At 38.9% G+C, this 142,628-nt stretch overlaps 1 protein-coding gene and 1 long non-coding RNA gene across 11 annotated transcripts; one reads left to right on the forward strand and one right to left on the reverse strand.

The window, feature by feature from the left end:
* The first annotated feature begins 1,400 nt into the window (after window positions 1-1,400).
* LOC145551432 (uncharacterized) lies at window positions 1,401-8,496 on the forward strand. Its single transcript, XR_014087269.1, has 2 exons — window positions 1,401-1,820; window positions 3,560-8,496. It is a non-coding gene; the product is annotated as an uncharacterized LOC145551432 (long non-coding RNA).
* A 34,944-nt stretch (window positions 8,497-43,440) lies between these two features.
* Window positions 43,441-109,533, reverse strand: ephb3b (eph receptor B3b). 10 transcript variants are annotated; one of them, XM_017304457.2, is made up of 16 exons: window positions 108,770-109,529; window positions 77,229-77,293; window positions 70,301-70,973; window positions 66,219-66,374; window positions 64,970-65,305; window positions 62,855-62,979; window positions 61,913-62,075; window positions 61,699-61,807; window positions 60,149-60,201; window positions 59,737-59,943; window positions 57,779-58,026; window positions 56,464-56,679; window positions 55,393-55,578; window positions 53,872-54,071; window positions 50,233-50,388; window positions 43,441-47,570 (listed from the first exon to the last, which is right to left on the reverse strand). In XM_017304457.2, the coding sequence occupies exons 1-16, from the start codon at window positions 108,831-108,833 to the stop codon at window positions 47,462-47,464; spliced, it is 3,066 nt and encodes a 1,021-aa protein (XP_017159946.1). In that variant the 5' UTR covers window positions 108,834-109,529; the 3' UTR covers window positions 43,441-47,461. The 10 variants fall into 10 exon arrangements, with proteins under 10 accessions (XP_017159946.1, XP_008405037.1, XP_017159947.1 ...); XM_008406815.3 differs by having other exon boundaries at window positions 59,737-59,955; window positions 108,770-109,528; XM_017304458.2 differs by having other exon boundaries at window positions 59,821-59,943; window positions 108,770-109,527.
* Window positions 109,534-142,628: the final 33,095 nt, after the last annotated feature.

Genomic DNA, 142,628 nt, shown 5'->3' on the forward strand with positions numbered 1-142,628 from the left:
ACTCTGAAATAACCAGATATTGTTTCAATAAAATATCTACAAAAGAACATCACTGAATATGTGCACAATAAAAAGCACAATTGAGATTCAAATAATTTTATCCTGTGTAAGTAATAACACAAAACACAGATATACATTTTTCTTGACATTATTCCAATACTCTAATTTTACTAGAATATCCAGGCATGTATTGAGCAAACAAAGCCTTCTCCGTAGGCCGAAAAATTTACAGAACACTGTTATGCGAATTGGATTTCCACAGAGCAGGCCCTCATGTCTAAATGAACTGCAGAGGAACAGTTCTTTTTTTTGTTGTCTTTGTTTCACCAATCAGCTTTCAAGTGAATTTCAGGCTCACAGAGCCTGTTAGCAGGCTTACAATATTAGAAGTTTTCCACCTACTGACATGGATGGTCAGAGCATCCTTAGCATCAGATTTTTGCTATTATTTAATGCAATCGGTGCTGCACACAAGGGCGTAGGTACAAGTTTATCATTGGGGGGGGACACATATCGGAAACTTGAAAGATCCGTAAATAGCTTGAGCAAAAATGTCAAACAATGGTGCCATCAACTGTTACTCTAATCTGACCCCTTGTAACACGTAATCTAACGTGTTACTATTTACAATCCAATAATCAGATTAAAATTACGTATCCAAGTTAAGTATTTGTGATTATTTTTAGAAAACACATATTGTTGCTTTCTTCTTTTTCCTTGGGGAGATAGGTTTCATATGTAACACCAGCAACACAAACGTAAGCAATGGAGGGAAAAGAGATGCACATTTTCTAGCTGATGGATGAATTTTTCATTCAGTGATCAAATTACTCTTTCAAAGTAACTATGCCATCCATGGCAATAAACTAACTACACTATCATATGTGTGTAGACCTGTCACAATAACAAATTTTGATTTTTGATAAACAATATTATTTTTGTGTTTAGACCATTTTTAAGCAATAAATGTTAATGGGAAAATTATAATGCAAGAACACAATCTGAAAGATCAGTAAACTTAAAATTATAATGAACATTTAACACTGCAACTGGAAGGCATTTCAAATATACAAAATAAATAAACAAAACGACAAAGAAAATTAATTTTGAAATCTTTGTAAATAAAAATTTCCTTCAAAAAAATGTTTAGCTGAGACCAAAGCACCAACCTGAAAGCTTTTATCATACAGTTTTTTGTAGAAAGAAAGATAAATAAAAAGAGAAGTGATAAATCATGCCAATGGAAATTATTGAATTTGTTTTAATTTATCATGAGCACGGAGCTCGGTTCATTGTGCGCGTTGAAGCGGACACGCAGCGGCACGAGCTGACGCCGCCGCATGCGCCTCGTGCATCTCTGGATCGTTGCAACTCGGTGCGAATCACGCGCGCCGCTCTCCCAGGCGGTTCCAATGTAAACCTTAACTATAAACCTTGGGACTGGTACAGTTTATAATCAGTGAACTCACACATTGTGATTAACATTAGAGTTGCTACCTGTAACTATCCTGGCTCCCTGGCTGGGCTGGCAGTTTTGGCGGTTCTGAATCGCTGCCAACAAAAAACTCCGCTTCATCTCCAAGACGACGAACAAAATGTGTCCAGTTTTTGGCTTTTCCTTGCCCTCTTTTTTCCATCCTTCTCACTTTGCCGCGCCACTCCAATTCAAAAGAGCAGAACAAATTTTATGTTTTTTGAACAATAACCATTTTTGTTGCTAAGAGATGAGTGTGTTTACTGGTAACCAAGAGCCACGAAGAGAACTTCAGATTTTTACTTTAGCGTAATTTGCCAACGGTAAATGTCTTGTATCTAAACAGGTAAGCGTTATTTCGAAAGAGCTTTTGTTTTATAAACTACTTGTTATTAATTTGGTTTTAAGAGATAAGCGGGGTTTTTTTCTGGTAACGAACTGCCACGAAGTATAAATCGAGATATTTACTTTTGTGTTGAATGTGTGTTTGATATATTTGCCATTAATGACAAAAAAAACAACTTTTCTGCAAAATTCACCCACTACACAATTCTTACTAGTGTAAAATAAGTGGTATTTCAAAAGAGCGAAAAAAACATATTTTTTATCAATAAGAATTTTTGTTGCTACGCTGTTAATCTGTTGCTAAGAGATGATCGCGTTTTCTGGTAACCAAGTTCCACAAAGTTCCACAAAGTAAACATCTGATTTTCACTTTTGCAAAATGTACCAACAATAAATTTCTTGTATCTAAGCTGATAAGCAGTATTTTGAAGGAGCGTATGTTTTATAAACTCTTAATATTAATTTTCCGTTAAGAGATAAGTAGGTTTTTTTCTGGTAACGAACTGCCACGAAGTCTAAATCGAGATTTTTGCTTTTGTGTTGAATTTGTGTTTTCTATCTACCACTAATGACAAAAAGAACTAAATTTTCTGAAAAAATCACCAACTACACAATTGTTAACAAGTATAAAATAAGTGGTATTTCAAAAGAGCAGAAGAAATATGTTTTTTTGAACAAAAACAATATTTGTTATTAATCTGTTAAGAGATGAGTGTGTTTACTGGTAACCAAGTGCCACGAAGTGAACTTCAGATTTTTTCTTTTGCAAAAGTAAAAATCAAAAAGCAGAGCACAAACATTTCTAATGTAACTATTGCCCACATTAAAAGTAGGCTTTTTCCTAAAATAAGCTTTTTAGCTATTTTGTTTATTTATTAACCATGTTTAGCACACTGAATGGAGGAAGTCATTGTAAGACAACATGCTAGTTATAGCCCACATGCCACTGGCTGCATTTAGGCTAATATTACCATTATTCGATCTTGATATTGCCTAATGTTTTGTGATACCAAGTATAAGAGATGTTTAAGCAGAATCATTGCAAAGGCAGAAATGAGAAAAAAAAACAACATTTATCTTAAACTCCTAGAACTGGCTTTAATTCTTGAGTTAAAGGAATTCTATTAAAAAACAGAAACACCTGCTTTAAAAGCAGACTTAAAATGTTCCTTTCTGTGAGCACCCTATGTATCATCTGATATTGTTCGGACAGGTTCAGATCTGATATCACTTGCCTTGTTAAATTTCCTGTTCCTAAGTTCTCTGACGAGGCCCAGAAATTTGATAACGAGTCAGATTTCTAAGTTTTAAAATGTTATCAGAAAGGTAGAAAGTTTGCAAATTATTTTCCTTACACTTTGCAGCACTTTGTGTTGATCTGAAGTAGTCATCTTTGTTGTAAAATATCTTGGAATTTGTGGCTGCAGCATTGCAAATGCTAGAAATAGTTATGGGATGTAAGCACTTCTGCACATCATGGTGCTTGTTAGAGAGCCCTAAATATTGTTTATGTTATTTCCCTCAGTTACTCAACATATACTGTTACAGAAACTCACAGTTTCAGTGTTGGTGTCACATTGTATTTGGGAAACGTTTGATAGTTGTGCACATAAGAAAAAAATAATGTAGTTTACTGCTAGGTGAAACGCTAGTTAAAATCAAACCTACTTGGAGATACTCAGGCAATGTGTATATATATTTATTCATATTTATATAAATTCCCTTCTCACGCTTCCGCAGGTGGACTCTTTCATCCACTGAGCTCGGGTCCTCTACCAGAGGCCTTGGAGCTTGAGGGTTCTGCGCAGTATCTTGGCTGTGCCTAGAACTTGAAATTTCCAGACTGAGATGTCTGATGCTGTTCCTGGGATCTGTTTGGGGGTGACTGCCCCGAGGGCCCCGATGACCACAGGCACTACCACAGGTCCCTGCGCTCCTCGGCCCTGTAGACACAGGGTGAATCCTAGCAACCTGCGGCCTCTTTGCCGGGAGCACCGGACGCCACCTGATGGTGTAGACCCGCCGATTTCTGCCAGGATGAGTTTGGTAAATGCCAGGTCGCTGACAAATAAAATTTTCGTCATTAGGGATTTCTTTTCCTCTTATTGATTGGATGTTTTATTAACAGAATCATGGACAAGTGGTTTGGTGACTCCAGCATTTTTAATGAACTTGTACCGCGGAGCTGTGGCTATTTTAATGCTCCAAGGATGTCAGGGTCCGGTGGAGGTATAGTGACTGTTTTTAAAAGCAGTTTTACTTGTAAACAGTTGCCTCTGGCCTCGTTTAGTAGCTTTGAGATCAGCCTATTTGAACTCGGCAGCTCTCACACTGTGCTGTGTGCGGCGGTCTATCGGCCACCGAAGTACAACAAAAACTTTATAAATGACTTTTCTGATTTCCTGGCTGATATCATGCCAAGGTATGACTGAGTTCTCATTGTTGGTGATTTTAATATTCATGTCTGTTGTCCTACTTCACCTATGGCTCAGTCATTTCTTAATGTAACCGATTCTTTTAATTTTGTGCAGTCTGACTGGTGCTATCCATGAGCATGGTCACAGTCTTGTTCTGGTTTTATCTTATGGTCTACCAGTTTGTAATTTAGTGATTGGTGACTCATTATTTTCAGACCATATGCCTGTTTTATTTGAGATAACGCTGTCCTGTGCTAAAGCTAAAACATGCACTCCAGCTCGGTTCTATCATGTTCTTAACCCTTCTACTGCTGGTCAGTTTTCTTTTGTTTTTAATCAATTTATTGGTGTATAACGTGCTTCATAAATAAAGTTGGTATGGGATGGTATGGTACTTTGGTCTTCACCTTCCAGGCCTTTTCCAGTTCCTCTCTGAGGCCCTGGTATTTCTCCAGTTTCTCGTGCTCCTTTTTCCTGATGTTGTAGTCACTTGGTACTGCTACATCCACCACAACGGCTTTCCTCTTTTGTTTATCCACCACCACAATGTCCGGTTGGTTCGTCATTACCATTTTGTCTGTCTGGATCTGGAAGTCCCACAGGATCTTAACTCGGTTATTCTCCACCACCTTTGGGGGTGTTCCCCACTTTGATCTTCCAGTCCATATTCTGCAGATGTTCCTGTACACTATGCCTGCCACTTGGTTATGTCATTCCATGTACACTTTCCCTGCTAGCATCTTGCACCCTGCTGTTATGTGCTGGACTGTCTCAAGGGCCTCCTTGCACTACCTACACCTTGGGTCTTGTCTGGTGTGGTAGATCTGAGCCTCTATTGCTCTGGTGTTTAGGGCCTGTTCCTGTGCAGCCAGGAGGAGTGCCTCTGTGCTGTCCTTGAGTCCAGCTTTTTCCAGCCATTGGTAGGTTTTCCTGATATCAGCCACTTCAGTTATTTGTCGGTGGTTCATCCCATGTAGGGGCTTGTCCTCCTATGATGGTACCTCCAGCACCTCATCCTCTGTTTCCCATTGTCTGAGACATTTATTGAGTACATTGTCTGTTGAGACCTTGTCTTTGGTGTATTTATGGATCTTGGATGTTTCATCCTGGACAGTGGCTCTCATACTCACTAGTCCTCTGCCTCTTTCCAAGTGGCTAGTCTCGGGGTGCTGGATTTGGGATGGGACCCTCCATGCATGGTTAGTAGCTTCTGAGTCTTAACATCCGTGGTGTTCATCTCCTCCTTTGGCCAGCTAATTATTTATTTATGTATTTATTTTTATTTCTAACAGACAGAAAAGACAATCAAGAAAGAAAAAAATAAAATAAAATAAAATAGAATGAAACAGACTACAGAAATAAGAGGTAAAACAAATTATTATGCCCAAGTGACAAGCAAATTTTATATTTTCTGTTTGAAAAGGAGTAGGAAGAAGATGTAATATCTTATAATGTCCTGCCCCTTTCATACTTATCAATGTCCTGCCCCTTTCATACTTATCAATTTATAATCAATTAACTGTCAAAACATCAAAACAAGACAACTTGTTTCCATTTTACATGACATTTAAAGATGTCCCATTATTTAAAAAGTATTTATATCATCAATAGTATTTACAGACTTTAAAACAGTCATCTTATAGAACATTTTGCAATAAGCTCCTTTTTAATCAGTTTTTTAAGCTGGTTTAAATTTCTACTTTTTTGAACTCATCATTCAATCCATTCTATACATCTACTCCACGCACCGATAAACAAAAACTCTGCATGGTTGTTCTAATACATTGTTTTTTAAAATGTCCATCACCTCTTAAATAATAACTTCCCTCTCTGTCACAAAACATTTTCTGTATATTGGGTGGAAGTTGCTGATTTCTGACCTTAAACATGAATTGTACAGTTTTAATATTTCAGTATTCTGGGACCTTGTTGCTCTGCTTGGGTTCCCCAAGGGTCAGTTTTGGGCCCACTCCTCTTTTTACTGTACATACGCCCAATAGGTTTTATTTTAAATGGCCACAGTAAAGGATTCCAAAAAGGTTTGGTTCCCTCAATTTAGAAAACTCAAGAAATCACCTGCCTTATTTACCTTCCTTGCAGCTCGTGTTTAGTCAGAATGCTGGATTTGGGGTGGAGCCCCCCATGCACGGTTAGTAGTTTCAGAGTCTTAACATCTGTGGTGTTTATCTCCTCCTTTGGCAAACTAGCTATTCCTGCAGGGTCTCTGATTACTGGTAAGGCATAGCTGTTTATTGCACTGATCTTGTTCTTGCCATTGAGCTTGCTTCTCAGGACTTGCCTTATTCGTTGGAGGTATTTGGCTGTGACTCCTTTCCTTGTGACCTCATCGAGGTTGCCACTTCAACATTTGAATGGTTTCCGATGCTTTTTTCCCGAGCAGGAAGCAAAGCTTCAGCCGCGCACTGCTCATAGAACTTCTCCATGAAGAAAAACAACGGCTGGACAAAACAGCTCTTACAGGAAAATTCACTGCGGGTAGATGAAACCTTCCACATCAACGCTGCTTGGCACACTGATTGAGAAGGCGTGGTTGAACAAATACCTACAGGCAGAATCGTGTACTACAAAAACTGCGCGTGCAGCAGCGTCATTCTGGAAAGTTTTGGGTACCCCCTCGTACCTCCAATGAATAAGGAAAGTCCTGAGAAGCCAGCTTAATGGCAAGAACAAGGTCTGTGTGATAAACTCACCAGAGTAATCAGAGACCCTGCAGGAATAATCAGCTGGCCAAAAGAGGAGATGAAGACCACCGATGTTAAGACACTCGGAAACTACTGACCATGCATGGAGGGTTCCACCCCAAATCTAGCATTCTGACTAAACACGAGTCATAGGGAAGGTAAATAAGGCAGGTGATTCCTTGAGTTTTCTAAATTGAGGAAACCAAACCTTTTTGGAATCCTAAAGACCTTTATTGGAAATAAACTGTTCCACAAACAGGAGCCATAATACTGGATGGATAATAAATGACTAAAACTATATGATCACGTAAAAGGTTAAAATAAGATTCATAAATATATATGTATAGAAAACAACAAGGAAAATGACAAAACAAACCCTAATTGATTTCTATGTGCTTTTTCTCTTTCTCTCTGTCTGAGCCTCGCGCGGTGCATCTGACCTCAACTCTTCCCATCTGTCCTCCCATGGACCAGATGATGTCCCTCCTATAAAACCAGCCGATGAAAATGATCGAGAAGATCTGGAGGATCAAGAAGACAGAAAAAACCTCCATCACCTCCAGGAGACAACTGTCAGTCTTCTGTTGGGCATTTGGACTGAAAACTGTGTGAGACTGAGAGACTGAGCTTTAACAACCTCCGCTGGTCTGCTCTCCATGCTTCAGAGCTGTGAGAGAAGACGACTCTGAACTGTTGACGCTTGTTTCATCTGTGGACAACATGGACATTTCCTGAGGGACGATCTAGACAACCCAAAGATCCAACACCAGAACCAGTTGGACTGACAGGAAGCCAGAGGAGAGAGACGGGGGAGGATTTGGCTGCAGCAACGCCGAGACCGAGTGGGGGAGAGGGGCGAGAAGGAAGGAACAACATTAATTCACATCAACCACTGTGAAAGATGACCTGTCTGTAATGTCCATCTATATCACGACTTTAAATCTGAAACAACAGAGCAATAGAGTGAGCAGCAAAACTTCATTCTACCAAGTATCAAGTACTTCAACGTTTGACACCAAAGAGGACAATGTCCAGAGCAACAGCTAGTTTGGATGTTTCTGAAAGGCTCTCCACTCAAAGAACTATTGCTGGTCCACTGTCGAGTGGCCGAAGCAGAGAGTGAAGATTTATACTTTTATGACAGGAGGTAACAAATCCTCCTGAGCAGGCGATCAGTGTTCCTGCTTCTACACTTTACCTACTTTCCAGATGGAAAATCTGCGCTTTCTTGTTGGGTTTTGAACGGACACTTATCTATACCTTCACTGCACTAATGTAATTTTTTTGTTTTGTTGGGTTTTCTAGAAAACACATGAAATTGGGTAGCTTAATTATGATCATTCTTAGTTGTTTGACTCCTAAGGATGTTTAAGAGTTTAGAAATTCATTCTTCTAGTATAAGAGAAGTCAATTTAAAATTAACTTTAATGTGTGTAAAAGACTCATGTGTTGTCTCTGCCTGGCAGAGCTTTCCATCCAGAATTGCTTCATGATTGATTGTCCTACAAGCTCTCTGTATTGTGCATAATTCATAAATAAACCTGATTGAGTGATTTTACCTGAACAGTGCTTGGTAAGTTTTTTCCACAACAATGGACAAAAACATTAAAGGCTCTCAAGTAAAAGGCGTGGCAGTTTTAGCTAATGTTGGACCCATGAGCCAATGCTAACATTAACATATTAGCCTGCAAAGACTTTTATGCATCATCTTTTCAAAGAAAAATTAACCTGTAACCATATATGCGAGTAGTAAGGGCATACATGGCACATGAAAATATACTGAAGACAAATAACTCACCTTTAAAGAAGCTCTGTTTCTTCCAATGGAAGCTTCCCGCACTTTACTGCGCATGCGCACCGCTGAGCTGAAGCATTCACTCCAGTGACAAAAATAGTCAAATCCAGTTTACTCAAAATAACGTAGTCTTGTACTTTTCTCAGGCCAAACATGTACATTGCTCACATTACTTGAGTTGAATAAACAATTTAGTGAGACTTGAGTAAAGCATACAAACCTAATTTAAGTAAGAATAGGTATTGCCTTTTAGAGTGTGCACACATTAATATTTGTATTTTTTTTTTATTTTGTCCCCACAACAGCTGAACGAAGAGGAGAACTTCATTTGGTCTCAAGAATGATGAGACCGATTTTCAGTAGTTTTTCAGAAGAACTGGACATCATAAAGTGAGGTCGGTATGCCCAAAAAAGTGTTTTTAACTTTGAGTTGTACCACTAGCTTAATGCTTCTGAGGAACCTTGAGGCTGTTGAAAAGGACATGGTGGAACTGATCAGCTCCATGACAGAGTCATTGAACTCTTCCTTCGTAAAAAGCGGAGGACAGATTTTGCCTTTAATGAAATAATCAGCAACTGAGTAAGTAGCATGCCTGAGTAAGTAGCATGCTTTTTATTTACACATACGTGGCACAGTTCTGGCTGTAGTGTAGACGTTTGGAGTTGTCTTAGCAATAGTATTCACCCTCAACAAAGGAAATTCCCGTCATAATTAATTAGTAGTAGGCTAATAAATAAACAGTGCTGCGTAAATTACACAGTGCCCTCTCAACCTCGCCATCCCTGCGCGCTTCATGAACATCCTGCTGCTGTATAATGATGATGTTTAAAAAAAGAACATGACAAAGAAGAATCGATATGAAAGTCTTCTAGCATTCCTTTCTCTGTTTATTTGCAAACAGCACTATAAGTGAGCTCTGTATCCATGCGGCCACTCGGGACACATTTAAAACACATTTCTGAATGACGCATTCATATGGAGATGTTGATGCCAGGGCTGAAGAGAACCTTTGTAATAGTGATGAGTCAGTCGCAAACGTTTCGGCTCTCGGAGTCGGCTCTTTGAAGTGAACGTCGGGAGCTGGCTCTTCATTAAAAGGGGCGGAGCTACAGACACAGCAGCACAACAACCAGGACACCACACGAGGTGGATAGATAAAAAAAAAGAAAAAGAAGGGGATGGAGCGTCTCCCCATATTTTCGTCGCTTTTGCTGCTCAGTTCTCACTCTCAGTGCAAGCGCTCCGCTCACAGCAGAACTTTGTTTTGATTAGCAAGGCAGCCATCTGCCCAAACACGTGTGAGACTGACCTCTTACTCTGTACACCTTTAGCACTACCTTTTTTTAGTGCCTTGAAATTAATCTGATTCTCTTGCCTTATAATTCTCTGTTTTCTTCTTTATCTCATTTCAGGGCTTAACTTAAACTTAAACACAACCACAGCTTTCCCAGAGATAATTAAGGCTAAGCTAGTGGCTTATCAACATACTTCTTATATTTGTCGGCTTCAGAAATTGTGTTTTTTTGGCAAATATAAAGTAAGTCAACAGTGAACAAAGCCCCGAGGAGTTCATGCATACTGGAGACTCATCTTATGCAGGGAAGCAGAAAAAAGGGGAAAGGGTTGTGGGAGTCTGTGATGCAGATCAAAGTCTTGGTGTACCCAGGGAAGGAAAGATGGAAGAAAGGTGGAGAAACTCTCACATACAGACAGTGTTTGCGTGTGATGAGCCACAGTGAGTCCTGTGAAAAGAAAGGCCAGTGATCAAAGGAAAGATGAGGCGATGGAGACAAGGGGGAAAGGCAAGAAAGAGTGGGAGGTACAGTCAGTACCACAAGACCAGTGCACACAGCTGCTTTATTGTTTTCTGCCTATCTTTACAAGAATAATTGTTTTTCATAATAGTCCTGCCTCTCTTTGCCTTGCAGATGCGCGCACCACCCCACCCACACGCAAACAAACTGTCACCATCTCTCCTTCCAGTTTTACATCTGCCAGGCAGGGGAATCTCCGTGGCTATAAAACTAAACCTCAAAGTTTCTTTAGTTATAATGACCACAAAAAATAAAACACTGACCGTGAATGTTTCGTACTCCCTTCCGTCTTTGCCATATTGCATCTTAAATTGCTCCCCTTGCTAATGAGTAAGACTTTTGGGGGCAAAGTAGCCTGGTGAAAACCAGCCCCTTGTACTAAGCTTTGCTTCGTGTAGAGGATCCGGGCTGCTCATCTTTACATAAAGAAAAGGGATTTCTTTGTTTCAATGAGGTAGCCTCTCATTGAAATGGACAGAAGTCACATGTGAGGTGCTAAGGTTCAATCCTATGATCCCTCCAATTCAATGTCTACATGCTCCCACTTGTTCAGGTTACAGCAGGCTGCTGCTGCTGTTGTTGTTCCAGACCTCTGGATACAGGTTTTCTGGTTCTGGTCTGCTCTGAATCCCCAGAACCTGAACTAAAAATGGAGAAGCAGACTTTAGCTTTTATGCTAAAGTCAGCACCACAAATCTGGAACAAACTTCCAGAAAACTGAAGAACAACTGAAACACTAAGTTCCTTTAAATCTAGGCTAAAAAAACAACATCTGTTTAGAGTTACTTTTGAGCCATAATGAATGACATGCTGACCAACATTTTGATGTGTAATAATTGCACTTGGCAAAGTGTAATGCTTGCTGGTTTTCCCAATTGTTGACTGCTTGGTGTATTCTCTGACTTTGTAGTTTTGTGTTTTTATGATGCAAAGCACTTTGAACTGCCTTGTTACTGAAATATGCTCTACAAATAAATTTTAACTTTAACTGCTCACATCATTACAGATACTCTGAAGCCACATTCTGTTGTAAAAAGAGTAATTTAAAAAAAGACATTGTTTATGTTACTCTGTAAAAATAGACATATACTCTAAAAATAGACCAATAAATGATGTGCTTTGTGCAAGATGATCTATCACTTTATAGTAAAATTCGCCCCCAAATTTCCTTTTTTGTTGATAAACTGCTTAAGAATATTTGACTCAAGAGGTCAAAAAGTTACTAAGCAGTTTAATCTTCAAACTGGTTGCAGTGGTTGTAAGGTACAACTTTGTCACTTTGGGTATAAAAGCACAGTGCTCCCTCCCTTCCCACCCCTTTCTCGCCATGGTCATGGCGACTGGTGAGCATTGATTGATAGCGTTATTCAACTTTATAAATATGTCATTTATTTGCAATGTGGACGCAGAGTGGAATGGGACTGCTCTGCTCTGACTATTGGTGAAGGTATGTGTGGGACTGGCTGAGGAAGAAGGAGAGGCTAACAGCAGCTAATGGCTGACCGCTGCTCGCTCAGGACAGACAGCCTGCCGGCAAACAACCTGCAGAGCATTGCTGCCATAAAAGTCTCCAGCAACACAGAAAGAGAGTCACTAGATTTATTGCTAGTTGTTGTTTTAAAAAGGGAGGAGTATGAAAACAATGAATAAATTGACAACAGTGCTTCTTTTGTCCTGATTGCAGCCCCACTCACCCGTTCTGCTCATCCCCACACTTGGCTGTGTCTCTTGGCTCTGCCCTCTTTGCTGGAGTTTTTCAAAATGTTTGCTTTAAGAGGGGGATTAGTTACGCTTTAAACTTGAACTGTTATGACTCACTCCAGACTTATCTCTTGGCAGTCATATGCTCCTCATTCAAATTACACCATCAAACTGCAACTGAACAAGCTCTTGATTTACATGCATTCAAGATACAAAGTTACTCACAAAGGGCACTGAGGGTCCAACTGTGGCCCGGAGGTTAGACGGCTCCAGAGTTGCTGTGCTTCTCTTTACACTCTGTATGAATGATGCATGAGTGACGGCTGGCAAGAGTTTAGCAAGTGAGAGACAGCAGCCACAGAGGCAAATGAGCATTGATCAAGGTCGCTACAATTACACTGACCTCAGCTAGTTCCTTCCAGGAGGTGCCCCAAGGAATGGAGGTAATGCCCTTAGCTGGATGGGATGCAATGTCTGTGTTAAAGGGGTATATATAGTTTCAACTGTTATAAGTGTTACAAAAACATAGTGTGGCAATACCTAAAATGGGGCTTTCAGAAGAATAAATTGATAAGGTAGGATAAGGAGAAGATTATTAGTAAGGAAAAGATAGAAGGGTGAGACAAAAGGGGAGGTAGACAATAATACAAAAGGGAGGAGAAGATGTGATACGCTGGGCGAGGGAGTCGGCAGATTGATGGATTGCTTCACTGCAAGAAAAGCAAAGCACCGACGGAGCTGGAATAACACTCACACATTATGTTTCAAATATATCTCAGTGCTTTAATGTACACATAAAAGTTGTAAAAGGAGAGAAGATAAGGCTACAGAAGAATACTGGCAAGGCAGCTTTTTAAAACATGTTGCCTTAGTAAGTGCCATGATTGCACCCTTCGTACAAAAATATTCTACCAAGTACATAAGTCAAGAATACTGCAATAATGAGTAACATTACCATGCAACATAAATAAGGTTGAATAAAAACTTGATAACATCTTCTGAGGATTTTTGTGTTATTTGTTTTTGATAAGACTTTGCCAGGTCAGTTCAGCAAAAGGTTTCTGCCAACTGTTTTGCAGACAGTTACATGGAGATCAATCAAAATCACTTGATAATGATAACCTTTTATTTAACCATGTCTGTTTTCTCGATATCAAAATATATCTTTTACAAGAGAGACCTGCCCAGGAAGGACAGCCCACAGTTGAAAACGCTCAGCTGTAACTGAAGGTGTGAAGGAAACAGACACAATTTGTGAAATACCAAATCCTGACATATCTTTAAGTAGGTGTGTTACATTTACTGTAATGCACCCTCATTCTGTGGAAGTATTCTGAGAAATGTATTAAGTGATATTTACAATATATATATATATATATATATATATATATATATATATATATATATATATATATATATACAAGACGGAAATGGGCGAGAGATGAAAACATGGATCTGTTGGAATGCTACTACTCAAGTAATCCTAGTCAGAGGGGCTACATGCAAAGACTGTGGGAGGAATGGTTAGCTCGACATCCCCAGTCAACACTAACTGCCAAACAACTAGTAGCTCAGTGTTCCAACATCCGCAAACGGCAACTGCTGTCACAACTGGAGATTGACGAGGTACGACACAAGTGCTACGGGAAGGAGCCAGGATGCCAGGTCAGAAGGGAGTCAACTACAACTCCCCGCCCAGAGACTGGGTATGTAGCCCCAGTAATGAACGAACCATCTGAGCTGAATGAGGCAGCAACTGACCTGAGAGAGAGAATCATGGCCCGAATGAACACCAGACGACCCCGACGCCAATTACAACGGCTGAGTGAAGTACCATCAGAAAGTCTCATTGAAGATGTGAATTCGGCATTGAGAACGATCCCTACCAACACCATAACAGAAACCAATGAGCTGATATACAACTCAGCATCAGTGATCCTTGAGATGCTTGGTTATAAGAGCAACCATGAGACCCCAATACCCACCATGGAAAAGACGGTTAGAGGCTAAGATCAAGATAACAAGGAGGGAAGTGAGTCAACTGTCAGAGCTCCAAAGGGGTGCAATGAAAAGATCAGTACCCAAGAAGTACAGCCAGATGCCCATACCTGAAGCACTCGAAACTGCCAAACAAAGGCTCCAAGCCTTGGCCAGCCGCCTAAAGAGATACACGAGAGAGAATGAAGCCAGGAGGATTAACCGGCTCTTCGCCACCCAACCAGCTAAAGTGTACTCTCAATGGCAGGGTAATAACAACAGAGCAGACCCACCCAGGCTGGAGACTGAACAATACTGGAAAGGCATATGGGAAAGGGAGGCGTCCCACAACAGCAATGCACAGTGGCTAACCTCTCTACGAGAGGACCACAGCAACCTCCCTGAACAAGCCCCGGTAACCATCACTGTGGCAGATGTCCAAGACAGAGTCTCGGGTATGAAAAACTGGACAGCACCAGGACCTGACATGATCCATGCCTACTGGCTTAAGAAACTCACTGCCCTCCATGAGCGACTGGCAGCTCAACTGAACCAGCTGCTACAAAATGGGACTCACCCTGAATGGTTAACTGAAGGGCGCACAATCCTGATACAGAAGGAACCCTCGAAGGGTTCAGTCCCATCCAACTATCGGCCAATAACCTGTCTCTCTACAACATGGAAGCTCATGTCAGGCATCATAGCGGCTAAGATAAGCGGGCACATGGATACATACATGAGCAAGGCACAGAAGGGCATAGGCATAAATAGCAGAGGAGCCAAACACCAACTCCTTGTAGACCACACAGTCGCCCGAGACTGCAAAACCCGACACACCAACCTGTGTACCGCTTGGATTGATTACAAGAAAGCCTATGACTCAATGCCACACACTTGGATCATTGAATGCTTAGAGATGTACAACATCAATAGGACTCTAAGAGCCTTCATTGCAAACTCGATGGGGCTGTGGAAAACCACCCTTGAAGCCAACTGCAAACCACTTGCACAAGTGTCCATCAAATGTGGCATATACCAAGGAGATGCTCTGTCCCCACTGCTGTTCTGCATAGGCCTGAACCCTCTCAGCCAAATCATCAACAAGACTGGCTACGGATACCGACTCAAGAATGGGGCTACGATCAGTCACCTCCTCTACATGGATGACATCAAGCTGTACGCCAAGAGCGAGCGAGACATCGACTCACTGATCCACACCACCAGGATCTACAGCACTGACATTGGGATGTCATTCGGACTAGAGAAGTGTGGTCGGATGGTTACAAAGAGAGGGAAGGTCGCCCACACAGAAGGGGTCTCACTCCCAGAAGGAACAATAGCAGACATAGAGCACAGCTACAAGTACCTGGGAATACCACAAGCAAATGGCAACCTCGATGAGGTCACAAGGAAAGGAGCCACAGCCAAATACCTCCAACGAATAAGGCAAGTCCTGAGAAGCCAGCTCAATGGCAAGAACAAGATCCGTGCAATAAACAGCTATGCCTTACCAGTAATCAGATACCCTGCCGGAATAATTAGCTGGCCAATGGAAGAGATGAAGGCCACGGATGTTAAGACTAGGAAGCTACTAACCATGCATGGAGGGTTCCACCCCAAATCCAGCACCCTGAGACTGTACACGAGCCGTAAGGAAGGAGGCAGAGGACTAGTGAGTGTGAGAGCCACTGTCCAGGATGAAACATCCAAGATCCATAAATACATCAAGGACAAAGCCTCAACAGACGATGTGCTCAGCGAATGTCTCAGGCAATGGGGAACAGAAGACAAGGTGCTGGAAGTACCATCATGGGAGGACAAGCCCCTACATGGGATGTACCACCGACAAATAACTGAAGTGGCTGATGTCAGGAAAACCTACCAATGGCTGGAGAAAGCTGGACTCAAGGACAGCACAGAGGCTCTCATCCTGGCCGCCCAGGAACAGGCCCTAAACACCAGAGCAATAGAGGCTCAGATCTACCACACCAGACAAGACCCAAGGTGTAGGTTGTGCAAGGAGGCCCCTGAGACAGTCCAGCACATAATAGCAGGGTGCAAGATGCTGGCAGGGAAAGCGTACATGGAACGACATAACCAAGTGGCGGGCATAGTGTACAGGAACATCTGTGCAGAATATGGACTGGAAGCCCCAAGATCAAAGTGGGGAACACCCCCAAAAGTGGTGGAGAATGACCGAGCTAAGATCCTGTGGGACTTCCAGATCCAGACAGACAAGATGGTAATGGCGAACCAACCGGACATTGTGGTGGTGGATAAAGAACAGAGGAAAGCCGTTGTGGTGGATGTAGCAATACCAAGTGATTACAACATCAGGAAAAAGGAGCATGAGAAATTGGAGAAATACCAGGGCCTCAGGGAGGAACTGGAAAAGACCTGGAAGGTGAAGACCACAGTGGTGCCTGTGGTCATCGGGGCCCTCGGGGCAGTCACCCCCAAACTGGAGCAGTGGCTCAAACTGATCCCAGGAACAACATCAGACATCTCAGTCCAGAAATGTGCAGTTCTAGGCACAGCCAAGATACTGCGCAGAACCCTCAAGCTCCCAGGCCTCTGGTAGAGGACCCGAGCTCAGAGGATGAAACAGACCACCCGCGGAGGGTGAGAAGGGAATTTTTTTTTTTTATATATATATATATATATATACACAAGTTCTTCAAATAGTTCATGAGATCCGAGATAACATTTTTGAATATTTTTCTAGATTTTTTTGTAAATTGTTATACTAACTTGGAAATTTAAATTTGTTTTTGGTGAGCTTAGTTAAGTTCACAACAAAATAAAGAAAACTGTAAAGTAAATATAAGAAACTGAACTTATGTGGTATATTTGTGCACTTCTCTTTAGTCGGTAACGCTTTATTTGGAGGGGGGTGAATAAGACTGTCATGACACTTTCATAAACATGACATAGCACCTGTCATGAACATGAATAAGCCTTCATGAATATTTATGACTGTTGTCATAAAGCGTCATTCAGTAAATTATGACCCTTTTAATACAAAGTTGACATTATTGAAAATGTCTTTGTTATGACAACTTGACATTAACCAAGAAATCATTACTGATATAAATTTGTTATAAAAGTATTACTGATTGCACTTTAAAAATTAGGTAACTTTATGTTATTAAAGGTAAAGTGTAAACAGTAATGATTTTTTGGAATAATGTCAACTTTGTATTAAAAGTGCCATAATTTACTGAATGACACTTTATGACAAAAGTCATAAATATTCATGAAGGCTTATTGATGTTCATGACAGGTGTTATATCATGTTTATGAAAGTTCCATGACAGTCTTATTCACCCCCTTCAAATAAAGTGTTACCCTTTAATCTTACTGTGTAAGAGAGCCAAGGTTATCTACATTTTAGCTTAAGTACATAAATTCGCACCTACATTTTATTCTGTGTGAACAACGTACACACAGCTTTACAGTTTTTTAGCTTTACAGTTTTGCCTTCATAATTGCTTTCATCATTTCTACAGCCACTGCACAATCACTTTGTAATACATACAAATATCAGGGGAACCTAAGGCTACACTCCCTCAAAGTGATAAATAACAGCACTTTATATTTTCACCTATATACACGCTATACACATAATTGCATGTGTGAACAAGCACCCAAGAGGCAGAGCAAACACCTAAAATCTATTACTGGTCAGGAGAAGCAACATAAAATATATTCTATTCTTCCTTAATGAAGAGTGTAAGCATACATCCACAAGTCTCAAGTAGTCATACATTTGCAATGACTAATGCAAAACATACACACATAATTATTTAGAAAGCAGTACACACCAATGGCAGTGTGGATATGAACATTTGGTTTTCATCAAAAGGGCAAATCACTTGAACTCACGTTATTAATAGTGACGTTCTGGAGCTTTGGCAGAGCCGTATAGAACGTTGATGATTGATTTAACCATTAAATCTATTTTTACTGTATGTGACTGGATGACAGTCAGCAGAAGAAACTATATATGAGCTCCTGATGGTGACACATGATTGAAACTGTGGGTGGCTAATATAACTTCACCACTCTGTGTGAATTTTTGCAAAGCTCCATTTATTTCCTATGCAAAAGGGACAAAAGTATTGAATCCAACACAGCAAAGTCATTGAATACCAAGTAATGTTCACTATTCCATTAGAGATGACTTCAAGAGCATGCAGTATGACACGATTTAAATCACAGAGCTAAAAAAAATATACCATATGAAGAATCTGCCTATTTTTGTGGGTTTATTAGTTGCTTCTACTCTAAAGTATAACTTTTCTGCTTCTTTGAGCAAAAGAATCTATGAGCAGTAATTTTGCAGTCATTAAGTTTTCTGTTATTAATCCAACACTATTTGCCATTAATAGTGGCAAATAGTGTTGGATTAATAACTGTTCTTCCCTTGATATATCACACTGTTAGTCCGAAAATAAATGGAAAAACTATTTTTTTTTCCCCTTTAGAGGAAATCTTCAGATAATTAAGGCTTTAGAAGAGCTGTATAATTGAACAAACACTCAATATTTGTATTGGACAGATATGTGACTGGCCACAACAAGGCCAGAAACAAATCGCCCTCGTTGCGTTGTGAGCTATTTAAAGATTCTGAACATGTGGACTCTAAACGTTCTAATTCTGTCAAACACTTGAAAATGAAGATATGGACATTTGAATATTGGTGTTCTGCAAACAAAATTAGTGGGAAAACGGGTCTCAAAGTTTCAGAAAAATGTTTCCCTAAACCTTGGATCACACCTGGGTGTGTTAACAATGGCTGATCATTTACATCACTTTGCTATAACCCCATTCTCCAGCATTGACTGTTAACACATATGACTGGAAACGTGTGCAGTCAAAGGTGAGCTCTTGTCTAGCTTGTCTCATTAGAAATATATAGTTTGGGGAGTTTAGAAGTTTTGTCCAATTTTCCAACAATATTTTGAACCTCTGTCTTGTGAGCCTTTGTCATGAAGTCACCTGTGCACCTTAAACAGTAGGAAATAAACAAAACTGAAATACAATATGTTTGACAATCTTTTACTTCAGCCCAAAGTATGCGAGACTTTGGGTTGTAACACCTAATAAAACATATTATATATTTTATTAGGTGTAACAGCTGCTAGAGGCAGTTAGCCAGTGAGGCATGCACAGCTGCTAACCCAAGACGTGTCTGGTCGCTGTCATAGCACAGTGTGAATTATTCCAGCAACAGTTTGTTCAACAGAAAGGCAGAAACAAAGACCAAATGATATCATCATAGTCCAACACAGACAAAAATAAGGATTGCACAAGTTTTTTTCTTGTTCTGTAATCAGTAACAGCTGATTGTGGCATGACCTATCTGTGATTTTGGAACCAGTTGAGTCTTATCCCACAAGTATAGTGCAGCAATTTTAGATAATGAAGATTTAGATGACATACTGTTTTCTGCAGTAACTCAGTGGATTCTGCAAGATTCAAAAATGCAGACTTCAAACTTGATCACCACAGTGAATTAAAATCAATATAAAACCACATGCAAGCTATAAAATTCTTCAGACTTCTTTTTTGGAGAGTATATGTACTTGCAAAGAAATTACATTAAACAGGGTCATATTGGCATCTGAACACACCTGTGTATACACACACTTCTTTATCTGTTTGTTTGATTGATTATCCGGCAAGCCTCTCAACACTTTAATGCCTCCCTATCTATCCCTTTCCCTCACACACACATATATATGGACACAAAACATACATGGGATTGAGGAGGCTCCACTCATGGCATATTAGCCACCTGTGGGCAAGCCAAGCACTTTGTAAATACCCGCAGGGGAGAAGGGATGAGCCTTGGCGCCCTGTCAGGCCTGATATCGGCGGACACCTAATCTCCACAATACCCCACAGAGCCTTCTCCATCACTTCCAGATGGACAGAAACAGTACCTGAAAGAACAGAGTAGTACTGTAAAGAGTTCCAGCATATTGTCTAGCAGAAAATTAAAGTTATGATTGATAAATGAACCGTGTTTTAACACAGTTTCCAAGTAGATTTAAAATTAACTTTTAATGTCATGTTTCCATTAGAGAATTATGTAGGCGTTGCACTATGTTCAGAAGTTAATAGTATTTCTATGTGTGGGTGTATCAATTCAAATCAAGTACATTGGGAGAGACAGAACATTTATACATTTCAGGTAAAACTTATTGCAATTTTCAAAACGTAAAATGTGTTTATTCTCAACAATCAACGCTACCTTCTTAAAGCCAGAAAAGCTTAAATGCCTTTCATCTTGTATGTTTTGTCACAAGGAAGTGACTTAGCAATTGTTTCCTGCCACAAGGCAAGTTTTTCCACAATTTCTACCTTTTTTGTTTATCCCTGAACTTCTATTTTATGTCAGTAACCTTGAAGCCATTCCAAACATCGATTACCTGCTGCTTTCATGAAAGCAGGTGCTATATCTGTCTGCAATGACACGAAGTAACTGAAGTAATTATAAAACTGGAAAATGAAAGAAATTGTACAGAAATGGATCAATATGCTGTATGTGACTTGTGACATTTTGCATGCTATGTGTTTCATGTTAAAAGAAAGTGTACATTTACAAAAAAACGGACCAGGTAGACATGTCCTTACTACTCTTGGTTTGGGGTGGAGGAATGACCTTTGGTAGGAAACTTGGTATGTGTAGTGGAGTCTCACTGTCTCCTTATTGTTTTGTGTGCTGCTTGCTCCAGATTGACTTACATCCATGTGGCAACAAGCTTCACAAAGATATCTTTTTACTTATTTGCTTTTAATTTCTACTATTATCATTGGTAGTAGTAGTAGTAGTAGTAGTAGTAGTAGTAGTAGTATTGGTATTTCATCACGGGGTTTTTCTATGTAAAAAAAAAACAAGAAAAAAAACAACACACACACAAAAAATAATAATAATTAAAGCTCCGCGGAGCCTCAAGCGGCCCGAGCAGCCAAGCGCCGCTCCGGCCTATAGCCACCGCGGAGGACCCAGCACCGCCGCTCGCCTTGCACCGCGTACCCTTTTGCACAGTTGATGCGTGCGTCCGCCAGGCAGTTCACACCGTTTACTTCGGCATGGTTCCCTGGCGACACCACAAATTTGGTGCAGATCGGTCGATGTAGAGAGGAAATATTGATGATGGGATAATCCAGGGGGCGCTGTATTGTAAAATCACAATTCAAACCTTTTGGGCTCTTTAGCATTGAGCACAGGTCAAATGTATCCAGTTTGGTGCCAATCGGAAGATGCGTATTTGATTCAGAGACAATTTTATGCATATGGCGAAGGACAGCCAGTTAGCCACGCCCCCATGAGTCAGAGTTCATCATCACAGTTCCTCATCAGGTCATATAATGTCAGGTGTTAGAAGATTAATTCCATATGTATTACTCAGTAAAAATAAGACATACAGTAGAAAAAACAGGTGACTTCCTGTCAAAAGTGGGCGGAGCTAAGGTTACGTCATCATCTGACCATGAGAATGAAATGAGGGTTGGTCAGTGGTGAGACATAGGAAGTCTGAAGCAGCTGTGACCTTGTATGTGGAAGTTATGTCACTTTGATGTTTTATGGCGAATAGTCAAAGTTTGGAACTTAGCCACGCCCACATGCTTTGACATACAAAAATTCCTGTGATAACTTTAGACCTTTAATGTCTCAACTCTCTGCTTAGTGAGTTTGAAGTCTGTATCTCAAAAGCTGAAGGAGGAGTTCGATGAAATATGACGTCTCTGAAAAACAGCAAATGGCGGCTTTGATCCAAAATGGCCGACTTTCTGTTGGGTTTGGACCATGGCTCCAAGAGACTTTTTTGTAGGTGCTGACATGATAAACAAGTGTACCAAGTTTCATAATTCTAGGTTAAAGAATGGCTTGGGGCTGATTATTTAAATTATTCAAGGGGGCGCTGTTGAGACATTAGGCCACGCCCACAAAACATTGCACTGGATTCCTGTAGAGGGTCCCACAAGGATCAAACCTAGTGAGTTTGGTGCAGCTGGGCTTTAAACTGTGGAATTCAAGGACAAACTTAAGGAGACGGCGTTAAAGGTCACTTCGCCACGCCGCCACGCCCACCTGCTGCATCCAAACCAAACGGGGTTGGACACCCTAATACACCAACATGTCTTCTGTCTGTGGACACAGTTTCATGTTGATTAGGTGAAAGGGGTCAGATAGTGAACGTTCGCAGTAAAACATGACACTTCCTGTTCTAAGGGGGCGTGGCTTAGGTAATCTCAAAATTTCACAACTGGGTGTCGTAGGTCATCCAAAGGTGATCACACACAGAAAGCTTGGTGGCTCTCTCAGTTTATTTGTAGGAGATCTAACAGTTTATTACATTCTGGTGAGTCGGTGAACTTTGACCCCTGGTACGACCCCTTCAGCATGCTCAAAAACTCACGAATTTGATAACTTTGAATCGGCCATGCCTTATGAACAATCTGACCGAGTTTGAAGCCGATCGATCGAAATCCCTAGGAGGAGTTCGATCAAATGCGACGTCTGTAAACGGCCAAAATGGGCTCAAAATCGGAACTTCAATCCAAAATGGCCGACTTCCTAGGATAGTTGCACTATGACATTAATTGTAAATTCTGAGTGTCTTGGGGAGCTCTACAACTGTACCGAATTTCAAGTCTCTACGATAAAGTAAGTGAATAGAAAAGGGTCTTTTGAAAGTTTCTAGGGGGCGCCCTTGAGCCGTTTCTTGTGCGATTTTTGCGAGGACCTTAAAATACGTAAATTTTCACCGGGCTCTATGCGGCCGCCAAGTTTGGTGAGTTTTTGAATATGATAAAGCCCCCAAAAAGCCAATTTATTTGGCGGAAGAATAAGAATAATAAGAATAATTTACAGCACGATTACAATAGGCCTTCGCAGCGCTTAGCTGCTCGGGCCTAATAACAACCAGCAAATGTGTCTTTTAAATATCAATAATAAATTTTTTGAAGTATGCATTTTTCTCACTTGTTTCTGTAAATAATATAAATGATTTATTATTATTATTTACTTATTGATATTCTTGATACTATCTTCGGGCCAGAAAACGGTCAAAAATAACTTTGTGTACCTGGGTGTCAATTTTTACTCTCTGCCTCTTGAAGTTGTACTATGTCAGGCGTGAAACTTCAGCAAAGTCAAAAAAAAATTGGAAATATAATTTTTCACTGCTAAAATTTGTGAGACATTAGAAATTTAGTTGGGTTTTGTTTGCTGACACAGAGACCTTATTACATTTAATTCTTCTGAATCATTGTGGATTCATGTCCTTAAACACTATGACAGATGTTTAATAATTTAGTCGAAGATTCTGACAGACACCCAAACACCTTCATCTGATTTGAGCGTCTGTGTGATTAACAGGCCAGACACAATGAGTGGAGGGCTCAGGTTTTTGCTGGAACAAGCACTTTTGAGTGGAAGTGCATCGGCACTGAACCTCCACACTAATCCAGCTACCCGCACCCAAATGTTCCAACTGTACTTCATATGGCTCTTGAAAGGTGAGTGGTATGGTGAGGGGGTGGGGGAGGGAGAAAAAACAACAACCAATTTGCATTTTTCAAGCACTGCTCTGGCAGGTGGAGTACTAATGAACATTTCTATGATCCATTAATCGGGATCTCGTTTGCACATGGCCACCATACCAAAGTGCCACTTGAGTTTGCGTGACTCCATCAGAAGGGCTAATGGAGACAATGCTGCTAATCAGTTCAAACTAAACAGCTCTCTATATTCACAAGCTGTGAATCAGATAGGTAACAATAATAGACTGATGGGGGGAGCTTGTTCTAATCTGTCACAGAGCATTATGAGTGGTATATAAATGCTCTTTTCTGCCATTCATATTATGCACAGATGGACAAGAAGTACATAATTAGAATGTATACGTATTTCAATCACACAATTATAGGATGACATGATTATTATTTTTTTATAAAGCTTATATGACAGAAAATGTTCATAATCCTTTCACAAACATGCTCCTGATTTGTATTTCTCTGCACAAGCCAATCTGTGGTTGCAAATCTCCTGCAGTGTTTGCATCAATCACGTATCACCCAATGCAGAAAAGTGACATGCAGACATGATAACCTAACCCTGACCTTGTTGGATAACCGCTCCTTACGAGCCAGATGGTAATAGGTGACTTGTTATGTCTGACAGAAGAAAGATGTTGATAACACCTTCATAGCTGGTATGTGGTTAACCAAAATAAGTTGCCCTGCTTTATCCCTCTGTACAACCAAGATCATAAAATGCACAACTAGGAAAGAAAGAAATACAATGGGAGCAAAAGTATTGAATATGTTAACATGTTCTCTAAAAATACAAGTCTGTCCTCATAAATTTTATGTAAGATTTCTGTAGCAACCAAAGTCATTCACATACGAAAAAAATCCTTACAAATTTGTCTGTACATTATAATAAAGTGTAATGACACAGTAAGAATTGAATCTGTTTAATGCAATTCATTTTGTGCTTAGTAGAAAACTTTTATTTATTACATTTCCATATCTCCTGCTTGGAGAAACTACTAGAATGCATTGCTAGGGTGTAATGCTTTGTCTAGACTTTTCATGCAAATTCTCCAACTCTTGAAGGTAGAGGGCCTTTTGTACGCATTTTGACATTCTTTCCAAAAATATTCTTTTGAATTCAAATAACTGCCCATGTTTCCATCAAGGCTTTTTTTTCTTAATGCAAAGTATTGCATTAGAAAAGCTTGATGAAAATGGCAAAATTTGAAAAGACTTTCTCAGTTTCGCAAATATGTTTTAACACTCACTTGAGGTGCTTTTTGGCTTTTCCAAAAACAATCTAATGTGCAAAAGGGGAGAATGCATTGCTACATTTACATGGAAGTACATTTGCTGAATAAGTTCTTATGTAACAAACTCCCTCACCCACTGGTGGGTCTTTGCATGAAACTTGGAAAAATGTCAACGTCTAAATCTCCAGCATGGATGGGAGTAAGAAGTGGTGAGAGTGAGAGTGTTACTAACTGAACATTTTCTGTCTTTGTTTGTTTTGTTGTTTTTTTTTTATGTGATGGGAAAGTCTGAAGGCCGTCCATCATTTTGATGGATTACAACTCACGTACCTTACTACTTGGTGCAGACACACATCCAGTGAAGGAGTGCATTCTCTCTCACTCGGAGATGTTCCCTGATTTCAAACATTGGCAGAAGTGCCGCTTGTAATTCCAGTCTCCAGGGTGGCTGCAGATTAAAAGGTGCACAATGCATGTCCTTGTTTTTGTCACTGAAGAATAAGTTACATGTATCCATCTGCTTGATTTGTATGGAGATATGGATTCTCTGTCCATCTTGTGGAATATCAAATCAAATTAAAATAAAATGCAACTGAATGTGTTATTTTCATCTTTTGAAAATGATGGGTTAAAATAGATAACAGATGTTTTCATATTGTGTCTCTCAAAATGATGGACTACAAAATGTGTAACCTCTGGGTAGGACACACTCATCCAAAATTAGTAGCTGTTCTCACTGAAAAGCTCTAGCAACTCCCAGACCCCTAAAAGCAAACTTTGAAAGGAATTGGTGCTTCAGCGGGATCGGAAAAGTAACCAGGCAGGCAGAGGCAAAAAAGACAGAAGTTACCAGGTGGGCGGGAAGGCTGACGACCAGCACAGATCTGAACTCCTGACATGGACAGAACAAAACAATGTCTGAGCGGAGAGTAAGTGGGTGGATCCTCCTTGTAAGGCCAAATTTGTGGTGACCTGATGACTAGATACCAGGAGTACCTGCTCATGGCCATTTTATGGGGAAGTGAAATACTTCTTACTCATTGTCTCAATGTTCCTCTCAGAGAGAATTGACAATTTTGAGAAAAAAGCTACACTCAGTTCTTTTGGCATCTTTTGCATCAATAAGATTCCAGGGAATATAACTCTGAGCGCGCTTTTCTTTTAGCCATCAGGAGATGCTTCCTCTGCATTCCTATTAAACCCGTTTTTACAGGATCCCATTAACTAAATACTTAAATATTCACTTTTACTGAATAGTATTGCTTTCTAAATACCGACAAATTTAAGCTATTTTAATTCTGATTTCTCACAGCTAATTTGCTTTGTGTTATGGACTCATTTGTTTTGATTTCTTTGTATATATGTGTCAGTGACCTCTTTGGAAACAAACTGAGTGAAAACATTGGTTTGTTCAATACTTATTTTTCCTGCAGTATTTATGCACAAAAAGTAAGATTTTCATCAGACTCTTTAAGAAGTCATTTAAGCCTCACAGGTTTAAGTCAGTGTTGCTTTTTATGTATTAACTGTCTTCTGCATAATTTCCAAGACTTTACCATCCGTCGCAACCATTGAAGTGAATCTTGTTACTCCAGCTGTCATTGTTATCCTTATTATTATCTACGGGTTAAAAATATGATTTGTTTCAGTCTTTGTAATTGCATAAACTCAGCAGCTTCATTTAGGTCCAACGCGAAACAATCTGCCATTTGGGTTTGCAAATGAGATTATCATTTGCCACATAACAGCCACTATGTGCGCCACATGTATGTCAACCCCATACAGCCAAAAATATATTAATAGCAGTTCCATGACATGAAAACTTGACAGGGGATATTGTTTAATGAGTGTGCATGGTGAGCTGTCACCGGTGAAGTCTTTAATAATTTATAGACAATGTCAAGATCCTAATGAGTCAACTCACTGATAAATATGGTTACTTATGCGGATTTGAAATCTCTTTGTCACTTTTTATTGTTCTAATCTGTAACAATCTATACATACACTGAAAGAAATTAAATTGTATATATTTAAGAAGCAGTATGAATCGTAAATGAAAGGTCAATCATCAAATCGGTCAGAAACTGCATGATGGAGGGTAGAAAAAAACATGAATCTGTCTTTCCGCAGTGGGATCTGATCAAATTTTCCCATTTGGGATTTTAAACGACATGAAGCCGTGCTTCACTATCCCTCTCCTGTGCTCTTTGATACATACTTGAATATGGTCCCACTGTTGGAGATGTGTCTTTTCCGACTGATGCACAGTGATATGCAAAGTGGCACCAATCCACTACTGAGGAGGCACAAAGGGAGACAAAGCGAATGTCAAATTCTGTTCCCCTGAACCAAGAGCTGAGGCCCCTGGATGGTAGTGCAAAGATGTGGGGGTAGCTGCGTGTGTGTGTGAGAGTGAGAGATTATGCTGGCAAGGCTTAAGTATAGAGGCAGATGTGCACTAGTCTGCTTATACATGCGTGTGTGCGAATGTTTGCATAAGCAATTAAAAGCTTCATCAGACACTATCTTGTCACTGTTATGTTTCCCATCACAACACAAACCTCACAAGGCTGAACACTTAAAGCAAGGGGGGAAGGAGGGTGTCTGGCTTTACTGTGGGGCCCTAAGCTGGTTAATGACGCCGGGCACCAGAAGCCCCACAGATGGCTAATCTAACCATTGTCTTCCCTCCACAACCCTGTCAAAAACTCCTATGCCCCTGGACCCCCATGAAGCATGCTACTGTTTACCCCTATTTCAACTAATTCTAATCCTGTTTAGCAAAATTCTCAAACGTCTAAAGGGCCTTTCCCTCCTAAACTCTTCTTTCGCCTTTTGTTTTTTTCAGATGATAAAAAGGACAGCTGGGTTGAAGAAGGATCACTGTTATCCTCACTTGTGTGAAGGGAAAGATAGGGACACTAAGAAAAAGGGCAGGGATAGGGGGTTGGGCTGAAAGTAGAACAAGAGGGTGGGAAGACCTTGGAATGTTCATGGATTCATTCAAAGCTGGTTCATGCCCCAAGCTAATTAGCGATTATTCCTCATAGATTCTGGATTCACTTATACACAAGGATGATGGATATGGTGCTGACATTTGCAGGCTCTTCGTGGAGCTCCTGGATACTCCCCCCTCTCTTTCCTCACTTCATCTGTCACTCCACATTGAGTGTGCCAATCCCGGCCCCAGTCTGACCCACTGATACTGCAAGAATGTCTTTCCTTGTATCTAGTGAGACAATTTTGTGTGTGAGGAGGTCAGATAACATGTGACCATACATGAACACATGCGTACACAGCATCCTGTAACCTGTACCAGAGTTGGAATGTGACAAAGTAATATCGAGAGGGTCAGTAGATCGGGACAGTGTATTGATGATGTCCTTTCTTCAAGTCTTTGTTTCCACGCGTCAAAGTTTTTTTTCAATTCTCTTGGTCTGCCTGCTAATATGACTCACTGCCGTTTATACTGATTTGAATAAGTGGATAAGGGATACAAAGGCCCACAGAGAATATGGAATGACTTCAAACTCTTTCATCGCCCACAGAAAGGGACATTGTTACCGTCCGACCTCACAGTTGAGCTCCAGAAGCATTTCAGCAGCTCGTAGGGATTACAGGCGACGAAAGAATCCACTTAGCACATTTTGTTTTGTATTTCAAGCTTTTCTTCCCCTACTATTTGCTCAGAAGCAAATGAAAAGGAGGGTTTACACCAAAATGGGATTGGTGTCTATCTGTTGCATGTAGGTATTGGCACACTACAGCTTCAAAGGCTTCACCGGTGCTTTGAAGTGCAGCATGAAGAGAGACATCTGCTTTTTTTCCCCTCGTTGTAATAATTGTTTGCCATGCTGATACTTAACACTGTACAAAATGACAAGCTCAGACTCTGTGAACATAACAGTTGTCCTGGGGTCAGAAGTCCCATTCACATACAGGGACCTGCAATAGGAAAGATCATAGAAAACACCAAATGATACCTTACTTCGGGGTTGTTTAATGAGCTCCCACACCAAGCTGCCTCCGGTCAGATCAGAGACAAACATTTTTATAGCCTACTGCAGGATGCAGTGTTTTTTTCTTTAAAAAATACATGTACAGGAGCTTCTATGTACAGCATGGAAGCTTGATATACCTTTGAGTTTTTCTTATGTTGTCATGTAGTAATGATTATTAAGTGGAAGAAAATTAGCAGTTTTTCTTTTAAAAAAACAAAAAAACTAAATGTGATGTGTATTTGTTCCCATTAACTCTAATATCCCTAAATAAAATCTGTTGCAAACAAATACCTTAAGAAGTCACCTAATTAGTGGCAACAGTAGCCTGGTAAATACTGGCCCCTTGTTTTAAGCTTTACTTCGAAAAGAGGATCTGGACCCACAATGCTTTTGAGAAACAATTGCTTGTTGGAGGCGATTTTACACAGTTCAAATCTATGACAATTAAATATCTGTTTATGTACTCATTCCTTAATGCTAAGTCATGTCGTGGTTAAACAACCACAAGCTATGCTATTACTTTCATATTGCATGGTATAATTTTATGTAGTTTTGAAGCTAGTAATGAATTTGTAATGGAGTTCAATTTGACACATTGCAGTCATTTTGAAAGTTCATGAAAAATTACAACAAAGAGTTTTTTATGCTCACAACGAATGGCAGACCAACAACATCGGCATCATTAATCAACAATGTGGTTTCCATGCAGAGCAACTAGAGGATCCTAGAACAAAGACAAACTCTGTTCCCCCTCTGATGAGGCAGCAAAAACTGCCAGCTCCTCACTGAATCATTTCACCAGTAAATGTCCTTCACCATAAGCTTTTATGCAGCACAGCTCCCTCACGCAGACCTCAGGCACTGTAAACGACAAGCAGGGTCAGAGTAATTGAAATCATTAATCGTGTTTTATTCCACTTTGGGGCAAAGTAAGCTTGCATTTAAAAGGAGTAGGTAATGGCTTTGGATAATATGCCTGCCTTTGAAGGAAGTGGCTGAAACAATATTGCAATGCATGTGGTACTGTGTTTCTGGATAAAATGATGCAGATCATGTATTATTATGCCGTCATAATAAAACCATTGATATTCATCTATGGAATTAACTTCACACTGAGAAGATTTACTGCGATATATTCAAGTCAATTATAGCACAGTGACTGCAAAGACATGCTACACGTTCAGATGTATTTCATGTTTTGATCTGTTTTACAAAAAGGCAATATCTATCTTTTCTGTCCTAAAAGGATGTTTTATTTGTGGTATTTTTTTGTTTGTTTGTTTTTTAGTCTTGATTCTGTTATAGATACCACTGGAAATTTGACCAATTTCCAGTGATCAAATTTTCTTTGACCATTTCATTCTGAATAAAATATTCAGAATGAAATTCTGCAATCAACACAAAATATTAAATTACATGAACTATTTTGTACTATATTTGTGGACTCTAAAAGTTTCACTCTAAAATTCTAATAGACTAGTTACATAATTACTTTTACGTACCATAGTAATGAACGCTTTTTTGTTCTGCTTAGTTGACCAAACTGATGATAAACTGTGTCTACAGTGTGAGAGACTTTCCTTAATGCATAGGCTTGGGTGATATTAGATTTTACCCCTGGCTTTACAATTTTAGACCAAGCTTGCTGATTTATTTGGAGCAGATCTGATAAGATCTTCCAGGAAGATGTGATCAGCACTTTTTGCTGCTTATCATTTTTACTTTCAGCAACCTGGAGTACAGAATTGGTTGCCGTTTCCTAGCACCATAGGGGTTTTCTGGAACTCAACAAAGTAGAAAGCAATTTGAGTTACTGTTAATCCTTTGTGGGGATGCTGTCTTCTTGCTGTGTGCTGATATGAGTCAGCAAGCTCAAAGAAAATATAAGTGTGTTTGGGGATTTTGACGTGTTTCCCACTGATTGACAAAATGTCAAATTTTTACTGATACATGTTGATTATATCTTTGCTTTTCTTCTTAGGTTTTTATGACCCTGTTTTATTATCGTTTCTGAGAATAGAATGTCCTCTCCTTCTCCCCTCTCCGATACTAATTTAATTAAAAATGGTATTTGGCTCCCATTATAGGAGCAGGAATATTTTTTGTTTTGATACTTTAACGTCAAAATCGCATTCTTGGCCCTATTAGACTGCTATCAGAAGCAGTAGTCACTTGAAAACAACATTTGTAACATGCATTTGAAAAGATTTCCAGCAGCAAAGTTTATACTCTGATACATTTGCAAAAATATTTTATTGACTTATTAAATGCCATGTGATGGCTGAGCTCCAAAGAAAATGAACAATCTATACCATAAGTGGTTTGTGTTTCATTTATTCTTTATTTGTTTGTTGTTGTTTTCTAAGTAGTTAATAGTTTTAGTACTATTGTAGAAGGGACATCCAGGCAGTTTAAAAAACAGACAAAAAAAACACCAGTATCATTATTGCAGCTGGTGACCAGGTTTAATTGAGTGTTTAGTTTAATTTAAATTTAATAGAAAACACTTAATTAATACGTCTTCATGACGTCATTGCGTATTCACGTGATTCCCTTCTGCGTGCTTTAATCCGGAAGTAGCTTTGTTTGAATTTCTTAACCGGGGAAATGTTTGACACTAAAAATCACAAACTAGGATGGATAAGACAACTGAGCCAGGGACAACGCGTGTGCATCCACGACGAACCGCGCCAGTTTAAGTTGAAACCAAAACGTAAGTTATGTCGGGTGTGCGTGTGTGTGCGTGCGTGCGCGCGCTTGCATGTTGACACGGACTTTACTGTAGGATTACGTCCCAAAATGACTTAAAAATATTAAGACATGCAATTACCTACTGTATTAATTTAATAAGTGTTTTTTTTTAATAGAAAACATTGTTGGGGAAAAGTGTTTCTTAATTTATTTTGTACTGTCTGTTATTTTTTATGTCTTTTAAATATCAAACGTTGCACATTTTTATATATTTTGTCTAAATATATAATTTTTAAATATCATATCAGTTACTATTTTTACTAATTGCTTGTAATATGTTTATGTCATACTCTTACTTGCAAGTACAGATAGTGGATGGTTGAACTGAACTTGACCTGCAGTCTCTCTGAATGCTTTGATTGATGTTTTTTTTTATTTTGCAAAGTGTCTTAAGGTAATGTGCTGTGAATAGGTGATATGCACATAAACTGATTTGAATTAACACTATTGGAACAATATGTTAATTGTAGAACACTTAGAACTATAGTGTTCTATAGAACACTTAGAACATTAACATAACTAACCCTTTCCCTCACTTAGAACACCTTTACTACAACCAATAAGTTGCTGCCAGGAAAAGCAGACAGGAGAAAGCGCAGCATCCTAAATATTCCTAGTCAGACATTTAAATGCTACTCAGTCTATTGTCCACTGTGTAATGCTGATGAAATACAGTATTATTTCACTGCATACACAGTGTTGATTGTAATGAACTATTGGGCTGGGGCTCCATGTCCTCAAATGACTATTCATAACTGACTCATATGGAGGATTAAAAAACAAAATCCTGTTTTGGACATTGCAACTGCAGATTAGCTTTTATTATTCTGACCAAACCAGTGAAACCAGTGTTGATTTTTTTTGTGCTTTACTTTTTGCAAATGATATGAAAGCATTCATTTGAAAAGGAGGACACACTGCAGTGATATACTTGTTTACCCAATATGCCTTTTGCAAAGAAAAAAAAAGCCAGATAAAAGAAATAATCAGACTCGGGTTTACTGGCCAAAATTCTGTGCACCAAATAGGAATTTGAATACATAAATGAAATTATGCAGAAATTTAGGTTGTGGTCATGCAAATGTATCCTTACTTTGTTTCATAGCAGAGCAACTGCTATGACTCAGGGTCGAATGCTTTATTATATTACACGTGATGCCTAGAATTTGGTCATCTGAAGTGAATCTGACTTTATAAGCATGACCTCTCTTTGAAACAGAGCAGGGGGCAGATGGTCATGGGATTAAAACCAATGCATCAGATGGGAGGAAAAAAGAGAAGGTAACAAAAGAGAAGAACAAGTACAATTCAGAGGGGTTAGCTTTATTACTCTTGCTTCTTTCACCTTTTTTCTTTTGCTATAAAAAAAGAAAGATTACCATATTTGTTTCTATTCCACTTACATTAAATTGATTCCATTCACTGCTAAGAGAAAAATCACTGTCATTACATTTAAGGTGAATCATCTGAACTCTTGCAAACAAGAGTACGTTTGTGAATGAGTGTTACATGTGGGTGTGTTTAAGAGAGATAGACAAAGCTGTTTGTAAGAATGTTCCCCGGCAGAGGAAATGCAGTCTGGCAATAATCAACAGTCCAGTAAATGGCAGTATGTCCTGAGGAAAAGAAAGTCAGCACAGGCAGTAACTAGGGTCGCATTATCTCAACTACACATGGCAGCCAGCTAGGAATGAGGAAATTGAGCTTTTTACCATAGTCTGCGGCTGAAACCAGTTTAAAACCAGTTGGAAAATTAAGAAATATAAAATAAATGTTCAGTTTTCTATTTCAAAAAGCTGCCTAAGACCTAAGAAATTTAATAGCTTACAATATCTGAAAATTTGGAGTTAGCAGTAGAGTCAAAACAAGCCTAGCTCTTTATGGTTTTGAGACCGACTGATTTAAAATAAGTAAAATGTTATGACTAAATTCTGGACAGAGACTGCATGTATTTTCACAAGCTGCGGCTTGCTTGGCATTAGAAGCAGCTTGAAAGTTTCAGTCTCCTTTATCACTCATCTAACATGAAGAAGCGAGATCTGGAGATATTATTGAACAACTTTTCTAGTTTGGTAAAAGTTACACAGCATTTCTGGTTGCAAGACATACATTTTTTAAAACTCCCAGGTCCGTATATTATGTGTGTTTTCATGATTCTTATTCATAACTAAACTAGCGAGGTGGCCAGTGTGTCAAAAAAGATGAATTTTAAAAAACACTTCTGAAGCAACCTAAGGCTATAAGGGGTATTGGACAGAACTGAATGTGGTGTGGTGGCCCACTTGCTCATAAGACCACCAACCAACCAGACACCAAAAAACGTTTCAATACAGACAGAGCAGAATCACAATGTAGAGGCTAAGGTTTATTGTTGGTTACTCATAGAAACACACACATTGGAAAATGTGACACTTATTTGTTGATATGTATTTGCAAACAGAATATTGTGTGTGAAAGGCAACCTCATAACAAAACCAGCAAAAATAGTTTAAGTTTTAAAAAGTTTTTAAAATGTGACTGTGAGCTCAACTACGGAAAGTTAGAAGCAATGCTATGTGATCTGCTCTTTTGCTTGATAATTACTTACTTGAACACTGTATACAAATGACACAGTAATATTTTCAAAAGCAAAGCACACACACAAACCCAGATTTGTATTTCTATCCACATTAAGACATTGTAATGATTTCCATTCATTTTAGTTTCTGAATTTATGCCTAACCCTGACATTTTCTGTAAATCTGAATATCAACAGTATATTCCTAACCTTAACCAAAACCAAAATCACACCTTATCTCTAAACCAAACCCCGAACTGATGTTCTTAATCCAGATAGTGAAACTTCTGAAAGTTATGAGAAAAGCTCTGCAAAGATATGGAAAATCCCACATTTTCTCACAGTTTTACTGTGAGGAAGTGTATATTTTTAAAATAACATTTAGAAATATTTAGGCTTTGTTTAATATTTTTGTCCTGAATGATAGTTTGTAATTTTTTTATTTTATTTTTTCTTTTATGCTTTCACTTGGTCGCACCTAAATGCAACTTGTGACCTGTGTGTGCGTAAGTGGTTACAGTTCCTTTGGCTGTTCATTTAGTTAGTATTTGCTTTGATGCTTTCACACTTAGTTGAAAGAGTTCAGTGCACTTCTTCAGAGCAGGCAGTTTTGTTGGATTGACATACAAGCAAGCGCTCTCCTTCCCTGTTGGGAGCAGAAAAGAGGATTAGTGGTAGGTTTGAAAAGGAAAAAAAAAAACAGACATGCTTGACAACAACAGTACAAACACATCTGATACCGCACATTCTGAAATGGCCCCCGTGCGAAGTGACAAAAACTCTCATACGGGCTGAAAGGCATGGCAGGCAATTGTGAAACGTGTTCAGGCACGTCATAATCCAGTAAGTATCACCTCTCTTGGCACGCAACCCTGAACAACACAGAGATGAAAAGAACCTGCACCTTGCAAATCAGTTTTATGAAAATAAATGCAGTCTTATTGTTACATCAACTAACTTTTTTCCATAGCAGAAAATAAGACCTTTTTTTTCATTTATTTACTACAACCATTTGTTTTCTTTCGATTAAAGTAAACATCTTTTTTAGAATCAAACTGAGTGAAGGGAAACCACTGCTTGTATTTTCCAAAGCAGAAGGAGGCCCATACACGTACTTGCATTCTCAGACAGAACATAAGTTTAAAAACATCATAGTAGCTCATCTAAAGATCTTCCTGTTTAACTTTTAATTTAATTTGGTTTTAAGATATATTCAAATTGTTAAATATGTTAGTTGTAAATCTACAAGGAATGTATACAAGGTTTTAAGGTTACGGTAACAACATGAATAATATATTTTTTAAAAAGCAACAGTATTAATCAACATGAACATTTCACATCATGTTCGACACAACATTCACAGTCTCATTACATACATTGCTCCTTATTTTTCTAAACTCAATCAAATTAAATGTAATTCTATTAAGCACATTTCTGTGTGTTTTTAAAGAAAGCTGTGACTACATTGTCACATCAAAAGACAATCCTGTATGTATTTTTTTTTTCTTCCACAAAAAGATATGGATGTAGAACTCTAATTATGGAAAAGAAAAGAACATGCATCCAGTTTTTATCACTGAAATGCAAGCACAACAGAGGTAACCTATTTCTTTGTGTGCATGGGTGCGTGCGTGTGTGTGTGTACTTGTTTGGCTATGCTATTTAGGACCATTTCTGACATATTTACTAACCTTCTGAAGATTGATGGGCCTTATGGGGACCAAATGCCAGTCCTAATATAGTGGAGCCCCTTATGTGAGGTTTGGGTTAAAATTCTCGTGTACTCCTCTTGTTGTAGTCACACAAGCATCATCGCGCTAGATAATATTGCTTCATCAAACAACGATTTCTAATCTTATCCTCCTGACTACCAGGAAAAAAAATATTGTCCAATCACCATTTTTTTTTTATCCCACAGTCTTTGTAAGGTAATAAAAGGTTTTATGCACTTACTTTGTCTCTTCCCATAAAATGTGTTATTACTGATAAATGCCATTTTTATGCATTAGAAAAAGGTACGTACAAAAGTCCCACCCCTTCACATGTGGTATCATTCAAAAGCCCTAAATGTTCTCTCCAGATACCCCCTGCATTCTACTGAGATATTCAAGTTTAGAAATGTCCTCTACAGAGGACAAAAGTGAACTACTGGTAGTCAGGAGGTTAATATAGAGCTGTGTTTATAGAGTACTTTTGATGCATGGAAGATACCTTTTATTTCGCATCTTCCATGTGGCTAATATGATGGCTCTAACGATCTAGAATATAATGGGATGTAATTGCCAAGAATAACTGTGCTGGTATTGAAAACCTTTATTGTTCTTTATTGGACACCATTTACACCCTCATACTGCACTCGGCTAAATTAGGCTTGATGCAAATCCTTGTTAATGAGCTATAAGTGAGTACTGTGTGTTTAGAATGGTCTCCATACGGCTATTAAACACAGCACTCGTTGTTTTAGTGATGGCAACAGCTATCCTTAATGTCTGATCAGTTTATTTTTATTTAACGTCTGTCTGGTTCAGCAGCGATGGCTTCTCTGTTTACCAGCTGTCCCATTTTTTTTTCTTCTTTGCAGAACTGCTGCTTATTAAGAATAAGGGGGGGACATTTCACCCAAGATGCATTGTAATCTGTCCTTTGTACGACCCTGTCAGCCATGATGTGAGGGTCTTGCCACGGGTGGGGTACTACCTCATCCAATTTTTTTTGTCAAATAGGATTTATGTTTTGAGACTGAGTAGCTGTGACTGGTACCAAGATTTAGACGTGACTAGGGTAGCATCATTCAATGTAACTAGTAAATACTGTTAAAACAGCCAGTCTTAAAGAGTGAATTTGGACAGTGTCCCACTTCCTACAACTGTTTCTTTCCCTCTCCCTTTGTTTTGTTAAGAATCGGCATGATCTGCGCTGTTCAAAGGTCAATGGTGGTCCAGAGAGGTGAAGCAGACTTCCTAATGAGTTAACACTTGGTCCTTCAGAAAACCACATCCATAGCCTTCAAAACTACACAGCTCCAAGAATGTTAGCACATTATCTGACACCCCCTATTGTCACACCTTTGTCTGGCTGCCACCTGATATTACCTTGCTTCACATTTTCCTTGTTAAAGGTCATTAGCAGGGTCAAGGAGAATGACTGAACACCTGATGTTCATCAAGAATGACCACAGTTTTGCATGAACAAGAAATTAATTTAACCACTTACTCTAATTTTCTGCTTGTTCTCTTTTTTTGAACAGATTTGTTACAGTTAAAACATTAGTTTAAAACATATTGTTAGTCAAAGTAAAAGTGAGTGGTAGAAAAATAGCGATATTAAACTGGAACTTTCTTATCAGTCATTAAAAAGGCTTTGGCAATCACAGCACTACCATATTCCACCCTGTGTGGCCTCTTTTCTAGATGCCTCACTTTTTGTGCTGTAATTATTCCTACCTCCTGCTGGCCGTGTTAAGCCTTAGGATGTGTATTTAGGTTTTCTTTGAAACTGCAGAAATAGTTTGCTTGCAGAATTCTCATTAAAAAAAAAAACTGGCCATTCAACAACTTAAGCAAAACTCATGTCACTCTCAAAGTGATGACGGTAAACAGCATGATATATAAAATATAAATGCATCCCTCCAGTGCTCTGGTGTTCAAAGCCTGCTTCACCGCTGCTGTGATCAGTGTTTCCAAGCTGTCTTTTATTTTCTCCTACATGATGGGGAAATAATATTATATATATATATATATATATATATATATATATATATATATATATATATATATATAATCTTTATTTATTAAGCCAAAAGTTTGTTTTTTTTTTTGCTTAAAAACCTTTCGTCATTTTGCCAAATATTGCTGTTTGGCAAGAATGTGGTTTATCTTGATTAATTTGTTACAAAGCCTGACTAATTTTATTTAAAAAAATAATAATTATGTACCACCACCAGCTAAAAGTAATCTTTTAATTTCACCAGTGTGTTTTTCTGAGTAATGTATATGTTTTGGGGTGACCCAGCCCCAGTCCCCAATTTCATTTCTTTAAGCTAATGAGAGAAATGGCAAGTTTCCCTTTCAACCTTAAATTCTTTGAACCCATCATCAAAGAAGCTGGTCTGGTCAGCTAAAATCATCATACCCAAAATAACACTAGGTGCTGGAAGGAGAAACTGTCTTTGAACGACCACATAAATATGCATTCCACAATATAAATTTACATCCATGCAGTACTTTGTGCTGGATTACATAAAATATCAATGGAACACTGAGATTTTTGGTTGTTAGGGATTGTTTGGTAAAATACCATATTGTACCGTTGGGTAAATATGGTATTTCTCAATATATTCAAAAAATCTTTTCACCAGTTTTCACCACCAGCTTTTTAAAAGATACTTTCCTAGACCTTTATTTTTTCCAACATAGGCAGTTAACACTTCGTTGAATGTCTGATGAAGCAAGTAGTTCTTATTCCTAGATTTCTTGCTGAAATATTTAATCTTGTGCTGTTTCACCATTCCCAGAGATAAGGCAGAGCCTGTGAATGTGCTCTTTTCTTTTCTGTCTGTTTTACACAGCTTTCAAAGTTCCTCAACCGTGCTAGAGTGTTTTTCCCTCAATAAATCAAGGACAGTTGGGAGGACGAGGTGTGATTGCTTTCACACACAGGAAGTAATCACACCGGACCTGTCACAGCTCTGATTAAGACTGATAAATATCGACGAGGAGTTAATGAGATGTCAGGATGGAACAAGGCCCTTCCCTTCATGCCTACCGATGACGAGGGGGAAAAAATGACCTTGACTTGGCAATGCCGTGACCGTCTTTCATAAGTACAAAGCAATAGCAATTAATTATTTTTGGCTGGTGTGTGTAATTACCAACAATGCAACGTGATCATTCACATCCAAGAAAAAGAGCCCAGCAGATGCTTGTTGAGCTGTTATTGTTAATAATTACAGCAGATAAACGGAAAGTAATGTTTTTTTAAATTCTTATTCACAAGGTTGATTTTTCATGTAAAATCTTGTGACCAGCATATATAAATAGCACCCTGCCCACAAGGAGATAATAAGCTAATTATAAACTTAGTTAAATGTGTCTTTACACACTGTGAATTTATCCCCATAATTAAATTTGAAGTTTAATATTTACCACATTAGATTGTAGATCATTAAGGTCCCACAAAAATTCACAAACAGAAGGCTTTTGCGAAGTTGTGAGAAAAGCATCTCCATACATTACTTCACTAGACACAGCATATGTGTTCTGTATGTGTGGTATTTATTTCGACAACTAGCACAAAGCATCATGTTAAGGATGTCTTGTGTTAAGCCATGTGATTTATTCATCGTAGTACTTGTATTATGTGCGGTTTCCAGTAAATTAAGCCGCTATCTCCTTAACTATAGCTGTGAGAACAGGCTATTCTCCTTTGCTGACATCTTGCTTTGCATGTTCAGTGGCCTTGCTGCACCTGAAGGCTGCCATATCTTCAGATGTGACAGATCCCCACTGACTGTCCAGCTTTTGACCGTGAACTCAAGGTCCCTTGGCACAGTCCTGTTAAATATTGTTTCCCTGGCAGACATGCTTAACCTGTCAGACAGAGAGACCATGCAGCTGCACATGAATGTCCAACAATAGGATACTTGTTTTAGTTTAAAAATAAATAAATAAAAATGTGTGGGGTCCCCTGTTCTGGGGTTAGGGGCAATGCGGGTATGTCAGCAAATGTTTTCAGGGATTTAAAAATAGGATTTTTCTTAGTGATGAATTATTTTAAGAAGCTGATCACTTAAGCCTATAAGTAGATTTTGACACCATTTAAAAACATATCTAGAATTATTTGTATGGTTCAAAAATGAGTAAAGTTTATTTTGCACATGCTCTGGTTGTTTTAATATTCTAACAGTAAACTAATTCTGTGAGGTTCTGCAGTTTTTTAGAGGCACATACCTTGTAGTAACATGCTGCTTGCATTCCTGCCAAAAGTTAATAATAAAGAAGCTGATCAAAGTTGGATACACCACTGAAGCTCACATTCAATTTTATATTTTTATAAATAAAATTTTTATTGAAATTTTTATAAGAGAATGTTGTTCAACTTGAGTTTGTTTTTTCAGTGGAAGAATTTCCATATTTTCTATCAGGCGTTTGTTGTTTGTTCATCGATCACCTCAGCTGGTGCTTCCAACAAACTCAAAGTGAAGTGTTATCTATCTACTGGATGTAAAGGACTATTTTCTCAACTTCCAAAATTCTTTTTACTTAAAACGCTGCATCTATTGTAACAGTTAAAGTATTACAACTATCTGTGTAACTAAAAACTTTAACTGGAAGTAGCGCTGGTGTTTAAAAAAGAACTGTCAAGTTGGTGGGAGAGTATATAAAAAAAGTCTGAACTAGGATAAACTAACCCAGCAAATCCAATTAGCGGACTGATGGCAGGATAGCTCAATGGCAACAACACATGTAATTAACACCACCATTTTTAAGGTGTTGACTTTTCATATGTGCTGCTGATTTTTTATTTTTAGTTTTTATTTTTTTACACATTTCATTTATTTCACAGGCTTGTTATTTCAAGTAAGAAAGCGAAAGCACTGACAAACACGCACAGGGAGATACACATATTTCTTTGTCAGAAGTATTTGCCAATTAGCGAGTTGTGGGGCTAAAGTGGTAATTAGGCTTTCCAGTTGGTTGGTGTCTGTGTACAGCTTGCTTGAGACAGGTCTCAAGCTAAACGCCTCGCTATTTGTCCAGCAATTATGTTGGGTCCCCATGTCACCGTACAGACGTGACCAATTAGTTGTTCCGAGCCAAAGTAAATGAGAGGGATTATGGCAGAGGAGATGAGAAACGATGAAGGGAAGGATGTGTGGGCGTTAGTGGGGAGCTCACGAGGGGAGGGAACAGACTATCGGGACTAAGACTGAATGACAGGAGCCTGGCTTTGAAAATCAGGAGTCAGCAAGAACGTTGTAAGAAAGTGGTTTTCTTTTTTTTTTTTAAATGCTGTGTGATCATGTTTTTCATTGATCCTCCTCCTGACCGACATGTGGTTAAGGCATGTGAAGGTAACAATATTTATGCTAATGCTGCCTCACAGACCAAGAGGGGATAAGAAATTAATCTTTATTGACTTCTTAATAATTTTCCCTTGCGTTATATGACATATTTTGATGAAATGGGCCTGCAGACAATCAATATTCTCCAGCTTGGAGTAATGTGACACTATGTCAATAGCTTGAGGAAAGTATACAGTCCTCTAGTTCATCTTGGCATGTGTCCATATTTACCTCAAACTGACAGATTCTACTATGCATTGAGCACTGAAATGGTAGTCGCTGCGTGTGTTAGCCAAAATAAATTTGAAACCTATAATATAGTCTCTTTGTTCAGATCGGGATGTTTACAGTTATTTTTTTAGATGGGATTTGTACATCCTCTCTGCCAAAGTAGTCCCACAATAGGTATATGGAGATTGATTATGAAAACAAATTACAAGAAAGAAGAGAGCTGTGTCCATAAAACTGATCGTTCAGTTATCTTATCCAACTTTTACAAAAAAAAACATGGTTTTATCATAGTGCTAACATTATTCTGACAGTTGTGACAAAAAAGTGAGATTATCTAACATTATTTTTGAGTCCCAAGAAGAGATATTTAAAATTATATATTCTATCCAATTTGAGACAGAATCAAGACTCCATACTTAAATTAAGACTGTAATAATAAGTGATATTTAAATGAAGACCGATAATAATTTATGATTATCTGATATCTTTAATCTTCAGCCAGATGCTGCTTTCTCTTTTACGGGTGACAATTATATTTATGGTATTTTGTCTATTGACTGAGGGCATGGACTCACCAGACTGTCCTGTGTTTTCCCCCTCTCTGTTTTCACATAATGGTATGATCCAATACCCTCACATGTGATTGGCCACAAGGTTCTCATGCTAAGCAAAGCAAAGATCTGCTGTGAGTAGAGTAGACTTCATTCAGCTGAGTTACAGAAAGAGTGAGAGCTGAGCAGTCAGAAGAAAAAAAGTGGGAATGTCTCTGTCTCTCTCTCTCTTTCTCTCTGCACGCTGTGCTACCAGTGGTACTGGGTAAAACAGATTTAAGTCTGACTCTCAATATTCTACTGATTCGTCTCTCACCTTACTTTATCACATGACCCACTTGTGTTAAAGGAACCCCTGGAACTAGAAACTAGAATATTTTTTGTAAGCCAATAAATCTGTTAATATAATCTCCTGAGAGTTTCTTGCATGTGGGTCAGAAATTACCTTAAAAAGTTACAGTTTGATGATCTTTAGAGAAAGACTTGTCTTATTTGCAATCAAAAACAGTTGGAAAAAAAAAAGCTTTATCTCTACAACATTTAGCAAGTTTCTGACCAGCGTTTGTCTTAAATTGTGGTCTTTTGACTTTTATGAAATTTTGTTTTCTGTATTTTTAAAAGTGAAAACTAGCCACTTTTACATTTCAATACAACAGGTGCATTGTGACGATGATGAAGTTACTAATTTTTGACTTCAATATGAGCAGCTGCAGCAAAGAGCTTAAGCTCACATTAGAAGTGATGAACTCTGGATAACTTCTCAAAAGATCAATATTTACTCTTCTGGTGTTTGCAGCTAAAGACATCCCATAAAAAGCACATTTGGAAAATCATTGTTACTCTGAATGACCTCAGGCTTTCCCACTGCCGGGGCAACAATGCAGCCGAAATCCACGTGGAACACAAACACTTGAATCTGAAAGCTTTTGATGGAAAATGAGTAGTTCCGTATGAAAAAGGGCAGTTACTTTTTTGCAATTTTGGATGCATTTTGTCAGCCAAATGTTGGCTATATTGAATAAAAAATGAAATTCTAATAAATGCTGCATGACTAGCCCTGGTAATAATCATAAAAGCAAGAGAATGAAAACATATGTGGTGAGATTGAATGTGTTTGTCTTGGGCAATTGCTTGACGGTGGAGCATGAGTGTGATTATAAACTGGCACGGTATCTAAAGGACAGAGAACACTTTCCATGTGGAGGAATTATCAGTGAAAAGAAACAACACACAAAGAATCAGATGGGAGATAGAATCACATTTCTTAAATAATTTAATTGCAAAAAAGGGTCTTTTAAAAATATTTCTACAAGAATGCATCTTCTTTTAGTAATTTGTTGTGTATGTCTGCACCATTAAATACATCTCAATGCTTTCCAAAGAGGAAGTAACAATTGCATTTCATTCTTCCAACCCCACTGTTCCTATTTTACTAATCATGTACAGTACTCTCTGAAAAATTTTGCTTATTATTAGGAAAGAAACATAGAAAGTAACATAAAAGTGACCAAAAGACAACAAGTCTGTGGATAAGTTAGAGGACATAAAAATGACTGTATATTTATTTAAAACAGACACGTTTTAATGGAAACAAAGCTAGAGAGTGCTCAGTATGTGTGAAGGGGTGAGTGCTGTTCTTAGAAGAGACTTTAATCTGTGATAATCTGCAATATATGTAAAACGGATAAAATAAAATTGAGGAATGTTTGGATAATTAGATTTCTATTGACGCACTGAATGACAACCACAGCTGACAGTCTATGCTCTGGCAATCAAACAGTTTCTTTATAAAATAGCATTTGTTTTATTCCCACACGCATACACACACAAATGTAACAGTCCATCTTAACTTCAGCCACATGCGGCTTGATGGATGAACACAAAAACCAGGAGATATAATTCCTTTCTGTTCTGTGCACAGTAAGCAAATAAAACTTCCACGTTTGTCTGAAAAATAAATGACCTACAGATTATTTGTTAGTAGTTAGAGTGAATTAATCTTTTAAATATGTGAAATTGCTGCCAGTTGAGCACATCACTCATGACCAGTTTGACTCTACTGAACACAGCTCCAGACCTCAAAGCACCATGTGCACTTCATCAATAGTTCACGCTCCAGGCTGCCACTTCTCTTGAGCGTGCATGTTTGCCATCTGATTGTGTTTAGCCCCTTTATCCTGCCCACTTTTTCTGTATTTCAGTGCTCAGCATCTGACTCAGAGCCACAAACGAGTTAGAGCAGCAGAGAAGCTAAAGTGACTGAAAGATGGACTTGCCTACAGAAGATGAAAGCGACATTGGGAACTTGTGGCAATCTCAGATTCTAATTGTCTAATTGTCGTCACTTTACAAACATGTGCTATATCAATCTTTTCCAATAAACTGAGTCCTGGGATGAAAGAGTGTTTATGAATAACAATAAAAAGCGCCCAGTAAAACGCTTTTTCAATTAATTATTGTCATGTTGCTATATAATTTTTTATGAATAATGTAATTAATCTGAATTTATTAATTTGGCGAAATTGAAAGTTCTTTATGGCACCGTATTAGTACAAAAACAGTCAAACTGCTATTGTGATTCTAAGTTTGCACTAAAAGAGTTACATGATAGGAAGCTCTACAAAGAGTTTAGCTACATCGGTAAAATTATCTGCACATGTAAAAGGGATCGTTACAAAATGGGGAGCGTGTGCCGTTTTGCATATGACTTTTCTTAAAAGATCTGGAAAGAACCACTGCACTGCCAAAAACATTGCAATATTATAAAGACTTGTATTCACATGTTGCATTGATCAGCTCCAATCCAAACAATATGGCGGCTATCTACGAGATCACAGCAGCGATACCGCCCCTCTCCCTAATCCACCCCCACCAAACACCCTGTTGTGAGAAGCACAAATAGCATGGCCTCAGAGATTCAGCTGCTGTCAGTTAAGATGAAGCTGGCTCCAGATTTTGGCTGGCCTGTATCCCTCGTACTGTTGATCCAGCTCTGTGCTAATCATGCAGCACCCGGAGCTTGAGACAGGGTGATTGCAGGCCAGACAGCAAATGAATGAGAGATAATGATATGTCTGCCTGCCCTGTGTCTGCAAATGCCTGTATGCTGCGCATTCATATCCCTGCAACGCCTGATTGGCTGCTGCATTAATCGAGCTGACAGAAAAAGACCAATAGGTTTCTCCTGCCAGACAGCTCCGAATTCTCTAATGAGGATCCTGTTGGATGGAAAGGAAACTGCAGGTCCTGTAATAGAGCTCCTCCTCCGAGGCTGACCGAAATAACACAAAGGTGAGGCAACTAGTTTGATGCAACACTATCCCTTGGCTTGTTCCCTTACAAACCTCTTGACAAGCTTATGTAAAATGGGTTGGACAACAGTTGAGTGGTTCATGGGAGATGAAAATTATGTGCCTGGAAGACAATTAGTAACAGCCCAGTGCTTCACAAATGCTCTTTATGTTGAAAACGAAAATGGGGCTTGGGAGGCTGAGTATCGGGTTCAAGAGGCACACATACACTCGTATATACCTACATAGTCAACACTGAGATAACAATGTATGCAAAACAAAAAAAAAGAAACGGCATGTTATTCAGCGATTGAACATGCTTGTTTTCTCTCTCCTAACATCCATTACTTGCTGATGAATTCACTCTGAGACAAACATTTTACAACAACTCTTTCTTTAGTCATTTATCTTACTTTTGTTACAAAACCTGTACAGGCTGTTTAGAACAACAACAAAAATACAAAATCCAATATATAAGCAATTACTTTATTCATTGTTATTTCATCAGGTGAATTCTCTTGGAGTTTTGTCTTCTCTCTGATTGTTTCACGTTCCCAAAACAGCCTAGTCCATCTTTATACTGATGAGGGATCACGGGTTGGTGGGTGAGGTACAAATAAATACACAGGGCAGGATGTCAAGAAACATAGAGACGATTTTTCAGATTATTTCTAAATCCAGATAGTAAAAATAAAAGCGTCAGTCATAATTGTGTGTGTGTGTATGTGCGTGTGATCAAAGTCTGTTTTTTGGATCCAATAAAGAAAGGTGAATGTTTTAACAGCTGTCCACAGAATATAGCATAATTATTTCAGATATAGTGTCTGCTTATTACAGATCAGTTCATGCGTTAATTCTCCATGGTGTCAAATTACGGAAGCCATATTTTACAGTATATCCGTGTGCAACCTGGTGCACTCTAGCACATCCACTCATTATTCATACATACACACACTCATGCGCACACACACAAGTAGACACTCGCATTGAAAAAAAATGCACACAAAAGGCCAGGAGGTCTTTCAAACAGTGTTGCCAGAGTCCTTGTCTTCCCCTTGTCACATACAGTGTCCAGTTGATTGGGTACTGGTTGGACCGGCCACAATTCTCCCAAAAATGTGAGAGAAACAAAAAAATAAAAAACTTTGAAAGGAAACATCACATGTTGTTTTGTGGACAGAGATCTCATATGTAAAAAACAAAACAACAACAAAAGACAGTTGATTAGTAGGTGTTCCCGAGAAGAGGAACAATCCTAAGTCACTTCAGGTTAGAGTGAAGAGGTCGCCTGGTGACCCAACAGTCGAAGCAGGTGTCCAAAAAATGTGGCTCCCTTTCTTTGACCTCCGTCAGCCTCTTAACCTTTGACTGCAGCACGATTAAATTTTTTCCTTCACCACTCCATGCCTCTCCAAGCATCTGCCCTTTTAGGTAACACACCTTCAATATGAAGATGGAGAATAACACACATGCACAGTAAAACAGCATCTTTTGGGGGAAATAATCATCCTCCGCCTCTTGTGGTCTGGCACAGATATCTTTGTCACCTTGATTACTTTCCTGCAAGGGAAGTTCATCCTTTAGCGTGTCTTATTACACTCAGAAGGTCAAGAAACGAGGGTCTTGCATGAGGATCAGAGCACAACTAAGGCCAACTTGACGAAAAACATGCATGCAAACATCAACCCATTCTAGAGTTGGTGAGGCACACATGGGAATTAGGGGGAAGTCCTCTTCTTTCAAAAACACACTAATTCATTTTGGATGGAAGAAACAATGCAGGCAACAAAAAGTGGGGACAGGAAATGTAAGTGGTATTGAAATAAAGAAAAAAAATTCTTAGGCACTGCAAGCCAGTTTCATAGTGTCTAGTTGGCAGAGATAGGTCAGGCAGCTAGGGTTTTCCAGTGGCCTTCTCTGGCACAGTTTCTCCCCTTTTCCTGTCTGGCTGTCCTTTGACTGCATCCGTCTTGTGTGTCCTGCTGCTCACACCTGGACAGGAAGTGTTTGGTTCATCTGTAGTCTCATGTCCTGAATGCTACCAAGGATTTTCTTCTGATGACCAGCCAACGTCACACCTATCCGCAGCAAGTCCCTGTGGAGAAAGCATTGAGAAATAAGAACAGCTGTCTGTCATAAAACAAGAGACCAAACATCACAGGAGTAAGTTTCACTTAACATCACAAGTGAACACTCATTGAACCAGGTTGATTAAGGCACCTGGGCAGTCAGGCATAAAATGGCTTCCAGACAGCATCTTAGGGTAGGACAGATTGGCAGTCTTAATGAAACATACCTCTGTTCCCAAGAAGATGGGCAAGAGGAAAAGTGTCAAAAGGCCATAACCATAGTTAATGATTGAATAACAAACTTGGCTACCGTTTGGCAGGTGGAGATACGGAAAACATAAGAATTTCCAACAGTAACTGAATTGTAAAATGGATATCTGGACATTTTTTAGTAGTTCTTCACAAAGGTACTACAGGTTTGTTTTGCTTTATGTGTGCAGGAAAGTATCAAAGTTAAAACAGAATTGATTGACTAAATAGTATTTTAGAACCAACATTGACAACTTTAGAAGACAGACTGTGCTGAGGGACATGGATTTTATGTTTGGTTTTTGTTTTTTGTTTTCCCCTAAACTACAGAAAATTCAGATGTTGTTCATGTACTTCGGATGGTATTGGTAGACCTGGCACTTCTTCTGTCCTACAGTTGTTCAATTTCCTAATTTTTGGAAGCCTCAGGTATTACTGATAAAAACCTACTTAACAATAAAATCTGACTTTAGCAGATGTAGCAAACAAAGAATCTCAGGTCTAATGATTTTCTATATAGTGCAGATACTATATAGAAAAATTAAGCTTTAATCCAAACTCTGAAAAACATTTCAGAAGACTCCTGCGTTTTATGTCATTATTCAGATGGTGTAATTTAATAATAGCATCCGTTGCACTGTACAGCAACATCAAAGTACCCTCTCTCTTCCTCTCGCTCATTTGATGTCACCAGTCAATAGGTTGGAAGAGGACAGATCTTGTCTCTTATTCTAATTCTAGATCCAGACAGCCAATGACTTTGTGGCTGTGAGTGTGAAGATATAAACTTACAGACAGGCAGGCACACACATTCACACTACATTCTCATTCTGTCACATCAAAGTGCATGGAACAAATAAATGGTGTATTTTTTTTTCCTTCATATTTTGCCGTCCCCTTCACCACAGCAGCAGTGGATGAAATGATAATAAATGGGAACCATTAGAGGAATTACTGGCCATTAAGGGCAACAGAGAGCCACAGTACGCCACACCTGTCAGCCCAGCCAAATTGAAACAAATTACCCCCACCTCCACTGGCTATTATGCAGTTAATGAGAACGATTTATTTATCATTATATTCCTAATTCACTTATTTGATCATCACCAGCCTCTGGTTTACATTGTTTCTGTGACATCATTTCCTGTTCGTAAACATGACAAATACTGGGTTAGTCATAAGCTAAAGATTATAATTAAGCAGTGGGTACAAAAGCTTCATAAAGAGACAATGCTCTTGTATATTGCTTACATTTTGTATTAAAGGTGCTGCTTTATAAGGTTCAGGATTATATTAAAACAGTTTGTTTCTATCAAACAGGTGTGGACCAGTAACCAGAATCAGGGAATTTTGTTTTCAGCAGTGACAGTTTATAAATTTCTGAAGTTTTTCATCATACCTTTCTTACATTTCAAATCTTTTTTTATTGAGCTGCCAGTTAGTGACTGTAGAACAACACTGCACATCTCCACCCTTTGTCTTTGCTGACAAAAATTATGTTGTGTGGATATATTTGTGGTTATGAAAAACAAGGATAGTAAGAATGACTGGTGTTCTGGGAGAGGTAACTCTGCCACACTGAGCACATAAACTAATTTTCCTACTCTCAACAGCAACAGTGGGTGCACACATATCACTTGGGGGTGCCAGCTACCCACGGACGACTTCTGCATGAAGCAATAGCAGACTTGTTGAGGGTGAAGTTCACAGATACGTTTCTCTTTTCTAACAGCTGCCCTGGGCAGTTGCCTATGTGGCCCATGTCAAAAATGTATACCAAGCATAATCTTGTAGAAACTAAAGGAGCACCACAGATGACTGTCATAAAAGCACTACTGTTTTAAAGCCACAGTTGGTGAGCTATGAGTAACACACTATTTATCGGTGGCCTGCAGGTCGGCTTCCAGAGTAGGTAGCCCAGCTGATTAACCAGCTCTTATTGTCTTGGTATTCTTGTGTTATAATACACAGACGAAAATGGCAAAATGGGAAATATTTTTAGAAATAAGCACTTGAAAACTACTAGGTTTAGCATGTTTGTTTTATATATAATTGCAATAATTTTAAAGTTAAGTACAATAATCAGCATGCTATTTTTGACATATTAAGAATAGTTATTAATATTCAGTTTAAAACAAAAAAAAATATGATCATGTCATACCCTCAATATTTGTGTTGGAATTGTGAAATAATAGTATCTTTACTCAAATGTGCAATGTGCCTACTTCCAAACTGTACAGCGGGAGAAAACATATGCTATGATTGCATAGGCTCGACATTGTAATTCCTTTGGTTTTCGCTGAAGGCCAACTGCTCCCACACCCTTTTTAATTTATCCAAGAGGTTATTTTTACTTCCTCAAGGTCAATTTTTGTAACTCTAATTTGACTCTCAAACGCGACACAGTCAATCACTTTAGCCCTGATTAGCTCCACTCACTCTGCCGTCATCTGGGCCACCAGGTCAAAGGATGCAAATCCGGCGTTGACAAAGTTGTCACGGTAGCGGCTCATCTTGATGGCATCCAGCCAGTCCCCCACAGTGGTGAAAGTGGTATAGTCTGGCACACAGCGATCAAGCAAGGGCTGGGATACCCTACATCAGGGAGGAGGAGGAAAGGAGGAGAGAGAAAGAGAGACAGAGAGAGGGTTAAGGTCACTGCTCTATTGCCTCGACCGGCCAACCTCACCCCCCAAGCGCCACCTCTCCATTTCTCTGCATCTCCTTTCTCTTTTCTCCTCCTTTCTTCCCCTCTGCTCCAAACAGAATACAAGGAGTTTTGTGCAATGAGGCTATGTACTTTTATGGCTGTGGAGAGACTGGCTGGAGGCTTGGGTGGTGGATGTTGGCACTGCAGCTGGTGAGGCATGGTCATGTGGTAGTCATTAATGGATTTACTAGTATTTCTGTTTAAGTCATGTAAAATATCCAGAATCCTCAAAGAACCTTGGAAACATCTTTTCCTCCATTCATTGCGTCTTCTGTTAAACTCTTTTTTTTTTTTTTTTTTTTTGCTGCAAGAAAAAGTCTGTGTCTTTTTGGCACTGCCAACAGAGGAAAAAAACACCTTAGAAATTTGGTTTCCGTTGTTGGACACATTCACATTCTTAAGCCTTCTCACAAACATGATTTGAATCTAATCTGCAAAGAATTGATTTGATGTGGTTTTATTGGTCAGTTGAAATAAAATCTAGACCATCTGTATGAACTTGAGCCCAGCTCATATTTTATAAATGTTAGGCCTTTAGACACGCAATCATTGGATTTACAGTACTTTCTGCAAGGGCTAACACAAGCAAAGGATGAGTGGAACACGGTCACAAAGAGCAGAACAGACATTTACTTCTTGTAAAGAGAGAACTATCTTTGGAATGTAAACACAGATGCTGTTCACATGTACTTGTTGTAACTTGTGACTGATACGTGATCCTATGGACCCTAAAAGTAGTTACTTTCAACTTTTTGATTTTCTGCAACATAGCTAACTGTAAAAAGACATTGCGTACATTCAAGCTTCTGAAATTTCTCCTTTGGAGCTGAAAATAAGCTTTATAGCGCAGTATTCTGGACAATTTCTGCACACCTGTTGATGGCAAAAAGAAGCACTTATGAAAAAAATAAAATAAATCCAACCCTGATCAACATTTAAGATAAATGAGCCACCATGGGGGTTTAAATAAAACTGATCAACATCTCACAGTGAACGAGAGCCCATGAGCAAGAGCTGAGGTAGAGGTGGAGGGGATGACAGGGAGGTGAGGGAAGGTAAATGAGGAGAACCAGTTGAGGGAGCAAGCCCAGAGAAAGACCACCACTGTCTCTTCTTTTCTCTGCTCTGCTGATCTCTGTCATCCTTTTTGATGGCATTAAATTCATTAACAATTAAAAGAGGAATGGAGAGAGAGAGAAAGAGGGGGAAAAGGCATAGAGGGGGGTGGAGGTAATAACGGAGATACAGAGGCTCCATTGAGTGGTGCAGATGGAGGGATTTTTAATAAGGCCTGCGCTCCGGAGCCCAAGGGCTAAGGCTGCCGTTAACGCCAGACTCTGGCTTCTCTTAATTGAGTATTGTTAGTCCTGCTTCTCTAAAGTTGGCTTAGGCTGGCCCCAGACTGTAGCTGGTTAAATGTAACCCCAAGATAATGGCACAGCTGGAAAGGTGGCTAATCCTGTCAACTAGCTGCTAAAGGCCAAACCTAAATTCGCAAGGGGCTGCAATGATCCCTACAGAGGTGTATCAGATTTTACAAACGGCTTATTTACTTCTTTGCATTTTAATAGGGGTATGGACTTGATATGTTGAGTTTGTGAAGTTTGAATGAGGCATGGACGTTTACCAGTATAAAGGGTATGGTTTCAAAATCATTAAATTCTTACCTATTTACCATTCCTTTGGTCTAAAGTCTTTTTAATAAGATACTAAGAAGCAGTAGTTTGGTAAGGCTGTATGGAGAATAGAGTGATGCAGAGCTCCCCATTCCATACCGGTTGTTTGCTTAAAGAAGTCTGCTACACTTATTCTGAATATTACTGAATATTCATCGAATAGAAGCTCAATCAGAGAGACAGTGTTATAAAACTACAGTTCGCAAGCAAGCTATGAGGGATATGTCTGTTAAGCATCCAACTCCATTTTCTAACAGGGCAGTTATCCTCAGTAACCAGCTCATATTGGCCAGTTAAACTTGTTATAAAACAGCAGAAAAAAAAGGGATAAAATTCTGTGCAATCAGCAAGTTTACCTCAAATCAAATAAGAACTTATGAAGCATCATTTTCACTTGTTGGAGATAATGTATAAAAATAAAAATTTTAAGAAAAACTACAACTCTAACAATCTAGTGTAAAAGAGCATCCATACAAATAAATGGAGGTTGTATAAAAGCAAGTAAACAATGATACATTTTTATTTAAAAAATTTAAAGCTCAAGTACATAAAACACAAAAGCAAAGGACATTGTGTCAGACAGTGTTTTTGAACCTGCAGTCTACCAGATCTGCCATTCCACCTCTCACTCATTCCTCCCTTGTTAAGTTTGTCAGCAGGAGGCCACCCCTCCGCTGGCCCGTTTAAAATCTTGTTAGTGGCTAATTAGAAGGCGCTTGCATCTCTTTTTTGCATCGCCCTAATCGAGCTAATTAACCACAAGCCTAATCTTCTAAGAACGTCACTCCGATGGCCAACCGAGACCCTCTTCTCCCTCATGAGCCCAACCAAGGATTGTCTGAGGCCTTCCCTCAAGACAGAAAGACCCCGATGCAGGGACAGAAAGGTAGGTCACCCCTTTACTATATCCTCCAACTCTGCAGCCTTCTGAGCTGTGAACTATTTCCAAGAAACAGGTTTCAGATATAGATAAATCAGCTAAATGTAGATGCAATGTTATTGATTCAACTCCCAGATGGTGGATGAACTGCTTTAAAGGCAGTATTGAGCAGTGGTAATTTGAATGTGTTTTAAGAATAGCCCTACATTTGTGAGTGTTAAAGATTTGAATACACACTGTCTATGGCCTTAACACACACATACAGAATCAGTTGGACACACTATATCAAGAATCTTTGCAAAAGAGTAGCACTCAGATGCAAATGGCTAGACCAAACCTAACAAGTCAAACAGCGTTCCATAAGCTAAACTATTTAGCAAATTAGCTAATCTAATCAAATGGTATTTGCTCTTGAAACGAATACCTTGATAAAACCAGAACAGATTTTTGCAAAGGTTTCAGTACAGTTTTACACTTCAGTGAAACAAAAAGCATGTCCAATATCAAACTGTCCACTTAGGAAGCAACACTGATTGACAACGGGGACCCTCGTTGGGTCAATCAGTGTTGCTTCCTAAGTGGACAGTTTGATTTCACAGAAGTTTGATTTACTTGGAGTTATATTGTGTTGTTTAAGTGTTCCCTTTATTTTTTTGAGCAGTATATATATATATATATATATATATATATATATATATATATATATATCCCCATAGTATCGAAGACACACTGGATGAAGTGTTTACTTTGAAGCCCTTGTAGTACATATATGGTATTAATGAGAAATTTATACTACCCTATATTGGACTTACCCAGTGGACTGTGTGCTGTTGGAGACCACTTTGAGGCTTGCTGCATTGCGAATAAGTTTATCCAACGTGGCCACAATCTGGGTGAATTTCGGTCGCAGGTTCCTTTCTTTCACCCAACAGTCCAACATAAGCTGGTGTAGAGCTGTGGGGCAATCCATGGGTGGGGGCAGCCGGTAGTCCTGCTCTACAGCATTTATCACCTTAGGAAGAACAAAATAAATATTGTCTTCTGTTTTTTATTACCAAACTGGTGTTGATACAAAATGACAGCATTGCAGAGATGCAGATCTTAAACTTGTCAAAAACTAGTACATGTCATGTGATACATATGACTTTGAAGATAAATGCGTGATTTTATTACTTGATTTAAATTCCAGCAGTGGTTGCAATATTTATTGGCACCCAGAAAATGTTAAAATATGTTTTAAAAGCTGGGATTTTAAAAGGTTCCTAATCAAAGAACTAATATCCGTACATGATATTGAGAAACTCAACTTTGTCTTTAATTTTAGTCAAATTGATTTCTTCAACAGTATCTTCACAGGTTTGCCGAAAAAGTCAATCAGACCACTGCAGCTGATCCAGAATGCTGCTTCTTGCGTTCTCACTAATACTAGGAAAATAGAGCACATCACCCAGTTCTACAGTCCTTACACTGGCTGCCTGTAGCTCAGAGAACAGACTTTACAATACACGTGTATTTACAAATTACTGAATACCTTAGCAACAAAGTATATCGAAGATTTGTTGGTCTTGTATCAGCCTTCCAGACCACTCAGGTTGTCTGGTTCAAGTCTATGCTGCCCCCCCCTCCAGAACCAGAACCAGAACCAAACCCAAAGAAGCAACCTTCAGTTTGTATGCTCCTCTCATCTGGAATAAACTTCCAGAAAACAACACAACTACTGAAACCTTTCAAAGCTAAAAACCCATTTATTTAGAGTTGCTTTGATTAATAACAACTGGAACATAATTGTTCCGTCATCATTTTATTTATTTTTTTTTGTAATGTAATGACTTTGCTTGTTTGTCGTTTGTCCTTTTAAATCATGTAACAACAGTTGTGTTGTGCACAAAAATGCCATGCCTTCCTAATTCCATTAAATATAGCAAGGTCTTCATGGCCTTTAGAAAAGAAGCAGGCCCACAACATCATAGATCCTCATCTATACTGTACCTGAGACTGAATGTTCTTCCTCATATTCATTCAAAGTCCTAAGATACTAGGAAACCTCATGCTTATATTTCTCAGATGGAAACTGGGTACCTAGCAAGGCTACTGTAAAACAATAACTTCTAGTCTGTGGAAACATGAAGTTCAAAATAAAACACTACTTTGAAATCTACATCAACCAGGCGTATGTCTGAGTTTGAACTTTACTGTGGAAAGCATCTAACAGTTGGTATGAAGATTTGCTGACCATGAGATGTCACTTATTGTTGCAGGTCCCCAAGAATAGAGTCTAAATAACATAGAATGACGTATCTAAATTAAAAAAAAACCTTATCAAGCTAACTTACATCTTGATTGCTCATGTCCCAATATGGCCTCTCACCATACGACATAACTTCCCACATGACTATGCCGTAGCTCCAGACATCACTGGCTGAGGTGAACTTCCTGTAGGCGATGGCTTCAGGTGCCGTCCAACGGATAGGGATTTTCCCTCCCTGTGGATATGCGAATGAGTATGTAAGCATGAAATACTGGAGGGATGGAGCACAGAGAGGCAGAATCACACACACACACAAGAGGGAAAGAGAGAGGGTGAGAAACAAAACTCCGAAGGGAGGTGTTAATGCACAACACATGGGTGCATGCCGTAGAACTCAAACACCCAAAACACACAAGGTTAGTCAACATTTAGACAGAAATGAGTACAAACACATGAAGCTTTGAGGATATTTATTGTGCTGCAAAATCTTTTTTTTTTCTTTTTTGCACAATGATTCAAAATCTTTTCATGCAAATTGATGACAAACTGAGTTGTTAGTGTGATGCCTGAGATCTAATACTTGCAGTGTTTCTTAAGGTAAAGAATATGTTTAAAATTTCATAATGCTGCGTCTTGAAAGCAGAAGATGTGACATTACTTGTTTGTTGTTGTTTTTTTTTTTGCCACATATAGCTCTAGGTGTTTTAGTCATTTTAGTTTTTTGTTTTGTCGAACATGATGTATATTCTTAAATTGATTTTTCAGTCAGGGTATTTCACAGGAAGAACAAAGGATTTTTATGTTTTATTATACAGTAAATATGAAAATCTAAATTAATGTAGTTTGGTTGTAGGATGTTATTGTTCCTTATAACTCAAATTTGATTGGAATGAAAAAAATGTTTCCAGGAAATCAGGTGGGATGTTTTGTTTTTCTTTTTTTCTCTCTCTCTGTTACGGTGGATCGTACTGGCAAGAACAGACAGAACAGTGAAGCAATGTGGGCATAGTCTGTTAATTCATGTGTAAAAGTTGCTGAAATCAAAACAATTAACAGACCGTTGTTAAAATTGTTACGTGTAACAACTTTAAACATTGATTTCAAACATACATTCACCTTGAAAACACCCAAACACGTAATGTGTACACTGACTCACCAGAGAGCTGGTGTAGGTGGGATCTGTGGGGTCGTCTTCGAGAAATCGAGACAGTCCAAAATCGGACACTTTACACACCAGATTGCTGTTGACCAGAATGTTGCGGGCAGCCAGGTCTCTGTGCACGTAGTTCATGTCAGACAAATATTTCATGCCTGCTGCGATGCCACGCAACATGCCAACCAACTGGATTACTGTGAACTGCCCGTCATTGAGCTGGTGAAGGGAAACAGAATGACACATTTTTAGTGGGATTGTGCATCAAAGCAATTCTTGGAATATTCCTCTCTTGTTTAACTTCTTATTTTGCTACATTTTTTTTATTTTCAGTTTGTCCTGCCTGCTTTGTTCATCTGCGATCATATCACATTGTAATTGTTTTTATTTTCCTGGCAACCTGTCCCTGACTCCCTTTGCTATATCTCTGTGTTTTGCTACTTTTTATCAGGCATTGCCTGATAGAATCATTGAAAAGTTATTTTGAGGCAGAGAGTCATTGAGAATTGAGCTCTTTGTAAAGGTCAGCAATAACACTAAAGCCTGATTTTTCAAATATCTAAGGGGGACAAAGCGGCTGACTTTAAACAGACCTTACAAGGCTCAAAAGAATGCAACATGAAAATAAAATATTACTGAGATCTGAATGGCCTTGTTTGTTTAGAAGGGGTGGCAAGTGATAAAATAAAAGGTTTGCTTTTCAGAAAGGGACTGCAGAGTGAGGCAGATGGATTACATCCACCAAGCAGTAAAAGGGTTAAGTGATATATCACTGGCTTAAAATCAAAATAGAAGTAAAAGAGTGGAAAGACAGAGAATCCATGTTGTTTAAAGTCTACTGTGAAGTTGTCAGAGTCGATAAGGATTTGAGGTTCCATGTCATATGGTAGTGATGATCCAATATGTTTTCTAAAGTTAGCAATCAATTAAATCATCCAGGAAATTGTAGAGCACTTAATATTTCTTGTGACTGACAAGCTGTACAGACACGCTGGTTTCATTTTCCTTCAGGGCTTGTGATATGGCCACAATCCTAAAGGTGCCACAATCTGGTAAAATTACCACAGTCTGCGAGACTAGCCGGCAAACTCACCTGACCTGAACCCAGTAGAAGTCTATCGGGTTTTGTCAAGAGGAAGATAATAGACAATAGACCAAACAATGCAAATCACCTGAAGATCACTATCAAATCAACCTGGGTTTCCATTACACCTCATCGGGTCTATGCCGATACACTGACGCGGTAATTCATGCAAAATAGAATTAGAATTAGTTTATGGCTGTTAAGCAATGTGTTGGTTTGTGGTTTTTTTCTTACCCTTAGAAAAGAGTCCAGGGCCCCATTTTCCATGAACTCGGTCACAATCATGACTGGCCGACTCTTGGTAACCACTCCCTCCAGTCGGATAATGTTGGGGTGGTCAAACTGGCCCATTATGGATGCTTCAGACAGGAAGTCTCGCCTCTGGCGATCAGTGTAGCCCACTTTTAGAGTCTTGATGGCCACAATGATTTCTCGGCGCCCAGGCAGCTTCAATCGACCTCGGCACACCTCCCCAAACTCTCCTGTGGGAGTCCAGGTGAGCCAGAAAAACAGCAAAAGAGGAAGAGGAGAGATGCAAGAGAGGCATGATGGAAGAGTGGAGGAGAGTGGGGGAAAAGAGGGGAGAGGGAACAGTTAACTGGTTAGAACCAAGGAGCCAGGGAAGGGCAGGAGGAAGGTTGAGGCATGGGCAACTGCAAGAGAAGCCAGGACTTAGGGCTAGTCTTTGAGGGATGGTGGTGGAATGGGAAATTTGCTACAAATTTTACTGTTAGACTAAACAATAACAAAAACATAGTGAATGACAGACTTGATGCTCACAAGTGGAAAGTTATGAAACATTAAAAACAAATTTGAAAATAAAATCAAACAGAGTGGATTAAGTTGGTAGGATATGTAAGGCCAAGGGATGGTGGGAATTGTGGATCAGGAAGGAGGTGCTAAGCTTCAGTGGGGCTGGAAAGACGGGAGCCGGACAAAGACATGGGTGGAGACAAAAGTTTCGGGGGTTTTGCGGTTGTGGACGATTTATGTTTAGATTCTACACCAAGCGTGTGCAAGAAAAATTAAATGAGAGTAACGTGTCAATGAGTGCAAAGGTCACACAGTGGAGGAAGTCAGAGAAGTGACAGCAAGGGGAATGGATGGATGGAGGGATTAAGGAAGGAATAAAGGAGAGGAAGGGGACAGGAAAGACAGGGAATGAGGGTTTGTCACTTTAGAGGCGAATGCTGGAAAGCGATGGGTTTCAAGTAGTAGCCTCAGCAGTAGAAGAACTGTCGTAGTAGTAGTAGTAGCAGCAGTAGTATTGGTAGTAGTAGAAGCAGTAGGAGGGGATTCCCATCTCTGCCATCACAACGTCCTCCATATTTTCTCAGATACATATGTTAAAAAAAATCAACCTCACACGGCATAGTCCTGCAGCTTTTAAGCAGAGATATTACTTTTAAATATGTCAAGTTCATAAATTAATTCACTGTCTACAACATCATGTAGGGAGTGGGGGCTTTTAAATTAAAGGAAAGACAACAACATGACGGAAAAGGTGGAAGTGGTCAAATCTAGGATCAAATACAGTGATTTAGTGGAACTTCTTTTCTTTAATTAAGAAGCTCTCAATATCATAAAAAGTGGAAAAGGATAAAGACGGTCCTGGACAAGAGACAATGAATTATATTGTCCCATGATAAGATAAATCCTTTGTTTTACCCTTTTATGGAAAAGGAAATAATTTTAATAAAACCTTCTGTTAAGTGTATTTTATGCTAATGTATAGTTCAAATTCAAATAATTTACCCTCAAATTGAAGTACGACTTATACAAACTGGTGTTTGTATCAGGCAAAATTCTTCTCTTCAGTAATAAGTCATGTCTGCATGAGGCTTGACATGTCTTGACATTATCCAAAATCTTGTTTCTGTGGTTTCAGAAATTCTTCATATTTCTGTTCTCATCATTGCTCTTGTTCCAGGATTGGGTCAATATCAGGAAAAGAGTAAAATGGTTATCCATTTTACAAAAGGTCTTCATACGCCTGTATATTTGCATGGCATGTAAAGGTGCAAGAACTGTGAGTCACACTAACTTAAGTCAGACAGAATTAATAATTACTTCAAAATAAAGGGTTTGGGTGCTGGAGATAATTCTAAGACTGGGAGAGGGATCCTAAAAGGTGACAAGTGTGGCAGGGGTGGGAGGAAGAAGAGGACTAACGATGAGTTGAGTGAAAGTACCGCTTGGTGTGAAGTCCTCTAACGGTATGGCCTGGAGGTGACTAGCAGTCTTCCCCCTGTAGCTCAGGAGCTTTGGTGGGTTACCTGCGCCAATGACCTCCTCGATCTTCACGCAGGACACGTCAATCTCCTTGGCAAACTCTCGTACTGCTTCATTGGGATCCTCATAGGTGAAGGGGTCAATGTAGACCTTCATTCCCGGCGTTACTATTGGGGATTCAGTAGCAAGAACAGGAAAGTGAATCTATGCTGCCAAATAAAGTTTGATCAACAAATATCAAAGTAAGCCAGCTTACTTTATGGCTGTGCAAAACATCTAATGTCATGGGATGCTTTTGCAAGTGACTTACTGAAAGAGTTAATCAACAGCAAGGTGTACAAAAAGAAAGGGGATCTTAGCAAAGATACTTACTGTACTGCTGAAGTTTCTCTGTGTACTCTGATTCTGAACCATTTCTTTGTTTTCTGCAGAGAAAGATAAAAACACAAGTCACATGCACTGACTGGAATTCAAGTAATGGGAACAAACAAAGGCAACAAGAGATAACAGATCCCGACTAATTTCTGATCTTGATATGAGATGTTGTCATACTACTGCATGCTTTGGTAAAAATGTCCAGATTCTTTATCTGAGGGAAGGGATTCACCGACAAAGAATATGTCAGCAAAGTAGGAAAATGATTCATGTTTGGACACTCCGATTGTAAGTCTGAACAAAAGGATATCATACAATAAAGATGGCAATAAAGGAAGTAAAAGCTATTCACTCCGAGTTACACCGAAATGAGCAGCTAACATTAAAAAAACCCCAAACAGCAAGCTCAGCTGTTTGCTTTACTCGCCCTACAGACATCACACTTTTCCTCCCAATTTAATTTAATTCAACATGGGCTCTTACCCTCTAGGAGTTGTTCTTTCTTTGTATGTTTTTATTAGTCTGGTATTTTTTTCACATATGTGTTTCCAGTTTGTCTAACCTCACCATCCTGCATAGAACCTGTTTGCATTGCAAAAGGGGTGGGAACCACAGATAGGGGAGTGAGTTGTTGAAATTACATGTTAATGTGCTTCCTTTGTTGTCTAACCAGTAATCGGGGAAAAAAAAAATACCCAATGGTGATTTGCATCTCATTTCAATTTCTAATTTTGTTCTGTTGTGTGCAAGAGCTACGTGTTCCGTATTATTACTATTTTGTCCTTCTTCTTCTTCTTCAGGGGCAGTCAGAGCTGTGGCTAAGACCCTGAGAGAGACACAATGTGGTGGTGTTAAAATAGAAGAGAGCGAAGGCAGAATGAAAGAGGAGGGGAGGGGGGATCAGGGAGATTATTATTCAGTCTAGCATGACCAATGCCCACGCTTGTCAGCCGCTGCCTGAACTGGCTTGCAGAGGGAGCTCAGTGGGCGCCAGTCAGATATGGGTGCCAGTCGTTCACACGTACGCATTCACTCACGCGTTGTATTTGCTACTTGACAAAGGAGTGGTGTGCGGATAAATGAGTGCAGTTAGACCCAGCTGATGCAGAATCAGATGTTTTGAAAGGTGTGAGTAGCCATTCACATCCTCCTAGTCAGTTGGGAGCATCTGGGTTCCTTGTGGTTAGGTATTTGCACAGTTGATTTTGAGTGCTGAGCTATGAGTGCAGGCCTATCAAGCTCAACAGCTGCTATCACAAGCAGCATCCAATAGGCACAGCAGCATTTTGGACAAAGCTGTTTACTATTCAGAGATACAGAGGGCTAATCTGGCATTCAGTAGCCTCACAGGTGGCCCAGCAGTCCACTGAGACTGCTCTGCGGTTGTTTGGAGGACATGCCAACAAAGTTGACATTTGAAGCAGTTTTTCTTTTCTCACAGTTGGAAAAAAAAATGCACAACTGTTAGTTTATATTTGAAGAAGTGTCTTAATGCATTATTTATTGATATCCTCTTCAAGTTACTCTTTAAAGTGTTATAGTCTTACCTAAGACAGACAATGCCAATGACCACAACTGCAATGATGAAGACCAAGGCTGCTGTGATGGATCCAACGATGAGTGGCAGCTGTTCCTGCCACGACTTTGGTGGGTCGGCTATAGGTGTAAATTGGAGAACACTGTTAGCCCTCTGGGGTGGAACAGATCGAAATCTGAGACTAACAACAAACAAAAAAAAGAAGAAGTTTGTGTGTTACATACTTTGCAGATTGGTGCTGAAGTCCGCTGGGCTACTATAACGGCCATAACCAGCCACTGTTCTGGCCCGGACTTGAACCACATATGGTGTACCAGCCTTAAGACCCTCAATGCGGGCGTTGCTCCTTTGAGCAGTCATGGTGTGGGCAATGGCTTCACCTTGATCCTGTATAAACAAAGATGAGTGAAGAAAATTATATACAACATTAAACCTATTTCTTTATTGTCCCCCTGTTGTTAAATAATGTTAATCTAGCAGCTGGGGAAGTAGAAAAGAATTAGGGACTAATACCAGGCAGTAATTTAACACAGTATTACAGGGCAACGAAATGCTCTGTGATAAGAGGAGTTCGCTAGTCTTCTAACAAATCAAGGCTTTTTTTCATACGTGATATGAAAAAAAGCTTTGTCATATCATTTCTGACTAAGACATTTTTTTTATATCAGTTTTGACTAAGAACTGCATGTTTCTGTGTTTAACACCAAAGTATGGCTCCAGCTACCGAATCAATGACCTTTGCTGGTCCAAAGCAAATCTCTCAAGAAATTACAATCTTGGCGATATTGGAGATTGTACCTATGTCATCATTTCATAACTTTGTAGGTCAGTATTTTCATAACCAACCTTCGCTAGATATGAAAATGGAGGTGTTGAATGTTATAAATTGACCATCTGTCAGTTCATATCAGCCTTTTGAAAGTTTCATACCTGCTTTGAGAACCAGTTATTAAACGTGTTTTTTCTGTTCTGTATGGGATGAGTTTTGTTTATATCAATCAACTGACCCAAGAAAGATCTTTAGTTAACTACTGGACATACTGTGTCATTAAAAATTTATGGAAAATACTACACAATTAAATAATTAATATATCTGTAAAATTTGAGGAATGTTTTTTTGACATAACTAATGAAATTATTAGAGATTTACTGACACTATTGCTTACCTTCTCGTGGTACTTTATCTCATAATCCAGAATGATTCCATTGGGTTTTTCTGGAGGAAGCCAGGAGAGACTCATTGTGCTTGCTGTGGCTGCCATTAAATGGACTGTGGGGACTGCAGAGGGTGCTGCATTGGGGCAAACAGTACAGGGAAACCTGGTTTAATGATTATGTCCTGTTCATTCTTTCAAAATTCCAAGCCTTTGTCTGTCTCTCTATGTAATCCAAACACATCTAATGTTGTGAGGTTTGTGAAATGCTGCTGACACTAGTTTGCATACGGAACCCATCCCAGCTAAATGCTAACATTTTATGTCTCACACTGCTTGACTGATGCAAAAAGAATCAAACAGTAGAAATGTGCAAACATTTCTCAAACATATCATAATAATTCCCTTTTATTAATCAGGCAAGGCTGGGTTAGAAAAGCCAATGCAAATTCTGTACATATATACATATTTCCCAATTACAAACACAAGCACGGTTTGATGGGCATATAGTTTGGGATATATGAAGAGAACTCCATCAACTACTTTATAAAACTTAATAAATACAGCGGTACTAGTTTTTAAACATCATTCCAGAAAGCACAAAAGACAGTGCCACTCCTCCCACTTGAGCTTTTCATACCTTTTTTGGATCTACCAACATCCAAGCACTATATGCCTTCTCAGACTTTCTAAGTTCTGTCTTGTTCTGTAGCTCTGACTCACTTTTCTATTACTACATTTGTCTCTTGGCTTCCACTATCAATCTCTAGTGGCACCTTTCCTCCATAAGAAACTTCAGGCCTTTTTTCTTTGAGCACACAATCATTCTCACTGTTTTGTTAACGCTTCCTTAGATCCATCCAGTTTGCCCTCCCCACCCTCTATATTTTCAGTCCACCCTTGTGTTTTTGACCTAGAGAGTCTTCTGTTTCTCTCACTATCGTTCGTCCCCAAAACACTAACGTTGCCTAAGTCCTTTCCTCTCTACCCAACCCAATTTATTTCTTCTCTTTATGTCTCTCTTTCTATAACAGAAGACAATACTTCCTAGGGAGGGCCCCTGACTACTTTGGTGGAAGGATTAGAGGCCCTCCACTGGGGAAGCATGTAGCAGTAACCATGGAGGTAGCCTCTGAGGCTTATCACCACCCTTGTTATTTATTTTGGTTCTTAAAAGGGGAATCCACATGCCGGGATAGTCATGGGACATCACAAATGGATAATCTTATCAAAGTTGATGCTCTCTTGCCCTGTTCTACTGCTCTGCAACTTATGCACTATGCAAGGACAGTCAACTCTGTCATCCTACTGCCAGACCTCCATATAAAACAATGAGGTCTCTCACATGGGGGTCTGCAAGACCTTTGGGTCTGACACCCACAAAAGCATTCCAAAAGCATCTTTTAGGGGCATGCACACAAGGTTAGAGGTGAGGAGGACATGGCCATGGATCGAAGAGAAAGGGGCTGAATCAAAGCATAATCTGTGCTGTTGTCTGAGCCTAGCCAGAGCAAATTTAACATAGGGGCTAAACACATCCAAGCCACAACTTAAGAGCCCTGGGAGAGTCTCAACAAAGAGACTGCTCTTAAGAGCTAAGGTACTGAGTAAACTCAAGATCTCTGAATTTTATTGAGGTCATATACGGTACAATAAACTTTGAAAAAATTTTGAAATAAAAAAAATTGTTGATTCTTGACGACTAATAGCTAATAAAAAGAATGTGCTGCAAGCTGATGCTTGCTTCCAAATCGTCTGCATGCAAAATTGCTTAATCTCAGCCAAAATTACTATGGTGGCCTATTTACTGTTGTTGCTGTAAGATGAAGAAGCAGTGGGTTGAAACCAGTGGGCAGTTAAAACACTAAAGGTTTAATACACTGCTGAGCTGCTTCTATTTGAAGCCATTTTAGAAGACAGCATGCTGTGGGTGTGTGAAAAGGGTCCCTTTCAATGCTCATTCAACAACACCTTCCTTCTCAGCCTTTTTCATTTTACTTAGCGAATATGTAACATACTCCCACATGAATACAATAATTATTTTTTCAGACGTTGAAAGTTCTGACTGCCTGCAAGATCAATATTGATCTCTGCCAGGTAAGTGCGAGGTTGGATATATGTACCCACCAGCCTGGTTTGTGGTGATGTTCACTGCAGCAAACTGAGGCGTATAGGGGCTCTTGTTGGACACACCATTGAGCGCCTGGATCTCAAAGCTATACTGCGTGTGGGCTTGGAGGTTGCGAACTGTCACACGGCGTTGCGTCAGGCCCAGGTGGCGTGGAGAAATGTCTACATTGTCATCACATCGTGAACACATCCCTCGCTCAGGGAGGCACTTTTTGCAGATGACGCTGTAGAAGACGTCCTCGCGGCCACCCATATCCCGAGGTTCGCTCCATTCTAGCAGCAGCAATGTTTCGTTAACGCTCGAGATGACACTGCGTGGGGCCGATGGAACAGCTGTGAAAGCGAGGTAAAGGCGTGGATGAGTTGAGGAAAATTGCTTGGGAATGAGATCGAATTTAATCTCCATGCACAATAGGTGTAAAAAATTGTCTTGGTAACAGTACAGAGGAATCTTGACAATAGACAGTTCTATTGTGGTACAAAGAATACACATCATTACACATACACATACATGTTCATTACTGCCAGCTGCTTTCAGCACAATTCATGACCCAATAATTTCCCTGGTGCTGTGCTATTAGTACATTTTTCATGAATTAACTAGAGGATTTTTTTTTTTCTTTTCAACTTGCAAGAGACTGTTCCAGCAGTTCTTCAGAAAAAAGGAGGACACAAGTTAAAATCTGAATGACATGCTTATTTCCACTGTGTCTGAGTGTGTGTGTAAAGTGCTGCAGGGAAAGGGTAAGACAAACTATTGGCAGAGTCTTGGCAATTCTTATCCAATTAACAGAGTGTTATCTCACACTGCACTGTGGGAGAATGAGACCCCTACCCCTCAGCAGCGGGAGAAAAAAAGAAATTTTCACTCTTCATTATTTGACTGAATTTTCACCCACATTTGCATGTTTGTGTTTAATGAAGATGCAGCTAGAGGGGAAAAAACGCACCACTTTCTGCAGGTCGAGGGACAATAATGCCACTCATTCACAGAGATTACAAGCAGATGGCAGAGGGAGAGCTAAGACGATAAAGGTCTGGTAATGTTGCGAAAGTAAGGAGTCTTGTTTGACATTAGAGGGACATGATGGGAATGTTTTCTTCAGAGGTTTTATCAGCTACTGAAAACACAATTCAAACAGGAAACCTGAGTGAACATTTACTATACCCCTACCCCTGAAAAAATATGCCTTGTGATCAGAACCTCCCTCAGTATCTGGAACACTTGAAAAAAGGCTTTACTTACTGGTGCACGGGGAGTCTGGAGTATCTGTGTCAGAGCGATAATAACCATTTCGACAGGAACAAATGATGGCTGCTCCAGAGGTGGCTCGACTATTGGCTGGGCAGGGAAAACAGGAGCCATCCCCTTGTTTGGACTTGAAGGAGCCAGAGCTGCAAGCTGAAAGTAACGGATGAAAAAAATGAGATGAGACAAAAAGTGTTAATAGCAATGCACAGTTGCCCTTACAGGTTTTATCTGAGAAACTGTTTATTGTACAAATGTATGGCATCTGGGATATATTGCACAGCAAGTGGCTAAGCATATGACAAAGAGTTGGGACAAAGTTGTTGCTTTGCAAGTCCCAAGTAAGCCTCAAGTCTTTCCACCTAAGTCACAAGTCAAGTTCCAAGTAAACACATGAAAGTTCTGAGCCAAGTTGAAGTCTTAAACTTTTATTTTAGCGTATTAAGCAAGTAATTTATCCAAAACCTGCAATAATTAGTAATTTTAATATTCCTAAAATGTGTTTGAAACATGTATTCAAACTGCTCCAGAACAGCAAGAGGAGCTAAAACGCAAAAACAGCAGAAAATCAGTGCAGGTAATTGTGACCCATAATTATACTAAAAAACTTCAGCAGATTTTCTTAATACATGGCTGTATGGGTAACATCAAATAATTAAAGTTACTAATCAAACTATTTATTTAGTTGTGTAGAAACTAGCTTTGATATCAAACATTTTTTTAGACATGATTATAGGGCTGCTGTCTGCCAACTTGGATGCCCAGAGACTTGCTGTGCACACATTATACTTAGAGGAAATCTTTCAATTGAATAAGGAAAATGCTGGTAATGTTACCATGTAATTTCACTATTGCAAGCTTAGCACATTGCAGGCCTAACCATCTGATTAAAAAACAATCTTATCTTTTTTGGGTTTACATCCGAGTTAGAACCTTTTAAAACTCCACAACTAAATTGGTGAGCAATATAATTGTTAAGACAATTAACAATTAAGACAGCATTAACCATACATTGGGATCTTTATTTTAAATGTAAATGTTTAAATGAAATTAGATGTTATTGTCTCGTATATTTTATATTCACAGATTCATTCATTTTAATTCTAGCTTCGTTCTTGTTCTTGAGTTAGTTGTGCGGTTATGAGAAGTTTCTGTAAACTGTGTAGTAATTATTACAGCTAATGTTACCTAATTCTAAAACTTGAAAAGTGACACTATGACATATGTAGAGGATGTACAGAGGATCCTCTGTATTGTCTTAATTTAAGAAAAAAAAAATCCATTATGACTTCAGGCTACTTTAGCAGCAAAAGGGGAATTAACACACATTATGTATCAGGCAGTATGTCATAATTTGTACATGGGCTTTACCTTACCAGTTAAATGTTTGTGCTGCTTGTAAATAAAATGAAACTACACAATGTTTATAACTCCACATTGTGAAAAAGTGTCACTGTCATGTATTGATGTCAACACAATTTTCTCAGAACAAGAATAATGCCTTTTTAATTTTTTTTAATTTTGGGGAACAACCTTTCACAGAGTTCTAGCTAAACTGATTGTTGATAAACTGATGTCTCATTAATCTGAAAACATTGCTATCCTTTGGAAAAATCCTATCTCCATTTATAGTGGCCGTTTGGAAGTTTATAACACTGCTGATAAGTAACAGATGTGGAGTGTAACCATAACAGTGGCATTGCAATCCAGAATCCTTCGGTGGGCTTCATATCTTTCATAAACTGTCTTCATAAAAGATGAATGAGCTTGCCGCCGTGCTTAATAAAAGAAGACAGAAGCAGGCATGGCAGGAAGAGTTTACTAGGGCCTGTTGATTAGCTGACCCACTGGTGCGGTGGTCGTCAATGTCAAGGACACACTGCAAAGTTTGTCCTTCTGGATGATGATTAGCATTTAGCTTCTGTGTGGTGAATTTATATCTCCTGCTGGGAAAAAAAAGCCTGGAAGTCACATCAACCCAAGACCTGCAAGGGTAGCAGAACGCTCCTGTTGTTCTTTTGCTTAAAAGCTTCAATATTGGCTAGAAACTGCCAGTTGGCTGCACTATGTACACTATCACTAAGTGTATTTGTTCTTCCAGCATTAATCAGAGTCATCCACACTCCTGGCTACCAGGAAGTGCTGCTTGATACACGGATAAGAAATGCCCACCAGTTACACCAGGTTATAGAACAACCTCTTCGATTGGTATCATGACCTCTGTAAGTTCATTTAGGTTCACCTAGCAAAACAGCAAACTACAAGAAATTTCCCAACAGTGGATGAAATATTAGTTCTTGAACACGTTGGGTTTGACCAGATGTATTGAGTGGATTTCCATTAAAACAGGCTATTTTTCATTTTCATGAAAAAGGTTAAAAGTGCTGATCAATCACTAAGGGGTCATCCTATTCCTTTCATCCATTTTTCCCTTAGAGGATCTATTAAAAAGGGAAGCAGAAAGACAGACAAGTAGTAGAGCAAAAGGAGGGGGATGGAGGCATAAAAATGCTAATCCTTTAACCCCCCACACCCCCATATCCTTTCTGCACTCCCCTGTGTCTTACCTTCTCATGCAGAACATAGAGCTTAAGGAACTGATTAGAATGTATGCTGAAATTGGAAAGTGTGAGGCATGAAGAAAGTAAAGAATATTGGGGAGTGAAAAATTTGCCACAAAAAAGGCTCATCGATTAATATTAATGCTGACATCCCAACTGTATCTCTGGTGGCTTATTAATGAGAGCAGCAGCCTTCAGATTAGGAGGGAATGGTTGAAGTAAGTACTTTCACGGGGAAAAGGATTCACCCCCTGTTGGAACATGGACAGAAAAGCTAAAAAGGGTGTATGAACTGTAAAAAGATGACGACAAATGAGTGCGAAGTCACAAAGTGGTAAAGGAGGAAAAATAAAGCACACCTGAGAAAAGGTGACATAAAATAAAGAGAAAGGGGGATGTACCCCTAATGGTTTTCAGTGATTAAGAAATGCTTCATCAGGGCCAGTCACTGGAGTTTAACCTTGAACTGTCACGTGTAAACAACAATGCTATGTTTTGGATTTTTTTTTCTGCTCTTATTTTCTTGCACAGACACTCTCTCAGGTGAGAATGTAATTTCAGAACCTGTCAGCATAAGGTCTTCAAGATTTCCATGCCTCATCATGAGCATGGGTACTGAAGAAATGATCTTCTTGGCCTCATCTGTCTCTTCTGAGAGGAAGGATGAGCCTCTAAAACCAAGGGAGTCCAACCCCCACAAAGCGAACATGCAAAGACATCATGAAATCAGCCTTAGGTGATCAATAACGCAGCCTGCCCCTGTCCCTCTGCTTCAGTCTTTTTCTGCTTTCTCCATTTGACCTACTCACTCTGAGCCCAATTTTACGCCTCATAGCCATCAACACACGCAAACAGTTTCCATTTATCCTTCATTCTTCTCCTGCTGTCACCTGCACTCTGGTTCAGACGAGATCATGCTGTTAAAGTTCACCTCTAGCTCAACCTCTTTTTGAAAGTGTCATGTTTTCCACTCGACCAGAAACCATCGGGATCCGAGCTTCCACAAACAGACAGCATCAGCTGCATTACCATTCTGCTGTCAGCACCCAGCTGCAAAGCAAAACCGAGGTCAGAGAAGTGGAAAGCCTCCAGCTGACAATGCCGAAAAGTCTTTCATTCTGCCCAGTAATCACTGTATTAAGGTGTCCAATATTGAGGCAGTTACCTCACTGACAATTATGTGGCAAATTATATCATTTAATCTATAGCCACCACGATTCAGCCTCAGTCTTTTGAACATTATCTTGAGAACTAATGCTTCCAGGAAGTTTATTTTGACCTGCTCAAAGCCAAATTACTTTTCTGAAGCTCCATTACTATCTTTGAAAAAGCTAAAAGCAAGGGGGGAAAAAAATCACTGGCAGGTCATTATGTAGAGCTTGAACCACAGATTTCCTGATGAGGAATGTTTAGACTCCAAATCCACATCAAACAAAGAAACGTTTTTAATCCACTACCATAAACAGTGGGTAACAGAATCCTCAACTGACTTGAGGTATTTGTAGTGAAAACACTCACCTTGACACTGGGTATCCTTCATGGCTGGTTCAAAACCAGCTGCACATGTGCATGCTCCTACAGGAACCATCCACTCTCCATCTCCGTTGCAGTAGAGCTTCAGTGGCACCGAGACCTCTAGGGCATTGGGGACACAAGTTCCTGGAGCAATAACCAATGAGGTTGCCTCGGCTCCCGTTGCCGTTTCTGGGAAAACTGCAAAGTTGGCAATTGTGGTGGAGCACTTTTTGTAAAACACCCTCACTGAGATAAGTGACATGCAAGCACCAAGGTCCTGGAAGGCCAAGTAGAACCCAGCTTTGGAAAGTGGCCCAAAACTTCTGACCTTTGTGTTTACCCGTCCAGACTCGAGCATTGAGAAGCTCTCATCTGGGGCAATAGTGTCCACTTTCACATAAGGGTTCTCCATCCAGAAAGGGCTGGTGGCGGTGGCTGAGTCTGAGTCAGACTCATAGTAGAAAAGGTTGAAGGTCTCCTTGCAGGAACCCGGTATGTTGGGAATGCTGTTACAGTCACGAACTGTGAATTTCATCTCTACGTAAACACGCAGTACGTCTTTTCGCGGGATGAAGTCACTACGTAGCCAGTTGTTCTGGTTGAGTTCTCGTACATTGCAGACTTGGTATGTCCGGATGGGATTCATGGCATCATCGTAGCCACTCACCTCTTCCCACTAAACGAGAGAACAGAAAAAAGACGTAAATAATTAACAAAGAGGCTTTACATGTTTCTTGACATGTCGGGCAGCTAATTAATTTAATTTGTGACACTATTTAGAGCTTTCATTCAACTTTGATGAGGTACACTAATTAATATTTTATAGAAGGCAAACTGTAGAAGTAATGTTGTAAAAGTACGGGGCTTGTAGCTGGAATGTTTTCATTCATATTTTAACTTCCACTCGCTTCCTCTCAACGTAATGTGCCTTTCATCTCTGATTAGTGTGGCAAAAAGCCAGGGACAAGAACTGCAAATTTATCACAATTACAGCAACCTGTCACCTCCTCACCACAGAACCAGCACAGCATGTTTACCTCATATCTGTTTGGAAGTAGCAGCAGCCACATTGCTTCACAACCAATTACGCTTCAATTATGGAGCAATGACTGCAACGTCCTCTAATAACGACTGGAAAAAAGGCATTACTTAACCTTCATGCTTTTTTTTGTTTTCACAGACCTCTACAACTTTCAGTGCTACTACATTGCCCTGGGGAGTATTTATGTGAGATAAATTAGAATAAAAATTAGAAACTTTGATTACCGGTTTTAATGGATGAATAGAAGCAATCTCTATGACACTTTGCTGTAAAAGCAAGAAGTCTAAAGTACGTTTCACCCCTGAATGAAGCCACACACTTAAATCATTTAATTTCAAACAGCAGTTCCTGCGTGTGTAATACATGTGTGGTTGCTTTGGGCTATGCTACCCTACACCTCTCCATTACACAAAGAGTTGAGCACATTAATTTTCTTAGCTAAGTCTGGTAAGTTTATTTGCCTGGCAAATTCAAAATGCAGTCCCACAGTGTTCCACACAACACACAAAAATATATCAAACAATTTGAAGAACAAAGTGAAGCTATGTAAAGAGACAACAAAGAAAAAGTTCAGACTGGGCTTAAATTTAATGCAAATTTAATTTCTATTCATACAACACCTACGCACATTTACTTGTACAGTAGTGTAGATCCCCAAACATTCCAGATTTGATTATCCACCTGCCCTAAATGTCTTTCACCAGATTAGCTAAACATGCATTTGCCATAGCTTCTAGTTTAATCTTTTTTTCCACCGGGGCTGTCCAAAAATCTCAAAAATATGAATGTATTTGTCAAAGTTTTCTTTTATGTGAATGCTCTTTCGTAAGAATAACTTGTTGTAACTTATTGTAAGAATAAGGCAGCTTTGTAAGAATAAGTTGTAAAGACAGCTTGTTTATTCTCTCTCAGACAATAGAATCTAGTTGAGAAACAAAAAACTATATTTTTCATTGGCTGTCTAATGTGATGTACGTCTAATGTTCCTCTGATCGGTTGAGCAGATCTTTGATGCAGATGGAAGTTTAACTTCCCAAAAGGAGAAATGAGAAAAACACAATTTAACTTTTCCTTAGAACTTGAGGTTTTCTGCAACTCAAAACTTGCTAACAGACACCACTTTGTTGCTTAGAGCCTGATGTTTCACTTTGATCGGTGAGTATCTTAATTAGGGCTGTGATATGGATGTGGTGGAGACAAGGCTATTCATCTAGGACCCTGGTGGCCATGAGGCAGTGAGGGGGAGAATGGGTGTAGTTGGGTAGTGGCATTAAAACGATGGCTCAAGAAGGAAGAAGCGACCGGAGGGAATCAATAATCACCACCTGGGTCAATGGGATGGCTGAAAGCATGAAGTGTCAATGGGTATTTAGTTCGGAGTAATAAATCACCCTTGCAAAAAACCAATGCAGCCAAGTGTTTGTAGGCGTGTGTATAAATTTGGCTGCTTTTTTTTAAGGGCTTAGCGCGAGCCTGTCTCCCTGAGCTCATTCTTGTTCTGTGTGGATGTTTGATTGTATACGAAGCTAGCCGTGCACGTTTAGATAGAGAGCGATCCCCTTCCCTAAGACATGCACCAGTGGACAAATGCTCTAAGTGCCTGCTGCTTACCAAGCATGAATAAATTAGCCAGGTTCTGTGAAACGGCCCAAGATTCTTGGCATTGACTCTCATCAAGATGAATTGTGCAAAATTGGCAATCCACTGTATAGTTTTTGTGTCCTCTCCAATCAAGGCTTTGAGTTTTACTGTCATAACACACTGAACAACATGCAAGTAATGTAGAATACCAGTTCTTGAAGCCATAATGGAGCTTGGGAATAATATTTTGGAATGTTTTGCAAAGACAAGCTGTTGATATAAACAGAATAGTGTTGTGCATATACCTGTAAATACTCACGAATAATTATTTTGTATTACTCAAAGGTGAGGATAGCAATATTTCTGGAGTGTTTCTAATATGCTACTGCTTTCAAGTTGCTGTTATGACTTTTGTTTATCAAAAATATGCTGAAAGTCACTTACAAAGCCCAATAAGCACATCCATGCAAAGGTAATTGAATTAATTGTAACTGCTACTTTTTTAAATAACCACTAGCTATAAAGTAGGAGTATTATGCACATCTCTTTTAAGATTCACAATATTAAATCCTTGAAACTCTATGGGAAAGTAAAACCTTTTTTTCTAATAAAAACTATTCTAATTTTGCTTGTTTTATTTTAACGCGTAACTCTCCTGGCTGAATATTGTCACAATGATATAGTTGCTTTTACAACTCCTGGCAACAACTGTTTTTTATTTTTATTTTTTTTACTTTATTTTTTTTTTGTCCACACCAAATCATTACTGAAAAAACATCTGAAAGTATTAATAGTGAGCACGATTGGACTGAGAAAGATGAGATTAGTGCTGTAACTGATTATCCAAAGAAATTCAAAAGCAATATGTTGCTTATAAGTGAGGTGTTTTGTGTTCATACTTTAAAACTTTTCTGGCTCATTCATGAGTTTAGAACTCGACTGTCTCTTTGTGATTGAGGTTTTTTTTAAAAATGTTTTTCCTTTTTGATCCCATGATTATGCACATTTTTTTATTATGATTTTGATTCTATAAAAGTTGTTTTCATGGGATTTATGTACATTATCACAAAAATCCTCAAGACACTCTCAATGTGCTTTGTGAAAAAGCAGTTACACATTCATAATTAATAATCAGTTATTACAAGCAGTGAGGAGCGAAGGGATTTACGGTTGTTTTGGACATAAGAGCTTAGTGTGACTCACAGATAATAACAATGTTCTGCAAGACCGAACAGTTTAATGCACTTTGGGTTTTATTGACTAAAGATGCTCTTTTACATGTTGACTGTTGTAGTAATATTTGCTTAAATGGCTCCCCTTTTTCTTTTATTAGATATTACAAATAATCTCACATTTAGTCCAGTAATTGTAGAAGAAAAGAGCATTCTTCTTTTTCAGCTTAGTTACTTACTATCTCTTGAAATGTAAAATGCATTCAAAGATTTTATGAAAGCTTTGTAGCATGTTTTCATTAGGCATCGACCATTTTATAATATCACGTTACACCAACATTTTGAGAAGTTACAATTTTATAAACAGCTAAAATTCTTTTTCATAAAAAAGGGTGATCTAAACTGAGGGTAGAGGGCCTTTTCCAGCCCTTGGAAGGGTTCCTGTGGCCCCCCGAGGAAAAGTAAAAAAAAAAAACACAAATTCTTTCTTCCATTTCAGTTTAATTTTAAATACAGGAGCTATTGTAATTAACTGAAAACCTGTTGTTTACTAAAACTGATTTTTAAGACAGTTTTAGGACGTTGGGATAGATTTTAAAATGTGCTCTTTGCATGCAGCCTCTTTGCATGCAGCTTCTTTGTGCAATTACTACCTTAAGAATAGTCATTACAATAAATTCACAAGCCAACTCGGAATAATAGTTGTGAAAAAGCCCTGTGGGTACTGCTTCAAATCTGACAGCCTTGCAAAAGTGGAAATCCCCCTTTATCTTTCATCTAGCTTTTGGACAAGTCTACACACAATAAACGATGGCTGCAATGATTTGAAAGTAACTAAGAAAATACACAAAGACAAAGATGGGTCATGAAGTTGCAAACATTGGACACAAAAGTGTATCACACACCATCACACAGCAGTAAAGCAGAGTACATGGCGTGACTGGAAAATACTAATTCTGAAGACAGGGACAGAAATGAAACAATTTAATAAGAAGCATGCACAGTCTGTTCCTAGAAATGAGTTATGTGAAGATGAGCAAAGCATGCTTCTTCTGTGGTTATATTTTGTTGGCTTTATTTCTATGTTGTTTCCTGTCACTTGAAGTAACACAGAGATGTTCTCATTTAGTTTTATTTTCTTTCTATCTTTTAAGTTTGATTTTCTCCTCTCTGCCAATGTTTTACTTCCTCTTTCATGTTTGTTCCCCATCAGAAAGGTCATGTCACAACACAAAAATAAACAATGAAATACATGCAATCCATTGTCCATTATTACAGATGGACGGAAAGAACAACAATTGGACTGATGCTTGAATTTTTTTTAAATGGCAAACTAAAGAAAAGCACAAAAATAGATAGATAGACAGATAGTAGTAGTTCTGTCAGTTTCCTGATAAATAATCAAAGAAAATGTCAAAGGAGAATATTTCTTCTATTTTTTGGCTGAATATTTGTGGTATAGGGGATACAAAATATGTCACTGTGTGCTTATCTATTGAAGAGAACGAACTGATGAAATTATACTGAAATAGAGGCCTTTTATCATGCCTGTCCTGTAGTGGTGGCAGGATCTTTGCAGCACTATAGCTTAAGAAGTAGAAGGATAAGGAAAGATGGAAGAAGGAGAAGTAGAAAAAAGCGGAAGTAGAAAGGTCATGACAGGCCGAGAGGGGATTTGGCCCCTGATTGCTTACAGCTGAGGTGGCTAATGTGTCTGCCTTCGTCAGCTGCTAGGTAGCAGAAAGACAAAAAGGCAGAAGGAGTGTGGACTGCTAAGAACAGCTAAGGAAGGATCTCGGTGCCAGTTTTGTTAGAGAGACAATAAAATATATATTGGGTCCACCTTTGAAAACACAAGCTGCAGAGGACTGCATAAAAGTAAAAGGAGGAGTGTTGGCAACCTTTGAAGCAAAGCTGAGGAGAGGTCAAGATTTTATGCTCCTACTTGGCTCTTTGTGATCACCACATGGGAATGCAAGAATAGGCTGTCACTGGCATTTTGTGTGTGGGGTAAATGTTGAAGTGGGGATGTGCATCGGTTCAAACTAAACCTATTTCAGCATTCAAAGAACTATCCAATGGCCACATTTTCAGGTGCCTTAAGAAAAATTATTGAGAAAAAAGAAACACGTGAGACTGGGCAGCTAACTTAAATTGAATTGAAGCAAATATTCTTCCTAATCATTAAATGCATATCCCAACGAAGATTATTAAGACAACTTTATGAGTCACTTTAAGTTGATGTACAGCTGACCTAAGCATTTTCCAACTCGTGGGCCCATTTGCTTTTTTGGATGTCTTCTTGATTGAAGAGAACGAACTGATATCATAAAAATGATATCATAAAAATTTGATATCAAATGGGTTTTGAAATTAAGCTAAAAGTTTCCAATAAAAAACATCTTTTATTTTAACAGTCATATATTTTCTTATTTCAGAAGCTACAACAGAGACATATCTAAATTTTGCAGGACTCTTGCCATCAAGGCCTGGAGTTGGACACCTGTTCTCTATAGTGATTAATAGCATTTAGACTAAGCTCACGCTTAAAAAAAACATACAATTATAAACAAGACTTCTAAAATAATTTACGTTAAGTACCTATGACATTTATCCTTAAAGATGAGTAAAATTATCTTTAATTTTAAAGATAATTTTATCTTTAAAATATAGATTTTATCCTTAAAGATTTTAATCATCTTTAAGGATATCATCCTTAAAGATGTCCCCCATCAGACGTTGATGGGGGACACTGAGCTGGATATCATCCTTAAAGATGATATCCAGGATAAATGTCATAGGTACTTAATGTGAATTACAAGTATGTATTCAATAATAAAACTATTTTTGTTACTTTATTGTACTTTTACCCAAAGGTTGTACTTAGTTCTCATGAATTAGTACTTGATTAAAAAAAAAAACATACAATTATAAACAAGACTTCTAAAATAATTTACGTTAAGTACCTATAACATTTATCCTTAAAGATGATTAAAATTATACCTATATTTTATTATTGAATACATACTTGTAAACAAATTGCGTTTGCCCAAGGCTTGGCCCTAAACAGCTGTCACTATCATGCCCACACCACCCTCTGGTTCCAGGAGTGAAGAGATTGATGATCCAAACTTACCCCGGTCTCAGGGTGTGCAGTCCACGCTAACTCCGTCGTGGCCCACTTTGTGTCCATCAGTGTCTCTGTAAATTGGAGGAAGAAAGAAGGCATTTAGGTCAGACAAAGAAGAAGAGAGTAGGTCAATAGAACTTTCAGTGGTTTTACAACAACGTCATAAAAATTGTAAAAGAGTTTCAAGCAACAGATAAGAGGCTTTGACTGGCACCGTTCTCAGATAACTGCGAGAATAACTGAACAGTTGGATACATTTTCAGCACATTCAGTCCAATTAAACTAACGCAGAACATTGTGTGCTTTCCTGTATGTAACAAGAACGAAGAGAAAGACAGAAATAGAAGTGTCTGATCAGCGAGGTATTGTGTAAAATCTTATTGTAGATTCTCATATGGCTAATTAGTCCCAATTAGACGGTTGTTTTAAACAAGGCGGCAAAACTCAAAGAGAAGTTGTTTTTGTTTCACACAGGGCACTTACACGCATACACACACGCCCACGCACACACACCCCCACACGCACACACACATACAGTAAGCAGCATGCTGTAAAACTCCTGCAAGATACACAACCCAACAGAAGGCTTGAATGGAGCGAGAGGTAATAAAGTTTAGAGCCACAAAGAAGGAGATTGTGGGGGATACAGAGGTCAGAAAACTTCAATCACATATCACTTTGTGTCAATAACTGGGTGTGGACACACTTCAGGTTAAGCTAATTTTTTAACATCTATCTCTTGGCAAACTCAAATACACTCACACATACAAAGGACTAAACAAAATGGTGGACCTCTGTGGCAAATCCCTTCTTTTCCTGCTGACTTTCCACTCTAATTTCTACTGGCAACGAGCTACCGGCTTTGTTAGAAAAGGGAAGGAAGGCTATAAATGTCGGTTCTTTTACTACCTGACGCTCTAGGCACAGTGTGCAGCCACAGTTATTATCTCAACCGCCACGCTGTTCTACATGATGGTAAAAGATGATGAAACAGCATGCAGAAAAAAGTGTGCTTGTCCTGTATCTGTTCATTTAAAAGAAATGTAAGGTTCATTTCACTAATGAGGTTTCAAGGAATAGGCCTGAAAAAAGTTTTTTTTTTAGATGCTATCTTTCTCTTAATCTGGTTTTTCCTAATAATTTTACTTCACTTGGTGAGGGGATAGGGAATAAAACTCATGTTCAAAATCCATTGTCACGACTTTAAATGCTATGGTGACCAGAATAGGATGATTTTACACTTGGCTGACTTGGATCAGTAACAAACACAAAAAAAACGATCATTTTCCCCTGAATGTCAGTCTTACAGGAACTACTCTTTAGTGTGGAAGTTATTACTGAGTGATGAAGACAGAGCTATTTTTAATCTTATTGAGGTTTTCGAAAAAGTCAAACTATGCATAAAAATTGCTAGAGGAGGGAGAGGTGAGCAAAAACTGAGCTGGTATACTGTGAATGTCCCATTTAAGGTTTGGTTGCATTTATTATTTTAGGAAAATATACACAGAGACTATTGTTTACAGTTTGTAAAGATATTGCAGTACTTATGGTAAATGAGAAACTAAAATTCTAAAGACGATTTAAACTGTGAGCAATGTTGTTACTTTGTCATTATCTTGATGTAGTCTAAATAAAAAATGATCGATTCACAGACAGTCTGCTTGAGGCTCTTTCATAGTCTCAATAAATAAATTACTCTTTTTTGTTCCAGTATTAAAATAAGTTGGACATAAGTTATTTATTGTTAAATGGTCTTATGGAAATATAACTCACTACAGAAAAATCAGAGTGAGTAATAGTCTCTCTTAGGTGAGATAAAAAAGTAAGTCAGATAAACTGCAATTAATTTGAGATTTGTTTTATTTACAGATGCTTTTGCTGCACAATGTGCAGCAGTATTTCAGTGTTTTTGTAGATATGAAGTCCTTCAGAGTAAGCTCTGTAATCTTTGAATGTTTTTAAAAAAGCATCGGTTTGTTTTCTGGAACACTTTTATTATTAAAACATGTCAAAGTTGTACAAATTTGCTGATCAGAAATTGGATTAAAAATCTATAACATTTCTGATTATAACCCAAATTTCTCCCATTTCACCATATATTTGCTATCACAATTGATGCACTTAGGAAGACTGGCTATCACAAACACTGAGCTCCTGATGAATTATGGCTAAATCTTAAAATGGCATGTTCCTCAGGGGAAAGAATTCTTGTAGACTTTTACCCCAGCACACAGAGTGACAGTGTGCCTGACATGCACATTACACTAATAGCATAAATCATCCTCATGTTCAAGATTGTTCTAGAAAAAGTAAAACATCTTTGGTTGAAATCTCTTGTGATACTGACTTGTTCCCCCTGAGGAACACTGGCTGAGGGCTTTACTCTAAACCAGTTGGAGAACTGAAGAAATGCTTGAAGAACTGTTTTTTTTTTTTTTTTTTTACTTTAAAATGGTAAGTGGACTAAATTTACAAAGCACCTCACACATACAGCCAATTGCACTCACAAAAGCAGGCACATTCATAAGCCCACACACAGATTAGTAGGTAACTTTGGGTTAAGGGCACATCAACAAGGCAGGAGGAAGCTGGTATCAAACCCACAACTTACAAGACAACTAGTCTATCCACTGAGGCATGGTTGCCCAATTAAAACACGTAATGAAACTAATCTGCTGTTGCCTTCTCACCTAAATTACAGTTTACTAGTGTCTGTTTCTCAGAGACTGTCAGCAAATATTATGGCAAAACTTCCCCTGACTCATATTGTGACACTCTGTGATTTGAGGCTTATTACTGACAGATAAACAGGTATGTAAGCTGATGTAAGCTGGTGTGGTGAAAATGATATACCTTCTCTGCATGGTCTTTATCATTACAACTAGGTCGCATGTATGCAAGTCTGGATGTTACTCGAGCTGACCTTGCAGAAAAAAAGAAAAATGACAACACAGTGAAACCCAATGACTGACAGGGTTGCAACACCAGTGATGAGAATGAAAGAACTAGAACCGTGTGGCAGAAAGGCAGATTTGCAAAGCAAACAGATACACTGCCCAGGCCTGTGGTCTGGGCAGTAGATCATTCTGGAGTGCAGGTGTTTTCTATAACCCCTCCTTTTATGGTGCATGTGCATTGTTTCACCAAACTGGGATTGAGTCTATGTGTGCGTGCCTGGCTGGTTTTTTTGTGCGTCTGTGGCAGAAGGCAATTATGTGTGTGTCTATTGGGAGCAAAGCCCCACATTGTGGTCAAAGTGGAGCATCAATCCTGAGTCAATGGGCCACAGTAAAAGCACAGAATGACCCCAATCTAACCTGTCGACCCCCCACCCCACACACACTCACGCACACTCGCTCTCTGTGTACGCACATCTGCATTTCTCATCTACTTAGCAGAAGCTTGTTAGCTGGTTAGAAAATATCGGGCAACACATGTGCATTGCTATTATAAAAAGTGTTGGCAAAAGGCACGCACAACATACCAAACAAGAAAAAAGTGCATTAAGCTCATGAACAAAGGAAGAGTTTTCAGCATCAAACTGACAGATTTATACTATATAGAAGATAAAGCACAAGGATTCAGACTAAGAAAGATTAAAGAGGGAAAGGTGTCTTTCAAAGTAAACAATCTTTGAAAGTCTCTAAGAACACGCTGGAAGGTTGCCCAATGGGCCTGGATGAGGAGAAGAGAAATAGATGGTAAAGAAAACCAGAAGGGCAAGTTGGAGGAGAGAAAAAAAAAGCTTTGTGAAACTAAAGAGAATAAGAGACTCTTCGATATAAAGACTTTTTTCTTTTCTCTGTGTTTTATCTTTCTGTTTGAACTCTATTCGTCACAAAAAACATGAGGAGTGATTGTAGATCAGGTTGTGAGTAATGGGGCAAAGAGAGTAAATCAAGTGAATGAGCATGTAAACGTGTCATAATAAACTGCACACAGAAAAAAAGAGTAAAATATGAGTGTCTTTAAGCTGGGATTTAGACCCTTTTTTACTGTATTTTCTGGAGTATTTCACTGGGAACTTGCAGTCAAATCATGACTGTTCACTACTGGGAGATTAAAGTGAGAAAAGCAGAGATGCACAACGTATGTAATTTTTTTACCACTAATATTAAAATTAGACTTCAACCATGGGTAGTTCTTTCAGTAGTAGTAATACAAGGAAACTGAGTTAAAGTGGTAAGGTCTCACACCCCACCTTCTCTTTGTCCTTTATGTCTAAAACTAATTTTATGTGTAGAACCTTTAATGGACCCCGCTGAGTTTACCTCCATGCCTCCTTAGCTGTGCCAGCTGGAGTTTTGGAAGCTCACATGTGTGAGGTGTACTGCAAGATGAATTTGTGATTTATGAACGCCAGCGGCAGCTCAGAGAGGAGCCTGTCTTTGCAGGTTTATGACAGGAGGGTTTTATGAAAGAAGCTATGAGGGTATTGAGGGAAGTACGTATGCCTTACACGAGACTGTTAAATATATTTAAGCCATATTCCCTTTTTGTCATCATTCCATGTAAAATATCAATCTAATTCATCATTCTTTCATTTTTCCTTCCATTTAATAATCTCATACTTCTACTTGGACCAAATTCAGAACTTCCAGTCTGCTCAAGGATTGCCTTGACCATGAGGCCTGAGTGGCATAAATTTCACTATTTGGATGTGCCTGTTTTTAGGAGACTCAGCAGACTTTGGGACGCAGGCCAGACTTTCATGACCAGGACTGTACATATTTATCCTCTCATTCAGGGGGTGGGGGACAGGAGGGAGCAAACATACAACCAAAACATGAACAGAAGAAGAAAAAGCAATAATTATGCTTGATTTTAAGAAATACAATTAAGGGGGCTGAGCAGTGGAGCAGTTGGTGGAACTGACATGCAGCAAGAATGTCTTGAATTCAAATCCTCTCCTGGGGTCTTTCTTTCTTTCTTTTTTTTTTTTTTTTTTTTACATGGATCCTCTGGTCTGTATGGTTTCTCTCTGAGTAATCTAGCTTCCTCCTACAATTAAAAAAAAACATCACTGTTAAATTAATCTGTCTCTAAATTGTCCTGAGGTATGAATGTGTATTTGTCTGTATATGGCTGCTCCGCTTTTGGATAATTTTACTCAGAAACTGACACAAAACTGCTTTAACATGCTGGTGAGAAATTACTTTGTTCTTGGTTCCTAGTTCTTCTGTCTTTTCGGCAGACGGTTTACAAGCCAGCCTATTATCACCTTCCATAATTAAAGCAAGCAGATGTGTTTCAGCAATCCCTGACTGGTGTGTTTTTGTGGACACTAAGAAGTAAGTGGAGACCTGAGCTCAAATTTCTTGGCTTTATGCGACTTCTCCTCTCTTTTTCTTGCAATCCTCTGTGTCATCGCTCATGTTTTTTTTCGCAACACATTGATGGATGTGACATGCAGTGTACGGGGGACTGTTTTTTCAACCACCCATTGCTTACCAAGTCTTTTCAATTAGCAACTTACTGTTTGTGCAACCTGAGAACTGCTTTAGTAAAGTGTTATTTATAATAGAGGTCAAATGCACCTGGGATTACCTTAACAACTGGGGGGAAAATGGCAGAGACATTTGTTTTCTCAGCATGCTATGACTGTGTGAGAAAAATTGTAGTAGTACAAACAGGCTCGGGGAGATCATACACAAGCAAACAACTGCTTACACGCACACACACACACACACGCACACACGCATACACACACAAGCATGCAAAAACACAAACCCCTACAGACTAATCCCATAATGACAGGCCAGGCCTAATAACAGAGGAGGGCACTGAAGCATTCGTCCCTACGGCCGCATCCAACACACATACACACACACACACACTCACGCACACATCGCACAGAGTTACAAGCGCCTTAAAATATTTCTTTGTTCCAACAAGCAGGCTTCTTAAAAGGAAGAAAAAAAAGAGGGGCCAAAGGAGGAAAGAGGAAGATGGGCTATTATTGAGAGACAGGCATGCATAGACTTTTTACAAGTCCTCTGGTCTCAAGGAGCTGACAGGTGAGGGGTTAAGCTTAGATCTCACCATGACTGTTTGTGCTTTTTAGCATGCCAATTTTTGTTAGCGTGCTTCCGTCAGGTGACAGTTTAACGAAACCTTATGTTTCGACAACCAAAAGGCACGTGTGAAATGCTTTTGTAAACAAGAAAATCTTGCCTAAATACTTCATCAATACTGCAAAGACCTGGGTGCAAACTAGATACAAAGCAAAACCAGTATTTTGTGTGGAGGATCAAACTTCCTTCGAAAAATATAGCTTGCAGAGTGCTTAATGACTCCTTCCTTGAATCTCTTCCTCTGATGCTTTCCCCCGGTTAATTATCATCTCTCCACCTTTTCCCAAACTTGCTATTGTTGTGTTCCTCTACAGTCAAACAGCCCAAGCACATGGCAACCTGGCATGGGGTAGCCACTCCATTAAAATACTGTGCTGTCTGGTTTCCAAACACTCCAGCCTCTGTTTAGTCAGAGAAACAGTGAAATGTGTCAACACTGGGAGCGAGGACCCCACGCTCAACTTATTAGCACTATTAGCCTGATTGCTTTGTGGGCCATCTTTGTTGGCTCCACTTTTGTTACCCAAACTGAAGTGAAGCTCAGGCGGTGAAAAGAGGAAGACAGACACAGAAGAAAAGAGGGCAGGAGGAGAGATGCTATTCAAATTCAAATTGTCCAAGCAGTCTTTTTGCCTTTGTCCGAGGCCAGAGGGCGATGATTAGGAGAAGTCCCCTCCATTTTCAGGAAAGGCCTCTACTTCAACCCCCACCAAACATACACACACATGCTTGCGCACACGCACACGGTAATTGGGGACTGCAACACGGACAAGCCAAGGAGTTGATTCCTCTGTGGAATTCCTGGGCAGACTTGCCTCCCATGACAATCCCTCCCTATGAGCACACACATATGTTGACACACACTTCCTCAAGCTACCACTCACTGTCAGTCATCTCACAATGGCTGTCACACAAGACGTTTATCCTCCGTGTGTGTCTGTGTGCCAACAGTGTAACACCACAGATAATGGGTAAATAAGCTCCTGTTCCATCTCTTCTTTTCTCCCACTTCCCCTTGATGAACCAGTGATGAAGTTTAATGAAATCAAGTTTTCGCCCTCTTCTATTTGTCACCGAGGGACATTACAGCTCTGGGTTTGCTTTTCCTCACTGCCAAAAGGTACATAAAGCTGTGTACTTTGCATGGATTTCAGACTGCATGGCTTTTATGTGTTCCTGTTTAGCCCATCATGTCTCAAGAGGCAATTTCTGACAAACAGTTCTTACCCAGTGACTCTGCGACTTTGTGATAAATACACAAAAACAAGTTTTTTTTGTTTGTTTTTCTACAGATTATTAAGCTGAGCTAGTCAGAGCAAAGTAAAACTGTTTCAATACAAGAAGAAAGGGTTTCGTTCACAGCACGAAGGACGTTTCCGAGCTTGTGTGTGTGTGTACATGTGTGTTTAGCATCTGCATCTTTCAAAGACAGATCATTTCTCTTTTAGCTACTGCTACTGGAATGGGTCACTTTGTTTTTCTTTTGTTGTTTTTAACATCCCTTTCTTCTATTTCTTCTTTCTGCCTGATTCTCTTTCTCTCATCTCTTTCTCTCTCTTTTCCCCTATCCTCCCATCGCTTCCACCCTCCTAATTACAACCCACAGAGGATCTGACACACAGGTAGCCCTGAGGGCAGCTGTCTAAAGAACCAGGTGTGCGTCTGTGTGAGGGAGCCTAAGTGCGTCAGCATGTTTGTGCCTGAATTTGTCCATTCATCAGTAAATGTACCTTTTGTTTTAAATTTACTTCTTTCTCATCCGTATGATGGTAGAGATAAGCTAATGGTCCACGTTTAAAAAAGATCTGCACATTACTTAAAACAGTGTTTTGCCATGTCTAGTTTTTATTCATTTAGTGCCCCTAATGGGAGGTGGAAACAATTTTTTGGGGAAGGAAAAAATTTGACTCTGTCTAGAGGATAGTTTTTGATAAGTTTTTTTTTATAAGTCTGCCCTGCTCACATTAAATATCATTAGATTTGTTTTGAAAATAAATCATCTTTACTTTCTGAGACTACAAAAAAACTGCTGTAAAACTTTAGCTAGATTAAAATTCAAAAGAAGATAATCATGAACATGGAAAAAAATCCTCTTGTCATTCACTTCTTCATCTTACATTGCAAAATGTATTTTTTTTTAAACAGAGTAAAAACAGTGCTCTAGATGAGGAAATAAAATATAAAATTGTTCATAATGATGATGTTGTGCTTTTTACACCAGAATGAACCTCAAAGGTTTTCAATTTTGGAAGTATCTGGATATCCAGTTCACAAGTACACACCACAAACAAGAGTTTTTTTCAAATCAACCAAATCCAACAACTTAAAAAAAAAAAAAAAATTACCAGAAACTCTGATTGTGTTTGGATGAGAAGCGCAAACAAAGAAAAACAGTATATCAAAATATGCAACATAATGTGGACCAGAGCCTCATCATTCAGGCACACAACCACCACAGCAGTTGCCACAGTGGAAAATAAGCATCAGTCTGTTTTCAACAATTGATTGCTTGAAGAAAAATCCAGAGGTAGTAGTTTCCCCATCTAAAACTCGAATTACACATTTACACATGTAAGTGTAAGCTCTAGGCATTTTTTTAAGTTTATGTCACATCTTGCAAAAAAATTAAATAAATAAATAAATAAATACCGCTATTGGTTAAATTCAGTCTTATTCATATGTTTACAAAAGCAGGCATACGTCCAGACATGCTTTGGGAATGTGCAGAAAAATACATACAGATATAAGAATGCGCGCAGACGGCTGAAATCAACAAACACTCCCTTCTGAAAGGGCCTGCACAATGTTAACTTGTCAGCCAGACACCATTTTCTTTACAATTGTTCACCTGTAAGATAAAGACCTCACTACTTCTCCTCAGATAAAGAGTTTTAAATGTTGCAACAGAAAGAACCCTTTTTCTTTTCAGTGCTGTGAAAGCTGCACTTCACATGCAGTGCGAGGGGAACGTGGCCATCGATTTGTCTTTCCAATGATGTGTTTCACAACTGGGTGACAAGGACAGTCGACCTCTCTTCCCTCTTTCATTCATTTATCAATTTATCTTTTGTCAGACATGTCCCAGCATGTGATTTACTGGGTTTTTAGTAAATCAAAAGTTTTGAGAAAAAAACCTGAGGATTAATGACTGTGAAATGTTGCCCGTTTGCTCTGGTAAGTAATTAAAACTGTTTTCACAAGGTTTAACAAAGTTCTCCCTGAAAGAAATATTTTTGATGTTTTTGATTGTTTTAAGCTGGCTGCAAAATAATTCTCAAATTTATAGACAAAAGATACACCCAGCTAATGAAAAGGGATGAATATTACACAATATTGAGTAAATGTGAAGTTTTAGGTTTCATCAATAATTATCAATTAACAAGAATCAAATTGCATTACTTAATGTATTTTATTATCTAATTCTAATTTGGTCCTGCTCTTAAAAACATTACACATTTTTATTTATGTTTTTGTAAATGTAAACATTTAAACTGTGTTTTAAAGAATGTCTGTTCACAGTGCATTTGACCAAACACCTTCTCACATTTTTAACTAGAGATGCTCAAAGACAGTCCTTTAAAAAGCAGTGAAAGTTTACAGGAGACAGAAAGCTTCAAAGTGGATGCCGATTGTATTGCCCCTGGCGTGTAACAGTTAACCAGTAACAGCATTTATTCATATGTCTGTCAATGTTTTTTTTTTGTGCTTTTTTTTTTTTTTTACCAAGAATACCCAATCCTGCCCGATTAAAAAAAATAAAAAATAAAAAAGTGGTCTAAGCAAACTGTTAATAAAACAGGGCAACAACCCAACAATGTCTTCTGCATTTTTTTTCTTCTAAATAAAAGTCTAAGTATTCTGCAAGAAACATTTATGAATCATAATACTACAACCCCCACTTGGTGCATCAAAATTACAAAGTTCTCTGTTGAAATATCAAATGAACTTGCAATCGACAAAGTACTGGTTGTTTTGTGTCTTCGGTTTGCAAACTTTCATAGCGAAAAGAAATGGTCCTCATTTTGAAATGATTACTTTAAGGACATAAAGTCTGCCTGTGTTTAACCTCCCCAGGAAATGGGCACCACACCAGATTTCTGTAGAGACATGGAATGTTTATATCACCCAACATGGAAAGAATTGCCTCAAACTTTTCCATAAATGAAAAAAAATTTTAAGCACATTCATCCGGGAAAGCTTTTGCTCATATCCCCTCAAAGTTTTACAACATTTTATAATTTAGTCCGAGTTTTCTCTTTTTCCAATAAAACAAAATCTCAAATGCCAACAGTAAATATGATTTAAAGGAAATACAAGCTTATAAATTTAAGGTAAACAAGCATGCACTAACGTCCTTGTCTGTGCACACCTTTGCGTGAGACGCTTAGATAGAATCATCCAATTTCCTGACTGATGACTCAACCGGCCACGACTGAAAAATGCAAACAAGCAAGTGAGTAGCACGTTTGGTTTTACCTGGAAGACGCGCATATGGAAATACCGACCCCGTTTTCAAATTTTGTGGGTGTTTGTGAGTTTGAAGCAATTTGTTTCTGTTTGTGTGTGGTAGAGCATTCTGGAGGGGTTGCTTTCACCCCAGCAGTTGATTTGTCTTATCTATCACTCTTTGAATCAGCATTATTACATGGAATATATGTTTAAAACACACCACAGTTAAGACTTCAAACACAGCGATTTCTGACCAACTTATAGCTGTGCCACACAGATGAAAGGAAAGCAAATGCAACCACACTGATACATATCAATGCACATGCAGCAGGTAATGATTTTAAGCTTTCAAAACCAGAGCTTTTGACACAAATAAAAGTAGCAAGCAGGTGAGAAAACTTTTGGGTTCCCTCTTCACTTTTTAACATGCATTTGCAGAAAGCGTGTTACTTATACAAACATGTTTCATCAAAGCATTCCTTTGTTTTTAATAGTAAAAATAGGTTTGCTCAAAGGCAGTTTAGCAAAGGGCAAACAAAGAAAAAAGTGCAGCGATGGATGGATGGATGGATGGATGGATGGATGGATGGATGGATGGATGGATGGATGGATGGATGGATGGATGGATGGATGGATGGATGGATGGATGGATGGATGGATGGCATATACTTAACGATCTATTTTCTTTTTCCATAAATATCCAGATGTAGAAATAATGAAAATGCTTTTAAGCAACCCAGTTAATAGAAAAAACACATAATATCCATTGAATACCCAGACATTAGCACTAAACAGTGAATTAATGAACAAGCAGCTACTTATGCAACATAAAAAAACGAACACATATCTCTCCTGAATAAATTTTTATTTATTCAAAGCTTGTTACTGGTGTTCGTCTGTGCCTCATTATATGTTCATCCATAAAAGAAACATAAAGGGGGCAGCAGAGCCATTTACTCAGATAAAACAGTGTTGATATTCTTTGATATGCGGCCTGCTTCAGTGGCTCCTCTGTGGGAAGCGTTAATGAACAAATGACACTCCAGAGCTCGCAATCTGATAAGAATAACGTAAGGCGGTACAGAGAAACCAAGTGCCTCAGAGGTCCCAAAAAGTGAGAACTATTATTTAATTACTCTTGAAATAAGCATTTTACTTGCATAACAGTCTTATTTAAAATAAAATGTTAAATCCTATGAAATTTCAATTAACTAGAGTTGCTGCACGGCATGCATATATGAAAGGTCTATTTACACAGTGCCTGTGTAGGTCTGTCTCTGCACAAAAATTCACCTAACACCTCAGTTTAGTTCAGGTATTAGTGGTGCACCTAAAACTGACAGGTGAGTGTCAAGACTTCCTCCTAACACCTTCCAAGTCAAATTTAGAATATGTCAGTTGACGGTGGTTTTGTCAGGTCTCAATTTACCCTGACATCTCGGCTTAATCTCCTCCTACTCACACTGGTGCAGAATCCATGCCTGACTCTGAATGAAAACATTTCATTATCCTGATTGTCTAACCAATGATACTCCTACAGGGAGACCAAGAATAAAAATAAATAAAACTGTGTTTTCTTAGTGACGGCAAGTGATTCTGCGTCTCACACAAAAGCATATGAAGAAAGAATGACTCATGCGAAAAAATACGGCACAGTTTTGTTTTATGGGCGTGTAATGACGCATCACGCTCATGTGAGGAGATGTTAAGCAACATTTTTTTGTGAAAAACTAAGTGCCCAATCCTGCTACCACAAATATTTCTTCAACTCATATATTTTTCCTGTGCATCTGAAAGACTCTGTAATCATAGCGTGAGTGATTCCAATGAAATGTGCTGAAAAAGCTAAGCTTCGCTTGCAGGTGGCAGTAATATTGGCGTTAGCTGGATCTATTTCAGCAGTTCCTAGACTAAATTCTTATTTAAAATAAGAATTTATTTTAAATAAGACTAAGAATGCTAGACAAAGAATTTAGTCTAGCATTGCTAGACTAAATTCTAGCAGTGCTAGAATTTAGTCTAGCACTGCTAGACTAAATTCTTAGTCTAGCAGTGCTAGACTAAGAATTTACACAAGAGTTGTAGCCTGTGTTTTTTCTCTCCGGCATGATTTGTTTTAAAATTTGAAGTTACATGGTAAGAACTAAGAGAGACATATATGGGATAACCCTTCACATGTCTATACTTTGGGACACTGTGTGGCTAAGTTGGAGGAGCAGGCACACCTTCTTCAGAGGCTATAGCCCTCAATCCCGTTGGCCTAGATAAATTCCTAGTCTCCGTCTTTTCTGTCCACACTGTTTCCTGTCAAATTACTGTTTAATAAGGGCCACTAGAGCCAAAAAAAGGAAACATTTTTCCACTTTTGTTCTGGATTCTATTACAGAATGCCAGAGTGGAAGTGTACAAAATGAACCTCCATCTAATATGTTTTATATTATCTCCACATAAATATGCCTCAGAGTTTCCCAAAAAAATTAAATAAAATAGAAAAGTAATAAGACTTTTAAGAAAAAAAAATATTTTCATTTCTGGACCCAGAAATGGTGGCTTCAGCTGTTTTTACAAGGTGGCCACAGGTTAAAACCAACTGAATAGTGCAATGAGAGACAAACAAAAAATATGGATTATCAATATTATGTAAATAGAGGCCCAGCATTTCATCCCATCCCCGATGCTTTCAGCACAGACCCTCTCATTTCAACAAAGGAAATAACCTAATATTCTTGTTTTTCAAGATGTGTAGGGAGTGGCATAAAAACACAGGATAACTAAAAGATAAAAACAATTAGGTAATTATTCAGAGCTTTGGGTGTGGCTACCACAGCTTTCTCAAAAGCAACTGAAAAGAAACACAAAGAAAAAAAGTGGAGGAGGAAAAGTAAAACAAAAATAAGAGACAAGTTAGAGAAAGAGTGTAAGACTGGACAAAAAACCACAAAACGATTGACAGGTGAGTGAGGTAACAAAGGAGGGAGGAAAAGGGAGGAGAGAACACAGAGGAAAGAAAAGGAGGATGGAGAGCCTATACACAGTCTCTTGTATTCCCACTTTTCCTACACTCCTTTCCGTGCCACCGTGTTTCTGGCATGCTGACATGCATTTAGACCTTCAGAGACATCCACAGCGGCCTCTGTATGTTTATGTGTTTATCCTGTGGTGTGCGGATTCAACATGAAGCCTGTAGGGAAGTGTTTTTGCTTATTGCTTTACTGCAGTCCAGGGAGCCATTGTCTACATCACCACTGTCCTTTCCCCAGTTCTTCCCAGCCATTCTCTTCTTTCCTCGCTTTTCTCTTTTTCCATCCTCTCCGGTGTTACCTTGCTCCACTGCATCCATTCATAACAGCTCAATTGCTTTGGTAAAAGACTGTCTGGAAGAAAGAAGCACAGACTCCCGGGCCAAACTCGTACATGAGGCTGATAGCAGCAACTGTCCTAGGGGACTTCCGTATGAATTGCAGCGGAATCGTTTTATTGACGCTGAAAGCGGTGCTTGCATGTGTACGCGCACATTCACCTGTGCACATGAATATTTGCTTGTATGGTTGGAAGCTGCCGATTAGTGGATCTTAGAAGTAAAAGGAAATATAAACATCCACTAAAATACACACTAATGCACAGTTTTTGTTTGAGAAGCTCTGCGGTGTTGCCTGGGCAGCTGCATTGTGCGTGAATAGCTACAACTGCTTTAATAGCAGGTTTCAGACTATTTTGTCAGCAATGGCTGACTCAACAATCAAAGCTTAAACAAGCTGTTACGATATACTTACATAATGCAAAGGCACACACATTATACTTAATAGATACAAATAAAAAGTAGACATGTTATTAATACACATACACATGCGTGCACACGCACACACACACACACAAACATGCAAATCTTACTAGTTCACAGGGGGTATAGCCTAGAAAGAGCTAGAAAAATCCATTGAACAAAAGCCGTGGGTTTTTCAATGCCTGAGCACCACAAGAAAAGGGGCTTAGCACACGGCTTTGCCACTTTGTTTCCACAGACACAGAGACTCTCACAAACACATGGCTTTTAAATTTCTTTGACTCTCATGGTGTATTTGTGCCTCTGCATCGCTGGGCCATTGTTTCACTTAATACATCCTCTGCTCACACAGCCATCTGCCAACGTATCAGCTCACCTTGCAATGCACTTCCAGGGCAGTGTGTAATGATTGTGTTTAATCTAATAAAAGATGGTTACTTCCTGTTCAGCCCGGAACAGCTGCCCCTGTGACTGCAGCAAGGGGCAAAACCCCAATGCGGTCCACATTTTCCACATGCCAGTGGCTTCCAATTACTTTAAAATAGTTTACAAAAAAATACTGTGGTGGTAGAAACCAACAGTCTTTGAGGTTTGCTTGTTTAATTTCTCTTTCTCCTTGGAAACTTGAACAGACATTATAAACAAAATATCACATCTGGGAGAACGAGACTAGCGATTAGCATAGATTGCAACTAAATACACTAAAAGCTATCTTTTGGCTCATTGAGCAAGAACTAATGATTTATGAAGAAACTGCAGGTTAATTATCAAGGAAGTTTTCATCACCATGTATTTTACTTTACCTTTGCCTGTGTGAAAAACAAAAGTTTCAGAAATTTTAGTGGATGAGTAATTATGCTCCACCCTGTGATCAAATAAATATTGTCACAGCCTCACTTTTTGTGCTGTTTTTTTTTTTTCTAAAGAGGGAATAAAAGAAGAAAATGACTTGCAAAGCCCGGCTGGCTGGTGCCTCTTACATCAGCTCTGTATGCATACACAGGTATTGTGAGACTTTACCTGCTTTCCGTGCCATTGGCTTTTCAGACAAAAAAAAAACAAAAAAACAAAAGGAACTGTGGGACAGTTAAAGTAAAGAATGCAGCCAACCAGGTCAGTGTTCGTGAAGGTACACACCCTTACTGTAACTATGTCAGAGTGCCTTCTTTTTTGTCTTTACATGTGAAAAAAATGTGTTTCTAAGTAGAATAACAGGACCTGATTTTAAGAAAGGAAGCATTGCAAGCAAATGCAATGCAACAGAAAAATAATTAATTATATTATTCTATTTTTCCTCTGTTGTATTTGTTGCTTCCTCTTGGTCAGGACCTCCTTGAAATAGAGGAGATTTTTTATGCTGGTAAAATAAAGGTTACCGTAAATAAAAATTAAAAAAAATTACCAAGATGCACTTAAGCATTTCATCCTTTCAAGACCAAACATCTACAAAGGGAGACTATGCATCATTATTCACATGGTTCTATTCTTTCTCTTTCCCAAATACTTCCTTTCTTTCTCGTCAGTGTCTCTTTGTTCTTACTTTTATGACCAGCTCTCCCTTTTATACACATGGCTACTGCTCCCATTTATCTTGATCCCTTCCTTCTTCCTTGATGTGGGTTTCTTAGCTTTAAATATCTAGCCACCTTTTAAACTTTTAACTGGAGTACTTAATGTTTCTGCCCTGCAAAACCGCCATACTGGAGCTTCTTTTTGCACACGTTGGCAGCACAACCTTTTTTTTTTTTTTTTTTTTTTTTTTTTTTCTTTTTCTTTACATGAGCAACATTTTATAGCCTATGATGATAAACAGCTGTATGGTAAGTTTTTACAAAAAAAAAAAAGTAGAGATTTTTTGGTGCCAGGCACCAAAAAACTCAGGTTAGTGGTGTGAAATAAGTGTTTAAAAAATTAATGTTTCCAAATAATAAATAAAGTAAAAGGTGAGGGGGAGACACGATAATTACTTTGAGTTCTTTTTCCAACATTACCTATCTGCTAATGGCTTGCTGATATTAATCACACTGATCTGTTTTAGGTGGATGCTGTGTATCATGCTATCTTTACCTCTCTTCTTCTGCTTGTTGGGCGTCTATCCTTAATCACTGTTGAGTTAATTAATCTTACACTTGGCTGCTGTAATGACTTGTTAGATGTCCTCTGTGCAAATTGACTTTGTTTCTTTAGTAACTAAAATCACCTGTGAAGAACCAGTATGTAGAAAAGGATAGAAAATGTAGTAGTTTTACGTAGTATTAATAAAAATGAACAATTAGCGTATGTTTGTATTTTATATGTTTTCTGTAACATCTTCTCATAAATGTAGTTCTAGTCTTTTCTGGAATACAACTTGGAATAAGGACGCAGAAATACTAAAACGCTAACAGCAAAGGTACAACTGCATGCAGAATTAATTTCAATATTAACAACATAAAAGTTGTTAATATTGTCTCTGAACAAAGTCAATGTTCTCAAGGTAGAGATTGTATTGCACGTGTTTAAAACAAATAATGTATTGTGACTTCTTTTAGGTCAGACGTTGATGAGGTTAAAAAAAAATCAAGTAAACAAAAACAACAACAACAAAATAAAGAATGTCAATTTTGCTTTTCTTCTGCTCATTCCAACCCTAGATAAAGAGTTGCAACTGTAACATAAAAAAAGAAGAATGGAGATTAGGAAGTTAATTTGTAGTTTCAAACAATTAAATACACATGTCCAATTATTTGGTTTAAATGGCAATGCCATTTAGAGACTTGTAACAACTTTCAGGACAGCCAGAAGCTGTTTACTAAGGTGCTGGAAACAGAGGGCATTAGTAAAGCAATGCTAAGGCAACATTGACAGAACTTTATCTTGTACTTCTCTGTTACACTGTTAACTTGTTCCTCTCAATCATATAACACAGCAAGCCAAAAGTGGAGGAAAAGACATGAAACCAACCTATTGTTGTTGTTATTTGCACAGAAACTGGCAGTGGGTATGCACAAAAAAGTATATATCTATATTTTCATACACTGAAGTTTAAAAATATCTCAATTTTCAAATGCATCAGGGTTTTTTTTTACTAAAATTTCTGTTTGTGAACAAGAAGTGCTAATGCAGAATTATTTATTTTCCATCTATTACCATGTCCATTTTACTAAATCCCCCAGATGATCACAGGTTTTTTGAATATTTCAACTTTAGAGAAACTATTGTGCTTTATCTAGGCTTGGAATGAACAGAAATAAATAAGAGATATTATTTTTTTATCCAATCCATGTTAAATTGCAAATAAATAACCAAACTGTTCAATTAAAAGGAATGTAAAATCACTATTAGCATACATTGACTGAAATTGGGAAATGAAGACCAGACTATAACAGCCCTGACATCCTACAGTGTTTTTAGCCCAGCTCAGCATTATCTGGTCAATCTCATGGTCAGGGATTGCTGGGGTCCCAAACCTTATTACATATTAATGTATTTAACCTATGGAGAACCCCCTCAATAGATAGCCACAGCACAGAATCCTGGCTCTGGGCAATTAAAAGTAATTGACGGATGGACAGACAGAGATCCAAGGCTGCTGGGGTCCATATGGCAGGGGGCTTTCGGAGGCCCACTGCAATTACATAAAGACCTCTGTGCATTGGCATGACACACAGAGAGCCCCCGACAGCAACACAGGAGAGAGAAGGAATAAATCAGGCTGCAGTTAGTCTTTCTTGCAAAGGCTGATAAGGACACACATAGCATATACGCACTTACACATGTACAAGTGGCAGGGAGCTAAGTCCCAGAATGCAGAAAATTCACACACCGTGCATAAAATGGAACAGAGAGAGGACTTTTTTTTCCCTCTAACTGTAAAAACAACAAACGGAAACATATGTCACCTATAATTGTCAACAATCCTCACGACAAGGAAGTCCAACAATCCCAAGGCCAAAAGATTATTCATTTCCTCCTCTGTCATCTAAATGCATCTTGATGCACCAGAGTAGATCTCAAAGGAAGACACTGGGTGTTTGTCAAAACAAGGAAGACAATGAGCAGAGTCTAAAATGAGTAAGGCCAAAACTTAATTGTTTGGGTGAATAATCATTGATAATGTAGAGCAAATAATTTTTTCAGCTTATAATTTTTTCTATCTTTTAATCCTCCTATTTCCTTTGGGGTATGAAGGAGAGATGTAGGCTACCACAGTTAATGTATTATTCACTCTTTATTGATGTGTAACTAAAACTAGCAGTTTAGAGGGAGTGGGGTGTCACCAATTATCCACCACCTTCACTTTCACACACAGTAGCACTAGCCACATGGCCGCCAGGCATGCATTGATTAACATGCTGACAGAAAATACATATTTATGCATGCAGATGTTTCCCTGTATCTAAGCCATAAACATCTGTCACACAGGTATCACTGAGTGTATTGAGAGACCTAAATTAGGCATGTTCATTAAAATGTTAGAATAATACTCCACTACAATGACACCAAACATAAAAAGTATGTCTATGCTTTGGGGTGGGTAGGTGAAAATCTTTGTTATCAAAACTTAAAAGAAAATAATACAGAATGAGCTAAATGTTTGTTTTCTTCTACAAGAGGAGACTGAAAACAGGAAGCACCAAAAATATTATTCGGCTGTCTCTTAATGATAAGTGCGCCGACTTGCAGAACCACTTGTTGGTCGAAGTGAAACAGGCAGGGTAAGTAAAGCTCAGGGTGTGGATCAGCCTTGACCCAATTAGTCACTTGAACCAGCCAGGAATACAACTGAATCCTTAGAGATTTTAGTCTGTGTATCTGACTCTGGACCACTGTTTACGGGATTCCAAAACCACACCACACAAGGCCACACTGAATAAGGACAGTAGCCCAAAATGGTGACTTTATCAGTAAATGAAATGAAAACCATGCTTTTGAAGTGTCTAGATTTGAGGTTGGCACAAGATACGGAATTATGCTACTGAAAAAGCTTTGCTTAAATTAAATGAATCAATAAAGTAAATAAAATCATAGCTATGTTAAGAAAAGCCCCTTTTCACTCCCATGACAAATACGTTGTGTTTCTTTAAATATGCTTTAGTATTCCATGGCTGTCATGGCTCAACACATCCAGGCTGCTCTGGTCTTAGCCTAATGAACAGGTGAAGAATTCCTCAGACAGATGGCAATGGATATAGATTTTTTTTTAAAGTGTGGCCTCATTATCCCATGTGGGGGCACTTTATCCAGTACCACAGAAACACAACACCAGACAGCGTGAGTTGTGTAACGTCAAGGTCAAATTGGGTGTTACACTTTGGTGGTGCACATTGACAAAATAGGGTCTAAAAATTGTCTGGAAGCAGAGCCATTAGTGAGAGACTAATTGGGGGTGGGGGGCAAGTGGTAGGGGTCGAAGCCAAGATTCATAAATAAGTAAGTGCAGGGGCAGCTTGGTCGCTTAATTAACAAAGCGTGAAAAAAGGGTGTGAATCCCATGAGACACCAGCCCAATCTGGTTTAAGGATGGGCAATAGGCAGCAATCCTGTCCGTCTTTGTGGGATTGATTGATAGCATGCTAAATTGAATTTCTAATCATCACCACCCTTTTAGTTTCCGGACCCTGGAGGATTTACAAAGGCCAGAAGTGTCAAAGGAGGCAGTGCTTTTGTATACCTGTTTCTAACACTGTTGCCATAAACACTCCACAAAACACACACACACACACGCACACACACACGCACACACACACACACACACCAAATCAACCTATGTTCGCCTGAGCATTTCCATCTGCCCAGGGGTTATCTGACTCCCGTATGTGTTCTCGCTTGCACTTTCATGTGTTTGTCGATTGTTTTCACACTCTAAGTCATTTGCCTCACCATTTTAAACCAAGACATCCCCTTGCAACTCACACTTAGACACCCTCTTCCACCTAGAGCAACATCTTAAGTTACAGGCAACTGTGAAGCATCTGTTTATTTTTTTTTTCTTTTCAACCATTTTTTCAAAGCTAATCTTTCACATTGTCCAAGCTGACAGCTGGGGAATGCACCTTTTTTATTTTTTAATAAAAAGCCTAGGGCTACAATGACATGTTAAAAGCGTACACCAAACCTGTCATGTAAGTGTTGGTCTTTGAACTTCGCTTTCTTTTGTTTCCCTTTCCTGTATATTGAGTGCCATTTGGCTTTTGTGAGATGAAGAATACAGTTGAGGCCACTAGAATGTGTGGAACTGATATGTATCCCATAGCTTTGAGCTGCTACCTTTTCTCTCTAGGCACATAACAAGCAGACGTATATTGACACTGAAGATCTAATTAAGTACTAGACAGTAACAATACCACCTGTCTCCTACCTGCTTACTGTCAGGATTGGGATTTCAGCATAGATAAAGGTTGTGTAGATCAATCCAAACTGACAGACTATAAAGCCATATCTTCAGAAAATGCTTATAAGATATCTTTTTTAGTTTAACTCAATTACCCCAGATGTATCCCATTGTTAAGCCCAAGAACATCTATTACCATTTGAGTAAAAAGTAAACTGACATCCTATACAAGCAAAGCTATGGTAACCAAAGTCATTCTGATATGAGACAATGCTCAAACCTTCACAAACATTTAACAAAAGCTAAGGTAGTATTGAACTATGTGGCAAAAAGGAGGGCTTGCTCTATTGCTCTTTTCACTTGTTCAATTCATATTTTTTTGCCTCATCTGCCTATCCCTTGTTATAGCTCACAGTCTATAACTGTGATAGACTGGTGACCTGTGAAAGGTGTATGCCGTCCTAGCCTGGTGCATCTCTGCAATGATTAAAGAGGGCATAGAAAATGGATGGATGCCTGTAAAAGCCACCAATTGGTTCAGTTTATATTGAATCAAAGCCTGCATCTATGATTTGTGAGCAGAGAGGTTGTGCAAGTTAAAGACAGTGGGTAGTAAAAGGCATTGGTAGAGAACAGTAGATCTTACATTTCAGGTCCAATTGTGAGGAAGGAAACTTTGTTTTCCAAGCCAAGAGTTGGGCCTGTGTGTTGGTAATATGCTGCAGTGCAATTTCTTTCCTCAAACAGACCTCACAATCACAGCCTTCAAAATTATTTTTGACTTTATTTTTTTCTAGAATATCTACCCGTCCTTTATTCTTTCACCCATAAACTCAGCAGAAGGGTGGAGTACTATTGGCATCATAGCATAGATAAAACACAGATGAAGCTTTGCATCTTCTGATCAGATATTGATGCAATCTAGAGTTATGAGACGTGACTTTAGCTAAAGAGTTAGGAAAACTTTAGAAGATGTCTTTTCTGATCTTTTCTGTTTGCACTGTTTCATGTATACGGCCACATAACTTCAAAATGCCACATTTCTGTGAAACCAAGGCAGACAGAAAATAAGGGGGTCTTTGCACTGCCTAGATGTTTCAAACCCCTTCCTCTTCTCTCAATCCTCGCACTTCCCTGCTGCTCTGGCAAGACAGGGAGGAAGATCGATTGTGTCTGACAGAAATAAAAAGAACAGAGCCAGCTGATTGATTCATTAGCTGAGCTGTGAATGACTGGTGATTTGCGCTCTGACCCCAACGAGAGGTTGCAAGGGTGAAAATTTTTAGAGGGTCTGAATAAATGTGTAATGTTTGGAGTTAATTTGTGCATACATTTGTGTGGTTGAGCAATTAAGCAACTGTCATTATTCGTTTGAGTTAGATGTGTGTTCGAGATGGAAATGAGAGGTCAGAAGGGACTCCCATCGAGTGTGAAAGGGGAAAGAGAAGCTGTTTATAGTCTGACTTGGCACAAAGGGAGGGGGTAAATCAATATAGCCCAGCACTTTCATGTAGCTCAATGTGGTTCACATTATCTGAATAAAAAGAGGAGCTAACAAGGACCATGTTCAACAAATACACCAATACACTGAGAAAATAACAAAATTATGAATTATGAGTGGTTTTCCAAAATAATTGCAAATGAAAAGGCGCAGCATGCATTTAGCAGTACTCCTGAGTTAATACTTTAGAACCACCTTTTCCTGCAGCTTCCTGCTTTTTGAGGTATCTCTCTATCTGCTTTTCACACTGAAGGCACTTTTCCTCATTCTTCTTCACAATGTGCAATGGTTATATCTCAGTTGGTTAGCACGAAGAGCATATTTATACATTGACTTTCAAGTCTTAGGTTGGATGAGATTTTGACTAGGTCATTGTAACTTATGTGTATATATACATTTCCCTAAATCATTCCATTGTAGCTCTGGTTGTATGGTTGGGCTGTTACCTTGCTGAAAGGTGAACTTCCACTCCAGTCTCAAGTATCTTGCAGGTCATAACAGGCATTCTTTAGAAACTGCTCTGTGCTTAGTTTGATCTATTTTTCTAACAACTCTAACCAGTTTTCTTGTTTCACTTGACCAAATTTGATCAAGTCCAAGGGGTGGAAATACTGCAACGCAATGGAAATCTTCTTACTCAGTAGCTGATAGGCAGTTTTGATTAATAGTAATGCATCAATCTGACCTCTATTTGCAACTATAAATAGGGGGTTATCTCTTTCACACATACATCTTGAATTTACCTCTCAGTCTACTGGACAGGCGGTAGGACTCTCTGGATAAAAAGTAACATCTTTACAATTACTGCATTGCCCTTCTGAAATGCTAGCCTCCAAATGTGATGTTTAGGTGCTTGGACATCCTTTATATTGTCCTCTAAGCAATACACATATTTAAGCCTTTAAAGTTGCAATGTCACTTAGGCTTCACATCAACCCTGGCTGAGGTTAAATAAATGCTCTTCGCAGCGGGCAGCTTCTGAGGAAGGTTGTGGTGGAACCATGGGGATTATGTAAATATCTTCACAAAGGTTGCATGTGATTGGTCCCGCTGCCACTGAAATGTGTTGGATTTGCCTGCGGTGAGCTGAGCAGAGGAGTGTGTTTAGGAAGTTCGGGGGAATCTGCTGAACTGTTGATAATGGAACATGGGTCTGGGTTAAACCTGTTGCTGTTACTCAGAAAATCCAGAAGAAAAATGATGAAAATTTTTATTGAATAGGAAAGAGTTCTTCTTCCCTGAAGGTCTTTTGAAGTGCACATGAAGTGCAGCTGTAAAGTGTTTTTGACACAGAGGATAAGAAGCATGGCGAGTGTATCAGCCTTCTTCTACAAAAGCCGAAGTCAACGTGAACAGGACCGCTTTCACACAAAGAAAAAATATTGACCATTTGAGCAACCTTTTCTCTCAAACAGAAATTGCTGTTAATTTTCACAGACATTTAAGCCCATCATATCAGTTGATACCAAAGCTCTTTAAAAAAAAAAGTAACAACCTTCACACACAAGCTGACTCAGGCTCTCCACTTAAAAATGCACAAAAGTTGCTTCTCTTTTCTTAAAAGGAATAAGGCCTGGAGCTAAGCTGGTTTCCTCAAAAATGTTGAGTTATTAACCACCCGGCTATGGTTCAATTCAACAAAAAAACTCTACCTTTTCTGCATTCTATTTTCTTCATTTCTCTTTTCTTACATTTAACAAGACCAGTAGAGGCTGAAACCAGGTAATTCCCCTCAAGCCTCAGTGTTTTACAGCTGTGTCCACTCTCCACACAGATGTAATGGGCCCTTTTTAAATAAAAATATCAAAGATCTCTTTCTGCTCCGTTGGCAGAAATTTGTTACAAGAGTCCGAGGCTCGTAAAGAAACAGTAGGAGGAACTGAGTTTGAAAAGCTGCTGGAAGGAGAAATCTACTCTTTTGAGCTCCACCCTTTGAGTCTGTGTCACGCAGCCTAATAGTTGTCATGTGTCCATTCTCTGTAGTGCGGATCCAACATGAAAAACCTTTATCTGCAGACTGGCAGTGGTGCTAAAGAGAAGTCCAGCATACATCCCTAACATAGCTTATGTGCTGCGGTTATGCTTTGAACATTCTCCACTTGTGAGTTTCAACAGTATTCAGTGTCTAGAAAAAGAATCCATACCCCTCAACATTTTGTCATATTACAACCACAAACCCGTGTTACACACTAACCCACAGTAGAACACGATTGTCAAGTGGAAGCAAAGGGAAACCTGGTATTCATTCAAAAAAGTGAATTATGACAAACATTCAGCCCCTTAAATGTGACACCTATTAACTGCAACCAATTTTCTTTAGATGTCACCAAATTAGTAAAAAGATTCTAGCTGTGTGCACTTCAGCTTTAGCTTTAAAGCAGAGCTAGCAGACATTACTGAACAAGTAGCATCAGGAAACCAATGAATATAATAGACATTTAAGACACTGCAGAAATGATCAATTTCAACCAGGTCTGGGTTGAGAAACAATTTCGAAAGCACATCGCCTCAACATATAATCTTCATGATGAAACATGGAGAAAGCAACATCATGGCGTGTGGAGGCTTGTCTCCAATGGGACCAGAGAAGCTAGTCAATAAGTCAAAATGAAAACAGGAAGCAATTTGAAAACTCCAATACAAATATGAAGGAAAAGTTATCTTTTCTTGTATCTGCCAATAAGCAGCCGTAAGATGCACTCACATTTTTATATTTTTTTTACAAAATACGCACCACCTTTCAATGGTATTTTTATGCACTGCTGAAATTAGAAGGACCCCAGGAGATTGATTGTTTTATGACTATTGTTAAAGACCAAGACTTGCCGAGGGATGTGAGGTCCGCCTAAAAATATTCCATGAAGGGATCAGTTCTTGGCCTGTGGGTGGAGGTCATGGGGCGTGGGTTTGCCGTGGGTGGAAATCTCAGCAGGTACTAACTCAGTAATAATCTGGACAGTTTGACACATGGTAATCTCAGCTGCGCTTTATGGGCATCCGGTGCAGACAGGGGCTATAAAACATCAACTCTGATGGCCATTAATATTACGCTGAACATTTCACCAGCATTTTGAAAGTCGTTTATATATTTCGGTGAGAACCTCGGAGAAGACCCTTGCCTATAGTAGCGTCCTTTCATCTGTACTTGTACAGGAACCTTCAATATAAGTTGATCTTTCAACTAAAACCATAAACAGCTAAAGTGTACACTGAGTTGACTAACTCAATTATTTTCCCACACACTAAATTGTAAACACAGATGACGGAATGTAAGTCTAAAAGTGTTTGTTTTCTCTAGCCAATTGTGCGTGGATTAGCTACAGTTGCAATGAAAACAAAAGTCACTCTGGTATTATCCAACCTTCTTTTTCATTTATAAATGCCAAAATAGTATATCCATCCCTCTATGCAGTTATCACGTTACATCTTTTTTTAATCCTCCTCACTTGACACCCAGACACACTGCACCCCCAGCAATGCACACACATAAAAACACTCCCCTATCTACGTATCCCAACCAATAAACACACTCCTTCTGTTTAGATGTACCACCCATCTTGCACTCCCTGCAAGCGCAAAATCTCTCCCTGGCTCTCTTTCACTCCCTCCGTCTGTGTCTCTTCCTTTCTGTCTCTGTCGTTCTGCTTGGCCGCCTGCAGACAGCAGCAGTGTGTGTGCGCGCATGCGTGTGCACGTGTGTGTGTGTGAGAGAGAGAGACAGAGACTGTGTGCGTGCATGGTGGGCAGGCTCAGAGACATTCCCCCTCCCAGGCTTGCTCTCAACAGTGGGTGTCAAAGACCTGCCATCCCACAAGGCCCCTCTGTTGAATGCCAGGATAGACTTCCCAAACAAATGTCACACAAATGATTCGTCCATAAAAACTGTATACATACTCTAAATTGCGAGTGCTTCAAATGGAAATTCTGTTTGGGAAGCCACTCATGCCACTTTATACTACTAAGAATAGTTTGTAAATTAATACTGATATATAGTGACAAAGGTGACAAAATCTGGAAACACTGGTCACATTCATTTGACTTCTTTCTCAAACCTACATTTAGTTAAGTAGGATTGATGACACAGTAACTTGCCACTGTCATGTGGATGAAATATGCCTGCCTCATAAATGACAAGGTCATATATTTAATGGAATTACATGCACGATATTTAAATATGCTGCAATCAGATGTATTATTGAGAGTAAGATGAATCATTACCTAAAGAGATCTACTGTGTACTTTTAAGAATCTAAAATGTAATTAGCAACTGCTTTATGATAGCCATGAGGTTTTATGAGATTCTGACAGGATGATTACTCTGAGTAACAATGCCAGTTTCACAGTTTTTATGCATAGATTTAAAAGATAAATGTAAGATATTTACTGTATTTTATCTTACACGGACAAGCAATAAGCCAGGCTACTGCTAAAAGAAAATCACATTACAATTACAATTTTAGCAATGTTATCTTAAGAATTAATTTATAGGTTTTTTTTTATTTTAATAGACAAACGTTCAGTAAAAAAAAAAAAAAACATCATATAAGTTAAGAAGAGTAATATTACTTTTTTCAGTTCTGCACCTTATAAGGAAACACAAGTGTAACAAGGTATAAGTGATAAGTTTGTTGGGTTATATAAAGCGGTGTGTAACTTGTCACTGCATAAGAGACCTACTGTCTTTGAAGAAGTGTTACTGTAAGATGAGTGACAGCCTGCGATTTTCAGTCTGAAATGTCCCCCAAAACACAATTTTTTTTTCCACATTTTTAAGTAAACAAAGAGCAGCCGAGCCTTCTTTCAGCCAGTTACCGGGCAGTGTGTATCAAAACCATCATGCTACACGACACTGGAGAAAACTGGTCACTCAGTGGGATCTTGTTAAAAGGACTATTTAAAACATTTTTTTTAAAAGTTTAATACTTAAAATTTACACAAGAGTACATCATTTTCTTTCTCACTGTCCTACTCTCGCTAGTTTTCCTACACCATCCTTTCCCAGGTGAACGGACACCCTCGCAGGCCGAATATGGCAGCAGATTATCTGCGTATGAAATTCCAGTGTGGCGATGTCGCCATGTAATTCATGAACCATCGGTAGGTGAGCATGAGCGCTTGTTGCATGCCTGCTCGATCTGAAAAGACTGTCAGCTCTGCTGCAGATCTCCGGGCCTATGACCCAAATCCGCCCCTCAAACCCAGCCACCGTCACCAGCGTGCTTCTCCCACAGCACCCCGCCCCAGCTCCTCAAAATGTCGTCATACACTCCTCCATTTTCCCCCCAGAACGCTCCATACACCAATCTGAATCTAAGTCAAAGTACATCTGTTCAACATGGCGACAGTCTATAGCATATGACCCGATGACTGGCTTGAATCCCCTGCCGAGTTCAGTATAAAGGGACACTGACGAGGGTGACAGACTGGCACAGTTGTTGTGCCTCATCTCTTTTTTTTTGTGATTTCCTTAAATCAAACTGTTACAAACAGCATGGACGATAATAAAAAAATATATATTAAGTGATGACACATTTTTAAAACATAGATAGATAGATAGATAGATAGATAGATAGATAGATAGATAGATAGATAGATAGATAGATAGATAGATAGATAGATAGATAGATAGATAGATAGATAGATAGATAGATAGATAGATAGATAGATAGATAGATAGATAGATAGATAGATAGATAGATAGATAGATCAATTTAAGTGGCTGAATGACTTTGCTTTTATTTTGCAAATTCACTTTCACGCCTCTTTAGCCCAATTCCACTCAGCCCTTGAATAGCCTGTGTAATAGCCACCACAGTCACTAATACTTCCCTTTGTTACTCCAACGGAGACCCTAAATACATTTGTTCAGTAATTTGCCTCTGAATGTCATGTAGAGGAGATCCCAGAGAAAAGTTTAACACAGCAGCTTCCCGTGTGAGCCCTGCTGAGGGCCCACACAGCCTGATCCTGCGTCTATAAGCATGGAGGCCTTATGGCACAGCGAGCACGCTGGACAAATGGCCCCCACTAACTCTCTTTATTGCAAAGGTTAATTGTTCTTAGCGAGCGGCGAGACGCCTCGAATGATCTATTGGAACTAAATTGTATCTTTTATTTCTTATTGTAGAAGCGACTAAGTTTTACTGAGTATCTTTTAGGTCTGCTTCACAGATAAGTAACAAAATGTATACCTTTAAAATATTGCTTTAATTAAGTTGCATCCGGGTTCTGTATTTTATATTCTTAATTTAAATGTCAAACTCAATCTTTATTTATTTATTTATTTATTTATTTATTTTTTTTACATCGGAACGATGACGACGGCCAGGTCAGGGCGGGTATCCCTTGTCAGAGCGAGGGGGGAGAGAGAGGAGAGAAATAAATCATGTGAGGAGGGTTCGATGAGAAATGTGCCAATTGAAAACAGGCACAAGAAAACTCCTGCGGAGGTGTGATCTCACCCACATAAAAAACATGAACGTGCGCCACAAAGGGCCTGCTTGTGCGTAATCGTGCCACGAAATAAACAGCCATATATAGAAGGGGAAAAAAAGGCACAGAGTGGGGAAATCCTGAGCGGTGACTGTAAGGTCCGATTGTCTTTGTTTAGACATAAAATGTAGAAAAGCCGAGTTTAAAATTCGCATTAAACTACGGTCACACGCATATTACTTAAGAATAAAACGCATCACTTGGAGTAAGTTTTTTTTTTCAATCTTAAATATGAATATAAGCGCAAAACTCCCCGTAATTCAAGCATTTGTGGCTTTAATATAAATCAGCGGGGCGTTAAGTGTAACAGTGCCAAAGTGTCCTGGGTGTTATTAAGTTCTGGTTAATACATTTTGTTTTTACTTTTTTCCTCCTCCCATCACAGGTAATTTACACCGAATGGTAAGCAAACTGCCTCTGCAACCACAGCGGACTGTCATCGAAGCAATTTGTCTCCTCAGCTTTCCAGCAGCTGAAGGTTCAACAAGCCAAGGCCTCATGCATGCAGCTATTCCCCACCGAGGAATACGCTGACCCTAATGGGCACCGCAACAAGCCACGTCGCACTTTGATCAAAGCAAGAACGGCGTGGATTTGTAATCTAATTAAAACCAGTAAAAAAAAAAATAAAAAAGAAAAGAGAGAGAGAGACGAAAGCAGTAAAAAGTACCATAAAAAGATGATTCCTTAATTTGAAAATGAATCAGCTTGACGTCCCATCATTCAGCACAATGCGTAGACAAATTGAAAGAGAAATGGCACATTATTAGCAAAGCACCTATTATTTGGATTTTTTTTAAAAATTTTTTTAGATTATCATTTAATTTATTTTTTTTCCTCCCTAAGCAATCACGTTTACCGAAACCTCTCCGTGGAATTGTGTCATAATTGCATTACAGACAGTAAACTACATCTGCAGGAGGAAAGACCCCAGCTTTCATTATTACATTTCATTTAACTGATTATACACAAGAAACAGCGCGGGAAGGAAAACATTCATTATTTCCTCCCGAGTGTCGCCCTGGGTGCCCCGGCGACCCGGAGGAGACGCGCTGCGCTCCCGGGTCGGTTCCTCCTGTTTCCCTCGACCTTGTTGTGATCATGATGCACCAGAAACAAGTTCCAGCAGAGGCCCATAAATCACGAGCTTGTATTAAAAATCTTAACAACATCCTCAGCCTGGTCAGTCGGGTGCAATTTATGGCATAGGTCACGCAGGGAATAGACTGTTATAACGAAATAGTTCAAATACACGAAGCACGGTCCGCAGCAGCGCGAACCGAGATCACTTTCTTTCTGCTATTCCCTATAATGCCCGCCTGTGTCTACCTTTCTAGCTCCCCAAGAACTCACTCATTCGTTCAAGCCATGTGTTTTAAGTCAGCGGTTCCCAACTGGGGTCCGGTGACCCGCAAGGGTCAGAGAGAAGGAGCCAGGGGGTCGCAGGGAAAATAATCGCCAGCATTTTGCCCAGAGGAAGTTTGACGGACCAGTAAAATACATTTGGGGACGTTCTTTCTCATGGCAAGCCGCTTAAGAAATCAACACTTTTTTTCATGTTTTTTTTTTTTTTTTTTTTTTGTTAGAAAGGGGGTTCCTTTGTTTTTTCTGTGTATTTTTGTTTGCCAGGTTCGGGCAAATTAAGAAAATGCGAGAGTAAAAATTAGTAACAAGACTTAGGTTCACAAAAGTAGCACGAGAAGTTTTCTTGGGACGTTATGAATAACATCTCTAGTTTAAATACAGCTACAGTAAAGCCATCGCTTAATTCGCAAAACGGTTTCAGAAAGCACTTCAATCCTGTCTCAAATTGTAAAATACATAAATATGTCCATGGAAGCGCAATTCACTTGCGGTCACACGATAAACTTTTCAGGTGGGCTGTGCAGTCAGATCGAGAAACAAACAGAATTTAAAAAAAAAGAAAGAAAGAAAAAGAAGTGCTCACTGAACCAGTGGCCCACTGTCCTACTTTCCTACTGGCATTGGAAACTAATGTGCGCCTTCCCTGAAAACCAAGCATCCAGAGTTCAAGCTCCAGGCCCCTTTCTCTCAGCCTTCTTTCTATCATATCTCACAAGTAACATGGGGAGATGCTTCAAACAGTACTAAGCAATAGAGAAAGAGAGTAGATTGCTTTAAAGAAACGACAGATTGACTTTCCCATTGATTTTACGCACTGAAAACATCAGGACTCAGCTAAAAACAGATGGTCCCTCTGTCGGAGCAAATTACTGTAAATAACCAATCAATATTGTCTTTGTAAAACTTTTTAGTCATTCTATTTTTCATTCTAAAGTTTGACATTTTGAAAACTTTTTTAAGTGTTCGCAGGAGCCAAACTTTTTTATGCTGTATTTTCACCTTCTTTTTTTTTTCCTTTCCTTTCTTCTCTTTTTTAAGTACACTTAAACTGATACGGAGTCCAGATGTCAAAAGACCACACATGCAAACAAGCCTAAAATACACGCAGCCGACCTGAAGGGAAAGTGGCAGCGGGGGGGCGGGCTGGTGGTGGAGAGGCCGCCGCCACTCCCCGATGAGACCTGCTGTGTGTAGCTAATTTCCCTTGAAGTGAAGAAAAAAATCTAGCAAATTGCTGTCTGATCTATAGAAAAATGAATAAATAACGACAGTCCATCTATAATGTATAATTGGAAGGCGTGGGCTTTAATTGGGGCATAACAATTGCATATTGAATGAAGCCTGCCTTCACCGGTGCGCAAACTCCTCAAAAACAGTTACTTGAAAAAAAACAACAATAGTTTAGTTTTAATTCTTGAATTGAAACCAATAAAAATTGAGAATGTGCGTCAAAATGAGCTTTCGGGGTCCTACTAGTTTGGAGTGGTGGGGGGGAAAAATACGCTCAGAGGCGAGCCTGCGACGCACCACAACACCAACAGAACAGAACAAAAAAAAAAAAAAAGATCCTACCTTCAACGGCGGAGACCACGGACACCAAGAGGCTGCATAAGAGCAGAAAGTAATCCATTGTCATAAAGTGCTCAACTTGGACATGAACACAGAGCCGCGGCTGAGAAGAGTGTGGAGGTGCAAAACAATCCCGGGGTGACCCAACGCTCCACGCACCCCCAGTTCCGTCCTAGTCCCAGTCGCTGCGTCGACGCTCCAGGCTCAGAGTTATCCTCATTCAACGAAACACTCAGAGGTGAGAGTTCGCAGAGAATAGCGCTGACCTCGGAATAAAAATGTGCAAAAACAGAAGCCCTTCTCGCTTTTTGTGTTATTTTCAATGATCCCCAAAGCGCCCTATTAAACCAGAGAGCACGCAGGCAGCGGGCGCAAGTCTCCCAGTCCCTTTCCTGCGCACTGAGTAAACAGACGGAGAGCAGGTAGTCCAGTCCGCGGTCACCATCCAGACAGCATTCCCGTTTGGAGATTCTGCTACAAAACAACAACCTGCTCCGGGGAGATTCCACAATACTTTTTCCTTTTCTTTTCTGCTGGTCAGAACAGAGGTATCAGAGCCATGTCGAGTGGTCCCATAAGAGCATGTGGGCGCTCACGTGCGTCCGCAACCCAGTGGTATTCCCGTAAAGAAAACAGCCGCGCAGTTCGCAGATATTTATTCCCTGAGCGAATCTTTCCTCTTCTGGCTGCTCCGTTAAGCCGTCTGTCTCGCTCGGATCGTGCACAGGAATGAAGCTCCAGAGAGAGGAGGAATAAGGAGTGTGAGGAGAGACAGGGAGAGAGAGAGAGGGAGCGAGATAGAGAGGGAGACACACACACACACACACACACACACACACACACACACACACACACACACACACACACACACACACAGGGAGAGAGGAGGGGTTACAGTGTGAGCAGCTGCGCTCAAAATATGCCAGCCTATAAAATCACTTAGTTTCAGTCTAAAAGTAAAAAGTATTTTCGTTTAAAAATCAAAATCTATGCATGTTCACTAATTTTGTTTGACTGTTCTATCATATCTCTCGCGCATTTCCCACAGCACAGAAATCAATAAATCAATCCCCTTCTCTCTTTTCCAAATGTTAATGGCATTAAAACAGTTGGTTTTTAAAAAAATATATATATATGCAAATGCTCTTTTTTTATCATTTGATTTTGCAAATTTTGCCAACCACAAGGTAAGTTTGCTCTTTTTACGCTCTTTTTTATTTTTTGTCTTAATTCATTTGTACCGGGCCACTTTGGCTCTTTCTCCCCTAAAGCAATGGACACACAGCGCCCCCCTGCGGATGCCTTTCATTTTAATAAAGAGGAGCTTTCTGCTTATTTCCTTCAGCTACAGCACTTTCATTCTAAGTTTACAAGCTCAATGAGATTTAATGGATGAAACTGAAACCGTCAGTCGAAATCCGCTTATAATTTTAAGTCATAATCAAGTTCCTATAAAGATTTGCCTTCGGTCTAAAATGGCGTTTATCAGCGTCTATCTTTACTGTATGCAATCTGGTTAGACATTCACCTCGATCGTTGGGGATAAATGTTTATTTTCCCCGTCATTGAGTGACTTGAAGAAAGGGGGGGGTGAGGGGGGCTATCACGACTCACCACCAGACTCTTTTTACAACCTCTCCCCTTTGAATTGTAGTTCCTTTGGCTTTAAACACTTGTAGTGTCATCGAGTCAGAAACAGCAGTAAACAAAGTAAAAAATATATTTAAAAAAAATCTTCAATCGTGCACGCTCCTTTCGATGTCTTTTGTTGCAACGTTGCTTTAATTGATTTGGTTTCCAGGAAATTCAAAGCAGTGGTTACAGAAGTTCTCGTCCAAGTGATTAGTGGATTTTAGATTAAAATCAACGCCTTTCCAGTTTCTCCGATCTTTTAGTTTAGTTAATATGTATTCAATTAACTTGAACCCCATATTACTATATAAAAAGAAAGTATACAGGACAAAAAGGTCGGACTTAAAGTCAACCTTCATGACTGAGTTGCCTTGCAAGTTTGTCTATAAATCATGAATACTTGACCGTTCACTCATTTCGAAAGTACAAGTTGTAAAACATTTACAGTTAAGGACGATTACGCAGGTTTACTATGTTTTGTGAGGACGGTGGACGTTATGCTTTGAAAAACGTGAAGATGTTAAGATATAGGCTACAGTTAGAGAATATAAAATTAAGTTATTGTGAGAAATAGAGTTGTCAAGTAGACAGATGTAACCATATCTGTTGTATCTCACTGTTGTGTTGTTTGGGCTTATTGGTATAAAAAACACGTGTTTTCCTCACCTGTAATGTAAAGTTGTTGATTTTTTCCCCCCTAAATTTAATTTTATTTCTTGAAGAAAATGACAACTTGCAGTTTTAGATGTGGCCAAAAAATAATACGGTCGTTAAAAATCTCACTTATATTTGAAAACTTTATTACACACATCATTATTCTGAGTGATGTGAGTGAAATGCATCTTTATTTCAGATACATTTTTTTTTAAGCTTGTAAAATTATTTTATGTTTTAATCATTTTGGTACATTCATTTGGTGAAGTGGCAAAATAGCTGCAATGACCCAAGCAAGGATAAGGAGACTCCATAATTATAAGTATCCTAAATAAACTAATTACAGAATTGTACAAAATGTTCATCTTGGAACAGGAATTGTCCTAGTTGAAAGTTATTGATGCACATTGTTAGCAAATAAATAAGCAAATAAATCAAAAGTACATATCTAAAAAGCAAAAAATAAACAAATACATCATATAAATAAGACAGTTTTGTTCAAGACAATTAATTCACAATGTTTTTTTTCAAATATTTATAATTTCATAATGGAAATTCTCAAATTGTGATCAATAATTCTTCAGAGAATTGAAAAGAAAAGTTCTTTAAATTTTAAAGATTTTTTATTTATTTATTTCAATGAAAGTGTAATTTATTTATGATAAGCAGTGGGGTCGTATTAGGGGCATCTTTGTTGCTTCTAATATGTGATGTTTTCTCATTGGCAGAACATTTGTAGAATCTGGTGTATAGCTGTCTGCCTGAAAGGGAAATCATACAGTCTGGCAAAGTGACGTGGGTAAGAGGAGATGTGGCGACTTCAAAAAAGTTTTTTTTTTATTTGTTGCCAAAACCACTAAAGCCCAGACTCCCCTGCCAGATTGCTATTAAAGGTTGACCAGGCGTGCTCTAAGTCATGGCAGCCACCTTCTTAAATTCAATGTGCTTCCTGTTTTACATAAAAGGAAAGAAGAGCAGCGTTGTGGTAGAAAGCACAACCTTTGTTTTATTTTTCTACTTGTTTTTCATATTACACAAAACCAGGGAGTGAAAATGAAGGTGTCAGCTCTTTTCTCATAAATAAGAAAAATAGATATATTTAATTCTAAATGCAAGCTTGGTAAAAGCCAATAAGCTAAGAAAGTTTTTTTTTCTTTTTTTTCCAGAACCTAAGGTCAACATAATTTTATCAAACTGTTGTTTTTAGAGGAATGGTGTGGTTTTGCAAAACTTAACCTTAGTTATTTATCTACATGTTAAGGAATATATTACTTACTTTTCCTACTAAGAGTCCTCCTACCAAAGGTAACAAGAAAACTATACCGTAGGCCTGTTTTTATGTAATGACTGAATTTTACAGCTCTGCGCCATCTGTGCACTCCGTACACACAGATGGCTTATTTTTGGGAATATTGCATTGACGTTTTCTGCCTGGACACCCACCCTAGCCATTACCCTTTTCCAAACCATGCTTTTATTTTGAAGATTTACCTTACCTAATTCAGCCCCCAGGAGGAAACGGGATATTTTAGCCGCCTATGGACGCAACCTCTGTGAAACCAAATTGTGGACATTGATTTTGCCCCAGTGAAGCGTTTGATCTGGTTTGAAGTCCGTAATTTGTTTCAAATGCGGGTAAAACAAATGCATATAAACACATACTGCGCACAGACACAAGGAAATGGTCCGCTAAGTGCTCCTGAGAGCGTCCCAGCAGCACCTGGCACACATTAGAAACCCAATAAGCAAAGTGGCAGACATTTTACTGCCATATGGAAATTTCTCAAGCTTGCACCTACTGAGCTCTCGCCAGACCCTTGCTAACCTCATCCATCCTTCCTCCCACTCATCTTGTGCCAGGATATCAGTGTCTCTACTTTCTCTCACACAAAAACACAGGACCTTGTCTGACGCACACTGAACTTCCCTTTTAATTCCTCCCCCTCGAATCACATGCCTGGATGCATGCACAAACACACACATGGGATCGGGTTATTCAGTGTATATAAAACTCCTCCAGACTTCACCACACCAACACACACATACTGTGGCAGTCGTGTCTGCGTCTGCTCTAATAGCAGCACTAATGTGATGTGAGTGTGAGAGGATCGCTTTACGGTGGCAATATTAACCGAACAGCAAGATCTTGGTTCTGTTTTGAGTGTCTTTTGATGTGTGCGTGTGTGTGTGTGCACGCTTGAATATGTGCGAGTGCGTACAAGTGAAGAGGCAAAGTGAATTGGTAGTACTGGTGGAGGAGGAGGAGTTGGTGGTGGGTGGCTCTGGAGAATCTCACAAAAAGCTCAAAGCTGGAATCCAGGAAGAGTGTGTGCTGTGTGTGTGGGTGTGCGAGGGACAAAGAGGGGGGCTGTTTGCGAGAGTTTTAGGACGGGGATCTAATCCTCCAAGCCTTCACCGCTGACCGACGACTTAACGCAGGATCCCCAAATTCAGTCCATACTGAACCCCTCCCACATCACCATCACCCACCCTGTTTTGCACAAACACCCACTTGGCTTCACGGCCACTGCCGCGACTTCACCAGCAGCCCTGCTGTTACATCCCACCTCCCGTGTAACCTCAACAACTTTCACGTCTCTTTGTCATCGTCTTATCTTAACACCAATGTCTGTAATGTCTGTCTTTGGTGACAGTTTTTTACGTTTCACCATCTCTCCTCAAAACCATGAAAACATATACTTCATTATCTCAACTCACAGAAGATTTATGACTCAAACTGGAGTCACCATGACCCTGCAGTCTTTAGCCAGACAAATAGTCAGAAAGCCATTTAGGCCGACAGACAGTCTCAGATAGTCAGTCAAATGCACGCAGGAGGATGACGATATCTTGCAGGCACACGCATGCACAGCTGACACACAGGCTGTGAGCCTGTAAATTATACACTGTACAGACAACACGTGAGAGAGAAATAACCTTTCAGCACCGTAACAGGATTACGTAGAGAACACTCAGAAGTTTGACAGGGCACGTTAAAAGCTGAGGATGAAAAAGTGAGTCAGTCATTGAAGCTGCTTTTCTTGCAAAGTGAGGTTTGGTTTTCAGCTTTACATGGAAGCTTATGAATATTTATTTTAGGAGTGTTGGACAGTGATGTTTTTTAAAAAAAGAAGCAGACAAGAAAACAAAGCATTGACTTGATACATGTAAATTCATGTTTTTGCATAGGATCTGGGAAGCAAGTTCAGCGGTGTTTTGAAAAATACGACTAAGTGCAAAGACGTAATTAAATTTTATTTATATGAAATAACATGCGCTTGCTCTATGGGGTCTGAAAATTATTTAGTTCAAATAATTTTAAATCAGTTTACATTATATGGTGCCAAAAAAAAGCCATGTAAAGGCAATACACAAAGCAAGCAATATGGCTACAAAATCACATCAAAGCATCTCCTTGAAAAATGTACATTTTCAAACAAAAAAAAAGAAAAATTAGAATTGAGCTGTTCATACCTTTAGCTATTAAGTATATTAGTGTACATTTAAAATACAGTGCTGATATATTTTCTTGAGATTTTATTAGATATAGAACAAGTGTGGTGTGAATTTTTATTTAGTCCCCTTCATTGTGAAAACACCAAATAAAGTCCAGAGCAACAAATTGAATAATCATGCCTACAGTAAGATCCTGGTGCATACTTCTATCCACACACACCTATCATGTATCCTTTTATTTTTCAGTTGAACCCAAACTCTCTCCCTACTCTTTTGACACCAGACCTCTGTTCCCTGTGTCAGTGTGTTTTATGTGGCCTTCTTGGCAAAGTAGGTGGAAAGAGGTCAGCTCAAGTCAACACTCCAGCAGAAACTCTACAGTACGCTTCAAAGCTTTTCCCATTAACACAACAGAAAAAATCCCGGTCACTGCTTTTTGAAGCCATCACTGAGAAATGTACTGCAACACATATTTTTTCCTAATGCGCGACCCACTCCGTCTCTGCTGCTGAGGTATGCCCTGCCTGCACACTCCAGATTTACAATATCTTCATGCGTCAATGGCTGAGACTGAAATATCTTAAGTGGAGCTTGTGCCAACACGATTTCTTTGGATTCATAAATATTCTGGACCGCTCCGTGATTGCTGTGGATTATCATCATGCTGGAGAGAGAAAAAAGAAAATCACTCAATTTATTTTTAATAAGTAAACATTCTGAAGATATATTGCTTTGACAATTTTCCATGGAGGGAGACCAGACATTTGGAAGGTAAAGAGGTACAGGAGGCGGCCGTTTGACATCGGCAGATTTCAAAGGCCCTGGATGAATAATCACTGGTGCTGGTTCAATAGCAAAATGATTGATTGGCCCAAAGCTTCTTACTGTCTGAGACAACATTCTTCAAAGTGTCCGAGCACAATGTCAACACACCGTCTCCCCTGTGAGCTGTATTCTTCTTTTCCAGTGTCCCCTCACTTGACCCTTGACATGTCAGCATATTCAGCTGCAGAAATGCAATTTTCTATGCAGCCACTGACCCAAAGGCTGGGCGCCAGAGGCAGCGGTGCTCTTGACGGTGGGTTACAGAAGGTCAACACCAGTGTTCCACAGAAACAAGTCTGGAAATTAACTTGTTAAAGCAGCTCTGAGATATTTTCAGCCATTTGAAATCACATCAAAATCTGTGATTGGGTAGTTACTGCTGTCTGCACGTCTCACGTGGAGGTCAGAAGCTTCAAGTGTCAACTTTTTATGAGCATTAAATCACAACAAATCACTCCCTTTCTAGTTACTGTCATTCAACAGAAAAAAAGGATTTCCTTCCCCGTTAGTGTCCAGATCTATGTCCGCTCTCCCAGAAGTAGTTAGTCATGACAAAGTTTCAAACCACAGGAGCACATGGTTTTAGTTTAGCTGTTGCTACTATTCAACATGGCTTCCATCCGCTTCTACTCACTCTCTCTCTCTGTCTTTCTTTCTCTTTTTCTCCTTCTTTCTCCCTCTCTCTTTCTGCACTACTTGTATATGACAAACCATGACCAAAAGGATGCATAATAAGAAACAGAACGCCTTCACTGCTGCCAAGTCTGGGCATTCGATAGGAAATGTCACCCACATCCGTGGATAAATACTTTCATTCTTAATACATGGTACGTACTAATAGCTTTGTCCATATGGATAAAACAGTTCTGCAGAACTACTAAATGGGAATATTTTTTTTCTGAATAGGTGGCTGTGGTTTTTGGAGTCAGCTGGTCAATTTGTTTGGTCTGATGTTTGCTAAGTCTCCACAGTACATGTGCATGTGGTGAGAAAGCACCTGGCAAGCTGGTGTAAGACTTTTCTAATTCATTGTGAATGTCTGTGTGCATGTCTGTGAGGGAGCAGAGCCCTTATTACCTCAGTGTGGGTGAGGTGGTCCATTTATATGTGTGCGTGCTAAGTTCCTATTAACCTAGCATATGCGTAACATAACCAAGGCCCTTATTACTGTGGCAGAACACAGTGTGTACGTCTGTGCTCAGATTAGCTTCTGCCTTCATAATGAATGACACATACTGAGGAATAGTAAGTATCAGGAACATTAAGAATAAGTAAAACCGGAAAGTTCCGTATAAACAGACAAGAAAGAAAATGTTTGAAGTTTTTAAATGCACAATTCAGTGTAGTTTCTGTTTTTCCTAATTGCCCAGTTGTCACTAATTTGAGGATTTAACTGATTCCGAATGTGCCATCGTTCTTTGTGACAAATAGGTCGGTCTGAGAATTTTAGAAAGTGCTATTTTGCAGGGAATTTTACATTTAGCCATCTCTTAGGTTTACAAAGAATAGTCAAACAAAAAGGTAAAATTGTTAGTGTTATGGTGAATCTATCCTGCCTTGAAAGATCAGGTTGTTGTTGGTGGCATGATGATGTGGTGGATGCCTTTTGGTACATATTTGGGCTCCTTTTTTTAAATGCCACAGCCAACCCAAATATTGTTGCTGACCATGTTCATCACTTCATGAACACAGTGTAGCCATATTTTTTATAGGACCTTACACCAGAATAATGCAACATATCACAAATCTCAAATCATCTCAAATGCGTTTCTTAACATAACAATCAGGTGAGTGTGTTCCGTTGGCATCTACAGTCATCAGATCTTAATCCAGCTTAACACTTTGAGAAGTGGTGAAACAAGATATTTGCTTCATCGTTATGCAGCCAACCCATCTGCAGTATGAGCATGCATTTCACCATGGAACCAAAATCTCTCAGGAATGTTTCCCACACCTAGTTGAAAGAAATTAGGTTTGTCTGGGCAGCAAAAGGTGCTACCTAATAAAGAGACTGGAAAGTGTGTACCATAGAGAATATTCTTGCTTAAAAGAGAAACTTTTAAATTCAGAATAATGTTCAGACATATTTGAAATATGCAGATCTGATGGTTTATCATACTTGAAAATATACGTAGTAATTTGACCTGATAATATATCAGAATACATTTTAGTAGAAATTAAAAAAGTTTGTATGTATTTTAAGTTGAAATATAGTACACCTTTTTCCAGAATTAAGTATGATATTTACCATTCAGAATTATATATTTTTTTTTAAATGTGTATTTGCAAACTATTTTTCTAAGGTCTAAAAAGTCCTTCCCCTGTTTCACAGAAACAATTAGGACACCCTAACCTTCAGAAATGTAAGGTTGAAGGCTAAAAATGAACAGGAAAATGTGAAATAAAATTCAAGCTTTTTTCTTTTATTTTGGCTGACGAATTTCACAAGGGAATATACAACAGATAATCCATAATTGTTCATATTCTGTCTCTTCTGTCTACACATCATATATACATGTAGTAAGAGATCCCATGGTGTTTTCAATGGACTGATAAGTTATGCATGTAATGCACATCATCAGCTGCTCTGTTGCTTCGAAGAAAGCTTAAACTTAGTGAGGCTGAAATATTGGCAAGCTGGGTTGGGATAGTTAAAACTGTGTATGAGCATAACTTTGAACTTTTTAAAAAGTCTCTTTTTAGCATGTAATATTGCAGTTTCTTTCCTCCAACAGCATAAAATATACCCATCTGTCACTCTTAGTAAAATAAGTGGTTCTTTTTATTGATGCCGGCTCAAATAAACACTTACAATTCTGTATGAAAAGGTAAAGTCTAGGTATGCTGTAAAACACAATGAACCCAGCTGCCAACAGTTTTACCAGTTTAAATTCCATCCTTTATGGAAGTGAAGTTAAGTGTTCTCCAGCTTTCATGTAAATATTGCTGCAATGAATTCCTTGACGATTTAAAGCCTAGCCGCAAATGAAACAAGTACTCAATCCCGGAGTTTCGCAGTTGTCTCGGCGTCGGCTCAGAAAACAAATCACACTGCATTACTGTTTGCCTCAAGGCTCCGACATGTCTATGCAGTTACACATGATTACATCATCAATATTTAGAGCAACAAGTGAAACTAGTGCTGCTATGCCAGCACTCATAAAATCCATCCTAACTATGAGTCACGGCAAGAAGGCTGCTTAGGAGAGCCAGGTGACCGGTTCTGTAAGACGACAAACGTATCTTGTCTGGTATCGGAGGGAGCTTGCTTTATGACCTGTATTTATAGACTGTCTGGATATGGCTTGCAGCAAACTATCCATCCATAAATTTTCCAGATGAGCTTGTCCCTAATCTCGGGGGTATGGAATGTGGGAGTCTATCCCACCAATTAAAAGACGACAGGTAGGTTACACCCTAGATGGATCACCCGTTCGTTGTTGGGGTAACCGAAACAAAGTAACACCTGAGTTAATCTAACATGATCACATGGGCTTTGAGTTTTGTATTGTCTGAAATTTTATGTTTTGGTTCACTATGGTGTTTTGTTATCCTGCTGTTTATCAGTAATCCATACATGTGTTTAGTTGTAGTTCCCTGTGGTTTTATTACCTACTCAGACCCTCCCCTTAAGCTTCCATTACTATCCCTGTTATTTGTTGCATTATGTGTTTCCTACCGGTTTGCTCCCAGTGTTGTCCCTGTAATTTTCCTTCAGTTGTTTTACGTTGCCCTCTTTCACAAATAACCTTAAGCATGATTCTGCCGTCCTACCTCTTCTATCAAAGTCCTCCACCACCATTCATAACACATGAATGTTTTTGGTAAGACTACCACAATTACATCCATTTATGCACCAGCAAAATATAAAAATCCTTCATTTCTAGCTGTGAGACATTACCAATCACATGAACGGCTTTGAGGATTGCAGAAAACTTGGGACCCTTTTTTACACTTAGTTGTTTTACATTTAGAAAGTAGACATTTGAGAAAGAATATTAATTTGTTTCTAATGAAGCCCAAAAAAAAAGTTTGAGAATACAGTCATGATTGTTTCTTTTCATGTGCACCATACTGTTAGTGTTCTTCACAAAAATACAAGGAAGAATTTGTAAAAAAAAAAGTAAGTTTCATCCAACACTAATGTCATGCCGATAATGTTTTCAACAATGTTAGAAAAAAATTTATGATGCCTCTATTTAAAAATGTTTATATTTTTCTTCATATTTCACCCATGGCCATGGACTTGTAATGGTTATAAAAGTCCATGGCTATGGTTTCTGATGACCAAAAAATAAATATTTCAAAGAGAAATTACTCGCTACAATTGTTATGTAATTTAAGAACATTCTACCACTTACAGAAAGGCCTGTGCGGTATGGCAGAAGAAATGAATGAAAGCAGTTATGCTGGCAAATACACAACTGCACCAGGGAAGCATTTGACAGACAGCAACACACAGGCGGTGGCCGAGTTCAACCCCTTTCCAGTCTTCAGTGACATTTACATGACAAACAGGTTGACATTAACCCAAACAAGCCAGTAATTTTCACAATGTGATAGTGGGACTGTCTATGAAAACATTAAAGCGGCACTGAAGAATGTTTGATGCTTATATTTGTGCTTAGTTTGCACACTCACAAACAAAATCATTTTGCCAAAAGCAAAACACTTCATTTGAATTGTAGTTCCAATTTAAAATTATGTAAATGGAGAAGAAATGTGTGTACGGTGAATTTTCTTTTCTTTGAAAATGCACATCTATGTGAGTAAACATATACAAACACTCACAATTGCTTCACCAGTAGTTATCCACACACACACACACACACACACACACACCCTTAACCTCCATTAATCCGCTTTATGGTCGTCATTGATACAAACGGACAACACAAAATGCTCTGCCAAGAAGCAATCAGTCTCAAAGGGTGCTGTGGTGATTTGTTATGAGCAGGTGCAGAGGAGAAAATTGACAGGCAATGTTTTCTCGAGACAGATTGAATTTAAAGCCAGAAAATTGATAGCAGACATAATGAAACAATAAAAGTGTCTGCCAGGGCAAGGTACTCTTGAAGCTACATGTACTCAAGTTTTGCATGTGCATTTGGTGGGTGTGTGTGTGCGTGTGTGCGTGTGTGTGTGTGTGTGTGTGTGTGTGTGTGTGTGTGTGTGTGTGTGTGCGTGTGTGTGCGTGTGCGTGTGTGTGTGTGTGTGTGCTTTTTAGCTTTTCTCACCTTATGAAGCCCATTTTTCCAACAAATATTATGTTGTGAAGACTCCTGCTCCTCTTGGGGCCCCTTAAAAATAAGTTTTGCTTTTGGGTTAGAGGTTGAGTTTAGGACTAAGGCATGACTTTAGGTCAGGTTTAGGACTAACCTAAATGGTTAGGTTTAGGTTAAGGTTAAGGGCAGTGGTAGTTCCTGATATGGGCTTTATGGTCAGTTGCCCAGGGCAGAAAGGGGCGAGGCACCCAAGAATTAGAAATAAATATTTAGATCTTATCTGTTTGTCGTGGCTTGAACACGTTTGCAGTGAAGTCTGTTTCCCATGCTTGCTGGTGAGTACTGGGAGATAAGTTGCCTGTTTTTTGCATAAAAAAAAATCTGCAAATTACTTGCATTTTAATTAGTTGGAGGAAGGCAGATGAAGGGGTTTGCTGCACAAATCTGGCAAGAACCACCACTGGGTCAGCATTCGGCTATATGAATGTCTGAAAAATGAATGTAAGTCAGTGCAAAGTCCCTGTGAACATAGACAGACATACTATGTATCTCTGTGCATGTGCATGTGGGTGCGTGAGCCTGCATGTGTGTATGTGTGTGCATGTGCTTGAAGGGATGCAGGGGGAGATGCCCATTACTTTGCCATTCACCTATCCCCCATTACCTTCTTTCTCTTTTATGACCCACTGTTTTCTTAACTGATAAGGAAATACTTGGGCAGTTTGCAAACAGAGAGGACAATAGAGCCATTCAGCAGCTATACAGAATAAGAACAGGTCAATTAGAAGAAAAGAGAAACAGCGAGGAGGGCATGTGTGTGTGCGAGTAGCTCAGCAAAGTCCACACAGAGATTGCTCACATCGCCGTAACAGACCAGTTACGGCGATGTGAGCCGTAACTGGCTCACATGCACCCGTGTATGTGTGTGTATGTGGAAGTAGAGTACAGTGCCTTATAAAAGTATAGGAACACCTTGAGCTTTTTAACATTTTGTTCGGTTACAGACAGGTTTTCATGTATTTTATTGGGACAATGTGTTATAGAACAACAAAAAGTGTTGAACCCCTGCAGACTGAAATCTTTTGTCAGTTATTGTCTTTGCAAAATCACCCAGCTTAACAGCGTGAACTTTTTACAGAATGGACGGAGGAGGAATGTGAACATTAGATTACAAGTCTTATCAGATTCTCACCTGGATTTACGACTCGACTTTTACTGGCCTATTCAAACACATTTGATTGTTTGCTTTTGGTCTTTGTCCTTCTGATGTCTCAAGTGTATGTCTTCATTTACCTGTAACAGTCATGCCACCAACTCTGACAGACTTTCCCATCTGTAATGAAAAGAAAAACATATACACAGCACAATGTCGCCATCACTACATTTCACCATGTTGATGGTGAAAGTTTCTTGGGCAGAGTTTCTTCTTGAGGTCTTCTTCTGCCGTTCCTCCAGTGCTGCCATTAGCCTCTTGGGTGCTTCTGTGTTAAATGCTGTCTTGGCTCGTCAGCTTAAGGGTGTCATGTTAGTTTTGGAGTTGTACTACGCCTTTCTGTTTTTGAATGATGGATTGGACAGTGCTCCCTATGATGTCCAGAGTTTGGGATATTGTTTTGATATTTAACTCAATTTTTTCCTACAAATTGAGTAACATGACTGCTGTGCTTTGTGGCTTTCTTGTTGATTCTCTTTGTTCGCTAATGTTTTAGCAGATAACCCAATACCCTCTCAGGCCTTTGCAAAATTCACAGATTTCAATTTAGGTGAAATTGCACTTATGGAAAATTACTAATTGCAAAATTGGATGCTTTTGATTTTGGTTTGGGGGTATTGGTGTAAAAGAAATGCACCCCACATTTTTTTATTTGTAAAGGACTTTGAAACGTGTCGTTTTCTTATGCACAACTTTGTGTTGAACCGCCACGTAAAATCCTAATAAAAAATGTGTGGTTCTAACAGAACAAAGTGTGAAAAAGCTAAAGACATGTGAATGCTTTTGCAAGGCCCTGTATGTGTGTGGCTTGTGGGGTCACAGAGTGGATGCTGTTCAAACAAACAAACTTTACAAGAGTGGCTAATTGTGAGTATTGTTGCAATATTTCATTTTTTCCTGCTGCAAGTCATCACAGTGTGTTTAATTTCTTTGCACTGCTCTCTCTGTATCCCATACCTCTCCCATGACAGCAACAAACACACACATATACACACGCAGGTCCGGCACAAATGGTGATGTGAGCCATCTCTGTATGGAAGCTGCTGTGCTGCTCAAGGGGGCATCTGGTCTTTTTCCCCTCTCAGTCGCTGAAATGTAAACACCCCAGTTGCCTGGATTTGCCAAATGAGCACCTGGTATTTCAAAGTGGCCTCCTTGCTGTGACTTTTTTTTTCTTTGACTTGGGGTGGGAGGCAAGGCTGTTCTGCATTATGTAGACTTACACACCAGCAGGCTTGCACATGCACACACACACATACACACACTTCCCGTTGTTCGGCACAGGCGTAGGGTGTTATAGTGGAAGCACAGGGTGAGACAGGCCAGCAGGCCCCACACAGACACGCATACACACATTGACATGGCTCTTTTCTCACACACACACACACAAAAATGCATGCTCATATACACCAACACTATGACCTCACACACACACAAGCAGCACTCTGTCATTCTCTCACCTGGCCTTGTGTTTAGTCTGTATGCGGTGTAATGGTATACGCTGGGATTACTGCGACCCTCCGAGGTGCTGCAGTACAGCGGTGTGGTGTGTGTCACGACTGTCTGTCGTGTCCCTGTGGACTGCAGGGACCTGTCATCAGAACAGTTAGTCACACAGAGCTGAGCCAGGCTTCACACATGACACTGTAAAACTGGAAAAAACATGTGGTAATCACACAAAATATCAGCTGGGAAAGGTATATTTATATATGTGTGTGTGAGTGTGTTTTGCTGGAATTACAACAAAATGCAGCACAAAAAATATCTCAAATGCCGGCTGAAATTTCATTGAAATAACTTCACCGTGGTGAAAAATGGAAACTCTCAAAAACATATTAATCCAGGAATTATAAAATATCCACTCACAGTTGTCAGAAGTGCAGCATGTAGGAATACTTCAAACTAGACATCACAATTATTCTTGTGGCATTTGAAATCTAGGAATAGATTGTAAAGAACAGGGGTAAAAGTTGATTTGAGATTGGGCTGAAATATGCAACATGTGTAATGATCCAATTCAATACATGGGGACAGTAGAATTAAGGATAAGTAGAAATCCATGTTGTTGTTGTTTTATCTTAGTGAATGAGGCCAAGCTTGTCTTTCTGTTTGGGACTCATTCAGCACAACTTTGGCACACTGCATAATGAACATTTGGTTATATTTATCAAACTGTTCACTATTTAGTTGATAGGATTATATATATTGCCTGACTTCAATTTACGTCATGAGCTCATCAGATAAAAAGTTTCTCTTTTTTTTGGGTCTATGGCTGTTTTTGACTATGCCTAAATTTGTGCTTACATTAGTGGAAATAACAAGGCATGTGCTGTCAATTTAAGTTGATCTGAGCTTTACAAACCACAGGTGTCCCTGTTTCAAATGGTGTTCCTCAGATTAAGAAATGTTTTATGCTTAGCATTTTTCGTGAAGCTTTTTATTAGAGGTGGATGATAGTTGAAGACAGATCTGATGGAATGATAGGGTGCAAAAGTGTTATTGTTAGTGTGCTCTTAGAGTTCTCTAGGAACATTTCCCAAGAAAGAACATAATTTGAACCAAATGGCATGTCTGTAAAAGGAAAAAAAAAAGCAGGCAAAGGAACTGCGAGTATCCAAAAATAAATGTTTTGTGCAGTCACAAAATCTCAAAAACAGTAATGTTTTATGATGAAACAGCAGTTTGGCAAAAACAGACGCACCGACAGACAACATCACTTTCTGGCACTGCAGGCCATTTACTCATCTCCGCAAAACTCTTCCTAAAATGGAAAATGGCTTGCTGCTAAAGCTGCCGTGATTTGCAGTCTGTTGCTTTTGAGGCTGGTTCACGTTTGTGTGATAACAGATTATGTCACATCATTGCATGCCTCGGCATTGACAGCGTTGGACCAACATCGGCTATCTGTCATCGGTTAACACTAACATATCCTGGCCTACACCCACGCAGACCTGAATGAGGCATCCTGGGTAGACTGTGAGGTGTCTCTTTTTTTTTAAGCCACACAAACACATTTCATGGCTCTGAATCACCAGGAGCATCCATTCAGGAAATAAAAAAAATTAGCTAGTGTGTATTATATAGGGGTGTACACATGGAAAGCGACAGTTGCGTATGTTTATTCAACAGGGTAGGTGAGTAGAAAATAAAAGGCGGGTGAGTGAGAAGACAGTTTTGTGGGTGTTTTATTGTACAGATCAAAGTAGTGTTTAAAGTCCTTGTGGGTCCGTGTCTCAGTGTCTGTATGTGAACATTCTCACGTGTCTCAGTGAACAAATCAAATATTTCTCCTCTCCTACTTTCAAGAAACCTCTTCCCCAGGGACAGCGATAGCCTCTTTTACTGACTCCACCACAAAATGATGTTTTGTCTTTGTAGCCAATCCATGTCTTCTCATTTGACTGCATACACTGGGGAAAATAAAGCAAATTCTGCAGAGAAGCACAAAACAGACCCAAGCAAAACAGCATTCACTGATACAGAAAATGTAGAAACATGAGTTTTGTTTTTTTTCCCTAACATTTTTTTTTTGCATTTGTGTGTGAACACAGAAATTCCCATGGGTGCTGTTGGGAAAAGTTCCCAATAACATTTTATTTAGACTCTCCAAGGTTTTGCGGAACTGACTGTTTTCTTACCTCTCCTCTGCTTTTGTCCTTTCCTTTTTCTGTTTATCATACTAACTTTCCCTAATGTGTGCTGGGGGCAAAGGTGTTCTAGATTAAAAGGAGCTTTGAAAATTAAATTCACACCTGATGAAACAAACAGATTTGCATGTGCCTACCCACCTGAGACAGTCTGGCCAGCTCCAGGCAAAGAACTGTATCACCTTCGAACAGCGTAATGCACTAAACTAATTAATTGTCTCTTATTGGGAAAATATGTCACGAAGCTCGAGGTGAGAGCATGTGGAGAGGTGTGACCTGAGAACAAAAAAAGGTTAAGGTCTTTGATAATAATCTAGAACCAGGTAATTTCCAAATCCATTTAGTTTAATCCTTTTTGACACATGCTATGTCAATCAGTTAACCTTATTCAAAATCAAAAACCGGAAACAAAGAAACTCAGTTCTTTGGTGTGGAGATCCAAAAAGGCGTAATTTCTTAGGGATTTTGAACCATATTAGCAAAATAGCATCACACAACTGCCATAAATTTAACTTGATAACCCTGTACTGGCTCAATTTATTTAAAAAAAAAAAGAAAATATGACATATGTTTTTGGACACCTGCCCAGAATGTACCTTGCCTCTTGCTTAATGACAGCAGGAGATGGGTACCAGGACCCAACTATCCCACCACCACTACCCTGCAAAGATAAGCAAGTATAGGCAATGAATAGATGGATGGATAATTATACTTAAGGTATTTAGCAAGCTACTTTATTTTAAACAAGGCATAAATGGGGATAATTCCCTCCTACAAAATGGCAACAAAGGGTTTTTTACATGATCTGTGGTCTGTGTGAAATTCTGATCAACATACATCAGCTGGATAAATGCGCCACCTCAGCTGTGTTGGGTTTAGTTCATTGAAGAAGTTTCACATTATATGAACTCAATGTAGAGAAGATGAGACCAAGTATTTTATGTCAACATGCTTTGCTGTGTTCACAGTGCAATGATCTTTGGTCCCAAATGATTTATTTTCTTCATCATAGCTTTTTCTGTGATGCTTCAAGTCACATAAAACAACAGCAGCACTTCCTCACTGCTTCGTTGCTCTTTATGACAGCCTCCCTGCTGGTTGCCAACAGAGGTCGTGGGGAGACCGGTTGGGCATCAGCGACTACAGATAGACAGTCCACTGTCCAGAGGTATGTCAGAAAGACTCAAGAGGACTAGTGAGGGCAGACAGGCTGACGCGTTTCCGCCTCTTCGATGTCTCTTCAGCTATTTGCCAGACGGAGATCCCGTCTAAGCAGGAATTTCACACCCTATTGACAACGTGGCTGCTGTCAGCTGCCGCTCCAGCAGCTATTAACAGAGGCTCATCCTTCCGTTTTACTCTTGTTGCCCTGTGTGTCTCTTCCTGCCTCCTTCTAATCCTTCAAGGGGGTTCTGCCCTCTCGGGTGTGAAAAGAAAAGTCAGGAATCTGACTTTAAAATCGAGCAGCGAGGATTGGTAGAAGATGTGTGTTCAGGGCGTGGCTTTGTTTTTAATGTCCTGGGTTTGTTTAGCTGGGGGCTGGGAGACTTGAAAACCGAAGTGCTAAAAACCAACAGAATGATAAGTAGCATTTGGACAGTGGACGTGTGACCATCCTGGGAAACATTTGAACAGCTGCTAGCACTAACTAAGCAGGGCAATTTGTAGCTTCCAACCATGCAAAGCTGTTATTCTCATGAAGGTGTCAACCTCACAGTTTTGCCCACCTCCTTGCAGAATTTCCTGGAATGAACTAACAAAGTGTTGCTATTTAGGAGGAGAGGTTAATGATGTTACAGTTTGCTATGGAGATAAACCAGTCATTTATAATGTAAGGAGAATTCAATAGACAAGAGGGAACAAGTAATTGGCATAGATAACCCAATCTTTACCCTACAGGTAAGCCGTTAACAAGACTTTTCATGAAAAACACTTAGGAAATACCAATTCTTAGGCTTTCAATGGGAAAACAACAAGCATTGTCTCTAAAAAATAACTGAACTACAAACATGTGAATTAAACTGTAAAATGTGGCCTTTCAGTCTCACTTGAAAGGCAAATGTGAAAAACTCATTACTGTTCAAACAATAAAATGTTTGTGCACCACACAAAATGTAAGAATACTATGTTTGATCGGTCGAATGCTTTGCTTTGATAAGACATTTTGCTAGCATAAAACATCAGTAACAAAAACAAGAAGGACATTGAGAAAAACAAATGAATCTATGTCACACATCCCTACTTCCCCAAACTTTCTGTTTCACGGTTTAAATCTGGTTGAGTTAACTCTGAGTGTTTTACAAATTCACATTTTCAAGTTACTGAACTAACCAGAAAACACATGTGGCTTGTAAAATAAAAGAGTGAATCTGTGACACCATTACCAAGGCATCTTAGGTATTTTCACCATAACCTAACATGGTGTGAAGTAAATCTAACAGACAGAACGAGTCAGCAAATGAGTATATAAGTTTTGTCCAATGTTCCCTCCAAGTTTTAATATGTAGGGTTTTCACAACCTACTTTACATCAGAAATATTTTTGGACTGTAAATCTAAATTTTCACTTAAGAAAGCATTCTGTAACTGTTTTTCATTCAGATTTTTAATTTTTAAGAGGTATTGAGATCACCAGTACAAAGTAAAACAGTAGTAAACTGAAATAAATGTATAGATTGTTTAAAATTTATTTTGTCATGAATTACAATCTGAATTGTTGTATTCAGATTGTTATATTTAGTGTGTGACTAAATATAGTCACACACTATATTTATCCCCCTTTGTTCCCGATATATGTCATTAATATTTTCACGAAAATGTAAAACCATTTGTCTTTGTCCTCATTGAAAGTTCATATATCGCACAGTAGTACGTTGCTGGTATTGTTGGTGCTGTCAAAGTGTTCCCACTTTAGTGTTAAAAACATGCTCTACTTTATGTTGGTCTCCCAAAAAAAACATCTGAATGAAATACATTAAAGAGTATAGTTGTAATGTGACACAATTTTGAGAAGTTAAAGGGTGATAAATACATCAGCAACATGCTCTTCTTTCAGGCAACATTATTTTTGAACTGAAATCAAAGGTTTGATGCAAATATTTGCAGTTTATAAGATGTTTCAGCATCCTTTATTGACTAAGTCCAATAATGTCTACCAGGATTTCAGGTCACCTCTTTTCTAATAATCTTTTACTAATATAACTATCTGTAGCTATCTCTAGGAGTTAACATAACTCCTAGAGACCTAGAGTTGCCTCTATGAGCATTAACTAAATATAAATATACTACATTTGTCTGAGTTACCATATCTGAAAAAAAAAAATCATGTATGACCGCAGCATATAAATGGGAGATAAACTCCATCCCCTTTACTCAAAGTGTTTAAAGATCTTGCTGATAACATGGAAGTTCTTCTGTGAAAGGGAAAGGTCACATCCTCAGTTATAATGATGAGTGTGCTTGGAAACAACAACGGGGCATTGCTTTTTTTTTGCTCTGTGTGTTTATGTGTTGCTCTAAACACAGAGAACTGAACTTAACAGTGGCTGGAGTGTGTTTATTTGAAATTTCACCGAGCAATCCATGGTACGCACTGTGATTGATAGACATGTCAAAGTACGCTTAGTTCAAGGTGTAGTGCTTTGGCTTTGCGATGGAAATGTTGTGTGCTGCAAAGCGAAAGTAAAGAAATAATATGGCATGAGTGGAATACATGGAGGACCTTTTACACCAGCATTTATACCGACAAAACATTGGACTCATAAAAATATTTTTGTTTTGTAATAAACAGCTGAACACAGTGTTTGTGTACACATCTTATTGTTATATGGTTCATTCCATACATAGAATAAACACTGAGACATACATAAACGTATTGCAGTTATACCGATACATATTTGTAATGTTTTGTCTCTTCTTTTCAGCTGATTTCTTTTTTGGGTTTGTTTTCACTGCCAATATTTCTTTAGTGACTTGATTTATTAACATCTTGATGTTTTTCTACATACACAATAAAGTTGCACATCATCAGATTACTGGATGAGTTAAAGGCTAATAGAAATAAGAAAAAATAGGATCTTGTATGAAAACACTGAGCAGCATGCTGGTTTTCTCGGCTTAGAAATGGTCAAACTTAAAACACTCATATGGTATGCCACTTGAAGCTTGACTAAGTCCATATTGCCATGGAAACAGAATATTTTTGGTTTCAGAATATTTGCTGTAGTTTTTTTTTTTTTTTTTGGCGATGCAGTCTTAACACAGTTACTTTTGAAGCCAAGCCACCCCACCCCCATAGTCACACACTGTTCACATGAGACCTGAGAGCAGAGGGCTTTGGTACAGGGTTATTGTGTTAACCTTAAACATTATTAAAGAGCTGACGTAACAAAATGAAATGGAATGAAATTCGGAGATGGGGTAAGGCTTAATTAGTTTAATAAGACTGGGGAGAGTGGGAGCGGTCGGATGTGAGGAGGTGGGGGTAGAGCGGATGTTTCAGAAGGGGTGTCTGTGCCATTGAGTGTCTCTTGGAACATGCCAGGAGTACAACAGGGGCATTAATCCAGCAAATTGAAAGGTGTTTGCAGAGAGGGGAGTGTTCACCGGAGAGGGACTCCATCTCAAATCCCTGGAATAAAATTTTTCAATCATCAGAACCGTCTCCACTTAAGCTCTCTCTGATTTGCTTGACTGCATTTGTGAGCACTTGTTTTATCGAATTTCTTCTGTAAAAAAGAGATGGATGTTAAGGAAAAATACAATCAAACATCTGTGAGATGAGTTTATATTAGGGGTGCCTGAATCTAGTTTTTATATCCGGTTATATTTATATTTTTATATAATTAATATTCCCCATTACATGATCCTTAGCAAGTTCATCCTTAGTTTGTTCATCTTACCAGCTTTCAGTGTTCATGAGGTGAACTTGTGTAACTTATTCAATACATTGAATTTAGTTTAGTTAAGTCCTAATGAACTCTGGGATTGTGTTGCTTACAGAACTCTGTAAACCATTCACTTTGTTGCTTTTTTTGTTTTCTGTTCTTTGAGAATCTTTGATCTTTAAATGTTGTTTTAGTAAAATTTTACTGATAATGAAGAGAGATTTGCAATATACAGCTTCCAGACACTTCAACATGTCACATTTATTTTACTCAAACAGTAATAAGCTATGGACACTCTGAAATGTTCAGGAATCATACTGGACTATGTTTCAAAACTGAGACATAAATTTCCATTCAAAAAGGTTGTATCAACCATAAAGCATAACACATTTTAAGAAATAGATGTTGTCACAAGAAAAGAAGCGGAAAAGGTGTGTGTGAGTGAAGTGACCTAAAAAATCGGTTTCAGTTACACCAGTTTTATTAGGAGGAATGGGCCAAAATTTCTGCAAACTATTGTGAGAAGCCTGTGTGAATATATCCAGAATTTTTAACTTAAGTCATGCAGCTTAACTCTAAAGTGTATTTACACGTTTGTACCACAAACCTTGTTGCCATGGAGAATCCTATACAAATAGTGACTTTTCTATTCCCTATTTTACTAAACAAGATGACAAAAAACCAAACAGTCAAACATGAGCCATTTACAGTACTAAGGTCAAACTTCTGCTAATTTTGTCTTATTCTTAGGGATTTGATGGAATACATTCATCCGAGCCAAAACATCTCAGTCTGTAGGTTATGCTTCCCTGAAGATGTTAGGGTAGGTCTATGTTCTATACAAAATACTTTCATTAAATGTTTTATTCAAAAACCTCCTTAGATATTGACATTTTAGTATGCTCAGTTCTGCTTCTTTTGAGCTCCTTCAGAACAAGCTGTTTTGGGGTCGCTTGCCACTTTAAATGCTGGCTATGCCCCCAACTCAACATTTACTATGGCATGGGAAAATGGCAGCAAACAGATGCGCAATTATACAACCGTACGCCTTTGGAAAGCAGAAGTAAAGCTTCTGGCACAACCATCAAGAATGCAGCAAGTGGTTTCTGGATGGTAAGTCAACAACAAAACACTTGTCTTTTCCAGCAGCAACTTATTGCCAAAAAATGGCTGGGATATTTTTTTTAAGTGCTTGGGCTGTTTTTCGAAGCAATAGAGACCCAAATTTGAAGTACAAAATGTGAATTTTGCATAGAACTTTAAGACAGTTAAAACAAATTATTCAGTTCTAGTGTGAAGGCCAGATTGACCCTTTCATAATTTATTTATTTATTTTATATATATATAAAATCCACCTTTATACCAGAAAGACATTTTCTCTGCTAAATCTAACAATTTAGGAAGTGGAGGCTGTCTGCTGTTTGCCTGTGGTCACCGTCAAATCAGTTACAATCATCGACTTGATGTCAGTTGTGGACATCCTCTGTTCTTAGACTCACAGGCAATAATTGTGGTTGGAGAAAATGACAAAGTGAATTCAGAGGCTTAATCGTAGGAAGTTTGATGGATGATATTCCAGTCAAACAAACCAAACATGAAAAGGGAGATTAAAAATTGTCTTCCTTTCTGTTATCCTCACAGACAATCCCATTTTTAATCTTGTCTATGTAATACCAAGATTTCCTGTGTCAGATCCTGGTCTCAGTGTCTTTGGGTTTTCCCTTGTGAACATTATTTACATGATTAAGTTAAGAGATTATCAGAAGTTTTAAACAGAAACAGTGGTGACCACTGGAATCACCCTGAGCCCACTGTGATTCCAGTTGTCAACAGGGGTTTTACAGCACTGGATTTCCACGTATCATACAGTGAAAGCTGTACAGCTTCATGCTGAACATACCATCATGTCTGACTTACAAACTTTGTTTATTTATGATTTACAGTAAGTGTTAGAGTGGCATGTTTTGGTGAATTAGCTTTCTCTGGCACCTTTTTAGTAGTTGGAGAAACTCAGAATTCACCTGGGAGCAATTTATGAGTTCAGGACAGATGAAGGGGAGGGGGGTCTAAGACAAGCATGAAAACCACCATAATTAAAGAGTTCAACCTTTGGAAAACTTTATTCTGTTTATGAAAGAGTGTGTTTTTGTTTTTTTCCAAAGCATTGCTAAAATTGAATCTCGTTTCATTTTTGTGAGTGTATATATATATATATATATATATATATATATATATATATATATATATATATATATATATGTATATATATATATATTGGGAACTAAATTGTACATCTACATTTCAATCTACTGATGGTCCCTTTTATCTTTTGGATAATTTAAGAAACATAAACATTGCACCCAATATTGTGGGTTGTTCTGACCATACCTGTTTTATAGTAATACTACCTTGAGAAAAAAAATGCAGTCACCGAAATCAAAATGTCTAACTTTGATTAGACATTTTCTCAACTTACCAGCCTGAGAGGATGGTAAGTTGTAAAAAGTAAGATAAAGTAAAGCAAAAATATTAGTAAATTAGAGTAAAATATTACTGATAAACCTTAAGAATCCTGAAAGCTTTTTCAGGTCATATCGAACTCACAGAATGTGTTTGAATTCTAACTGGATTAATACTTAATGTTCCTTTCAACAAATCGCTATGTGTGAATGCCAGAGGCATCCTCGCAAACACAGAGAGAAGGCCAAATGCCAAAACCTCACACTCATCCATTTCTCCAGCAACTTATTTCCTGTTCTCAACTTGTTCTCTGTGCCCACAATTCATCTGTCTGCTTCTCATTCTTTCCACTCATATCTTTGTGTTGCCCTAGAAAACTGCAGCTAAATAATGCACCTTATGATTAAATCACAGTAATAATTTTAAATGTTCTGATGTAAATGCAGAAGGAGCACAGAGGGCTCACATTGTTGGAAGAAGAAAACAAAGAAACTTGTTCTGTGGAAAATCTGACCTGACTCTTCAAAAAGTCTCATTTAGTTAGCTCCCTGTCACAACATGTTGATTGCGGCTTTGTGATCTGTCTCACTGAAGACAGATTCTTACCATATTTCCATTATTTATTAAAGTGGAAATATTATGCACTAAGATCATCTGACCGCCCAAAAACTGGGATGAAGCTCAGAGGAGATCGTTTTTTTGGGGGGTTTTTTTGGCTGTGGCATCTAAACTTTGGAACAACATGCCCTCTGACGTTAGACAGGCGTCATCTCTTCCATTTTTTTTAATCTCCTTTAAAAACACCTTTCTTTTCACTGGCTTTGTTTTCTGTTTACTGTTTGATATCTCTGAGCTATTTAGATTTTTTTTTTTTAATAGTTTTAATCTCTGTTTTATATTATGATGGTTGGTGTAAATTGTGAAGTGCTTTGGTCAAGTGCTGTTTGAAATGTGCTGTACAAATACATGTGACATTGATAACAATCCTTTAGCCCTCCACACCAAAGAATCACAACCTTTACACGGAGGAAGGTTTGAGCACCCCATAATCCCTGGAGGTATGTTGCCTGAGGCTCTGGCTCCTGTTAGTGTTTCTTTACAAGGGACACACAGAGGAAGGGGGCTAGAAGCAAGGCTAAGCATGGCCGAACACATCTCTTAGGCTTGGAAGAACAGGAGAAAAGCAGCACCCTCCTAGGTTGCGGGTTGTGCCCTGTGCGCTATTCTTGGCTCCTTGGTTTTAGCTCAAAATATAGTGAAAAGTTAGAAGAAACATCAAGATTGGATGCTTTGTGAGCTGGGTGGTATTTGAAGGTAGGGCGTGCTGACTCTTCTGGTAGGAGAGAAGGATAAAGATAAAGGATAAAGATTGAACAGATCTTCAGTAATTCAAATGCTACTCTGGACTGTTGTGATGAGGTAGGAGCCAAAAAAAAAAACCTTTTGATTTTTAAGGTAGTTTATGCTGCATATTCAAATACGGTGATGAGATTATCAGTCATCACTGAGAGAACAAGGTCCTGTGCACAGTTAAAAACATCAGCAGGTTCTTGAACAAATTTTACACAAGGACCATCACTGAATTGAATACTGTTGTTATCCAAATAGTGATTTGGGAATAACATTTATTGATAAAATTACATTTTATCTTGTTTATGTTTACAAAATCTGCTGTCACTTTAACCCGAGGGTGACATATATTTTTTATGTTTACAATTGTCTTTATGTTTAGAAAATATTTTGGCACCTCAAAATGTTGGCTGTGAGTGAGACAGAATTATATATGTGTGTGCATGTGAAAATATGTTATTCTTTTAGATCTCCTTTTCACATCTTTTGTGGTGAGGTTATGTAGAGCAATTAAAGGTTTTTCATATGCTGGTGTAATGATAAAGAAAAGAAATGTTTGAATAGACTCTGCCTTAAAAATAGGTTGAGGAGTTTAAGCTTTCATCCTGGGTGAGCTCAGACGAGAGTTGCTCTTATACACATAATAAACGTCTGCTGAGGTGATTTGGGCATCTTTTCAGGATGGAGGCAGCGCACACCCAGAAGCTGCTGAAGGGGTTGAAGATTCCCACTTGCCTGAGAACACATTGGGAGAATGATCTGGTGAGAACTGGTTCATTTCCTTCGCGAGTCTTTACCCCAGCAACTTTATCTAGAATAATTAGAAGACGGAGTGTTGGGGGTGGGGTCTGAAATGAAAATTCTCCAATTGAAATTCCAACTTTGGATTTAAATGTCTGAGTGGAGGCTCAGTGTGGATTTGTCATTGAAATGCAAACCGCTTCCCATGCAGTGCTGTACACTGAGGCATGAAAATTAACATAAATTTTGATTTTCAACACATAAAAACCAGCACCTTTTCAGCCAACATGTGAGGATTTGGAAATGCATTTATTCAGCATGCAGTCATTCATTATTCATGTTTATATGCAGGCGCCTCATGATTGCTTTGTTCAGAGTTGGGTCTTGTGTCAGCGTGGAGTCTTTTGACGGCTTACAGCTTAACTCCTTGAAATGTAGCTGCTTCAGATGTAATGAGTGTCTGCAGACACTCTGGCTCAGTCTGCCAGGTCCACCAGCTGTCTGCACACAGCTTGGCCACTGTCACTTTGAAAGTGAGTCACACAGGACGTCCTGGTGGCCAAGTGGCTCAAACTTCCTCCCTCATCTGTCACCTCAGGTTTTATAGCCCATTCTCTATTATGGGAGTTTGCTTCAAAGCACAAATTTGTCTGGTATTATAAACCACTAACCCCTGACCATTTGTGCCTTTTTGTCCCTCTCAGACCAGACATTTTTAGTCAGATCTTTACAAATGTTCCCTTCTGCTGAGTTGACATTCTTCCTTTACGCACAATGTAACAAGTGACCTGGTTAACAGGTAATTAAAGATGGAAATTGACTTACGCTTAAGCTGACTTGGGGATTATTTTTTCCAATCTACTGTGACTGTTATTAATGTTTTCACTGGGTGACTAAATTACTTTAATTTGATTAATGGGATTGCAACAGCTCAGTAATTTCATTTCTCAGCCACAACCATTATTCTATTACTTAGGAAAGTAAGAGTGGACATAAAATTTTGTAACCAAAATCATTTCAAAGGCTCCCATATCTATTTTGATTTTAAAAAATGCCACACTGAGTTGATACACAGCAATGGATGTAGTCTAAAAATAACCAGACCAGTACTCAGTAGTATAAAAAGAACAAAAACCAAATCAGTTATTACCTCCCATTTACTTTGCATTTCAAAGGAAAGGACCTTCCCAACTTGTCACACCCTGGTTAACAGTTTAATCCTGACACGGATGAAGCACACAGCAGCCCCTTTGTGTGCAGACTCCTGAGTGTCTTTTAGTTGAATGGTGGGGAAGTGATGAAATCAGCAGGAACGGATGGGGAAGGAGGGAAATAGAGGAGATGATCCGAGGCCGCTCCGGCAGAAGTCACAACAAGTGATTGTCATCAGTGAGTCGAAGAGATTAGCCAGCGGGAGCTGAGAGCGCGAATAGAAGAAATAAAGTGTCCGAGCGAGCTGAGAGCCAAAAAGGTGAACAGATTTTAGAGCTTTTATTTTTCTTTTGTTCACAAGACTGACGCACAAAAGTTCCCCAACAGAGTGGTAAGTGCAGTGTTTAAGATGTGTCTTGTCCTTAAATATGAATAATGCTTTGCCGAAGTGCTCAGACTGTTTCACATCTTGTCATGTTACAAACTGTAATGTTTGCAACAACAGGATATTATGTCAAGAACTACACAGCATCTGACAGAGTTGCTCAGGGAAAGACCATTCACACATGGTTTTTCAGGTTTGTTTGTTTTTTCCAAAGGTAAAATCTGAAAAGTGTGTTGAGTACTTTATTTTTTTAACTTATTAAGTCAATACCTTTTTGAGTTACTGCAATTCCAGTCACATGTCTGTCATGCGTACCAGCTTTAAAGATGAAGTGCCTGACTTTTTTTTTGTCTAGTAATTTTGGATGAAGAGTGTGAATATCAGTTTTGAAGTCTTGCAAAGGTTTCTCCATAGAATTTCAGTCTGATTGGGACATGTTAAACATTTCAGCAAACATTTGAATGTGAACATTTCCATTGTGGCTACAACACGGCTGTATGTTTAGATAGACGGTTCTACTATATTTAGATCCTTCCACCTTCCCATCAGCTTCCAGCGTCCTGCTGAACATAAATGTCTGCACAGCATGATGCTGCTACCACCATAGTAGCAGTAGCAGGGATGGTGTGTTCAGGGTGTCGCACAGTTCTAGTTTTCATGCCCTCACATTTGTCCTTTGATTAATAATCTTCTTGCACAACTTCCAAGCAAGTTGTGTCATACTTTATTTTCTTCTTTTAATTTGTCCTTTTTGACATTGTGTTACTCAGAAATGCTTGATAGAAGAGCTTTGTTGTGGTGATGTGCTTAAAGCGGGGTGTAAAGGAGATGCTTCAAGATACAGAGTCAACATTTTAAGGTAATTTACAATTGCAAACTCAAATTTCCTTTTAGTCATGCTTGATATATACATTTTTACAGCAACTGAAGGTAACACTGTCACTTGATAATGATATTAATGGTACTATGTGCCTAGAATACATACATAATGTTTCCTTTTTAAACATGTTTTCAATTGTATTGCACAAAGGCCACTACTGTCCCATTATATCAATACAAACAGTATTAAAAAAGCCTCTCCTCTCCTGCCCCCCCACCCACACCCCCTAAATATATACAATAAAATAAAGATTGTGTACAATAAAATAAAGTTTAAGAGGTGACCTCATGACTCGGGGAAACTGGCCCATCTGGCACACACAGTATGAATAATGGTCGTAAGACTCTGTGTGCACATTTGTGCAGGTAAAAGTTTGAAATGGAGCCAAAAACAATTTAAAGATAACAATAGAAAACAGCAGAACTAGATCAAAGAAATAGAAAGAAAAGTTTTTATACATTTATTGACACATTATCAAAGGAACTTTTCCACACATGTGCCAATGATTGCCTTTGTAGCAAGAAGAAAGAACATTTAGATTTCTCTGTCTATGTTTTCTTCCACAAGTCTAAACAGATCCATATTTAACTGCAAGTCTTCTGTTGTGGACCTAGATGAAAAGAAAGTCATTGTAATTTTTAGTCTGTTCCAAGTTGAACTGAGAAATGTAAAAAAAAAAAAAAAAAAAAACTCCTGCTCATTGTAAGAGAAGCCTCATAACTGCCTGCTTTTTACAGCCATGATGTTGTGACTGAGTTTGAAATTCTGCTCTGTGCCTCCTGTGGAAGTGGACTTGATCGCTTAACCTCCACCCTGTGACCTCTCCTGGTCACATGGTTGGCTAAGCTGTGACCTGACGTGACCCCACTGCTGAAAGGGTACACCGCTGTGTTGGAGAGGTCACTTAGAGGTACTGCTAATAACACTTTGCACACTTTTGACTCTTGGATCTGTAAGCTAAAGTGGCTAAATCATTTTTGATGTAGAGAAATTTCAAAGCAGACTGTAAGAAACGTATAGAAAAAATGGAGATCTTATAATAATGACATAGGCAATTCTAGTAGAATGTTGTCCCTCCATGACACGTACATTTTCACTGAAGATTATTTTTTCCATTCTCTCATTGACTAACTGCATATTTGTTCATTTGCATCTCTTCTTTTGGAAATCAATGCAGCCAGAGACATATCATGTCAGTGTTTTTAATTATCATTTTACTCCATTAAGTGGTAACATTACACAGTGACTAAAAGCATGCTCATAGCCGTTGAGCACGCAGCTACACACACTTAGCTAGACTACATAAATTTTGTTTCACAGGTGTGGCAGCTTTTGATCCAAAGCAGGAAGTGTTTCAAGACGTGACATTAATAAATCAAAGCGAAATTAAAAAATACTGGAATTGGAGCCAACCCTCTGTAAACTTCTCTTGGATTTTAACTGCTAGTCAGCTACATCCTGTCTCTCAGATGTCTCTCCACACCCACTAACACACACACACGTGCGTGTGCACGCACACACACACACACACACACACACACACACACACACACACACACACACACACACACACACACACACACACACACACACACACACACACACACACACCAAAGCTAACCTTCTGCCCCACAGTGTGTTTGCTCTATACAATCGCATACTGCCAAGGTTACTAGATAGCACAGGAAACATATTTATACAGAACACTTAGCGATCAACTTTTTTGTATTCCACCAAAATCCACAATAGGGATGGTGGAAGATTCTTTTAGTATTATTTCTTAATTTGATCTATTTATATAAAAAGTTTGTTTGAGAATTCAACTGGAGTTGTATCACCAGTTTTTAACCATAGGGCAAGTCTAAGTGCAAAGTGCCATTTGGTTCAGTTCATTAGTTATACTTGGCAAAACTTAGAAATATTTTTGCACAGCAGACGAGCAATAGCAGTACAAAATCAGCACCAGGGTCCTGGTTTCTGTCAGGAGAATGAATATGGTGTGATATTGGGGTTGGTGCCACTTGCCTTCTATTTCAATGCTATGGTCAGAAAAACATGACTGTTTTCATTTCTCCTTGTACATTTTCTGAGCTATGTAATTACCCCTGTCATCTGTACTGCAGTGCCACTTCGTCTGAGCCAACACAAATGTACAACAGCAAATTGGAACTGGGTTAAAAAATTAAATATCTTGGCTCATAAAATTCTGCTAGGAGGGGGTTTCAGTCTGTTTTTCTTTGTTCAAAGTGTTCTACAGAAACCACAGACTGCCCCGAGAGCTTAATTCACTTTCTGTGCCGTCAGTGGAAGAAAGGGGTGGGTGGCCCGGGGAATGCCGCACAAATAACATGTTTGTTTATGCTGCTTGGATGCAAATGATAGACCGAGGTCACAAACTTGGAAAAATCTGTGAAACAAAAGGCGTCTCACATGGAGCCACGCTCTGTGGATGGGATCGGAGGTTCATCATTACTCCCCGAGGGGTGCGTTTGATCTGGCCTGTCTTCGCCTTAGACTGTTGTGCGTGGCTCTGTTAAGGCCGCATCTTCTATGCTTTGCTGAGGATCGTTACAAATTCTGATTCAAAAAGTTCAAACAAGCAGTCCCTGAGGAGAACTGCTGATTCCAACGCAGAAAAAGAGAGTCGGGGCACCCCGCCAAGACTTACCCCCGCTTTTCAGAAAACTGGAGAAGATGAGGGTGGAAAGGGGGTCTATAGGGAAAGAGGAATGTTTGAGTGGTTGATTATCCTCCCATCTTCTTAACAGCTGTGCAGAAGGATAGGCCATAGTCCACAGCCTTCAAATGTATACATGTGTGTCACTGATCCAATGTCAGACACATGGAGACCGAAGGGGGAAGAATGTGGAGTGATCTCAGATTGAGAAGAGTTGGAGAGTATATATGATTATTGCACATCTCTCTAAGCATGTGGGCAATATAAAATAATGAACAATAAACACATGTTAAGTGTGCAGGAACAAAACTTAAGCACATGAAATAACTACTGCTTCTGCAAAAAAACAAAAAACAAAAAGGAAAGTAATTTAGCAGATTAACCCAATTATGTTCCTAAACTGGTCTCAAAAAATTGCAATGACAAACTAAGTATGGCTTGTTTTTGGTAGTTTCCGCTGCCAAGTTGCAAGAAATATCCTGTTTGTGGTCTGGGATTTTATTATTTTCTTCTTAACTGTCATCACTTTGTAGTCTTTAACATAATGACTGCTTGCTTGCTCGCTACCCCAGTAAACCTCAGTGAAAGACTGACTAGATATTTTACAGTTTTTTCCAGGCGCTTTGATGCAGTTCTCTGATTACAAGTACAATTGTCATAACTGTTTGTTCAACCTCAACAGCAATTAGTCATTTCTGCACATCAAAGTAGCATTTTCTCAGTCCTCCTGTGAAATCGGAAATGTTTTTGGCATCCATCAATTCCTAACACACATTTCTTTGTTGCTTTTGCTTTTGGAATATTGTTTACAGCTTTACGCAAAGGGATTTTAAAGAGTGTCTGTCCATCCCTCCATGGATAGATCCATTCTTAATTTTCTGCTTAATCTGGGGTCGAGTCCTGAAGATAGCTGCCTAAACAGAGAAACACACTTTCCTTTCCCCAGGCACTTGGAACAGCTAAACTGGGGGAATCCTAAGTTGCTCCCACGCAAGCTGAGGAACACAGATCCTCCAGTGTGTCCTGATCTTTCTTCTTAGTCTTCTTTAACTGGCTGCCCTTCGATGTAGAGAAGAAGCAGCCTTATTATGAGATTTTCCAGAATGCTCAAACTTCTCATCCTATCTCTAGAGGAAATATTTTCGGCCACTTGTATCTGTAATCTCATTCTTTTTGCCACATACGCAGAGCATATCCAGCAAAAGTGTAAAATATTAATTGTCTTGTTTTCATTTACCTTACTATAGTTTTTCTTGATTGCTTTGACCCGTTTAAAGAACCTAGAATCGACTCAGTTTTCATCATAACTAGCTCAGCAGAACAGAAGGCACTTCTTGCACAAATGTGTTTACGCTTTCTCTTGGGTTTGGCACATTTTCCTCACTCTTTTGGGAAATTGTTACCACAAATGCAATTCAGACAGTCTAAACTCCATTGTTCTAACTATGGTAACCAAATAGATAGTAAATACTACATTTATAAAATACATGTTTCTGTTTCTATTTTAGGTTAACTTAAATGCTAAGGAGTCTCAATTTATCATCGCTCTTTAGCAAACAGCTTTTTAAAGTTACATTTCACAAAATAAAAGCATTTTCTTTACTTATTGTTGACTTATACTCCTGCAGTATTTCTGAATTACTTAAACTCATATTAAATGTTTAAATATGTAAAAAAAAAAATCTAATCCACCTGCTGTTGTAGAGTGCTTATGTTCTGTCAGCCTGAGTGGTATAAACTAAAAATGGAAGATAATGAGTGCAGTTTTACTAGACTGTATTCAAAGCACTGTGCTGCCTCTTGAGAAAACTGCACATACAAACAATGTATCTGTACACTAAGACTGAAATAGATTAATTTGTGTTTGACATTTAAAGTCATTTTGTTACCACGTCTTTTGTTTGGAAGGTGCATACACTTTTGGGAGGTAAGTGAGGAAGATGAGAGTGGAGATGGAGGGAAAAGAGAAAAGAAATGGATAAATTAGTGTTAAATTGGGAGCTTGGTGAGGGGGATGCTGGATCCCCTGGAGAGCCTGGCCATGCATTAATCTTCTCCCTTTGACAGCTCACTGAAAGTTTCTCAAGAAGGGCCATTTCCTTGAGCTATTATAATGCTTCACTCAAGCACAACTCCTTTGCTGAGAGTTTGGTAAAAAGAAGACCTGATAGATGAGGAAAAGACTGTGGAGAAACCTTTGAGACCTTGGGAAAGAATATAAAGGATCATTTAATGTATAAGCAGTGAACTGTCACACAGGAAAGAAGGAAGGAAAAATAGCTCTTAAGGGATATGATGATGAGGATGCTCATCATGCAATGTCTCATGACGTATTCCAAAGAAAATTAGCCATAACAATCTAAACAAATGGTAACTAGAAAAAAAATCACATATTGAAGAGGGATTTGACATTTCTTTGTCTTCTCTGGTCTATGAGAATGTTTTTATATCAATCCCTGGAATACTGGACTGCTTTTGCAACTTGTTCTTCTGTATTTCATACCATGCCAGGTACAGTAAGCTTATGTGTGCTGGTCAGTACCAATTCAGTGCTTATGAACAATGTCAGCAGATTTTTTTACACAAAGGAGTGCGGACCAGCAACATGATGAGCACTGCCGACAGGAAAGGCTGGCACAGATCATCTCCCAGGAAAAAACAGCCAAGCTACTGTTACCCA

Source organism: Poecilia reticulata, chromosome 4 (genome assembly GCF_904066995.2).
Source record: "Poecilia reticulata chromosome 4, P_reticulata-male-v2, whole genome shotgun sequence".
NCBI lineage: Eukaryota > Metazoa > Chordata > Actinopteri > Cyprinodontiformes > Poeciliidae > Poecilia > Poecilia reticulata.

Excerpts from the sequence above, each read along its gene's own strand:
- ephb3b (XM_008406815.3), bottom strand. The coding sequence starts at position 108,833 with ATGACAATGGATTACTTTCTGCTCTTATGCAGCCTCTTGGTGTCCGTG. Across the intron at positions 66,375-70,300 it reads GAAGGATACCCAGTGTCAAG|CTTGCAGCTCTGGCTCCTTC; the intron begins GTGAGTGTTTTC and ends CGTTACTTTCAG. Across the intron at positions 62,980-64,969 it reads CATCACCACAAACCAGGCTG|CACCCTCTGCAGTCCCCACA; the intron begins GTGGGTACATAT and ends GCCCCAATGCAG.